Raw genomic sequence first — 144179 nt, 5'->3', positions numbered from 1 at the left:
CTATTTCAGCTTTGAAAATTGCTATTTAATGTATACAGGAAAATATCTATCCTAAATGGTATGGGTAACATATTTCATCTCAATTTCTTTTTTATTTGTCATATGAAATGACTAGCCAGAATGATACAGTTTAATTAAAATCTTACTGATAAGATTACAGTTGGAATGCAAAGAAATGTCTAATAGCCTAAATACATATTAATATATATTCAGTTAGTACTAAGAAACTTGTAACATATTGTAACTATTAAGGTAAAGAATGAGTGGTAATGTCAAATTAATTGTCACCTGAATTGTCTGTCGGTTGTAGACCTTCACAACGTGAAAGCTGAAGCTGTAAATGCCTCGCCGAGGAGCTTGAAATACACTCGCCTTAAGATCGAAATGATTTCCAATGTTCACTAGTACCTGCAAAAAGGTGTTTGTTCACTTAGTTAACGTATGTTTTTGGAAACGTTTTCGTGGGAAAAAATATTAAAGCCTACTTAACACACAGATACGCGTTGCCTAAATGTGAAAGCAGGGTCTGACCTGATCAAAGTAGATTGTCATGGACTTGTTACTCATTTCTGATGGTTCATGGTTAGTTCCTCTGACCGCAGAAAAAGCCACTTTAGCACCAGCAGCTCGGACAGATATCCCAAACGACGAGGTCACTCCTCCCTCGGCGGACGGGTTCGAGTCACACACAACTAGACATTTTCCTTCCAAAACTAGCGGTTCTGTGTCATTCTGTCCGAGGGAAAACGCAACGCCGAATCCCAGAAGAAGGGTGGAGGCCAGTACGGCCAAAGATCCCGGTTCCCTCGCTCTCAACATGACTGTGGAAGACATCTGAGCAAAAAATACTAACGAGCACTCTTAGGAGACCAGTGAATACGAAAGCACCTCTCCCTCTCTCTCCCCTCTCTTTCTCTCACATGCACACTCTCTCTCCTTATTTGAAAACGCCCTGAATTTTTACCATGTGCTTAAGTTCCCATTGCGCAAAAGTCTACTATAAAGTTAAAAGGCAAAATGTATGCATAACAGCTAAGCAATAAATAATAAATAAAAAGACTAATAATTAGAATAAATGTATCACTAATCGATGCTTTGATAACCATAATAGCCTGAAATCTAAACTTTAGACGGATAAACTGTCACTTGATATTCCAGCAAACCCCATTGAACAGTTAATAGCATTGTATTCAGTATGCTGTAAAGATCTTATTATACTCTTATAAACTTCTGCATTTATTGATGTAAAATTAACTGTAATGTAAATTGATGTTCTGTAAGAGGTCAATGGCTGTCCACTGGTGACATCCCATTGTTTGGCGTTGAGCTGTTTCACAAACTAATATGATGTGCTATTGCACCATCCAGTGGTTGTGAAAAGATATTAAAGCATAACTTTATATGAAAAGACTTTAAACTAGCTAAGTATTTAGCACTTTAAATTTGAATTCACATATGCAAAAATTGTGTTAATTAAATCATAACATAAATATGTCCAAAAGACTGGGAAGTTGATATATAACAAGTCGTTTTGCTTTTTCTTTCAGCCTATTCTGATATCCTTAACAGCCTTGTTTTAATTATCCAAAAATGGCGTCTATCCTTACTGTGTGTAGTCAATGCACTCATATTCTTTGACAAAGTAGCTTGCTACTAAATATATATATATATTTAATCGTTTACTTGGAACTATATGGAGGACCAAACCTGCATAAATTAAATATGAATGAACGAATGAATGAATAAATAAATACATTAATGAATAGATAGATAAATAAATGTGATAATAGGACAATAGGTAAATGAATAAACGACTTTATAAATAAATATGATTAATTTGTAATAAAATTCATTTCCCCCCCTTAATTTATTTTCTTCTTTTCTACATTTATACATTTTTAAACATATTTTTTTACTTTTATTTTTTCTGTAATTATTTTTAATGTATTTTTATATTATTTATACATTTATTTTTAGATGTATTTATATATTTATGCATTCATTTTCTTTAGAATGATTTATTCCCACATGCATTTATTTGTAGATTTATTTATTCATTTATTTTTACTTTTCCGTGTGTAACATGGAAATGAGGAAGGTGGTCCTTGTGTAGCTTCAGTGCATCGTTGGTTGAGAGCTCACGCGTCGATAGAGTTGAGAGTTTTCAAAGGAAATGGCGGCAAGAAGTAATTCGTTGTCCAGTTTGCTACGGGATGTGGCAGATCAGCTGGAGAGTTGTGAGTCATTTTCACCTAACGTTATTCGCATTAGTGCCGAAATATTTAAAATATGTTCCAGAAATAAAAACAGGAAGTTGAAGCTACTTATGTGATCTCCCACAGCATCGTCGACCTCGAGTCTGGAACCGTCGACATCAGACCCTAGGGTGATGACACCCAGTGGATGGTTGGTTTCTAGTCTAATAACTATTCAAGTAATTTATTCATTTTCCTATTATCACATTTATTTATCTATTTATTCATTAATATATTCATTCATATTTAATTTATGCAGGTTTGCTCCTCCATAGAACTCAGCACACAACTCACATTTTGCTCAATCTTTTCATTTAGTCCCATAGCTTTTTTCAAGTAGGCTAGTTTAATCATGCTCAATTAGCAAATCATGGGTTAACATCACCTTGACAAACTTCATCTGAGGCAGGGTATCGCATATAGAATATTCTGGCCAAATATGAAGGGATCGTGTTAATCCACTCTTCGCGTCCGCGGGTCTTCAGTGCACTGAGGCGGATTACGCAGAAGTGTTCAACCTGTGCCATCAAACAAGTCTTCAACTACACCCTGAGTTCGGGGAATAGCGGCAACAATTTGTGCGATGAATCTCACACAATTTGGATTGCGTTCTTTAAGCAGCTTCTTCTAAAGACGGACTGCATTATATCGTAGTTATATTTTATCTCAGTTTCATGTTGAATCATGGTGCCGCGGGTGAAACTGCTTGTTGGTGAGTAAATAACAATGCGCGAGTTTATGGAAACGAACATAAATACATTGTTTCATTATATTGTCATCGACCGAGTAACCTCTTGAGAACAATACATACATGGTTTCCTTTAAATCTAAGCCATATTCCTATTTAATGTGTTATTCTGTTCGCATGTTCGCCTATATCACTATAATGTGGCATAGAACATGTAAACATGCACTTATAATAGTGCTGATAAAGTTGCAAAAAGCATAGATAGATTGATTAGGTTATAAACGCAATACAGAGTAGGCTATACTGTAGGCTACATTGAACATTTGTGACCCTGGACCACAAAACCAGTCATAAGGGTCAATTCTATGACAGAGATTTATACATCATCTAAAAGCTGAATAAATAAGCTTTCCATTAATGTATGATTTGTTAGGACAATATTTGGTCGAGACACAACTATTTGAAAATCTGAGGGTGCAGAAAAAAAAATCTAAATATTGAGAAATTCACCTTTAAAGTTGTCCAACTTAAGTCCTTAGCAATGCATATTACTAATCAAAAATTAAGTTTTTATATATTCTCGGTAGGAAATTTGCTAAATATCTTCATGGAACATGATCTTTTACTTAATATTCGAATGATTTTTGGCATAAAAGAAAAATCAATAAGTTTTACCCATACAATGTATTGTTGACTATTGCTACAAATATACCCGTGCTAATTATGACTGGTTTTGTGGTTCAGGGTCACATTTGAGAACTGCATTAACACTATTCTTGTCTCAGATCATTATTCATTTTTTGCAGTTGTTGCAAGTCTTGTCAATCTTGGATTTTCTGGAGCACCAACAGCACCACCAAAGAAAGCTATAGGTAATTATCTCTCATTAACAAATTAACTCTTAAGCAAGAAGGGCATTGGGATGCAAAAGTAGTATGGATTTGTTTTATATATATCTTTTACAAAATAAATGCTTTGTCTCTTCAGTTAAAAACAACTCAGGTGTGACACCGGCAGGGTTGTGTGGTGCTTGGGTCAAAGAACCTGACGGAGGGCTTTTTACATCTCCTAACTATCCTCAAAAATATCCTCCTGACAGAGAATGCATTTACATAATTGAAGGTTAGCGAGCTACCATTTTGACCATTTTTAATTAGTAACATCTGCATATCTAACTAGAGGTTTTAATTATGTCATAGCTTCTCCAAGGCAATGCATTGACCTGTATTTTGATGAAAAGTATGCCATTGAGCCATCGTGGGAGTGTAAGTTTGACCACATTGAAGTTAGAGATGGCCCCTTCAGCTTTTCTCCTATTATGGGCCGCTACTGTGGACAAGAGAGCCCGACCTATGTTAGGTCCAGCGGCCGATACCTTTGGATAAAATTTGTGGCAGATGGTGAACTAGAAGCTACTGGATTTTCAGCTCGGTACAATTTCACTCAAGGTAAGAGTGGTGCTTTTGTCATCAGTATACGCATTTGTCTGTATCCACCAATTATTTATCAGTTTCTTTATGCAAGTTTATGCAACCTGATGATCACGTCCAGCATAATTCGAGGGTCTTGTGCTTCAATGGAAAAGCATCTGATTGTCCAAATGATCATCAGTGTCACAAATTTTATTTAATTAGTGACCTGGATGCAGAATCTAAAATGTGTCTTATTCACCTTACATCTAGAAGTTTCTTGGCTTTAAAATGTTTAAAATGTTACAGGTTTAAATAGCAATATAGCATATTCTGTAGTCTCAAACCTTTAAACGCACTGCATTTATTTGGAAACAAAATGTAGTTATAATATTGGTTTAATCGAGCGTTAGCGTTAATTCTGGCAGGTCACGTGAGTCAAGCTTGCATCAGCTGATTCTCAGCCGATCACATCTACCTAGAGGAATACGACACCTATTGCGGCATTCCTATATAAGCTCTATTCAGTATGAATCGGCAGCTTTTCCCGCTTGCTCAGGAGCAAATTACCCTCCTCCATCCCCAACTCCTCCTTTCGCACAGTCAGGACTTGGCTTTCTGATTTTACTTGCTGAATCAGACTTCTTGAATAATGTTACACTTAAATATCATTGAGTACATCAATGATATCTGCTTTGTTCTGTTCTGTTAACCATTGGGGGGTTATTATTATTATTATTGCTGCTCTCCCTGCTCATTCATGACAGGCTGCATGGATGGACAGGGAGTTTTGCCCAGAACAGAACCATACCGCCAAACCAAACTTTATGCTGAGTAGCTATCATTTTGACGATAGTGGTCCTGACAGAAGTACAGTTGGTTTATTCTTAGTAAGATCCTCCGTGTTTTGGTAAATGCTGTGTTCTGTGCTCAGGTCAGATGGCCCTACATTTGTAGTGCAGGCACACATGCAGCAGCTGAGTGGGGGAGGTTTGTGATGTCTCTGATCCCAGTTAATGAAAGCTTGTCTTCAGAGGAGCACACTCAGCCTGCTCCATGTCCTGAGCTCTGTCCTCCTACTTCAGCTTCGTCAAATCCTATTGCAAATCTATGGGATGGCCAAAATATTTTTGCTTTATGCATTATTGGGTTGCAAAGTGTCATGGGTCTTTTGTCTAGATATTTTTGAATCCATATTTTACATCATTCACTGAATAACCAAAGTGAAAATGGAAATGAGTGTTTTTGACTGTGGTTTAAGACAGTCTGTCTTTTCTACAGTTGGCTGGTGTTCCTGATTATATAATGTTACTTAAATTCTGATTGATTACTCCAGTGTTCATTACTGCTGCCTAATAAACACTGAACAGCAGTGCTAATCTCCTCTCAAAGCTAAATCCAGTCTTCAGATTTTGGTAATGAAGCAGGGCCATAAGAGGAGAGGACCAGCAATCACATATCTGTCCTGTGAATTGACAACCCTTTAATGAAGGAAGCACACAAAATACATACATCACCGATATAATGTCTACACACTACACACTACCAAAATGGTTATTTGTTTATTTATTAATTTATAAAAAATTTTCACATCTTAAAAGAAAAATTACATTTGTAACCACCAAGAGATGTAATGAATGCTTATATTACAAAAAAAATATGTTTTTTTTATGCTGCACTATGCATTCCAATCTGTTTTCTTTTTGTTAATCTGAAACACTGTAAAATATCATTCTGCACATCATAAATCAGATATTTATTAGAGACCTACATCCATGCGTCCTGTTACATCAACATACAAAATAATCTTAGCCAAGCTGTACCAGAGGTAAGAAAACACGAGAGGATTACTGCGAATCCCTGAATGATTTTAGATTGAAACTCTAAAGAAATATTGTGGTGAATTTTTTTGGAAATGATAAATTAGATATGATAAACTGGCCAGAGCCTGTTACCTGTTCAAGCCTGAAATTCTGTGCATAAATAAAAGAAATTCAAACAGGCTCCTGTAAACACACCTACATCTTGTTACTTTGATTCCTGTCACACTGGGCAGCCTAATCTGTGTGATGCTGGTGCAGGGATTATTAATCCATGTACAATCATGACTCAAGCTTTAGGACATCATTCTCATTCCCTAATCCTATGTGTTTCAGTTATTATGGTAAAAAAAAACATAAATGATTGTGCTGGGACAGAAGTTCCTCAAGGTCAGGGAGAAAAGTAAACCATGTGATTTATTTGTCTGTGTTTGTGTTTGTCTTTGACGCCATCAGTCAAATTAAATTTTCATCTGTTTTTATTTCCTATGTTCTTAGGAAGAAATAATGCAGTCTATACACTACTGTTAAGAGGTTTGGGATCTGTAATACTTTTTAATGTTTTGGAAAAAGTCTCTCTTTTTATTTATTACAAAAATATTGAAATATTTTTTATAACAAAATAACTGTTTTCTATTTCAATATGTTTTAAAATGTAATTTAATCCTGTGATGGAAAAACAGAATTTACAGCATCATTACTCCAGTCTTCAGTGCCACACAATCCTTCAGAAATCATACTATGCTGATTTGTTGCTCAAGAAACATTTGTAATTATTATCAATGCTGAAAATAGTTCTGCTGCTGAAAATGAAACCATGATTCATTTTTTTCAGGATTCTTTGATGAATAGAAAGTTAAAAAGAACAGCATTTATTTAAAAAAAAAATTTTAACATTACAAATGTCTTTGCTGTCATGTTTGATCAGCTTAATGTGTCCTTCCTTAATAAAAGTCTTACTGACTCCAAACATTTGGACAGTAGTGTACTGTATATACACTGTTTTGTATGCTGGTGTCCTCACTGGCATGACTTACTTTCCAAAACCAACTTCCGCAGAAAGCTAATTTTGGGTAATCAGTGCTTTTTGATGGTAAACAGCATTGCACACACCAGCCTTTAAATTCACATTGATCTGTCTTTTCAACAGCAGGAAGTCAACCCTTTTGATATTTAGGACAATATTTTATGTCGCTTATGTGAATATGAAATCATTAATGTGTTAGTGGGTTATATGACCTTGTAAACTAAACAGATTCAAGCCTTATAAAGTCCTTAATCACTCACTCTCCTCTGCCTGTTTTGCAGATCCTGATTTCAAAGACCTTGGAGTTCGACCACCTCTTCCTAGTGAGTGAAGTGTTTTTGTTTAATGTAATTGATCTCCTCTGCATAAAAACCACTTCACAATGATACATTACTGTGCTTTCATGTTGTAGTTTGTGAATTTGAGATGAGCGGGCCAGAGGGGATTGTGGAGTCAGTAATGGTTACGAAAGAGGGCAAAGCGTTGCAGACAGAGGCTGTAGACTGCAGGTGGTTCATAAGAGCTCCTCCTGGCTCGAAGGTAAAACTCCATTCACAACTGAAATTGAAGCCCAACATGGTGGCCTAGGGCTGATCTTGTTACTTTCCACTATGTAGGGGCCTAAAAATATGAATAAGTATACAAAGATCTCCTAAAAACACTGATATAAATATGTCTCTTCTTGTACAGATCTATTTGCGTTTCCTGGATTATGAGATGCAGAACTCAAACGAGTGCAAGCGTAACTTTGTGGCAGTGTATGATGGGAGCAGCTCGGTGGAACACCTGAAGAATAAATTCTGCAGCACGGTGGCCAATGACGTGATGCTGCTGACTTCATTAGGTGTGATTCGCATGTGGGCCGATGAGACCAGCCGCAGGAGCCGGTTTCGGATCCTCTTCACCACCTTCCACGAGCGTGAGTCATTCCATCGTTTTTTTAATCTTAACACATTTCAGTAGCACATATAGATTTCTTTCTAGCTGTAAAGTCTTGATTTACCTCTTATTTTAACAGCATATTTGGACTAACACATTATTAGTACTGTAGTGAGTCATTTCAGCAGTTTTAGGTGCATGATATGGTAGTGTTTCATGTGGTTTCTTCTATAATTATTATCATTTTGGTCTGCTCTTCAGCTCCATGTGAAGGAGACTCTTTCTTCTGCCATAGCAACATGTGTATTAACCACACACTGGTGTGCAATGGTATCCAAAACTGCGTCTATCCTTGGGATGAGAATGGTTGCAAAGGTAAATAGTCACATATTCACATAAAATATAAATAAAAAAATAATAGTATTATTGATGCTGTCATCATTTATTCACCTCAAGTCATGACTAACTGTCTGATTTTCTTTCTTATGTGGAACACTTTGAAAAAAGTATCCGTGTTTTTGTCCATCCAGTTGACCCCAATTTACTTTCATTGCATGGACACAGACACAGATACATTTGTCAAATGATCCTTTTTTGTGCGTTCCACAGAAGACAAGAAAGTTGTATACGTAAATGATAAGAGAATTATCATTTTTGAGTAAACATTTCATGTGCATGTAAACTACTGTTCACATTTTTGAAAGAAATCTTTTTTATTCACTCTTATTATTACTTTTGTATAATTGATTGTATCCTTATTTTTCAGCAAGGATAAATTCATTTGATCAAGATAAAGATTTATAAGGATACAAAAGATTTATATTTTGAACGTATCATGGATTCTATAAAAATATTAAGCAGCACAACTGCCTTCAACATTGATATTACAACGAAATGTTTCTTGAGCACCAAATCAGCATATTAGAATGATTTCTGAAGGATCATGTGGCACTGAAGACTGGAGTAATGGCTGCTGAAAATTTAGCTTTGCCATCACAGAAGTAAATTAATTTTTCATGTGTACTGTATTTTTGATCAAATATATGCAGTATTGGCAAACATAAGAGACGCATTTCAAAACTTTTAAACAGTAGGGTTTTTTTCTTAATTTAAAACAATGTGCCACATGCCATGTTTATGCTCCTTTCACACAGAGAAAAGAAAAGACACTATCCTGGACGGTCTCGACAACACTAATGTGACCATTATAGGCGTGACCTGCGGAGTGGTGATTATCCTGCTCACCGTGTCAATAATCATTCAAATAAAACAGCCACGGAAGAAGTACATAATCCGCAGAGATGAATTCGACCCCACATTGCTGCACGAGGCCTTTGAACCCCCACACTATGAGCTGTGCACGTTACGGCAAGCAACCTCATCCGATGATGATGTTTTACCTGAAGACTTCCCCAAACTGCAGCGCACCTCCTCCAAATGCATCCACGGCCACCACTGTGGCTCCCAGGTGTCCAGCACTCGAGGCAGCCGCAGCGATCTCAGCCTGCGAGATGCTGCAGCTATTCTCTCAGAGATGGAGCCAACCATACAACCTCCATTTCCTCTGCAAGCCACCCCTACTGGCCGCAGGAATATCCTAGTGATGAAGCACAGCTACTCGCACGATGGGGCTGAAGAGTGCGACCTGGATGATGAAGTTTATGATAGGCCCATCACCAGCCGTGGGCGAGCTGCAATGGACAGAACTGTGCATCGGTCAGTATCCAATGACTTTTGATGGTTTTCCATGCACGTCAGCTCAGCTTTTTGAATAGATTACTTTCTTTATTGTCCTTTTTGTCCTAGTCATGCACTTGTTTATTATGTTTGTTGACAGACAAAATTTCATTGTCTAGTCACTCCATTTTCACCGTTTTGTATCCATAAAGGATTATGGATCAAAAACCGGGGTGCATTAAATGGACATGTGAACCATAAAACTGTATTCCTGTCAGTTTTCTTATCCTGTTTTGTATATGACTAGTCCTAGGCTGTAGTCCATATAATTTCATGACTGTTATGCACTTTTGTTTTAATCCTAATATTGAGAAATGATATTAGGACACTCAATCATTGCACAAGTTTGATGTAAATATTTTGATTCATGCTGTTTGGTGTGGGTATTAGTTAAAACATCACATAAAAACATGTCATTACTGCTATGGCTATTTTCACCTTTGTGTTTTGTAATGTGGGACAGGCTCCTCTCTTTCCTTGAGCTGTGTGGTTTAATTTAATTTTGTTTTACTTGTGAATTAATTTATTTGTATTTTCATTGCTTTTATGCCTATGTGAGAAAATTGGTGCTTCTTTTATACTTTTGTTACCCTTCATGCGCCAGTCTTCATTCTCATATCACATTACTGATAAAATTACAAACAAGTTGTTATGCTGTCTCATTTTATTGCATTTTTATTATAAAACGTCATGAAGAACAAAAACTATCTTTAAAAAAACGTGCCTTTCTATTAGATTACATCCTCTTTCCTTGCTTATTGGTAACATTTAGATTGGTTCTAGGCATGTGGACATTTCTAATATTGCCAACCTCGTTATAATAACATTTAAATACTATAAAAGTACTGTTTTTATTACATCTGTCATTTAAAGTTGAAAAACAGCAGCATTCAGAGATGCGTAATGAGCGCACACATTGGGGTTTGTGAGTACATCCGCGTAATAGTGCCTCCCTCTGGTATATTAAAGTAATTGCAGTGGATAAACTTTCACCACTGTTTAAAAAGACAGTTGATTAACAGGCTATAAATCTCGTTAGGTTTCTTCAAATCATTTTTATTATCTCATGAAATAGTATTTGTATATCCGTCTGTAAGTGAAAGAGAGCGGAACCACTGACGCTTCAGTCTGCCGTCGGACAAATAAGGAGATGCACCGATTCTCTCGTCTCGTGAAAAATGTAAACGTTCTGTGGTTGTTTTATAATATATATCTATAGAATATATAGACAGTATTTATGTTGACATGATTATGCCGTTGATTTATTTAAATGTCTGGCTGATTAACTTACTTGCATACCTGATGTCTTTTGCAGATCTGTCATTGGGCAGGAGGTCAGTTAACGAGTCCCTCTAAATTCATTTAGGATGTCTGACTTTGGCATAGAATCAAATCCCTCCACAGAGACTTATAAGCAGGGATCAGCTGGTGTCGGTGCTTTTAAAAAACGACTCGGTATTATTGCAACTTGTGTGGTCGGAGGGTCATTGGTCGCTCTGTATGCAGTGACCGGACCGTTTGTTGCACCAGCACTGAGGAAAGTTTGTCTCCCATTTGTACCTGCAACAAGGACTCAAATCGAAAACGTTCTCAAGGTTTTGAAAACTAGATCAGGGTCTCTAGTGGATATCGGCAGCGGAGATGGACGGATAGTGAGTTTCCTTATTTTGAAACAGTACCATGTAAATACTAGTATATTAATAAAAATAATTCAACGCTGTGGTATATATCAGTATTACAATACAACTGCGTAACATTATTGATGTTAGATGATCACAGTGTGTTAATCTGTTTCTGGTTTGATCTAGGTTATCGCTGCTGCAAAAAGTGGTTTCAAGGCAGTTGGCTTTGAGCTGAACCCATGGTTGGTCTGGTACTCCCGTTACAAAGCCTGGAGGGAAGGTGTTCATCACAGCACATCTTTTTATATTTCTGACCTGTGGAAGGTGAGGACAGGTCAATCATCATCTAAATGTGGATCGTCCATTATATTTGTACCTAAATTAAGTATTTACAGATCAATACAATCTGTATGTAATCATGCCACATGTGTTAGAAGTATAATTTGTCCTTTCTTTCATAGGTCAGTTTTTCAGAGTACTCCAATGTGGTCATCTTTGGCGTTCCTCAAATGGTAAGCTCTTCTGACTAATTGTGTATATACAGTGCTGCTTGAAAGATTGTGAAACCTTTAGAATTTTCTATATTTCTGCATAAATATGACCCAAAACGTCATCAGATTTTCATATAAGTCCTGAAGACAAAGATAACCGAATCAAACAAGTGAGAGAAATATATTTTCTTTGTCATTTATTTATTGAGAAAAATGATCCAGTGTTACATACCTGTTTGTGGCAAAAGTATGTGAATCGTTGCTTTCAGTATCTGGTGTGACCCCCTTTTGCTGCAGTAACTGAAGGTAAAGTTTCTTGTAAATGCTGATCAGTCCTGCACAATAACATGTAGGAGTTTTAGCCCATTCCTTAGTGCTTAACCACTTAAACTCTGTGATGTTGGTGGGTTTCCTCCTGTGAACTACTTGCTGGTCCTTCCACAACATTTTAATTGTATTAAGGTCTAGACTTTGACCATTCCAAAACATTAACTTTGTTCTTCTTTAACCATTCTTTGGTAGAATGACTCGTGTGCTTGTGGTTGTTGTTTTACTGCATGTCCCACGTTCTCTTGAGACTCTGTTCTCAAACAGATGTCCTGACGGTTTCCTTTAGAATTTGCTGGTTTAATTCAGAATTCATTGTTCCATCAATGATGGTAGGCTGTCCTGGCCAAGATGCAGCAAAACAGGCCCAAGCCATGATACTACCACCACCATGTTTCACAGATGGGATAAGATTCTTAAGCTGGAATGCAGCGTGTTTTTTCTCTCCGAACATAATAGCTTCTCATTTAAACCAATAAGTTCTATTTTGGTTTCATCCATCCATTAAACCTTTCTCCAATAGTCCTCTGGCTAATCCACATGATCTTTAGCTAGCAATTTTCTTTTTGGAGAACAGTGGCTTTCTTCTTGCAGCTCTGCCATGCACACCATGGTTTCTCATTGTTCTTCTGATGGTGGGCTCATGAACAGTAACATTAGCCAATGTGAGTAAGGCGTTAGGTGCTTAGAAGTAACGCTGGGAACTTTTGCAACCTCGCAGACTATTACACGTTCTGCTTTGAAGTGATCTTTGTTGGACGCCAACTTCTCGGGAAGGTAACAGTGGTCTTGAATTTCCTCCATTTTTACACAATCTGTCTGACTGTGGATTTGTGGAGTCCAAACTCTTTAGAGATGGTTTTGTAACCTTTTCTAGCCTGATGAGCAACATCAACTCTTTTTCCGAGGTCCTCAGTAATCTCCCTTGTTCGTGACATGATTCACTTCCACACACATGATCAGACTTTGATAGATCCCTGTTCTTTGAATAAAACAGGTAATGTACTGACATTTGATAGTTATTGCACTGACTGAAAACACCTCTGCACAGATGGACTCTAATTTCGCCTTGAAATTAACTGCTAATCCAAGAGATTCACATACTTTTTCCACTCACAGATATGCAATGTTGGATCATTTTCCTGAATAAATAAATGACAAATATTTTTTTGTCTCATTTGTTTGATTGGGTTCTCTTTGTCTACTTTCAGGACTTGTGCAAAAATCTGATGACGTTTTGGGTCATATTTATGCAAAAATATAGAAAATTCTAAAGGGTTCACAAACTTTCAAGCAGCACTGTACATGTGTACATACAATATTTTTTACAATCTGACAGACATTATTGTTGTTTTCTCCACAGATGGTGCAGCTTGAAGTCAAGCTCCAAACAGAGCTCCAGAGTTCAGCCAAAGTAGTAGCTTGTCGCTTTCCATTTCCCACTTGGACTCCTGATGATGTTGCTGGAGAGGGAATTGATACTGTTTGGGTTTATAATGCCAAGACATTCAAACCTCCCATCAGAAATGATAAAAACAGTGAAAGACAAGAACTAATGACAAACTAAGTTTCTTTAAAGAAACATTTATTTCTTTATAATATTGACAAACATTTTGTCTCTCTCATGGAAGTTTGAAAATCATAGTCTAATTTGGCTGCCTTCTGCTCCTAATTAAATATCCCTGGCGGGTTTTTTCTGCATTTGTATTATATGACAAAGAAAAGGGTTTTATGTATATTTTCTCAGAAATGTGGAGTGATCATATCCTGATAAAAAATATTTCATGTTCTTGTTTAAAGACCTGTTCACACCAAGAACAATAACTATAAAGATTACCAGTGTTGGGGAAAGTTACTTTTAAAAGTAATGCATTACAATATTGCGTTACTCCCTAAAAAGTAACTAATTATGTAACTAATTAATTATGCGTTACTTTTTAAAAATGAGCAGGGCTTGATTGTTTTTAATACAAGAAGTTCTAATTATAGCAAATGTAAAAGTCCTTTCACACCAAAAAGTGTGATGAATAAACCTCAGGCAGAAGGAAAAGTAAATTCACGTCTGTAAAGTAGAACGCAGGAGAAGAAGGTTCAACACTCTTCAGCAATAAAAAAAACAATGAAGCACAATTGTTAGTTTATCTAAAGTCATTTTTGCTTATTAGTATGGTTGAACTGGATCATCAAAGGTCAGCAGCAAAGACATTGGTTAATAAAATGGGATTAGATACATTTGTGTTGTTTAACATTTAATTACTGCAGGTTTGCATCATATTCTGAGTTTGCATTTTAATTTATTTTGATGAATACCAAATCTGTTTTTTTGCAAGTGGGATGAATTAATGCACATTAACATTTAGTATAGGACTACAGTAACAGCATGTTCACAGTGCACTGTCAGTCAATAAATGGGAAAAAATAACTGGCGTTACTTTTTTGAATAAGTAACTCAGATATTTTCTTGTAAATTAAAAAGTAATGCGTTACTTCACTAGTTACTTGAAAAAAGTAATATTATTACGTAACTCGCGTTACTTGTAATGCGCTACCCCCAAAACTGAAGATAACAATACAGGTACATCTCAAAAAATTTTAATATCATGAAAAAGGTCAATATTTTTTGTCACTCATTTCAGAAAGTTTCATTACACGTAGAGTGAAATATTTCAAGCCTTTGTTTCTTGAAATTTTGATGATTATGGCTACTTTCACAGATAATGAAAACCCAAAATTCAGTGTCTCAGAAAATGTTATTATCACATAAGATCAATAAAAAAAAGGATATTTTAAACAGAAATGTCAAGCTTCTGAAAAGTATGTTAATTTCTATGCACTCAATACTTGGCTGGGCCTCCTTTTGCATGAATTACTGCATCAATGCGGCGCGGCATCGAGGCAATCAGCCTGTGGCACTGCTCAGGTGTAATGGAAGCCCAGGTTGCTTTGATAGCGGCCTTCAGGTCATCTGCATTGTTGGGTCTGGTGTCTCTCATCTTCCTCTTGACAGGTTCAGGTCAGGCGAGTTTGCTGGCCAATCAAGCACAGTAACACCATGGTCATTGAACCAGCTTTTGGTACCTTTGGCAGTGTGGGCAGGTGCCAAGTCCTGCTGGAAAATGAAATCAGCATCTCCATAAAGCTTGTCAGCAGAAGGAAGCATGAAGTGCTCTAAAATTTCCTGGTAGATGGCTGCGTTGACTGTGGACTTCAGAAAATACAGTGGACCAACACCAGCAGATGACATGGCAGCCCAAATCATCACTGACTGTGGAAACTTTGACTTCAAGCAGCTTGGATTCTGTGCCTCTCCACTCTTCCTCCAAACTCTGGGACCTGGATTTCCAAATGAAATGCAAAATTTACTTTCATCTGAAAAGAGGACTTTGGACCACTGAGCAACAGTCCAGTTCTTTTTCTCCACAGCCCAGGTAAGACGCTTATGACGTTGTCTCTGGTTCAGAAGTGGCTTGGTAGCCCTTTTCCTGAAGACGTCTGAGCGTGGTGACTCTTGATGCACCGACTCCAGCTTCAGTCCACTCCTTGTGAAGCTCCCCCAAGTGTTTGAATCAGCTTTTCTTGACAGTATTCTCAAGCTTGCAGTCATCCCTGCTGCTTGTGCACCTTTTCCTACCCAATTTCTTCCTTCCAGTCAACTTCACATTTAATATGCTTTGATACAGCACTCTGTAAACAGCCACACCTTTCAGTAATGACCCTCTGTGACTTACCCTCTTTGTGGAGGGTGTCAATCATCGTCTTCTGGACCATTATCTCCATTATTGTGGTTTCAAAGAACGAGATGACAAGAATTTATACTGTAGGGATGGTAATTAATTGAAACTCAAATGTAAATATTCTAATATTTTGATATACTGCTTTTTGACTTTCATGAGCAGTAAGCTCTAATCATCAAAATTAAAACAAAAAACTTTTAAAATGTTTTACTTTACATGCAATGAACCTAAAATATATAAAACTACAGCTGAGAAAGATTTTTAGACCTATTGTTATCTGTATAGTGATCATCCTTGGTGTGAACAGGCCTTAAAGCTTCTTCAATATATTTATTTTTATTTAGTAAAAGTATATCTTAAGTACTCATAGGGAAGAATATATATGTTATGTAAATAATCCTACATCATTCCTGTAATAAATTAAGTAATATGTCACATTTATTATAAAAAGTATATCTCATACTGATAAAAGATGCATGCATATATGAACCTTAAAACCACATTAAAACCTTAACTTAATTTCCATTACAAAAATAAATCCCATTCACCATTTAGCCTTTCAGAGCCTTACACACCACCAAATCAACTTATTTGCATTGTGGAGACCATATCCTCATACAAAAATGTTACCTACAAAACATGAGGCCAATAAAAAGTCAATATCCCTAATAGGAAAAGGTGTGTATGTGTATTTGCACATGCCCAGGTGTCACAAGATTCAAAGTCCCATGCCTCACCCCCTTAACACACATGCACACCACAAAAACTGCCTCCAGTATTTAATGCTGGCATTGTGCCGTTCATAGTAAACTGCCATATACCATGATGCATTCGTATTGTATTCTTGACTTTAAAAAATAATAATGATTAGATCTTAAATAAAAATATGCTAACATGATGCATCGAGCTGTAGTCACGTAAATTCATTAATCTACAATCCAGCGCAGTCACCGCCGGAAAACGCTAGAAAGTGTCGCGTATCTGCGCATGCGCGCTGTTCTGCCGTAACTCGAAACCGTAGCACCACACTCGGATCCAGAGGCCACAAACATGTTCAGCCGAGCAGGAATCTGATAGTCGACTAACGAGTAGCTTGATCAGCGCTATCTGCGAGCACTATACGGAAAAAGGGGTCGGGTCTGGGGTTATGCGGCCTTCATGCTTGGATCGATTTCGTCATTATGTATTTTAGCGTAGTTGTGAGCTGATATTGTGTTTTGTTCCGCGGTGTGTGTTATGTGTTGACTGTAAAGAGGACAGTGCGTCACCGTACAAGATGGACACTGCCGAGGAAGGTAAGCTATCTAGACACGGAGGCATTGTGGCTGCTGTCTGTTTCCACCTTGTTGCTTTTTAAATGCGCTTTGACAAAAGTATGTTTAGCATTATATGATAATTTAGCCGGGGCACACAAACAAATATGCATCTGTAACAGATGTGGCCTTTACAAGCTAACTAGCTAACGTTAAAGGTTTTCCTGCCAGCTTGCGCTTCAGTACAGCTGTCATCCTCCAAACACGTCCAAATAATGTCAATTTGAGCTTGATTTTTGGCTTTTTAGGACGTTATGGAAATTGTTAAAAGCACATTAGTCATGTTAAAGTAGTTGTAGCCATTATCATAACGTGTAACTCACGAAACGTTAGAATGGTTTGTGTATTTTGGCCAGGTGTAAACGCACCTGACATGTGATGAAATAAATGAAACGTCTGCCATATATTTAAAACACTGCCTGAAATGAGATCCCAGTGATTTTTGAACTTTGTGCTGGAGTGATAGTTGTCTCTCATGTTATTCATGATTATCTAGTTAAAGGTTATACTGTTGTTATAGTAAGAGGGCAAAGATGACCAGGACATTGATTGCCAAGATAGCAAGCAATAATCTTGCATGTATTTACCCTTTTATTTTTTATCAGTATAAATTGAAAAACATAAAACGTATTAAGGTTCATTTTTGGCAGGTACAGTGTGTTTGTTGCAACACTCATATCCAATTTATTCTCATGTAATTTAATGTGTTCTGCACATATCGGTTTTAAATGTTTATTTTGCCCATCTTTTCTGGCAGCTGATATATGTAGGGTGTGTCGATCTGAGGGAACTCAGGACAAACCGCTCTACCATCCCTGCGTGTGCACTGGAAGTATTAAGTTCATCCACCAAGAATGGTAAGAGCTTTGTTCATTCGATCAGTGACGAATTCCCTGTACGATAAAGTTTTTATACTGTTTTATAAGTAAATAAATATTTTTTAAAGTGCATTGTTTTTAGACTTAGAAATGGGACATTAAAAGTAGCATTCAATGATGACAGCTGGCTCATGTTTAAAGGCTCTTTCTAATTAGTTTATTGTGCCTGCTATAAAATTCAGAGGATGTAATTTAAGCAGGTAACTACACTGAACCTGGTGTCCTGCAGTAATAATTCTAGGTGTCCTACTCAAGATGAGTCAGTAATGGCAAAAAATGGGACGGCGTGAAATTGAAAACCACTTGCAATGTAAGGAGGAGTTCTAAGCTCTTACAAACAAGAATATGATCTGATCTGACAAAGGCCTTGCTGTTCATTAGTAAGCTTACAAGTCAACAAGTGCAGACATTAAGCATAGTTAAGATGATTAGGTGGAAGTCTGTTTGATGCAATACTGTTCAAAAGTTTGGGGTCGATAAACTTTTGAATGAAGTTTCTTGTGCTCACCAAGGCTGCATTTATTTGATCGGAAACACGGTGAAAACTGTGTTATACTGTGAAATATTATTATCCTTTAAAATAAACTGTTTAATATTTTAAAATGTTTAAAATTGTAATGTAGTCCTGAGATTTTATTCCTACTATTATTCCAGTCTTTAGTGTTGCATGATGCTTCAGAAATATTTTGCATTCTATTGTAATTTGCTGATTTGTTGGTCATGTAACATCTTGTATTATCAATGTTGAAAACAGTTGTGGAAACAGTTTTTTTTTTTTTTTCAGGGTGCTTTGATGAAAAGGTTAATAAGAATAGCATTTATTTGAAGAAAAAAAATATAAATGTCTTTACTGTTAGTTTTCAACCAGACAGTTGAATGCATCTCTGCTGAATAAAAATATAAATTTCTTTAAACAAAGGTAACTAACCATTACTTTTTGAATGTTGGTGTGTATTGCTTTGGCAAAAGAAGATAGTAAATAAATAAGAAAATAGTGTTTTAGTTCTATTGCACATTTCTGTAATACCCTAAATCGGCCAATTTGGCATTTTCTAGAACTTAATGTCTGTCAGTAGATCTAGGTTAACCGTTCTATTGGGGCCAGTTATTTTTGCAAGGCTTTTTGTTCAGTTTTTTTTGTTCTTTTCATTTACTGAATGGAAAGCGTCAGCAACACCCATTTGACTAACCGACTAGCTGTAACTTATGAGCTCAGGGCTCCTCCTCAATGTAACAGTTCCAGCTGTTGTTATTCTTCCTTTGTGGAAATGGGAAACGAAGCAGGATTTTCAGTGCTTTCACACAAGTCAGATCATCATCATCCTCACACCCGCTTCCTGCCCCCTTTTGTGTTTTCACAGCTTGGTGCAGTGGCTTAAACACAGCAGAAAAGAGTACTGCGAATTATGCAAGCACAGATTTGCTTTCATGCCAAGTAAGTAACCCACTCTCATTACATTCTTCAGGGGAGGTAAAGCCACTATAGAGTCACAACAGCCTGGAATGGCCTGTTCAATAGCAGCGATTGTGTGCTTTAGAGCGATAGGGTTCTATGGGTTGATCATGTGACATAAAGGCACTGCACTCATGTTGTCTGACGTAGCTGCTCTTTGCTGAAGTGGGAAAAGTTTTTTTTTTTTTTACATCTAGAATAAGCTGTTGCATGGCTTTACTACAATGAAAGTGTTTTGATTTAGTTTTGGCCTTTGCTTTTCAAAAGCTTTGGGAGGAATGTAACCAAGCTCTTTGGAAAGCATTACTTCCAGTTTTCTGTGGGAACTTAATGTATTACTTCTCATAGAATGACGTGTTTAAACAAAATAGCACCAAAATCGCAAAAGGGCTTAGTGAGATTATTAAATCATGAAGCCTGTGAATTAATTAAATAACTACATGTGACGCGTGTTTTAGAGTGAAGTGCGGCACTGTGCTCTTGTACACACGAGCAGCTCATGATCCTGTGTTTTCAATGTGTCGAAATGGCTCAGTTCTCAGTTAATGCTACTCCAGACGAAATCCTCTCTGCATGTGCTTTGAGTTTGGGTCATTTATAATATACATTTGGGTATGGAACATGCATGCACCTACCATCTTTTCAAAATTAGAAGCACTTAAATACCAGCTGTTGTCAACAAAATAAACTCTTAAAGGGCTCCCTGTGCTTTTCTACCAAAACAAAAACTTGATAGTTTGAGAATGAAGAAATTATGACAGCCACAAATATTAATATTGTAATTTTACAGTTGTAATATAAAATAAAATAATTATATATTTTTTCTTAAATACTCAGTTTTACACTGGAATGCTACAGTAGTAATATTTTTAATTTTGTATTTTTAAATAATGATTTTAAGATCACAATGTTCATCAGAAAAAAAAATCCCTAATGTTCTTAAGTGATGCATTTAGACAATTAGCTACAAGCACTGCATTCTTGTTAACATTTAGTTTGCTCTTAAATGTTGCCATCTGTGTTTGTGAACAATAATTGTTGTTTTGATTTGGTTGAGTTTGGAAGAGATGCTTTATAGACGCCTCTTCCGTAATTCTGTTTGTAGAGTTATGCTTTTGAATGCTTTTCAGAGTCATGATCTTTATTGAAGAGGAAGATATTTATTAAACAACTTTGAAAAAACCCAGTAATCTTATTAATTTGTTTAAATAGTTTGCAAAGGATTATGAGCATTTTAAATTTGAACTAAATAAAATTTCTAATCTAAATTTCTAATTTTCAGTACTGTATGATACACTTCCAATTGGGAGGAGCTCAAAATGTTTATCTACAATTGTAATATAAAATGCACTAACATCATCTCTTTTTCTTTAAGTTTACTCTCCAGACATGCCTTCGCGGCTCCCAGTGCAGGACATTTTTGCAGGACTGGTCACCAGTATAGGCACGGCTATCCGATACTGGTTTCATTACACGCTTGTTGCCTTCGCTTGGCTGGGGGTTGTACCTCTAACAGCATGTAAGTGATGCCCAGAGATCACAGTCTGGTACACTGTGAGTTGTACGCTGCCTTTTATCCCCATGTTGTGCATTTTATGCAATGTTACTCACTTAATGTTCTCCTTTTCCTGTAGGTCGCATCTATAAGTGTCTGTTTACTGGATCCGTAAGCTCTCTTCTGACTCTGCCATTAGACATGCTCTCCACGTACGTACCAGACAGGAAAGCTCTCAAGTTTTCTCCTTAAAATATTAATTTACATTGCGGATCAGCTCATTGTGAACTCTGAGCATGATGGGTTATTTCAATCCTCGCTGCTGTCTCGGGTTTAGCCGTGGACGTGGTTGTGTGGTGAATAGTAATGGATGGATATTTCAGAAGTGATGATCAGTGAATGTTCATCCACTGCAGGGAGAACTTGCTGGCTGACTGCCTGCAGGGCTGCTTTGTGGTAACCTGCACCCTCTGCGCCTTCATCAGTCTGGTGTGGCTGCGGGAGCAGATTGTTCATGGTGGAGCCCCATTATGGTTGGAGCAGAACCAGCAGCAACCTGCTAATGCAGCAGGACCACCTAATGAGGTATTTTTTTATTGAGGATATTTGTGACATAACATCACTTTTCATCTGATTGAATACATATCACGCTCAAATTTAATTGATTTAGAATAAACAATAGCGATTCACTAATAAAATTGTGTAACAAATTAAATGATTAAAAAATGAATATTGCAACACACTTTCTTTTTACTTTACTCATTACATTGGCAAGTGCAATTTTGTGGTCGGTAGGAATTTTTTAAAAATGTTTTTGAAAGAAGACTCCTCATCAAGGCTGCATTTTTCTGATCAGAAATATAGAAAAACAGAAATATTGTGAAATATTTTTACAATTTAAAATGGCTTTCTTTTTGAATATATTTTAAAATGTTATTCATGCCTGTGATGGTAAAGCTGAATTTTCACATGATCCTTCAGAACTCATTCTGATATGCTGATTTGGTGCTCAGGAAATATTGGGTAATATCAATGTTTTGTGGAAACTGTGATACATGTAGACTTTTCTATTCTATAGCATTTCTATTCCAAATTCCATATCTTTTTTTTTTTTTTTTTTTTTTATATGTTTAGGCAAAAAAATTATATTTTCTGCCCAGAAACTTGTTTATTCCTAATAAACTTTCTATTTTAATTTTTATTTTTCCACAATTTTCCACACCAGCAACTTCTGTACAACAAAAATGACATTCCTGTTACATCTTAAGTCAGCGAAACTTTCTGAAAGCTTGATATTCTTCAGAGACCAATTATACAGGTTGTGCCATGACCCTCTTTGTTTACTTTGCTTCCTGCTTACTGTAATTATCATTTTGATTTGAGCACAACACAGTAGCCTGCCTGACCTGTCATCTTCAAATCCCTCATTATCCCATGAATCTCTGGAGACTGCACTCTTACCAAAATAGCGGCTTGTTTTTTTTCTTTTCTTTGTTTGAACCAGATGCAGTTTACTACTTTTTCACAAACCCTCTTATGTACAGATTCCACCATAGTTGATTCCAATTTTCTTCATTATTAATATCCTATCCATTAGGCTGCTGGCCAGGGTAATGGGGGTGCTGAAAACCAGCCCATGCCTGCACCGGCCGAACCCCCAGCAGAAAACGCTGCAGCAGCTGAAGCTCCTGACCTCCCCGCTAACCCTGCAGAAGAGATGGAGCTGGATAATGAAGATGAGGAGGATGGAGGAGCCGAAGATGTGGCGGATGCCAACAATGGAGCACAGGGTATGACGGCTTTAATTTAAAAAATGAGAAAATTTTCCAAATGCAAACTGGTGCAAAAAGCTGTTGGACTGCAACATTGTGTTTGTTCTATGCAGATGATATGAACTGGAATGCTCTGGAATGGGATCGTGCAGCTGAAGAGCTCACTTGGGAAAGGGTGAGACTATGTGCTGTGTGTCACTGTATCAAACATCATACCAAAACCTTTCAGAGAAACATTAAACCTGTTCTTCCCTCTTTAGATGCTTGGGCTTGATGGGTCCCTGGTTTTTCTGGTAAGTCACAGAAATAGTTAATTTCTCAAAAAACATCCCGTTCAAAAGAACTAAAAATTTATGCTTTTTTTATGCTTTAGGAACATGTGTTCTGGGTGGTCTCACTCAACACACTCTTCATCCTGGTGTTTGGTAAGCATCACTGCAGATTTGTTTAAAACAAATTATAGCATGAATGCATTCATGTTCATTAATATGAAAACATTGGTTTCCATCCAAAGTTTCTAATTAAACTTATGTGCAAAATTGGAATATCGCATAAAACATTTGCGAATAAGGCATCGTTTCCATCCAGTGAGTTGAAGAGAACAACATTGTCACAACATTGTCTGATTATCTTGCACCAAAGTCCCTTTTAGGCAAGTCATGTCACTTTCCCCATTCAAAACTATATGAGTGACACCTCTTGGGTATTCTATAGTCTTTGCTTGCGCTAAATATCACAAAGTAAAAATGAATTTGCTGCAGTGGGAGAAGGCACTGTATATAATAATGTTTGTATACAATACATTACGAGCTTCAGAGCCCGAAGCGAAACGCGGTCATGTTATCTTATTTTCAGAGCTTGCTGTTTGGGAACACAGTTCTGGGAGTTAATTATAATGGAGCACTTTGACGAGACTTTGCTCAAGCATTTTAGAATGACAAAACTAGCATTTCAGATACTGTGCAATGAAATCAGTCCATTGATTGGTCATGTCTTTTTTCATGCGCATTAAAGGGTTACTCCACCCCAAAATGAAAATTGTGTCATTAATCACTTACCCCCATGTCGTTCCAAACCCGTAAAAGCTTTGTTCGTCTTCTGAACACAATTTAAGATATTTTAGATGAAAACCGGGAGGCTTGTGACTGCCCCATTGACTGCCAAATAAATACCACTGTCAAGGCACAGAAAAGTATGAAAGACATCGTCAGAATACTCCATCTGCCATCAGTGGTTCAATCTGAATTTTATGATGCGACGAATACTTCATACTTTAAAAATAAAAATAACAACTTTTTTTTTCAACAATTCAGTTTTTTCATTGTTGGAAAAAAGTTATTTTTATTTTCTTTGCGTACAAAAAGTATTCTCGTCGCATCATAAAATTCATATTCCATCTGCCATCATAACCACTGATGGCAGATGGACTATCCTGACGATGCTTTTCATACTTTTCTGTGCCTTGACAGTGGTATTTACTTGGCAGTCAATGGGACAGTCACAAGCCTCCCGGTTTTCATCTAAAATATCTTTAATTGTGTTCAGAAGACGAACAAAGCTTTTACGGGTTTGGAACGACATGGGGGTAAGTGATTAATGACAAAATTGTCATTTTGGGCTGGAGTAACCCTTTGAGGAATTTATTCAGTAAAAGTGTTTCCATCGTAGTTTATGCGGATGTTTTCTTACCAGATAAGAAATTTTTCCTGCTCAGTTTTTTTTATGAACATTTTTAGAATTTATATATCTTGGCGTTTCCATCCAGCATTTTTTTTTTATGCGATATCCCTAAATGCGCATAAAAATAGGTGGATGGAAACATAGCTATTGACTGTTTTTCAATTACAAACTTCAACTCTTAAAATTATCCCTTCTCAGCTTTCTGTCCCTACCATATTGGCCACTTCTCTGTGGTTGGACTTGGTTTTGAAGAATATGTAAGTATCAGATTTTAGACCTTTTATCCAGATTTGATTTAAAAAATTGATGTAAATGCAGTTTCAACATTGACAACTGTCTCTCATCTGTTTTCAGGTTCGTGCCTCACACTTTGAGGGACTCATCACTACTATAGTTGGATATGTCCTTTTAGCCATCACACTCATCGTGTGTCATGTATCCTTAAACACTCAATAACACCTGAAATAATCACAATCTAAGTAACTACCTTCTCTTGTTTACCAAGTCTTCCAGGAAGTTACACGAAATATGACTTGCATCTTTTTTAAAATTGCCACACATCAACCTCCAAGTCATCCAGTTTCAGTTTATGTTGTCTTCTAGGGCAGTATTACAGAAATACTCCCTCTCATATGCTAAGTCATATGTTATCTTAAAGGGGACCTATTATGGTGCTTTTTACAAGATGTAAAATAAGTCTCTGATGTCCCCAGAGCATATATGTGAAGTTTTAGCTCAATATACCCCACAGATAAATTTGTATAGCTTGTTAAAATTTCCACTTTTAGGGTGTGAGCCAAAACGCGCTGTTTTGAGTGTGCTGCTTTTAAATGAGAGTGAGCTGTTGCTCCTGGAGAAGAGGGCGGAGCTTCAAGAGCTCCAGCTCCGCATTAGCAGTGCTAGATTTGGCAAATAAACATTCCACTATTAATACAAGCCTGTTATCTTTACAGAAAACTACTCTGTTTCAAAGTTAGTCATCTGATTATACTGTGCATAATAAATTCACGTTTATGAATTACACAGACAGGAAGCACGGCGGGATAAAAATAACATAGCTGGTCTCATGCTATCACAAACTTTATTAGTCCCACTTCTGATCAAGAGCTCGACAACTTCAATCGATCGACTCCCATTGCTTTCATATGCAACTTTAATTACCACATTCCTATTCACGATCATTCTGGTAGCACTTGAAGGCAGCATCAGTGAAAACACACAAGAGACAATGATAGCTTTAGCAGTTAGCCTTACAGAGTGCTGAGAAGCTCTTTCAGAAAGTCAATTTGGAAAACAAACATGTGATACTTACTTTGTCTGGAGCTGACGTTCATGCACAAAGTGTTGGTATTAATGTTCCTAAACATTTAGGGGACGTTACTGATTTTTTCCGGGATATTTCCTTCGAAAATTAAATTCAACCACAGTGTCCTCGGCTCAGATGGGGGGAGATTATGCCGACTCCTATGTTCATTAGTGCATCCCAAAACACAACTCTTGTAATGCCTCTTTGGAGCTGACATTGTATATACCTCCAGTAATGGTGGACCGCAGCTTCTCACTCAGGGCTGTGTTTATGCTAATAGGACAGAGTGCGTCACAAATGGGCGTGACTTTTTCCCCTCGGTGACGTGAACAGAGGGAGAATCTGAAACGGCTCGTTTGGAGAGACCGTTCATGATTTATTGGTTTTATAAAAAAAAAATGAGTTGGTGAATTTTTAACATTATAGGCTGGTTGTTTTCACACACTGCGGCCACACAACTGTGTTCAAACACCTTATAAAAGTGATTTTTGCATAATAGGTCCCCTTTAAAATGGGAAGTTTCTGTAATACGGCCCCTGATGTTCCTTTCCTTAATTCAGATCTCAGGGTTTAGCAGCACTGGTGAGATTTCAAAGATCACGCCGCTTGTTAGGAGTCTGCTACATTGTCGTAAAGGTCAGTTATATCACCAGTTTATATGCACTGTTCTGTAAAGTCATGTTTGCTGAACTTGTTGAGTAATTAGAAAGGGCAAAAACAATGACTTAACATTGGTTGCAACAACTGGTTTTGCCAAGGATCTTGGGGATTTACTGTAATTCTATGTTCTCAGTCACATTAATGCTATATAATTAGGTTACTATATCTATGCTTAGATTACAGGTCTGGGCCTAATACACTTACTTATGCTGCTATGCATATGCTTTATATTTGCTATTCATTTAGTATCAGTCATTTACTTGTTTTATTGAGGCTCATATTTTGTTTCTTCCAGGTGTCTCTTCTAGTAGTTGTAGAGATTGGCGTGTTCCCCCTCATCTGCGGCTGGTGGCTTGATATCTGCTCTCTGGTATTTAGTTTCATTTTATCAAACTAATTTAAGGTATGCATTTCTGTTCATGTTGTCCCAAAAAGGTCTGTAATAATTGGAGAAAGCTATTGGTTAACATTCCCATTCATCTCGATGACAGCTGCTCTGCTTCATTTCTTTTTTTTAATGAGGAAAAAAAATGAGTGCACCTTTTAAAGCCTTAGTAAGTTTAGTTCAGGAACCTTAAACTTAGTATTTGTCATACAGAAGATGCTAACATTGGTTTCTTTCTTTTTTGTAGGAAATGTTTGATGCTTCTTTGAAAGACAGAGAGTTGAGTTTTGAATCAGCCCCAGGGACCACCATGTTCCTTCACTGGCTGGTGGGGATGGTCTATGTCTTCTATTTTGCCTCTTTCATTCTTCTACTCAGAGAGGTGGGCATTTCTATATCAGTTTAATCATGCAGAAGATTTTTCAGATGTTTGAGGGATGTAAGCGCTGTCCTTGTATTTCTTAGGTTCTGAGGCCTGGAGTCTTGTGGTTTCTCAGAAATCTGAATGACCCAGATTTCAACCCAGTGCAGGAAATGATACACCTACCAATATATAGACACTTGAGACGATTCATATTATCAGTGGTGAGTAAATGTTCAACTTTTTTTCAACTTTTTTTATTTTATTTTATGGTGATGGTAAAAAAAAATTGAGGAAAAATTATTCAGTGGTTTTGCATTCTGTTGCAAAAGTATAGTTTTCCGGGAAACGTTTGCATTCACTCGCAAAACTTTTGTGATGGAAGTAATACAAGTTGGGAGGAAAACTGTTTCAATGTTCAGGTTTCCCAAGGAATGCAGTACTTTTGTGAGAGAATGCAAATCTAAGAATGCATATCTCTTTTTGTTTTCCATGTTCTTAAATGAAAAGGTTTTTCTCTCTTTTCAGGTTGTGTTTGGCTCAATCGTTCTTCTGATGTTGTGGCTTCCTATCCGGATAATCAAACACATCTTCCCTTCATTTCTTCCCTACAATGTGATGCTTTACAGGTAAATAAAATGTATTTCCATCTCATTATCATAAAGTCTTAAAGCTTATATTCCTTGTGATAATTGCCTAAACTTTGTGTAAAGATTCAGAGCTTGAGGACAAAGTGCTTTTGCTTGTTTTACTGCGTAAATCCAGTCAGAGATTTCTCTGTGTGACTTCATGTGTAAAAGGGCCATAAATTTGAAGTGCTAATTACAGCTGTCATGGCAGACCTTTGCATCGTTACCCAATGAGTGTCAGGACTCTCCGTAGTGTCATGTGGGCCTTTTGCATCATTTGGCAGGTGTGTTACACCTGATGTCATCATTCCCAGCAGAGCATTACTACAGTCTGATCTTGCAGAGAGCTATTAATATAATGTCCACAACAATAATGCCATAGAAAGTCTCCTCACTTTGTGTTTGTGTAGGGTATGTTCCCTATGTAACCCTGCTGTCCTCTCAGCAGTGTTGAGCTTTACAATCGTCACTAGGAGAGTACTTTGAACAGCTCTAGTGTTTTAGGGCACTGACTCCAACTTCTGCGGAAAGAGGCCATATTTCACATCTTGGGGGATTTAAATATTGTTTGAATGTCTGAGAAAAGCTAGTGTTTGAACTTATAAACCCATATGAAGGTTTCAGCTGTTTTGCAATGAAAGCCATTGGCATCCAAAACAACACTAGTCTGCACTGACATTCATTTTATGGACAAAAACAGAGACGACATTCAAAATATCTAATGTAGTCATGCATTTATGGGCCATAAGGGTGAATACATGATGTCAGAATGTTCTTTTTTTTTTTTTTTGGTGAGCTATCCCTTGTAATGTTGTTTTTTTTGTGCTTAAAGTAAATAGAATGTTCGTTCATTCTTCATTGATGTGGCGCTAATGGTTATTGTTATGAACAGGCCTTAAAGTCTGTGGCTAAGCATTATTTGAAGAAACTTTCACATTTGGTTCTAAAACATAGAAGACATGGTTATTTTTGAATCGTTGTGCTTTAAAAGCATATTGTTGACAAGTTGCTACAGAATGAGTACAACGGTACTTAAAATAAATTACACAACAGCAAGCTCATGCACTCACTAAAAGGGCAGTAGTGTTGGCACTATTTAAAATGTTCATATTAGTATTCAAGAATTGAAAGGATGAAATAAAATGAGCTTGTCTGGGAGTCATGGTGTGAAATTGTTATTTAAAGAGGACCAAAAGGGTGGTTTAAGGCCTGGAAAAATGCTACAGATATGGTAAGATGACTCCCAGGCTATTTTATTCTAAAAAACAATTAGATTTTCCATAGTGAACCCGTGGAGGTTTAGCATTATGGGTGACATACAAATTGATGTTGTACTCTATTGCTAAGTGAGAAGAGTGATACCAGACGTTTAGGCTATATACAACTGTAGTGACTTCCTCTCCCTCTCTCTCTCTTTCAGCGACGCTCCAGTGAGTGAGCTGTCTCTGGAGTTGCTATTGTTGCAGGTTGTTCTTCCTGCTCTGTTGGAACAGGGACATACACGGCAGTGGCTCAAAGGTCTGGTGCGAGCATGGACCGTGACTGCTGGCTACTTGCTGTGAGTCTCATACACATTTACCTTGTTGCTCATTACTTCTGTTAACCTCATGGACTGTAATAACTTTTCCTGGTTTTCTCTGTGTTGTCCTAAAAAAATCTATCACTGGAATTGAACTTTGTGTTAGGGTAGCACAATCATGACGAATCAGAATTGTAGAATATTTTTGTTGATGTTATAATCGCAATTATTCATTTTGTTTTAATAGATCTTAGGTTAAAATTTGTTTTATGTGGTATTTTTATGCTCTCCCTCCATTATAATCAATGAATGCCGTCACTTCAGAGTTTACGCAACAGTTCGAGCCGTGCAGTTCACGTGTACAGAGTTCTACACTTTCACAAATGCTCCTGTAAAAATCAGTAAAGCTGTCCACATTGTGGAATAAATCTCTAATTTACATTATGCCTACACCTTGATTTTAATAAGAGGGTTTAGTTCACCTTTCTTTTAATCTCTTTCTTGAATCTTGATGCTGTAATGATAATCTCAATCAACGTTACTTTGTGCCACACCTTTCAGAGACTTGCACTCTTACTTGCTGGGAGACCAGGAAGACAATGAGAACAATGCCAACCAGCAAGCCAACAACAACAACCAGCAGGCCCGAAACAACGCCATTCCTGTGATGGGCGAAGGACTGCACGCTGCCCACCAGGCCATACTGCAGCAGGGGGGCCCAGTGGGCTTTCAGCCCTATCACCGGCCCATGAAATTCCCTCTAAGGGTACTCCAACGCTGTCCAATTGACTTTTATATTTCAGTAAATGTCTTGTTTATGAATCTGATTTTCAGATTGATGGTCTTTTAATGTTTATTTTTCTCTTTTGGCTTCCTTTGTAGATTGTGTTGCTGATATTGTTCATGTGTGTGACGCTGCTTTTGGCCAGTTTGGTGTGTCTCACATTACCAGGTGAGAGTCCAACAAATTGGGATCTTATCATTTGATCACCCTCAAATTGCTTTTTAGAACATAAATGAAATGAAAATTCAAAGAATTGTGCTGGTTGCTTTTTTCATTTAATTACAATGATGAGCTTTCAGTATTCAAAAAGGATTAAAAGCAGTTTAAGTGATCAGTCAATTAAATTTCAACGCTTGTGTTAATCAAAGCTATCATGCAACTTTGCAAGACTTAAAGGGAGCATATGACATTGCTAAAAAGAGCATTATTTTGTGTATTTGGTGTAATGCAATGTGTTTATGCAGTTTAAGGTAAAAAAAACACATTATTTTCCACATACTGTACATTATTGTAGTTCCTCTATGCTCTGCCTTTCTGAAACGCGCCGATTTTTATAGAGCTCATCGTTCTGAGAAGCAAGCAAGCTCTGATTGGCTAGCTATCCAGTGCGTTGTGATTGGCCGACTACCTCAAGTGTGAGACGGAAATGTTATGCTCCTTACTATATTGTGACACCTTGTCCAGGCACGACGACACAAAAACAGTAAAACCCAAATAAACGAGGCATTTGTTGCGTCCAGTGGGGACATAATTACTGATTATAATGACTTAAGGTTGCACAGTGAGTCGGAATTTTTTGACCTCATGTTGTGTCAATCACTATTACACACTGCCTCCGAAACTTTCGTCCGTCATAAAAAAATTTGGATCAGGTTCGATTTTCTGCGTTTTCGCATCCGTAGCATGCATTTGGATAGGAAAGGATGAGTAATATGAAAAAAAATGAAAATCGAACACACAAATTTCAGACTCGGTGTGCAATGACCTTTCTTTTTACGCGTCGCGATGTAAACATTACAATGTCTGCATTTGTGATCGGTGAAATGACAAACAACAAGCACTACTCTACACAGCTCAAAACTCGCGTTTGAATAGTCGGTGGCAAATTCTTTAAATAAGAAAACGTACTTACAGGCTGTGAATCAGAAGCGCCAGACTGTCCTTGCAAAGTTGGAATTGCCCCACTTTATAGAAACAGCCTTTGTGCAAGCCAGCATTGTAAGCTACTCTTCCAGGTTTAGGAAAGAGTCCTCCGTAAATGCGCTGCGCACACTCTAATATTTGGGTTGAACTGTTCTGGAACAGTTCCGCCACCTTTCATTGCGTATACATTTGGGCAGTGTTTTGCAAATCTTCCCACACCGTGATGTAGACATGTGGGAGGTTGTGTTTGAATGAGCCGTTTTAGGAGGGTGTGGTCGAGTCTTAACTTTTATAAAGAATATCTCTTTGGTTTTGAGACTTTAGTCTTTGTAACTTCAGGGATCTTATCTATGTACAATCAGCTTGTAACACTCCAAAGAGAAAGGAAAACTTGAAATTACGTCATATGACCCCTTTAAAGCACAATAGTCTTATGGACCATTTTAATGGTGTTTTAAAGCTGTTTTTGAAGTTTGAATATTCAGTCCCTGTTCCTTTTAATTGCATGTAAAACAGTGACCCACACAGTCTTGGAAATTTAGGTTACACTTTATTTTAAAGGGTCTTTGTTACAGTATAATTACATTTAAGTGCTGAGTAATAAGAATTAACAACATATACTTACTATAGGGTTAGGATTAGGTTTTGGTTTGTGGCTAGTTGCAGGTAATTATTCATAATTTTCTAGTACTACTATAGTAAATACATGTAGTATGTAACAAGGACACTGTAAAATAAACTGTAACTGAAATTTCTCTTCTTTGTTAAAAGAAAATGCAGCCTTGATGAGCATAATAGACTATAAATTTAACGTTTAAAAGTATTAAAATGCTGTTATTAAATAATATTTTCCTTAAAACCTTTATTTATTTCCATACTGATCTTTCTGCTTTCAAAGAGAGAGAGAGAGAGCATAGAAAAGTTTATCTCACAGATTTTCAGCAGTGCTCTGAATTCTCTGTCTGTGTTTGTCACAGTGTTCACTGGACGCTGGCTGATGTCCTTCTGGACGGGCAGTGCTAAGATCCATGAGCTGTACACTGCAGCGTGTGGGCTGTATGTTTGCTGGCTCTCCATCAGAGCCATCACAGTGCTGCTGGCCTGGATGCCTCAGGGGCGAAGAGTCATCCTGCTCAAGGTTCAGGAGTGGACCCTCATGGTACTGAATGCATTGGTTTTAGTTTGGCTTAAAAGGAATGGAAAAAGAGAGGAATAAATTAGGATTTTGGGGTTATTTTACTGCAACATACATGACTTAAAAACTATTGATTACATACAAAGTAACCAAAGACAGATTATTCCATAATGAGCTGTGTTGCTGATTTGTGTGAACTCAGATTTTGAAGACGCTGATTGTGGCTGTGCTGTTGGCTGGAGTGATCCCTCTGCTCTTGGGACTGCTGTTCGAGCTGGTGATTGTAGCTCCTCTCAGAGTGCCGCTGGATCAGACGCCGCTGTTCTACCCCTGGCAGGTAAAGCATCAATAGGAGTCTTGCTCTTAAAGGCACAGTTCACCCAGAATAGAACAGATGTATGATTTACTCACCAGGGTTCCCGCGGGTCCTTAAAAAGTCTAAAAATGTCTTAAATTTACTTGTATCAAGTTTAAGGTCATAAAAAGTCTTAAATGATTGCAAGAGGTTTTAAATTTGGGTACAGACCAGAATTGCGATACAGCTTAATGTAACGATTAAATTTCAAAAGGCTATGATTTTAATAAATAAACACGAGCCCTGCATGTTTCAAAGTCCTGTGGCTGCTTTGTGTTCTGCCGTTACCGGGGAAACAGTACTGGCAGAGAATGAATGTGCATGTTCAATAAGGCTGTTCTTGTGAGCAGGGTATTCCTGCAGTACTGGAGGCTGCAGTTTCAGGAACGCATTTCTAGGACCTTATAGCTGGTGTTTTTTTTTTTTTTTTTATGTTTGTATTAGTAGCTATTTATACTATTTTATAGCACTTGCTATTCAATTCTGTATATTATTATTTTTAAGGAATTATGTAGTTTTTTTAATTGTATACACTTAATTATTGTCCTAACCCTAAACATACCCGTTGGTAATGCTCTTGAAATATTTAACCTAATTTATTTAAATATATTCTATATATATTCTGGTTTTAAATTCAGTTTTCTTGGAAAGGAAGACTTATGTCTGTAAGAGACTTCAGTTCATTAGCCGCAGCGCTTCACGTCTGATGTGTGACTCACTGAAAGTGCAGTAAACAGTAAAAGAATTGCGGTAGAAATTAGTGTGATTATTAGTACTTTAATAAATGTAAATTAATTTGAATGCAAATACTAATTTACAACATCCAGCAGCACAATGAACTGTTTTGCACAGCTAAATAGGCTAAATGGAGATTGCTGGCACCCCCTCAAACACTCAAGTTCACGCTCTTACATAAATTTTTTATCGTTCCATCTTTTTAATATTTCCATGGATCTAGTCTTTGCATATGTTTGTTTGATGTTTGAGTCAGGTCTCCTCTGTTGGAAAAGATGGCACTGTCCCAAAAAATAGGTTTCTTTGCAGTTCTAGAACTGCTTCCGGTATTGCAGGAACATTGGGTTGTTTTTGTTCAGACCAATGCGGAAATCGACCCATGTTTTTACCCTGAAAACCCGCAGAGCTGTAAATGTCATTCATTATAAAAATCTAAAAAGTAAAACGTGTTTGTATGTTAATTAATATAATTTATTGATAATTGTTTGTTAATATAGTAATTAATCCTTTTGACTTTTCTGAATTTTAAAGGCTGAAATGTGAAGTGTATCATTTTATAAAACTTAGTTTTTGTGTGAACTTTTATCTGAACTGTAAATCATGCTTTTTGCAGTCATTTTACTGTTTAATAGTTTACCATAGACATTTCCCTACCCCGCTCATATGGTATTAATTTTATTTGTGCAGGTCTGATAAAAGGTCTTAAATTTGAGCTTAAAAATCCTGCAGCAACCCTGCTCACCTTTGTTGTTCTAGACCCCTATGGCTTTCTTCCGTGTTACACAAAAAATGCTAATTGTGAAGAATATTCGTTCTGTTTTTTTCCAGGTAATGAAAGTAAATGAGAACTGGGGCTATCAAGCTCCAAAATGACACACATCCCACCATTAAAGTATCAAAAGCATTTTTCAACCAGTGGCTTTCAAAGGATATATAATTTATTTTCTTTTTAAAGACACATTCATTTGAAATCGTGTTGGGCAACGATTAATCATGTTTAATCGCAGCCCAAATTTTTTTTGTGTGAAAAATGTGTACTGTGTATATTTATTATTTATATATAAATACACACACATGCGTGTATGTATTTAAAGAAATTTTTTATGTTTATGTTAAATATATTTAGATATAATATGTGGATATAAATATATACATGTAAATATTTTCTAAATATATACTGTATGTGTCTTTACATATACATAATAAATAGACACAGTACACACACACATATAAACAAAAGCTTTTATGGTAACACTTTATTTTAAGAACCTATTCTCACTATTAGCAAAGTCTCTAAGACAAGTCATGTCACTCGGCGGCCATCTTTGAAACGCCTCTCGGGCATGCAAGTGCAGCTCCTATTTCTTTGAATGGGGGAACATCAAATTCTCCAAAACTGTTCACTAAGCTTACGATTAAATTTCCTATTTGAAATCTAACAACAACTGTATCATAAACGTTGTTTATCCAGATCTGCCGCACTGCATGTGCAGTCCTGAGTGCATGTCTCAGACTTTACCGATTGGCTCTTTCATTCAAAAGGCGGGGCTTCCTGCGGTTGAGTGGCCATATTGAGCGTTGCATTTTACCCCATTCAAAACTATACGAGTGACACGACTTGGGTATTCTATCGTCTTTGCTATTAACTATTTGTTTATTAGCATGCATATTACTAGCATATTGGCTGTTTATTAGTATTTATAAACCACATATTAATGCATCATTCGGCATGACCATATTTTTGATCCCTTAATCCTACCACATACCTAAACTTAACAACTACCTTACTAACTATTAATGAGCAGCAAATTAGTTGCAGTTAATTAGATGCGATTAATCGTTGCCCAGCACTAATCATAAGGGTGAATAAATGACAATCTTTGAATATGTCATTTATTGAACATCACCAGAGAACATGTTGATGGTCACAGTGTAAAAGTTTTCTCCATTAAGACGCCACCTGTGTGTTAAAGGCATACTCCACCCAAAAATGAAAATTCTCTCACTATTTACCCTCATGCTGTCTTTAAAAGTATATGAATTTAGAAGAACATAAACCTGTTTGCATTGCATGGACTCATAGAGATGAATTATTTTTTGAAAAGTCTTTGAATTAATCTGAAGAAGTATACATCTGGGACAGCATGAGTGTGAGTAAATGATGAGAGAATTTTCTTTTCTTTAGTGTTGTGAGTTCTTTATACACATAGTTTAAAATAACATTGACTTAGCAACTGTACTCTCATCTAACATGTCAACTGTGTGTCAGTATTTATCTTACCCAGCTTTTGTTTTTGTGCCTTGCACTGTTCTCTGTTTAAGCTAATGAGCTGTGTCACTGATGTGCTGGAAAACAGAGTTTAGTTGGATTTACTCCAGTAGCAGGCAGTTTTTCAACAGACTCCTTTTGCCCTGCTAATCTAAGCCATCCTGTTTGGAGAACTTAATTTCCACAGGCGCTAAGTGGGGCACAGAGGTATGGCCGTGTCAGTGGTATTGACTCTTTATTTTTCTCTATATCGTTAAGGACTGGGCTTTAGGAGTGCTGCATGCCAAAATCATTGCTGCCATCACCCTCATGGGTCCCCAGTGGTGGTTGAAGACCGTTATTGAGCAGGTTAGTAGCTGCGGTGACTGTTCATGATCCCTGTGGTGCTGTTAAGGGTATAGATGCTTGACTATAGATGGATACACACACTAACTGAATGATTTACTGCTTTTCAGGTGTATGCCAATGGAATCAGGAACATTGACCTTCATTTCATTATCAGGAAGCTGGCGGCCCCCGTCATTGCTGTACTGCTGCTTTCTCTCTGCATCCCTTATGTGATTGCTGTAGGCATCGTCCCCCTTCTAGGTGGGTAGAAACAATGCTGGTGTTCGTCAAAGCTCTCACATTCTCAGAACATGTTTTTATTAGTCTTAGTTTTATTTGTATTATTTTGTATTTGTATTAATTGTATTATCTGTTATAGTTTTCAAAAGTTTGATGCTGTAATTGTTCAGTCAATCAAAAACCTAACTGTTTTATGCCAGAAAAATGTAACTATGGTTTAATTCTAAAATATAAAATTAAACAATTACACATAACCCCCTAGTTGCTCCAGAGGCGTGCAACCTCTGACATATATAGCAATTGTAAGTCGCTTTGGATAAAAGCGTCAGCTAAATGAATAAATGTAAATGTAAATCAAAAGTAGGTCAGTACACTTAAATCAATAAGCAATATTGTCTAATGTCTATGAATATTAAGCTGCAAAAATATTTAAAAATGAATCCTGCATGTCTCTGTGTAAATGAATGGCGCAGACAGTGTTTTCAACCTTTGCCGCCTCAATATATGAGTACATGAACACACAAACATAATCTCCAGAGGTGCTCTGAGAGTCACTTCATGTGCATTTTAGCCTTTGTTTTGAGAAAATCTATCGTCATATCATATACAAACAGAAACTTAAAGGTGCAATAGGTGATTGTCTTCCGAAACATTTTTTGTTATTCTTTTTGAAAGTCTCTTCACATCCTGATAGCAATCATTTAGTTAAGTGGTCTAAATGGATTTATCTGTATTTATATATTCTGTGCAAGGTGTAGGACCAAGAAATGTTTGTCCAATCAAAACGCTCGGCCCGAGCGTTTTAATTGGCTTTCCTACCTGCCTGTCAACGTATGTATTTGCATACCTCTGCGCACCCTGTTCGCGCAGACACGATGCATCATCAGCGTGTTCACGCATGCTGTGCAGACAGAGCGAGAATGGCAGGCAAACATCAACAACCCAATCTTCCTTCCTGGTATTGTAGTACTTTTACTAACTGTGCTATAAAGTTTTCTCACCAGTGAATGACACGATGTAGCCCAGTGATTCCCAATTCCAGTCCTCGCGCCCCCAGCTCTGCATATTTTGTATGTCTTGCGTAGTTAACACACCAGCTTCAAAAACAGACCAATCAGTGAGAGAGAAACAGGCTTGTAAGTCCCGAACTGTTTCATTAGTCCATCTTTTAACAGATCTTAATACAGGTTTTGCAGATTTAAGTTTCTGCCTGTAGGTCGGAATAAGATAAACCAAACCGTGATCAGAGAGTCCTAAAGCTGCTTGTGGAACCCAGTGATACGCGTCCTTTGTTGTGTAACAGTGATCCAGTATATTACGGTCTCTGGTGGGACATGTAACATGATGTCTGTATTTTGGCAGTTCACGGGTGAGATTTGCTTTATTAAAGCTTGCGGTGGAATGTAGACACTCACGAGAACGAACGAGCAGAACTCCTGCGGCGAATAGAACGGCTTGCAGTTAATGAAGAGCGTTTCTAGATCTAAACAGCACATCTTCTTTAACACAGTTACATCTGTACACCACCTCTCATTGATGTAAAAGCACATCCCACCGCCGTGCGATTTCCCCGTTGATTCCGCATCGCGATCTGCTCTGATCAGCGTGAAAATAGGCAGATGAATCACGCTGTCTGGTATGTCGCCATTTAGCCAGGTTTCCGTGAAACACAGGGCAGCAGAGTTAGAAAAATCCTTGTTTGTCCGGGAGAGCAGGAGTTCATTCGTTTTGTTGGGTAGCGGAGATTCGCCAGATGGATGCTAGGCAATGGCGTTCGAAATCCACGCTGTCTGAGCTTCACGAGCGCGCCGGCTCGCTTCCCCCTTCTGCGCCTCCTGTAGCGTTTGACCAGAGCTACGCACTCCACCAACTACAATGTCCAGCAAAACGTCTGAAAAATCTAAATCCGGTAAAAGATTTTGTGGTGTGTTCTGCCGAATGTTCAGCAGGTCATCCCTGGTAAAACTGATCGTATTTGAAAAACAAACAAACACCGGAGAGCAACGCACAATAGCTGCCATCAGCGGCGCCATCTTAGGTCTACCTGATGTAGCCTATTGTAGTAATTTAATGTCTCTGGTATTCTGCTCTTTGAGCTTATGTGCGTTCGGGGGTGTGGCTTTGGACTGCGATTGCAGGGAGGGTGGGACTTTCGCTTTCAGTGCTATCAGGCTAAGGTTAGCATTTTCCGAGATCTCCTATTGCACCTTTAAAGGTCTTCACACCACCCTGTCAAAATAAGAGTTTGGTTTAACTTGAAAATGTGACCGAAACATATTACTTAATGTAATGATAGTATTACAACTGCTATTAAAATTATTAAAACATTATTTTTATGGAATATTTACAAGAAAAATTATTTACCAAAATTTATTTAGCAGAAAAATGTAAATACACAACACCGTATTTCTGAAAAACACAGAATTTGATGAAAAATAAAACTGAAATTAAGGGAAAAAATAAAACATTAAAAAAAGTCATTTTTGTTAAACTTTTAATAAATAGCTGTTATATTGTCAGTTTCATGATTACAATTAATTAGACATGATTTTTGATTAATACAATTTTATTTAACCATTAAAACAGAGTCCAGAAAAAAAAAACTCCAGAACAATTTGTAAAAAAAAAAAAAAAAAAGTTTGTGAAATAATAAAACTGAATTTGTGAAAAAAATAAAACTGATTTCAAAGGCCCTTATATATAGTAAGTTCTTTGTTTCCTTTCATCCTGGACATCACCGAATAAGCAACACTGTCGTTGCAATTGGACTTTAGAAGAGGTTTTAGCACTCGTTCGAGTGGCTTCATCATGTGGGGCTTCGAGTGGTCTTCAATCAAAGTCCAGTTGTGTAACAGCTGCATTGTAAATGACTACTTGAGCTTTTTAAGTGCAAATATTCAGATGATATCTGAACAGTTGGGCGCCCTTCATACTGCATATGGGAGTGGTATAGTGACATTTAAGATTCCAATAAATACCTATTTGTTCGTGTCAGGACACTTCACATCTTTGTGGCTCAATAAAGAGCAGATCACCATCGTTCTGCATGTGTTCACATATACTGACTCACTTTGGTTACTGCACCACTGAAAGCGTTCTGGCTGTGTCAGTGGCTGTTTTGGGAGTAGTGTGGTAAAATTAGCTCATCACCGGCTGTGCTACCGAACATTAGGGATATCTTACATGCCTTAAGAAGGCCAGGTGAGTTTTCAAGGACCTCAGGCACCCAAAATAGAACTCTCTTTCTGCCTGAAGTTGTAATCAAACAGTCAAAAACCAGCTTTTTCTTGCAGAGGTTTTCTCTTATGTTACAATACTTTTGCACAGTTATCCATTCTAACCAGCTCTTGTCTCTCTGAGTAGGGGTCACTATGGAGATGCAGAATCTGGTGCAGAGGAGAATCTACCCCTTCCTTCTGATGGTAGTGGTGCTGATGGGTATCCTCTTTTTCCAAATCCGGCAATTCAAGCGCCTTTATGAGCACATCAAGAATGACAAGTGAGTCTTGAACAGTGTCTGAAATTAACTACTTTCTTAAGAGCCAATACTTGCCAATACAAATGCCTTGTGGATTTGATTTTCAGAGACGTTTTAGTACCTTGAGAGAATTTAATAATGTGCCACTACCACATTGCTCTACCATTCAAAGATTTGGGGACAGTTAGATTTAGTTTTATAAAAAATGTATTATTTTATTCGGCAAGGATGCAATAAATTTATCAAAATTGATAGCAAAGACATTTATAATGTTATAAAAGATTTCTATTTCAAAGAAATATTCTTTTTGAGCTTTTTATTGATCAAAGAATCCTGGAAAAAAGTTTAAGTAACAAATCAGCACTTTAAATTGATTTCTGAAGGTTCATGTGACACTAAATACTGGAATAATGGCTGCTGAAAATTCAGCAATGCATTGCAGTAATAAATTGCATTTTAAAGTATAATAAAGTAGAAAATGGTTATAATATTTTATAATTAATAAATGCAGCTGGGGCAAGCATAAGGGACTACTTACAAAACAAAACAAAATGACCAACCTCAAACTTTTGAAAACAAGTGTGTCAAATATTTCAATTAAATGATTTAAAAGAAATTATCAGTTATGGCTATTACCTAAAATCATACCTAGTAAATATGATTAAATTTGATAAAATATAAATACTGTAATATTAGATTGCATGAGACATAAAAAAAAATGCATTTTAGATATTTGGGGCATTTTTGGTCATTTTTTATAGAATTTATGTCCCACTTTTGAAAAAGAAAAAGTCTGTCACTTCACACCTTACTGACACACTTCACTGATAAGCTTGTTTTTCTGGGCTTTGTGTTGATTTTTTTTTTTTTTCATCCATGCAGGTACCTTGTTGGACAGAGACTTGTGAACTATGAACGAAAAGCTGGCAAGCCCAGCACTACCACACACAGCAGTTCAGTGCAGGAGTAAAGAGCTTGGGATTGCTTTGGAGTCACTGTTTTTGTGTGCGAGTGAGCGAGCATGTGTGAGCATGCGTGAATGACTGAACAACCTTCCTCTCCTGCTCCCTCTATGTGCGTCCATACATCCAGCACGTCCACTAAGACTCAAAAAACTGACCTCTGACCCTGCCAGCAAAAAGGGCGAAAGAGTCATGTACATAAACGGGGTTAAAGAGTGAATCCCTACAGCCAGCCAACCGTGGATTTAAAAGAATGTCTCACTCCTAAAAAGAAAAAAAACTGAAAAAAAGATTAAGTATGTGTATTAATTTATTAAATCTAGTTGTTACCTTATTTGTGGAGATTTGTTCATGGCAAGACTCGACCCACATGGTTTCTTTCATCAACTTCGTGGAGATGCCAGTCAGACTCCAGGGATGAAAAGTCTCTCGAAACATCTGGATCATAATGGAGCTGGACTGTCACATTAGTACCTTTTTTATTTATTAGGTTTGAATTTTCAATGAAATAGGATCTTGAAGTTTTTGAATGAGAGAGTCTTGTTTGATTTGATGCTTTCGGTAGTGTCTTACCTTCATTTCTTGATGCATTAACCTCCCTAATTTTATGTGCAGACCAGAAGCGGATAGAGGTGGATTTAACGGTTACACCACACCCATCTGCTTCCTGTCATGTGGAAAAGAGGGAATTTCGTTTCACCAACAGTTCGCGCACGACTGTTGTTGACCAATTCGTAGAAACACAGAGTCAGTATCTAGCTGCCAAAGCATAGTTTGACAGTAGAGTTTATGGCTCACAGTGAGCCGCAAAGCCAATCTCTGCTTGCTAGCTCTGCGTTCAACTCTAAAAACTCCTTTCGGGTAGTTTAGAAGATCGTTTAGAGTGCTAATTGCGTCAGTGGTTGAGCTAGCATATTTGTTTGCTGTTCAAGTTGATATCGACCGTTGTATGTGCGTCTCGTGCCCAGCATGGCCTAGCAACACTCTCATAGATGTAACTCTGGCACGTACACAGGTTGTTGCACTTTTTTAATTTAAGAAAGCATCTTTTAAGAGCATCAATAGTTCGGAAACCCTTTAGACCAAATTTTAAGTCTTTACACGTATGGGAGCTCATTAAAATTCTTTGAAATGATAGAATTTTCAGCCGAAATGTGGTTTATGATTCTTGCATCGGTTCGGTAGAAGAGTTTTGTGTCTGTAGGTAAGGAGGAGATCCTTAACACGTTTGTAAATAATGTAATTTTTCGATTGTTCGTAACAGAGTATGTTTTTCTCCATTTCAAATTTGCTGCGTCTGTTACAGGTTCACGATTCCCGAAGAATTGGTCTCAGACGGTTTTAGAGATGGTATTAATCAGCGCTGAGATTCTATAAGTGACCTTATAGTATCTTATTACACTGAAACTGGATACTGTATGCTTGATAGCTTGCGCTCCTCTGAAAGGCAAATGTTCTATTTTTAAATGCAACTAGTTACACCGTTTTCATGTTTGATCAGCCATTGATTTGATTTCCTCTGATGTTTTCTGAGGTCAGCTAGAATCCAGGTAAAGGTAGTGGTCCAGCACTAAACACCTTCGTGTGTCTGGTTTACGAAGCCTTTTCCTTTTCATCGCATGTTTGTGTGAGAAGTATTCAGTATTCTAAATGTTTTCAAACCTCCTTCTAGGAGGCTCTCGCTGTAACAATTACAACTTCATAATGGCAGACAATTTTTTTTTTTTTGAAAATTTTTATTACAAATATTAAATCACAAAGTGTAGTACTTATGGTGCTTTGTCTTTAATCAAACTTATCATTTGTGTGTTTATTTTCATGCAATTCACTGACATGGTGAATTAGAATTTAATAATACAAAAGAATTACTGTCAGTGAAATATAAGGATGTTTAGTATACAAATGACTTTTAAAGCATGTTTGATGTATCACAATAATAAGTTTTGGAACATCTGACTTTATAAGACTGATTATTCATACAAAGCTATTAAACCTGTTGGATGTTTATGGTACAAAAACAACAAAATGCAGAAAAAGCTACTAATTCCACAATTCATTCAGAACACATACATTTAGAACAGGACAATTCCTATAAGCATGTAGAATAATGGCATCGACCTTACCAAGGTGTCCAACTCTTTTAGCAATATCTTATGAGTCAAACTGCTTTCTGTCTAAATATGCTTTAATCCCGTTAAAGAATAGTTCACCCAAAAAATATAAAAATTGCAGATTTTACTCACCCTCAGGCTATCCAAGATGTAGATTAGTTTGTTTCTTCTTTAGAACAGATTTGGAGAAACTTTGAAGCATTACATCACTTGCTCACCAATGGATCCTCTGCAGTGAAAAAAACACAAGACATTTAACTTTAAACCATTGCTTCCAGCCAAAATAATCCATAACAATGCTTCATTGCTTCCTCCTGAAAAAGTTGTCTACTGTCTACAAGTTTTTGCTTGTATGCGATGCTTGATCTGTGTGTATGTCTCTCTTTATTTGGACTAAATTAATTTTTCACTTGGGAAAGCAATATTTTGGAGGTCTGTAGGCTTGTATTTTAGCTGTAAGCAATCGTTTAAAATTAAAACTCTTTAATGATGGACAAACACACAGCTTTTCACTTCACAAGATGTTGATTCAAGTTCAAGTTTATTTGTATAGCGCTTTTTACAATACAAATCTTTGCACAGCAGTTCTACAGGACATTACGTTTCCACAATATATTTATATATTGCAGAACATTAATATATTTAACTTATGGCAAAATTTGGTAATTCTGTATGTTGTCTGAGCATTGGCATCCTCTGAGGGGTTGGCATTATCTTTTCTCAGGTGTTCAGTCATCTCAGATCATTTAAGGGTTGGATGCAGACTGAAGCTTCTGTAATTCCTAGTTACCAAAAAATTCCCAGAAACAGAGAAACAAATAGAGACATAATTAGCGTAGCTGCTGTTCCATCTAAGAAAAAATTATTTGTTCAACCCAAGCTAAAGAATAATAATAATGTACATTTGATCAGATATAACTGCAGTACAAGATTATAAAATGCGACCTTAGGGAGCGGGTTGGATTGTAGCGTGGTAGAAGACGAGTTAGGTAAGCAGGAGCTAAACCATTTAGGGCCTCATAGGCAAGTAATAATATTTTGTAAATGATACGGAACTGAATAGGTAGCCAGTGCAGAGACTGTAAAATTGGGGTAATATGATCATATTTTCTTGACCTGGTAAGAACTCTAGCCGCTGCATTTTGGACTATCTGTAGCTTGTTTATTGAAGATGCAGGACAACCACCTAGCAGTGCATTACAATAGTCTAGTCTAGAGGTCATGAATGCATGAACTAGCTTTTCTTCATCAGAAACGGGTAGCATGTTTCGAAGCTTGGCAATGTTTCTAAGATGGAAGAATGCTGTTTTTGTAACATGGGAAATATGATTTTCAAAGGACAAGTTGCTGTCTATAACACCCAGATTTTTGACTTTAGAGGACGTAACCATGCATCCGTCAACAGTTGCAAATTGTAATTCTGCAAAGAGATTCTGTGTACTGTTTTTTGGTCCATTTAGTAATATCTCTGTCTTATCTGAATTTAATAGGAGGAAATTATTGGTCATCCAATCTTTTACATTTTTTACACAATCTATTAGCTTAGTTAGCTATTATAAAATTTTCATCTGGTCTCGTTGAGATGTATACACTCAGCTAAAGGATTATTAGGAACACCTGTTCAATTTCTCATTAATGCAATTATCTAATCAACCAATCACATGGCAGTTGCTTCAATGCATTTAGGGGTGTGGTCCTGGTCAAGACAATCTCCTGAACTCCAAACTGAATGTCAGAATGGGAAAGAAAGGTGATTTAAGCAATTTTGAGTGTGGCATGGTTGTTGGTGCCAGACGGGCCGGTCTGAGTATTTCACAATCTGCTCAGTTACTGGGATTTTCACGCACAACCATTTCTAGGGTTTACAAAGAATGGTGTGAAAAGGGAAAAACATCCAGTATGCGGCAGTCCTGTGGGCGAAAATGCCTTGTTGATGCTAGAGGTCAGAGGAGAATGGGCCGACTGATTCAAGCTGATAGAAGAGCAACTTTGACTGAAATAACCACTCGTTACAACCGAGGTATGCAGCAAAGCATTTGTGAAGCCACAACACGCACAACCTTGAGGCGGATGGGCTACAACAGCAGAAGACCCCACCGGGTACCACTCATCTCCACTACAAATAGGAAAAAGAGGCTACAATTTGCACGAGCTCACCAAAATTGGACGGTTGAAGACTGGAAAAATGTTGCCTGGTCTGATGAGTCTCGATTTCTGCTGAGACATTCAGATGGTAGAGTCAGAATTTGGCGTAAACAGAATGAGAACATGGATCCATCATGCCTTGTTACCACTGTGCAGGCTGGTGGTGGTGGTGTAATGGTGTGGGGGATGTTTTCTTGGCACACTTTAGGCCCCTTAGTGCCAATTGGGCATCGTTTAAATGCCACGGCCTACCTGAGCATTGTTTCTGACCATGTCCATCCCTTTATGACCACCATGTACCCATCCTCTGATGGCTACTTCCAGCAGGATAATGCACCATGTCACAAAGCTCGAATCATTTCAAATCGGTTTCTTGAACATGACAATGAGTTCACTGTACTAAAATGGCCCCCACAGTCACCAGATCTCAACCCAATAGAGCATCTTTGGGATGTGGTGGAACGGGAGCTTCGTGCCCTGGATGTGTATCCCACAAATCTCCATCAACTGCAAGATGCTATCCTATCAATATGGGCCAACATTTCTAAAGAATGCTTTCAGTACCTTGTTGAATCAATGCCACGTAGAATTAAGGCAGTTCTGAAGGCGAAAGGGGGTCAAACACAGTATTAGTATGGTGTTCCTAATAATCCTTTAGGTGAGTGTATTTGAGTATCATCAGCATAACAATGAAAACTAATCCCGTATTTTCTAATAATATTACCAAGGCGCAACATGTATTTTCAAAATAGCAGAGGACCTAGGACAGATCCTTGTGGTACTCCATACTTTACTGGTGATAATTGAGATGACTCCCCATTTAAATGAACAAAGTGGAAGAGATCAGACAGGTAGGATCTAAACCATCTTAAAGCCTGCCCTTGAATACCGGTATAGTTTTGTAATCGATCTATGTGTCATGGTCTATAGTGTCGAACGCAGCACTAAGATCAAGTAATACTAGCATTGAGATGCAGCCTTGGTCTGAAGCAAGTCATTTGTAATTTTAACAAGTGCAGTTTCTGTCCTATGGTGAGGCCTGAAACCTGACTAATATTCTTCATAGAGATAATTTTTTTGCAAGTAGGAACACATTTTAGACCTAAACGGAAGATTTGAAATGGGTCTGTAATTTGCCAGTTCATTAGAATCTAGTTTTGGTTTCTTAAGAGGCTTAATAACCGCCAGCTTGAATGGTTTTGGGACGTGACCTAAAGATAAAGATTTGTTAATAATATTGAGAAGCGGTTCTTCTGCTACAGGTAACGACTCTTTCAGTAGGTTAAAGCACTGCAGTTGTTCTTTGGGTGCGATGAATGAAGCTGAAATACTAGACGCAGTAGAATCTACATTTGATATTGTATTTCTGATGTTGTCTATTTTATCAGTAAATAAATTCATAAAGTCATTACTTTTAAACTGTGAGGGAATATTTAGATCGGGTGGCGTGTGTTTATTTGTTAATCTAGCCACTGTGCTAAATAAGAACCTTGGATTGTTTTGGTTATTATCTATGAGTTTGCGGATATGCTCTACCCTTTAGAGCCTGTCTATAGCTGGACATAGACGTTTTTAGAATTGCGTGGAAAAACAGTACGTTTTTCTCCATTTGCGCTCAAGATTAAGAGTTTCATTCTTGAGAGAATGGGTATAACTGTTGTACCATGGCGCAGTACGTTATTCTCTAACCTTTTTCTATTTGAGGGGGGCAACAGCTTCTAATGTATTAGAGAAGATAGTGCCCATGTTGCTAGTTATTTCATCTAGTTCATGTGTATTTATGGGTACACCGAGCAGTTGAGATAAATCAGGCAGGTTATTTGTGAATCTGTCTTTGGTGGCTGAAACAATAGTTCTGCCCGGACGATAATGCGGAGCCATATAATTAATATCAGTAATACGCAGCATGCACGATACAAGGAAATGATCAGTAACATCATCACTTTGAGGTACAATATCTATATCGGAAAGATCAAGTCCATGCGATATAATTAAATCTAGCGTATGATTAAAACGATGAGTGGGCCCGGTGATGTTTTGCTTGACTCCAAAAGAGTTTATTAGGTCAGTAAACAAGTCCTAACGCATCATTTGTATCATCAATATGAATGTTAAAATCTCCGACAATTTGCACTTTATCAACATTAACTAATAGATCTGAGAGGAAATCTGCAAATTCTTTTAGGAAATCTGTATATGGCCCTGGCGATACACAGTAGCCAGAGCAAGAGACAGGAGAGATTTCTTTTGCGTATCTAACAGTGTAACATTAAGCAGAAGTATTTCGAATGAGTTAAACCTCCTGTATCCTGTTTTCTGAGTAACATTTGAGAATATCACTATATATTGTTGCCACACAGCCGCCACGACCAGTCTGACGGGGCTCATGTTTATAACAGTAGCTTGGTGGAGTAGACTCATTTAGAGCAAAATATTCATTTGGTTTCAGCCAGGTTTCAGTCAGGCAGAGTACATCAAAATTATTAGTGATCATTTCATTTACAATAACTGCTTTGGGTGCGAGTGATCTAATGTTTAGGAGCCCAAGCTTTAAAAATTGTTTTTGTTCATTTATTTTGTGTTTTTCTGGTTTAATCACGATCAGATTTTTTCTAGATCCTGCATTAAATTTATATTTTGATCTCGCTATTCGGGGAACAGACACAGTCTGTATAGATTGGACAACGCAAGTACTTCTATCTTTTAAGTGGGTAGAACAAAAGTCATCATAGCAGTTATTGGAGAATTGGTTTAGTCAGATGGAGCGTCCGTAGTTTTCCTGGAGATGTCTCCGACTCTGCTGGGGTGCAGGCCATCAGCACAGAAAAGCCTAGCACGCTCCCAGAAAAGATTCAAATTATCAAAGAGCTGTTTCTGTTCTTTACACCATGACAATAACCATTCGTTTAAAGCAAAAAGTCTACTGAACCTTTCGTGTCCTCGTCGATACGTGGGAAGCGGTTCTGACACGATGATCATCGTCGCAGGCGATGTGCTACGTACAGTCTCGATCAGGCTCCTGAAGTCCCTTTTCAGTGTCTCCGTCTGCCGCCACTTGGTGTCGTTAACCCCCGCGTGCAGCACGACAGCACCGATGCTCTCATTGCCCATCAGGATCGCGGGTATCTGCGCAGAAACATGGAGAACATGAGCACCGGGGAAACAGTGAGTGTGCACTTTACCTTCAGCTAACGTAGCACGTATGTGCCGGATGATGGAGGGGAATGGAGCGAAGCGGTTAATTGAGGACTGGAGACTGGATTATTTGTGGATTATTGTGAAGTTGGCACTCGTTCACTGCAGACAGCGAACAAGTGATGTAATGCTAAAGTTTTCAAAATCTGATCTGACAAAGAAACAAACTCAAACATCTTGGATGGCCTGAGGTTTCATGAAGAAACAACATTAAGTTGAATTTAAGTTGAAAAACTACTGGGACTCTTCTTGCTTTCTTTTCTTTTTGCTTGCCATGGTTTCTCATTAGACTGTCACACTAATTTGTTTGATGTGGACATTGACATTTTCTTAGCTCAATTTCTTTTCATATATGTTGTTGGCAAGATGTGCAGTTCATTTGTATTCCTACCAAATTTCTTTTTACACAGTAAAATAAAAGTAAATGTTTTTGTAAACGCAAGCATTTGAGTGACCAGTGTACAATCATGGCCTTCAGCCTTAATGTTTATTGTGTGGGTTAGACACATAATCTCTCACAGTGTACAGTTGTGTAATAGATGTCATGTCTGAGCTACACAGTGACCTGCCTTTAGTTGGCCACAATGTTCAATTGTACAGTTCTTATAAATCAGTGTTGTTAACTAAAACTATTAAACTGGTTTTCGTTAATTAAAATATACATTTTAGATGAAGAATGTAATTATAAATGTTGCCTTGGCAACTAACAGAAATAAAATGTGTAAGCACTAAAATTACTAAAACTAGAACTGAAATGAAAAAAGCACAAAATTCCTACAAATAAAATGTTAATTTAAAATATTAAATACTATAATAATATTATGAATAAATAATATTACATAATGTTTTATGTTCGTATTTTTAATTTGAAATGTTAATTATTTCCATATACCTCCATGATTCAACTCACCTCTTGACATGACAATTTATCCCTAATGTAGGGCAAGTTTTCACCATGTCACTTGTTTGGAGAAGCCACATTTGTTGATACTTTCTTCTAAGTTTAGTTGATAGCAGATGTCCTGAAATATAATTGGCTGTATTAATTGCCATATTACCTTTATCTCATTTCTCATATTTACTAGAAAATGTGAGATCCTGTGGCCTTTTGTGAAGATATTAAAATGATCATGGGCAGGTTAAACTAGTGGATAGTTTTTTCTTGGAAAATTGACCCAAAATGGCCTCTAGGATGTGCTGTTTCTGATATTCCGTGTCCAGAAATATCAGAACAAAACATGCCTTTTATATAGCATCCCAAAGCCACATAATCCATGGACTGTTGTTAGAAAGCAGCGGTCTTAGTGCGACCAAAAACATTGAAGGAGACACTGTGTATGTATGTTTATCGTTTTTTTAGGAACACGAACGAGAGAACAGCTTATCCACAGTAGCATGTTATTTCTGCTGCATCCAATTAACCACTCTAGATGCGCATGTGAGTATCCAAGTCAGCTAAAAATAGAACAGATAAGAGTAATAGTGGTACACAGCAGTACAATTCGGATACAAAAGTCCTCAGTGGACAAACAGGCATCAGCTGTGTTGAGTGTTGCTATGCTCATTCTTGGATGCAAATTTGTGTTGCATCAGTTGGGAAATATACTGCATTGATTCCTTGGACAGTAAGATTACTGTTCAGCACATGTAACTGTGAAAGGGGAGGGAGGAGTAGAGAGAGATAGAAAGAGACTAAGGGGATTAGGAGCCTTCTCTTGAAACAGTGCCCATGCCAGTCAGAGCATTTTCCGATGGAAGTCCTTCATCTTCACTTTGAACTATTGGTGAATTCTCTAACAAGAGACGCATTGGATCACAGAGCAAATCAAATGAATAAAAATGGGATAGTTTAGATTAAAAAACAATGGTTCAATATGTTTATAATAATCAGAAACCAAGGCTGGATTTAAGTACAAGCGGTTCTTGAAGAGCAGAAGATATATCTAAAAGGTGCCTCTGAGAGATCTTTAACTTCTCGTTCTAGTCGTTTTCTTCACTTCATACCATTACTTACATCGAGAACTGGTTTTTAGGATTACCATTCATTATGTGACGGTCTCATTCTGGATCTCAAACGATTTTTGCTTTTGTGTTCCACCTGTTGGCTAGTTAAATGGTGCTAATAACTGAGAATGGTGTTGCAGGAGGTGTACTTCTGGTCAAAGATCACCAACACAGCACCGGCCACAACCAAGCGAGAGGCTGGAACAATGATGAGTCCTCCATACAGAGCTCCACTTTTGTGGAGCCGACAGAGGACTCTTATTATGCAGATGATGAAGACCACCATTCTTATGATGATGATGACGAAGACGATGACGTCTACCAAGAATTTGAGGAATTGGATTTTTCAGAACTACCAGATACCAAGAGCATTGCATCAGATGATTCCTTCTACCCACCTGATGATTCACTTAACTTTGAAAATTGTCAGGATCATGAGAGCCCAGAGCCAATCAGCTTCTTCAAAGCGTGCTGCTCTAACAACGCCATCATCGTCAAAATCATGATAAGACAAGGTGTGACAGAGGAGGAGGTGCGAGAGATGGACAAAAATAACAGAGTAAGTTTTGGTTTTCTGTGCCACCAAACTTAACTGTAAAAATTATTTTCAAACAGGTTTCCCAAACCCTGCCATAAGTCAGACAAACAGAAAGTCCCACCCCCGAACTCACACCATTGGTTGAATCAATGCTGTTAGTCAGGATTCTCAAAAACAGAGCAATGTTTTAAAAGTGCCTCAGTGTTGAAAATCAAGCTCTACAGCTACAAACGGCTTACTTTAAGTTCTCTGCATATTAGGCTGAGATGAGAGTATTTTAACAAAATAAGCTTTAAATATTATATTGATCTTTAATTTTGTATTATCTTTTATTTGCAAGAGTAAAGACAGGTTCAAACACCAGTTGTCCCTGCATATCAAGGCTCACATTTGGCTCAAAGACAGCTCTGAATATATTTAAGTGGTCTTAAAAGGTAAAAATATCTAGTGAGTTGGTCTTGGTTTGGCACTACAGCTTGAAACATTATACTGTCATAAGAATTCAACTGCAGGAATGTACTCATTCAGTGTGGGAAAATCTCTGTCATTACATTGCTTTGAGTTTTCTGAATATTGGAACAACGAACATATTAATTTCCAGAATCCATTCAATCAAACCTTGTGTTTAAAGAGTACATTCTTGACTGGCAAAAAGCCTTTCACTCTGCTTAGTTATGACAATGTGGGTGATAACAGTGTCATGTTTATGCAAGGCTATTATCATATCAAAGAGTCTTTAAGCATACATGATCCACACAGTGCTCCTCAGGGAATGAGCTCATGTGCTGAGGCTGTCTCCTCCTTCCATAAATATCGACATTGCGCTGAAGTGAGGCTGAGACTTTCATCCGTACATAAATATGACATTAAAAGCACAGTCTATAAGGAAAGAAATCTGGCTTGGATGGCAGCTCTAAGCCAAATGTGCCTTCTTGACACATGGTGGAATTGTGTTGAGTCTATAAATATTAGATCGTAGTGACGTTTTCATTGACATGACACTCACCACATAGTCAATATGCAAATGGACACTGATCTAGGGCTAAATGGGATTATATATATTCACAAAAGATTCCATAGATTCCGAAGTCAAATCTTTGTCTTGACATGATGTCCAGTTGTGTTGATCTCCAGCTGACATCTCTTGGGTCTGCACCCAGCCAGCTAAGCCCTGGAACAGATGGGAGTTTGGACTGCAGTCCGAGATGCAGCCCAAGCAGATCGTAATCATGCCTGAGCTTTTAAAAGGCTCTCAAAGTCGACAAAATACTGCCTAGACAGGGATTGTTTCTGCATGTCATATGAGGAGAGAAACCCTAATTTGTCCATTAAGTGCAGAACTTATAATGTAATCGTAATTCCACTCAAAGGAGTCTGGCTGTAGGCCATAAAAGCCTAAATTTGAATCCGCCACCCACTGCATGCTAAATTATATGCGAGAATTGAGATGACTTCCTTCCTCAATGAATCATTTGAACTGAAATTGCATTGACTACTGCTAAACTGGTCTGTCTTGCTGAAAATAGAGCTATAATAAATGAAGCATCACCTATTGCCCCCTCCTTTGTGCCTCCGCAGTCACTGAGACCATGTCGGTATTAAAAAACATAGTTTGCCGTGCTTTGCCGCCTGGTACAAGCATTGAATTTGTTAATAAACATCTCATTTAACTGTTCATCGTTGTTGAATGATGCTCTATCTAGGACTGTACGCTTGGTCAATGATTCACTCTTAACTCAGACGGTGCAGTTTGAAAACTCAATGTTCTGAACGCAAACAGAAATAACACATGCACAGAAACAAACGGTTACTCGCACAGAGACAGAAAAACACTTGTTTTCCCCAAAGCAGAAGACTCTGTGGCAGTAAAAGCCATGTAGTCGTCCTTTAAGATTCTACAACCCATTTGCATGTAAATGTCTCCTAACTAACACAAGCCCTCATCATTTGTTTAATACAAATCTTATTCTACAGCCATTAGCACAGGGTAAATTATATGTGCTGCACAGTTAAACAGCACCATTAAGCGCTAATATTTAATGATCCTGTTTATCAGTCTCAGGAATGATCAACCTGTTTGCAGCGCTGATAATTAAAACAGAAAAACTGAAGGTTTTTGGTTGAGGAATCCTGCTGTCTGTGGGGATGCACATCCGGTACCTTAAAGTTTTAGATTTCACCTTAAAGTATTTGTATTCACCTTCACTATTGAACTCCTGTTGATCTCGGAAGGGGGAGCTTTAGGAGGTTAGAGAGTCTTTCCTTTATAATAATCTTACGACAGCGTGACATTTTGCTTCCCTGTAAGACTGTGTTGTGTAATCTGATATGATCCCTATAAAGTGTCACTGGGATCCACCTCTAGGTAGAAATTGCTACATCTCATATTGTACTGGCTATTGGCCTGCAATGACCTTTAAAACTGATAAACAAATAAAAAAATAAAATAAAAAAACTATATTTTTCAAGGGAGCCTTGGTGACTAATAGAGACAGGCAATGTGTCCTAAATTGTGTTAAAACTTTTTTTTTTCCTCCTTAGCTGCACATCGATTGCTTTATAGCTATAATCATATTCAGTTTCTTGATATTCTGGAGTTAAGAACCATAAATGTCAGCAGACAAACGCTCTGAGCCCAAAGGGAACTCCATACTAAATCTTAGCTAATAGTCTTTATGGGGCTTACCATCTGCCTGTAGTGCTCTATAATCACTCACAATCTGGAGACACACAAGAAAACCGAACTGCTCTGTACTAAAGTAATGCCTCTGACCTCATACATTTGTTTTTATTTCCTCGTAACCCTCACTCATCTGTGCTTTTTAGATTTGCTGAATTGTTTTGTGATTTTATTTTATTTATTTTTTTTTCTTCTTCATATGGTACTACACTCAGAGCGGGCCTCTCCGTGTTTCTCCGCATTTACCTATGAGTCTTCAGCTCTACAGTTTGTTACGCTTGATTGTTAGACATTGCAAATTATATTTTTTTTATCTTTCATTTTACAGTTTTTAGATACAGCAGCTTGTTTAGAGTCTAAATGACTTTTTCAAATGTTAAAAAAAATACATTCTTACTATGCAATAAAAACTACTATAAGTCATTATATTTACTTGAAACATGTAAACAGTGGCTCTGCTCTGCTCTGCTCTGTGGTGCTTTCAAAACATTGTTTGTCTGAGACATGCGCCAAGTACTTTGGTTTAACCAATGGCATGAGCTTATAGGAAGGGCTATCACATGTCCAACCAATGGAAAATGAGGGGAGTGTTCAGGAAACCTGCTAGAAACAATCACTGCCTCCAAAATGATTAACACTTTAGAATAGGGAACACTTATTCACCATTAACTATGACTTTTCCCTCAAAAAATTCCTAATTTGCTGCTTATTGATAGTTAGTAAGGTAGTTGTTAAGTTTAGGTATTGGGTAGGATTAGGGGTGTAGAATAAGGTCATGTAGAATAAGGCATTAATATGTGCTTAATTACTACTAATAAATGGCTAATATTCTAGTAATATGCATGCTAATAAGCAACTACTTAAGAGACCCTAAAATAAAGTGTTACCAAAATGGTGTATTCTATAGTACATTTGAATAAATTATTTACTTCTCTACTGTTAATAAAGTATGTTTTACAAATACGATTTTAATCCAAACAGCCAACATGGTGGAATTGTCATGTTGCCTGGCTATTTACAAATATTGTTGACAGTGTAAAAGTAAAAATCCCATTCATTTTCTCCAAAGGGGGATTTACTTTTAACAATAACATAAAAAAAACTACATAATCCATGATTGTGCCCAGAAACCTCTACCAATCAGAGAACTAAAACAAGCAAATTAATACCCAAATGAGCTCTGTAGTCCCTGTCCACTCCCATGAAGCACTGTGAATGGTGTAACTGACTCTATATGTCACTATATGCATATTTCGTAAAAATCTTATAACGTTTAAACAATTACCTTTTAAAACACCTATGGGACAGATACGGTCACTTTAGTTTAGACCAATTGTCTCTATTAACTAACTATTAACTATGACTTTTGCCTTAAACTCCTGCTTATTAATAGTTAGTAAGGTAGTTGTTAAATTTAGGTATGGGGTAGTATTCAGAAATCTAAAATATGGTCATGCAGAAGAAGGCATTAATATGTATTAATACTAGTAACAGTCATGCTAATAAGCAACTAGTTAATAGTGAGAATTTGTTCCTGAAGTGTTACCAAAAATACTTTCAGAACCAAACACTACTGAAAACATGGGGAGGCACTGTTGCACACTATGCTTTTTGCATGCTGGCCTATAAACTTTTATTTGAAAATGTATTTGATTTATGGAAATGTTTTATTTAGAATTTCTCACTTCATCTGTAATACCCATAGAAATATGCAGTAGTGAATTTGCAGTAATATTGATAGATCTATAGGCTCCACTTACCAGTCTAAATATGCTTCTGCATTTACTCTGAAGATCATGAGCCCATCAACCTCATAAATAAGACCACTCAACCTCTCCTACCCTCAGAGTCCCTCCAGAGATGGAAGTGGAAACTCATCCTCCAACAATCCCTGCCCTTAAATGAACTGCTATGTAGTAGAGTTCAACCGCTTCAATATCTCTGCAGTTTGCACGTTAAACACTTTCTTTATAACGATGGACATTCAGGAAAACGACCGTTGAGATGACTCATTTGTCCCCTCCACCACTTATAGACAGGTCTGATAGTGGCGTGTTACCAGGGCTATGTGGATGTGGTCATTGCACTCTCGCAGTGTCCATATGTGGATGTGAACTGGCAGGATAACGAAGGGAATACGGCTCTCATGACTGCTGCACAAGCAGGTAAGGGAAATGAAGGCATAAAATTACAATCAGCAACTCCCAGTAGATCCCCCTGAGCCGTCATTTGGCTGTTCTATGAAACAAGAGCCAATATATTATCCTTTATCGTACTTGGTGTTAAAATCACGATGAAACAAAAGTAGCAACAAATCTTCTCTTCGGTATTGAGGCATATATCCAAGTGAAAAGGATTATTGAAAAGGAAAAAATTGTATTTCGGAAGCTCAAACAGTGAAGATCCTGATTTGATTCTCAAGGAATGTTTGAACTCATAAGCCTTATTTACACTGCAGGTCTTGATGCCCAATTTTGATTTGTTGCCTATATCAGATTTTTTTAGACTGTCCGTTTACACGTTCTTTCAATTGTGACCCATATCTGATTCATGTGTTTACACTTGACGTGCCATCTGAAATATTGCACATGCTCAAAGAATAATATGAGATCATTAAACCGCAGAGAAGTACCAAATTGTCGCAGTTTTAATGACAGAACTGAAAAATTGGAATTGGGTCACATTTAACTGACAGTGTAAACATAGCCTAGATGTTGCTTTGTATAAGTGTCTGCCAAATGCATTATTGTGAATGTATTCTGTCCTTTTGAATTATAGGTCACAGTATGATTACCAACTTCCTGCTGAACTACTTTCCCGGGCTTGACACTGAGCGCAGGAACTGCCATGGCTTCACTGCGATGATGAAAGCAGCCATGCAGGGTCGAGCCGAATGCGTACGGTCTCTCATGATGACAGGTACAGTATCTATCATCAGCTGAAAAATTCATATGGGTTCCTAATTTAGTTCATGCATACGTAATAATCCATTTTGTTCCTTCATGTGGGAATTCATTTTCCCCTCAGTGTCTAATGTTTTTCGCTATGCAGGAGGAGACATTGAAGCAAGGGACTTTGGCCGTAAGCTGACTCCACAGGAATGGGCCCTGTTCACGGGCCGCTACGAGACCGCCAGACTGATGGCCCGACTGATGGAGCAACCGTGTGCTGAACAGTTCTGTGACTCTTACCACATGGAGTGGCCTATGCTAAGCGAACTGGTAGCTCGTTCAAAGGAGCCCAAGTCCTGCTGGAGGAAGTTCTCTGAGTGCGTCTGTAACTTTACCATCAGCATGAATACCAACCCTGTGGACGAAGGTGCCATGGACTACATGGTGCGCATGACCACATCGCTGTCCAGCCCCTTCATAGCCACCACCTGCCACACTGTGTGTCCGGGCAGCCCTCCGTGTGTGGGCAAACGTCGCCCTGCTGTCCAGGACATCCTCCGTAAACAGCGCTTGGCTGAGCTGAAGAACCTCGGGGCCGAGCGCCTCATCAACTACAAGCGGCTCTTTCAGAACTCCAGGGTGCTGCTGGTACCGAAGAAGCAGGAGCGGCGCGCCAGTCTGCAGCCGCAGTTACTGCAAAGCGTAGCGATGGCCTCCACCATGGCCCTGAGGAGAAGCAGCCTCCTGCCGCTTCACATGATGCGCAGGAGCAGCGTGCGTCCTGGGATGGTGGTTCCTAAAGTCATGCTGTGCAAAGCACCTACTCCCACATACATCCTGGAGCGGCCGCCGCGCAGGACTTCAAAAGACCTATCGCACCTACAGATCCCTAAATGGAAATACAAAGCTCTGAAGGAGGAGAAGAAAGCTGAACGCATGAATAGGTTGAGACCGCCTGTTGGGAGTAAAAAGTGATGTGGCTTTTGATGCCTTAGTGTTTTTAAGGATGTTTTCCACTGTGAAGGCGAGTGAGGATCAGGAATACTCATCGTACACTACTCTTTTAGACTGGTATGGACTAAATTTGATAATACTTGCTCTTACTGATACATTAAGGCCTAATGATTCTAATTTATAGAAACAGCTAGCATATTTCGCTAATGTGTAGCTTTTTTGGTTCATTATCTTGAGCCAAGTCATACTTGAAAGTTTATTCATACTAATTTCTATTTGTTATATTGCTCTCAAAGAGTTATATAAAAAAGCTGTTAAAACAAACAAAACAATGAAGGGCTTTCATAACAATGAAATACTATTTGGCCTGGACATTTTCTCTTCTCTATTTATCTCTTTGAAGCTTATTAATCCAGGAGTCTGCATTTACAAAACATCACTTGTTTTGTTGACATTCTAAGATATTCACACAGAAGCTATTTCCTGTAAACGTGAGTTTTGATTAATTGCTGCCATAGGTAAATAGAATAAAAATGTGCAGTAATATTTGCACATTAAACCAGTTATGAATGCGATAAAGTAAAAACAATGCAAAAAATTACCTGTTTGCAGTATCAAGCATCATAACAGACTGTTTTGTACAGCTTTAATAACTGAAATGCACAAGTCTTTCGTTGTCAACCACTTAAATTTAAAAGTGGCAGTTCCCGCTTTTACGATTTTTTTACACGTTTCAAAATGTAGCGCACATGCACAAAAAGGAGCTCTGAGTCTGAAACAACCACTTTATGCTGGGTACACACTAAAAGACTTTAAAAATCTTATAAGGTCTTCAAAATGTGAGAGACCACAAACATGAAGACAAAAAAATCCTAGATGTAACCGTTTTGTATGGAGTCAATTTAATGCCGCATATACAGTTGGGCAAAAAAGTATTTAGTCAGCCATCAATTGTGCAAGTTCTCCCACTTAAAAAGATGAGAGAGGCCTGTAATTTTCATCATAGGTACACTTCAACTATGAGAGACAGAATGGGGGGAAAGAATCCAGGAAATCACATTGTAGGATTTTTAAAGAATTTATTTGCAAATTATGGTGGAAAATAAGTATTTGGTCAATAACAAAAGTTCATCTCAGTACTTTGTTATATACTCTTTATTGGCAATGACAGAGGTAAAACGTTTTCTGTAAGTCTTCACAAGTTTTTCACTCACTGTTGCTGGTATTTTGGCCCATTCCTCCATGCAGATCTCCTCTAGAGCAGTAACGTTTTGGGGCTATCGCAGGGCAACATGGACTTTCAACTCCCTCCAAAGATTTTCTATGGGGTTGAGATCTGGAGACTGGCTAGGCCACTCCAGGACCTTGAAATGCTTCTTACGAAGCCACTCTGTTGCCCGGGCGGTGTGTTTGGGATCATTGTCATGCTGAAAGACCCAGCCACGTTTCATCTTCAATGCCCTTGCTGATGGAAGGAGATTTTCACTCAAAATCTCACGATACATGGCCCCATTCATTCTTTCCTTTACACGGATCAGTCGTCCTGGTCCCTTTGCAGAAAAACAGCCCCAAAGCATGATGTTTGCACCCCCATGCTTCACAGTAGGTATGGTGTTCTTTGGATGCAACTCAGCATTCTTTCTCCTCCAAACACGACGAGTTGAGTTTTTACCAAAAAGTTCTATTTTAGTTTCATCTGACCATATGACATTCTCCCAATACTATTCTGGATCATCCAAATGCTCTCTAGCAAACTTCAGACGGGCCCGGACATGTACTGGCTTAAGCAGGGGGACACGTCTGGCACTGCAGGATTGAGTCACTGGCGGCGTAGTGTGTTACTGATGGTAGCCTTTGTTACTTTGGTCCCAGCTCTCTGCAGGTCATTCACTAGGTCCCTCCGTGTGGTTCTGGGATTTTTGCTCACCGTTCTTGTGATCATTTTGACCCCACGGGGTGAGATCTTGCGTGGAGCCCCAGATCGAGGGAGATTATCAGTGGTCTTGTATGTCTTCCATTTTCTAATAATTGCTCCCACAGTTGATTTCTTCACACCAAGCTGCTTGCCTATTGCATATTCGGTCTTCCCAGCCTGGTGCAGGTCTACAATTTTGTTTCTGGTGTCCTTCGACAGCTCTTTGGTCTTGGCCATAGTGGAGTTTGGAGTGTGACTATTTGAGGTTGTGGACAGGTGTCTTTTATACTGATAACGAGTTCAAACAGGTGCCATTAATACAGGTAACGAGTGGAGGACAGAGGAGCCTCTTAAAGAAGTTGTTACAGGTCTGTGAGAGCCAGAAATCTTGCTTGTTTGTAGGTGACCAAATACTTTTTACAGAGGAATTTACCAATTAATTCATTAAAAATCCTACAATGTGATTTCCTGGATTCTTTCCCCCCATTCTGTCTCTCATAGTTGAAGTGTACCTATGATGAAAATTACAGGCCTCTCTCATCTTTTTAAGTGGGAGAACTTAAAAATTCAAGTCAAACACAATTGGTGGCTGACTAAATACTTTTTTGCCCAACTGTATTTGCAAGATAATTGAAGAATTTCAAAATAAAATAAAGTTTTGCAAACGAAAATGAAAGTATTGCGAGAAAAAAATAAGTTTTGCAAACAAAAAAAATAGTTGCAAAATATAAATGAAACGGAGCAAAAGCAATGATTTTGCAATACATATTTTCCATGGCTATATCTACTAATTTATTTGAAATGCTGCTTTTATTTTGCGTTTCAGACAAGTTTACATTTTCCCCTTTGCGCTTCATGTTTCTTTCTGCGCGTCTCGCTTTGTGATACTGTTTTGACATGGGGGTGGAGTCAAGGGACGGGGGCGTGTACAACAGGCCTGGGCATGCCTCCCTGGAAGTGACGTCATCGGCCCGAGACGCAGATCACAACTGATCTAGTCATTGAGCAGAGGCATGGGGTGGATCATTTCTTTTTATTCACTAGCTTTAAAACATGCATGTTTTCATTTTATTAACTTTATTAACAAATATATGTGTGTATTAGCAGCGTTTGCTCAAGTTAAAGAAGTTGTTAATATGAATATCTGCTGTTTATTTCTCTCAAGGGGCACACTTTTATAGCATTAAAATGTGTATTGTTTCATTTGGTCAACTATTGTGTATTAACAGTGCTTGTTTAAAATCTCTTAACCTGTGGGAGGACGTGTGAGCGCACAGCATTCTTTGTTTTACATTAGTTCAGAGTTACTGCTGGTTTTAATTTTAAAAGAATGCAATTAACTTCATAAATTATACATCATTAAAAATTAGACTCAAGATTCATATCGATCTTGACTTCGTTTTTCATTTACATAACTCCTGGCATAAATTAAGAAATGACTGTCACTGGAAGATGCAAAAAAAAAAAAATATATATAAAGCTAGAGTTGGTTTAAATTTCTTGTGGCCACTAACTTGGATATTAATGGGTAAACAAACCCGCGTTACCATAGCAACCTGGGATTATCAGAGATGTACTTATTAATATTTTATTTTGAATTAAGAAATTATAAATTAAAAAAATACATATTACATTCTTAAATTATTATATTATTATAATATATTCCCGCAAACTGCCAAAATAGAGACAGCATGTTACATGTCCCACCAGAGACAGTAATATATTGGATCACTGTTACATCACAATAAAGAGCAGCTCCACGAGCAGCTTTAGGACTCTCTGATCACTGTTTGGTTCATCTTATACCGACCTACAGGCAGAAAATTAAATCTGAAAAACCTGTTTCATTAGTCCATCTGTTAAAAGAGCGGGAACTACAAGCTTGTTTCTCTCTCACTGATTGGTCTGTTTTTGAAGCCGCTGCCATCGATCTGGACGAGCTCACAGAGACTGTGACATCTTATATCAGTTTCTGTGAGGATATGTATCTGCAAAATAGAAAAAACAACATTATAAAGAATCGTGATAAATTCGTGACATTTGTAAAAAAAAAAAAAACGATATATATGATATTTTTTGCCATATCGCCCACCCCTATAGCCGAGGGGGACCAAACCCATCACCCAGCCCAATCCATCCACACCCCCGCTCCCCTCCGGATGCCTGTGCACGCCACTGGACTCAAGTGTATTGCTAAAAAGTAAAATACAGGCTACTAGACGTCTGAGATACATCGTCCAAAATAGTTGATTTGAAATCTACTGCTCGTTGGGTAGTTAAGACAACTGTCAATCATAAAGCTGTCAAATGATAGTGTTGAAATCCTTTAATAACAAAGCAGTTTGTAAGGGGTGCACCTGCACCAGCAATGCAGAGTGAAATGGGTAGTAAACTTCCAGTAGGGGTCAGTATTACATCTAGACTTGCGATAAGGTTCATGTTCCCAAAACACACAATCCAGACATGTGGCCATTTCGCTCTCAGAATGCATCTTTCAGTATCCGTATCTAACGACACGCTTACATTAGCAATAAAAATCAACATTCATATCACACCATCACCACATTTCTATGCATCAAGCTGAGTATATTGGGATTAATACTCTCTTATATATTAGCATTGATGAGATTGAAATGGATGGATGTGAAGGGTCTGGTGTTTCAGAGGCACATTTTTTTTATTTTGCAGACTGGTTCTCAGGACCAAGTGAGAAGCACATCAATGTCAAAATATCTCTCTGTGGGGAAAATGGTGATGAAATCCTAACAGGAGCTCGCAGTTCGCCTGCCTGGCCTCTATAGCTATCTGGAATTCTATCAAAAATACAATAAATTGAAAACTCACATCAGTAAGTTACAAGGTAACAAAAAATCTTTTAGTGTGTTAGTGCTGATGTCTGGAACACAATAAATGCAGTTGACTAAAGACACAAAATACATCAGTGCTGTTAAAGTGTTTAAAAAACATTTTTTTTTAAATCTAGGGAATATATAACATGGATAGGCTATATTTATTTGAAACCAAATCTGGCAGTAAAATGCGTACCAATGTCAGATTCACCCAAAGAAACCCCAAATATCGAAGAAATGACTCAAGACACGGGACAAAATAAATCACAAAACAGTGATTCTCCATTAGTTTATATAGCAGTTGCAACCTGGCATTAAAAAGGTTCACAATTCTCTCAAACACTGTGTCTAGCAACAGAAAAAAAAAAGTTTTACTTACATCTTCAATACAGGTTGTCTGATATGTCTACTTTTTCACAGATATGTTGCTTGTTCTCAGACGTTCACTATCAATGGTGCTGAAGATATGCGAGTTTGGGATCATCCTGAATCCTTGCATCTGACAATTACCTCTAAGTGTAAAATGACATGAAGGGAAGACCAGGGCTTGCTTCATACCTTCCTGAAATCTGACAGACTTGATGCTTAAGGTTTGAAAATTACAAAAATGATAGGGTATTGTCATTCTTTGTTCTCCGTTCAATCAATAGAGGAATGTTCACCCATCTTCTCCTGCAATAAGATGACCTGAGATAAGGCATAGGCAATTACATAAGATAAAAAAAAAAAAAATGAAAATCAAGGTCTATATGCACAGCTCTCCTTCTAGAGCATAGGTTGTGTAGGAATCAAAGCTATTCATTTTAGTGGCATCCATTTTACTAAGGACATGAAACACATTCAAAATGCATTAATAAAATGTAGCAATATAGGCCAAAAGGTGTTAGAGGATTGTTTTAGCACCTTTTCAAGTCAATATTAGAAGCTTCGTCACATCAGCCCTCATTGAGCCCTGGTCTCGCCTGTTTTACACAGCAAACAACATGACAATAGGAGGTCAACATCTGGATTAGAAATTAAGGTGAACAAAACCCTATGCTTTTTTTAACTAGCATTTTTTTCCTTGCAGTGTTCCTGCGTTAGGTGACATCCACATCTGCACATAAAAAGTATATATATTTTGTTTTTATATAATATATATCCATACTCTATTGACAGATCTGTCTACGATGATCTTAAGAACCACTGATTTTCTGGAAGAAAAAAGCAGATTTTGCAAATGTCTATTTTACAACACAGCGTCAACTAATTGTACATCTTTGGAGGGGAAGTAGCTGTCAAAGACCATGTCCCTCCTTTTCTCGTTACAGTGTGAATGCTGTCGAAGCACATTGTTTTTAAAAAAAGCATTTACAAACGGGCATTGACAGAACCAATAACTTGTTGTTAAACGTAACTTCAACAGCAGCTCTATAGCACCCCTTGGGTCAGGGATTACCACATTTGGCACATAACTAAGCACAAATCTCTCAATGACCAGTCTTCATGTCAGTACAGTTGGGAAAAAAAGAGAAAAAAAACCCTGACAGATAGGCCTGAAAATGTTCTTATTATTGGTGGTAAACTCTGTCCAGGCAGTGATGCTCTGTCGTCAGTTAAAAGTAGTTTCTTCCTCGCATAGAAAAATGGGGGGGGTGGCACATTAGAGCAAACAACACTTCTGAATTATGCTTTCTTCTGCATTTCTTACCCATCGAACAGGATGCTGGAGTTCAGTGAGTGTATTTTTCCTCTTTTTTTAAAGTACAGGAAAATAAAAAGATATATTGAGCCACATGGGAGGACACAGTAGTCTTTGCGTAATATACACAATGCACCTTGTATCTACATCTGTAATATACAACAAGTACTTTACACCAGACTTAAGAAGTTAAAAAGGAGGTACAAAAACAGGCAAATAATAAAAAGAAACCAAAAAAAGATAGAAAGGCTAAGAGTGTAACAGAGCACTCCATAAAAAGCATGGTTTAACAAAGAAATGTCAAAAAATGTGTGAAAACTACTTCCTTAGCTTGTCGAATGTCGTTTTCTTGTGCTTCACGTAACTGTCTCATCTCTGCGCCACATATCTTCCGCTTTCCCGTTTACATGTCAATTCTCTCCACCGCTTTGCAAAAACACCAAAGTTCAAGTGGTCCTTTCTGTAAAACACATGAGCTTCCTTCCTAAATCCTCTCTCTTCCAGCACTTCCCTAACCTTGCGCATCGGCCGAGTGGCAGCCCACTGTGGTGCGAGCAGTGAACCGAACTGAAGGTTTACGTGTGTGAGATGTCTACTAGTGTTCATGCACATGCTGGGCTGGTCTCTGTGTAATGGTGTCCGTAGGCCAGCCTCCAGCCTGCCTCTGTGCCTCTACACCCAGGAGTCCGGCGAGGCAGGGTAGTGGCTCGTCTCATAGTTGAGTTCACTGTACGGGCGGGATGCTGAGTAAAAGTCCACGTAGTTCCCCGTGGACTTCAGTCCCAGGTGCATGGTGCCGTCAGCAGCGGGTGGGGGGCATTTATGCGCTTGGTCCTCGTAGTACGGCTCCTCGAAGTTGACTCCTGGGGGAGTCTGGAAGGGAGGGTAGGCTTCTGGAGGGTTGCCTTGAGCGGAGACCTGACGAAAACAATGAGAGTGTAAGGGCTGCTTTGGGAAGTGACAAAATGTGTTATGTGGTAGTTCAGAAACTAAGAATCTAATTTACAATTCAAATCAAGCGCTTTCCGTGTAATAAAGTTAAAAGGCAATGAATGTATGTTATATAAAAGGTACTTCATCTAAACCAGTGTTTCCCAGCATTTTTTGGCATAGCCATTAAAAAGACTCAAGTACTTCATCAACACCAAATCAGAAATGTGTTCATTTTAACTCATAATATACTGGATTATTTTATACTCTGATTAATATAATTCACTAATTTAATATAACACCTACTTGGTGTAAAACTGATACTTAATAAATAGCAAATATATACTTCTACAGGTTTTATCCAGACAATTGTAGTTTTCTTTGTAAAAAAAAAAAAAACAACAACTGAGATTAATTGGCTTAATTGTCTTTTTTTATTTAACCCTTGATAACCTTGTATTTTAAATTTAAAATATCTGAAAAAAAAGAAAAAACAAAATATTTCCAAATACTCCAGTAACCTGCTTAACTGTGCATAACCTTCATGTATAACAACTGGCAAAACTTCTGAAATCTTTCTGAATACCCCAGGAACCTGCTTAAAGGTACGTATCCTTTATAACAACTGATAATCAAAATACAATAAGTTATAAGAATATAAATAATATTAAACAAAAAACGTATACAAATATAATAATGATAACAATGTAATAACGATTTACAGATATATTTGGTTACACTTTATTTTAAAAGTGTAAACATACATTTAGTTACTGAGTAATATTATTTAACTACACGTACTTACTATATGATTAGGATTAGGGTTACTTGCATGTAATTATGCATAATTTATAGTTATTATAATTGTAAGTACTTGTAACGTGTAACAACGACACCTTAATGAAGTGTTAACATATATTTTATATTAGTATTATTATATTAATATAATAATTATAACAGTTGCCTTTAAAAAACATTTAATAAACGTTAAAAACGTTTCCCCTTTTTTTGACACATGAAAATATCAAGATAAGATACACGTTTCAACTCTGTGTGACGTTGTGAACTCACCTGGTTATGCTTGATGTCATCACCAGGAGACATGTAAGCACCTCTGAAGAGTGTAGACGTTCCACTGGAGATTTGAGCTGCAGAGACAGGGAATTATAAAGATTCTCAGAGGACTGGCTGGTACTTTGACTCTTTCTATAGCTACAGAAAATGTTGACATGAAACAGGTGTGCGGGTATATGAATTGCAGTTCATGACTTTTGTTGAGGTAAAAGACTTCACACCAAGAAGCAAAGGTGAGATATCAGACACTTTTCTGCGGAATAAACCAGTTACACTGTTGCTTTCACTAATTACAATAATTAATTCGTAATTAATTCACTGCCTTTATTTGATGGTTTGTCTGTCAGTCATATATGGAAGCTTTAACCTTCCACTGCGGCCTTACCTGCCATGGCGTCTTTTCTGGAGGTGTGCTCGCCCTTGTTTCCATGGTAACCAGAATTGGTTCCAGTTGACTCATAGTCTGTCTTCCTCTCCTTCAAGCTCATCATTTCTCGAGGGGAGGTGGGGGCACTTGCTAAAAAACACAGTAAGTCAACTAATAATGAGCGAGAGGGGAAAAACAGCCTGTTTGTTTAGGCAAAAGTATCTTGACACATTTGAAAGTACAATAAGATCTTTTATTTTACATAAACTCATTTACTGTAATGAAGCAATTCTCTTGTTGCATTTTGAGGCAAACAAGTGTCAGTGCTCTCCTCTTAATTGCTAAATGGAATTGGTCAGGTAATTGATTGGTTTTGTCTGGGCTTCTTACTCGTTCCTTCAGCAATAATTTAATTCACCTTTCTTGTCAGCTTTGTGTTTGGCAAAGCTTTGGTTAGTTTAAATAAAGCTGTCAGAAAGTGAGATCCAAGTATTTCTACAAGGTTACACTTGTAGAACCTTTATAAAGGTGATTAACCAAATATTATATTAACAGATTACTGCGTAGTTCATGCACATTCAAAGGGAAAACAGTAAAGATAAACAAAAATATATTATGTTTTATATTATAAATATATAAATTTGTTGAAGAGGAAATTTGACAGCACAAAATACAACATAACTGTTGTAATTTTAATAAAATTGTAAGATTTTTTTTACCCATTAAATACTTAAATGGATTTGAATTATTTCACACTTTGTTCAGATTATCATAATTAAAATTCTTTTATTACTATTTTTAGTATTTCATGATGAATTTTCATATAGTTTCAAAGTCGAACAAGGGCAAGGGTAAAACAATAACATTTATACATAGAAGGCTACTGAAAAAGTTTTAATTGACCTTCATATAACAAAAAGCAAAATGCAATCTGTTAATGAGACCCCTGGGACATACAAGTGAAGTGTACAGAGTTGAAGAAACACCCAATAACGTCCTCAGCAAATAAAAAAAAGATTATTTTACAACAAAGCATTTCATTATACCAGAAAAAGATACTTAACGTGTCATCATTTAATTATCTGGATGTTAATGAATCGGCTCTTGATAAAAGTAAAGTAAAGTAAAGTAAAGAGACTTTATTGTCATTGTAGTTATACAACGAAATTTGTTTGGTAGCTCACAGAGGCCAGCAGCAGTAAAACAAGAAAGCAGCACACAGAACATAGTAAATGTAGTAAAAGTATAAAATTATTGTATAAAATAAAATTAAATAAAAAGGCACTTAGTATAATAATAGACAAGATAAATTTAATCTTTTTTTTTTTTTTTTTTTTTTTACTATTTTTAAGCCTGACTTTGCTGGCTGGTATACAGTCGACACGAGATGGCCATCTTAATTGCAAATGTATTCATTTTTATTTCCCCGAGAAATTACAAATTGCACAATTAAAAGGTGTGAGATTCTCATTTGGGATAGTTCCCCACCACATTCTCCCAAGCAACAGGTAGAATAAATATGCCTCCTCTTTGTTTGTCCCATGATAGGTGAGGACATTATGAGCATTTAATATTCAGGTTGCCCCAAGACTACATTTGAATAAACATAATGAGAATTCTGAATAAAGATTTATTACAGACTGGAGATGATGTAGCACTATTAACGTAAGCATAAAATGAGTTCAAAAGCAGAATTTACTAAAATAAACTTTGATATCTGAAACACAACTAGAGAACAGACAGTGCCTGCTAAACAAAGCATGTTAATTAAGCAGAACAGACTCTTCTGTAGCGCTGTGTAATTAGGATACGCATGGCGCCCTGACTGACAGTACTGTACTGTATTCTCCGACCCGCCATCAGTTGGAAATGGACAAATATCAGGATGTACCCTGATCTTGACAGCTGTGTTCCTTCTATGATCACATATAGGCATAAGCCACACTTTTTATCTCCTATTATTGTACTATTTTGGGATTAGTCATTATGAACGGCAAGTTGTCAAATTCTCCAAAAATCGACTAGTTGATAAATGAGGTCAACTTGTTTTAGATGCTTTAATTAATGCACTCTCTGACAAATTTCTGACTACTTGGTTATGAAAATAAGTAGTTTTGATCATTTCAAGTAGTTTTTTATTCGTCTAATCTACTCCTGACAATGAGATAAAGATGTTGATGATAGAGTGCAAAGGAAATATCAATGATATCGCTTGTTGTCAAAATGGAGGAAAGTGGAACGACTCTCACCTGATCGATTATTGGGCGAAGTCCGCACAGGAGAGATAGATGGAGTGCGAGAGGAGGAATAAGGTCGTTGTCTGTCTCTCTCAATTGTAGATGAAGAGCCAACAAAGTGATACTGAGAATAGCCGTCCTGTCATTAAAATTAGAGGAGCATGATCATCTGTTCATCCTGAAACTTCACTCACTAAAACCTTTTGGTTACAAGGATATGACAGACACAGAAAGATTTTCAAACTGAGATTTGAAACTGAATTCTTAAAAAAAAAAAAAAACTTGGATCAGATAAACCAAAGGGTCAGAATGGGCAGTTAGCACCTGCTGGTAGATGCTGTAGCTGCACCACTTGGAAGCTTAAGACGCCTCTACCTCCATTGATGCCCATTTAAAAGTATATAGGTGCAGATGTAATAGATGTGAGAACAGCGAGGTCTTCTGAATTTATTACCTTTTTATAGAGGCTTCGCAAATCTCTGTACTGCCACATGCTGTTGAGGACTTGAGATGCTGCCTTCACCACCTTCGGTGTGTGTCTGTAGGGAAACATAAAAGAGGAAATGAATACAACACATAGCCCTATCTGCAATAATATAAGCAATATAAGTGAATTTTCAGTTTCTAATCCATTTCTGGGGCTTCTAATATAATGGATTGCTTCATATTTTTTTTGCAAAGAGTGCAAACTAAATAAAACCCTGTGGTATAATACAGAAACTTTACAGAACATACTTTCACAGCTATATAAACAAACAGTGTTAGTAGATGTGGACTATAAATTTCTCAGTAAAATTAATTTTAGTTCGGCTCAATTTGTTCATAGATTTCTCTAATGGTGATAAATTCTAACATACAAAATAAGCTCAAACTGGAACCATAAATACAATAACATCTATAGTAAATGCTGCGGCAATTAGCTTACTTATACTATTCTACCATTAAAAAGTTCAAAAATTCCACAAAACTGTAATATTGTGAAGTATTACTATAACTTTAAATAACTGTTAATTTATTTAGTCATTTATTCCTGTGGTGGCAAAGATGAATCTTTAGTAGCCATTACTCCAGTCTTCAATGTCACATGATCCTTCAGAAATCATTCTAATATTTCTGTGGATACCACATGTTTTCAGGATTCTTGATGAACAGACAGTTCAAAAGAACAGCATTTATTTGAAATTTTCAGTAACATTATAAAAGACTTTACCTTCCCTTTTTGATCACTTTAATGCATCCTAGCTTTAAAAAAGCAAAATCTTACCCCAAACTACTCGAACAGTAGTTATCACCACCTAAAAATAACCATTATCTTGTAATGTACTTTCAGAGTTAACTAATCCAGTACAATTGCTCACAAATCCCAGTGGAGCTAATGGAGATTTGACTTCTTTAAGGTAAATGCTGTTTTTCCACACCGTCTTGCTTTCTAAAAATGGTCTTGCAATACAACTGCTAAACGTTTTTCATTTTTCATAATACAGAATATGAGATCTAATGAATGGAAGGTCCAGTATGTCCTCTTCCTTTAAAAACTAATTTCCTTTCCATTTAAATATGCCTAATTCTACGGGACATAACAGGGTAAAATGGGGTTTTGTCTACACACTCTAATTGGTTGTGATCATGTTCCAGAATACTAAGATACTAACTTGTCTCCTTTGCTGCGGGCAATGCCGATGAGTTTTTCAATGCCGCCGGCATCACGAAGAGCCTTAGTGTTCTCCATGTTCTTAGTGATGACTTCATGCAGAGCGCAGCAGATCGCTGTGATGGTGTCATCGGACATGCTCTTGCTGGTGCCGCCGGTGCCAGTACTGTTGTTATTGTTGCCCCCCGGTAGACGATGGACCAGATCCCTCATGGCATACTTGCCTATGGGTTGCGTGAATGAGATGAACAGAAAAGAAAAGTCAGAGAGGAGGTGTGACAACATTTTCAGAGATGCAGATTTTGGATTCAGATTCTACCGTTGGCATGCGGAGCTCTTTAAATACGCCGAACCTCAAGGCCTCAACTGAAAATGCCAAAGCGTCCAATACACCCACATCTCTACCCAGCAGCTCAATTACATTTAATGTGACCGCAAAAGACCCATTACCACTAGGGAGCTAATTCTCTCTGCAACGACCTGTGCTACAAAACTGCTTTCAACCGGTATGCATTGAAGTTACATGAAAGAAACTCATGTAACTTCATGAAAAATCAGTTACATCGCTGATTTCCTTAAATAATAAAGGACATTTGAACAGCTCTATCTGAAATGAGCCCGCAGGATCAGTATTCCAAGGGCGCTGCTGTCTCGACATTTGTACAGTTTTATGCTGTTCCTTTTGCCATATATTCCAAAAGAAATTCACATGCCTTCAAACTCACGCAGGGCCAAGACCAGACTGAAAGAGTACGAGTGGTTGCCAGGGAGACAAGGGGCCCATCAGAATACACAAACTATTAAAAAGATCAATAGTCTGTTAGTGTCGTGAGCAGCCTTTCAAGTAACGGCACCTCGCCTCACTGCAATACCTGACTAGAAATGCTACACAGATGCCCTCGCTGATACACACATCACAAATACACACGCTCACACACAAAAGCAAATAGATCTCGAAAGGCCTCTACCTCACAAGTAATTTAAGGGTACACGTACCTCTGCGGCATTCGGCTATGCTGGAGTCAAAGAGAAAATGTTAGCTTGAGGCAAACACACTTCCGTGTCCCAAACTTACCTATGAGCTCCTTGTTCCTGACATCAAGGGCCATGTTTCGAAGAGCTGTGGCCACCGCACAAACCACCCGGTCATTGTCTATTCTCAGCAACTCCACCAGAATGGGCAGTCCTTTCTCTTTCCGAACCGCAGCACGGATGTACACCGACCACTGCAGGCACAGGAAACGGAAAAAAGGGTCCCGAAAAATGATTATCAATGCATCAACTGAACAGAAAGGCGCTGGAATGAGATTTTGGTGTTGACATTGCATGAAATGTGAATTTAGTTCATTGCACTGTTGTTTGTTTCATTTTTCTGAGCAGAAAATGAGGACAACAGAAGATTCTGAAGTGCAAAAATTGCTAAATTTGACAGAATATCTAAGTCACAGTTTCCACTTTCAAGACTTTGAGTGAGAATTCAACTCTCTACATTATATCAATTTGAAGATGCGAGTTTGAAGCCATCAGCTATCTTACACTGGTTGCATACACTCCAAAGAGACTTTGTTCTCAATATAAAAGTTCACTGTGTTCTCTAAGTTTGTGTGCTGTTTGTAGAAATCCATGACCTTGACAGACAAAACTGAGGTGTGAATGTGTATTTGTGTCAGTCATAATGGTGATGGTTGCCAGAGCCAGTTTGTTTGGTTCATGGCTCTTTGGGTGCAGGATTACTCACAGGTTTTAAGGTGGGGCCTACCTTCCAGCTACCCGCTGCCAGGTTCTGTAGAGCCCCAGCCGCTCCCTCCAGCGTGTCCGGGTTCGAGCACTCAGACAGTAGAGTGAGGTATGGTTTTACTATGGACGGGTGCCACAGCATCTGCAGTCCCTTCGGAGGGTCGCTAGAGTCTGGGAAAGGCCCAACACCATCCCACTGAAAGCAGAGAAAGAGTGAGTGTTATTACAGTGTTACTATTAAGAAAAAGAATCATACACAGATACGTTCCACAAGGTTACAAAATAGGGCCTGAAACAAAACAGAATAGACAAAGAAAGGAGTTTATTTTTTTATTAATTTTCTATGTGGTTTTGCAACCTTGTTAGCAATATATGTGATACTTAACCCTAATTTCTGTGGTTTTGTTATTTTCTAGCAATAAAGCTATAAATAAACTCCAAAGTAGAATGGACAAAACATTTAATAGGGAAAAAATCACCAGACAGGGTAAGAGGGTTACTAGAACTTTACAGAAGCCATTACTTCAGTCCTTAGCGTCACATGATCCTTCAGAAGTCATTCTAATATGCTCAAAAATATTTCATTTTCACTGTTGAAAACAGTTGTTTTGCCTAGAACAGCTTTGATGAATAGTTCAAAAGAACAGCAGTTATTTGAAACGGAAATCTTTTGTGACATTATAAATATCTTTACTGCCATTTTTGATCAATTTAATGCGTTTTTGCCAAATAAATTTCTTTTGGAAAAAAAATAGAGAGATGTTCGTGGTTTTTACAACAATGAACTAAATATCAGCAAAAAATATGACACTGTTGTATGGATTAAATTGCTAGATACAGGGGCAATGGGACAGGCCAAAAATCACAATTTAACCAGGATGGAGGGGGTTTCACAACAAAAACATGGGATTTGTGCCAATGTGTAATGGGACACCAAATTGTACCCTATTCATGGAAAGTGCCAGATGCTATTTTATTTTTGGCCATTTTATCAATAAGCACAGTACAGAGCCATCAGGAAATGATGGTGAGAAGAGGGGGAAACAGGACTGGGCAAAGTCACGTGCCAGACTAGAACTCATATTGCCTAGCTGAGCACAACAGCTCAATGTAGCTTTTGCACTGATGATCATACCATAGTACAAAATGATTATTCATATACTATAGTATATACTATAGCACTCTGACCTAATTTGAAGAATCCCATAGTATTTATTGGAAATAACATGGTACTTTTGTAGCTGCATATTGTAATATTTAAATATAAAGCTCACTAGTTGTTTACGATACAGCGTAATTGAATACACAGTGCAAACTCAACCGTCGCACAACCAGATGTGCATTTGCATCGTTCTTAAAGGAACAGATGACTCACAGACAATTTAGTTATTTAAAAGCCACAATGCAAAGTAATGCCACCTTTTACCTTGCTATTCATGCCATGCAAATGCTGAACAAACACTCCCGATGCCCTTATCTTCATCTGTTTTCAGAAACTAAATGAAATCATCCAGGAAAATACGTAATTATCCACTGGAGGAGGACGAGTGTCGACGCAGGCGACCCGCACGTGAATGCTGCTAAGTGATGCTAATTGCCAGCAGCTGCAGGGATAAAAAACCCCCGGCCCACCTGATCGTGGCTCTTCTTTTTCTTTTTCTTCTTGCCCCAGCAGCCGGAGCTCTCCGCATCCTTCCCGCTGGCATCGGTGCACAGAACCCCGTCCAGCTCCTCCGATCCCATCTGCTGCCCCTGAGACGTCTCTGCCGCCAACCTGTACGACAGGTTCCGCAGGATGCACACGCAGTTCTCTATGGTCTAGAAGGGAGCACATTTGATGCACAAAGATTGGGGAGAAAGATTTCAGATTACAAAAATGGCAAAACATGTAAACACCTGCAAATGGGAGCCTTATCTGTAGGAATTCACTGTAACACACCTCCAGAAGTTTGACTTTATTTGACACATTAAATATCAAAATGTATTTTTGTATTTGCGAGACAATCTGTCCTCTTTGGGAAGGCTGTGCATTATTGTGCTCTGAACTCTTAACAGTCTCTTGTTAGATTAGTCCTCTGGACGGACTCCAGTGGAGAGCTGGAGAACTAATCCTATTGTGATGAGCAGTGAGGCAGGAAAAACAAAGAGGACGACTTTGATCTTGTAAATGCTTTCAGAGGGATTAAAGTGTGACGCTCTTTTTTCCCCCTCATTCAAACTTGTTCTCATAAAGTATTATGCCAGTAACAGAGACCCCTTCAAAAATCAAACAAAAACTCAATATAGAGAGGTGTATCACTGCATGACTTTATCTGCGTAATTACCATAAAGCTCTCTTAAAAGCAACCACAGCTATGAAGAGCATTTGTTTTTTACAACATTGTTGGAGGTGAAACAATTAGAGGAGCCAAAACAAAACCTAAACTGTCTGTTTAATACAACCTGAATCCCGGAAATGTTGGGACGTTTTTTAAATTTGAATAAAATGAAAACTAAAAGACTTTCAAATCACATGAGCCAATATTTTAGTCACAATAGAACAAAGAGAACAAATGCTTAAACTGAGAAATTTTACACTTTTATCCACTAAATGAGCTCATTTCAAATTTGATGCCTGCTACAGGTCTCAAAAAAGTTGGCACGGGGGCAACAAAGGGCTAAAAGAGCAAGAAATTTTGAAAAGATTCAGCTGGGAGAACATCTAGCAGCTAATTCAATTAATTGACATCAGGTCTGTAACATAAAGGGATGTCTTAGAGGGGCAGAGTCTCTCAGAAGTAAAGATGGGCAGAGGCTCTCCAATCTGTGAAAGAGTACGTAAAAAGATTGTGGAATACTTTAAAAACAATGTTCCTCAAAGTCAAATTGCAACGGCTTTGCAAATCTTATCATCTACAGTGCATAACATCATCAAAAGATTCAGAGAAACTGGAGAAATCTCTGTGCGTAAGGGACAAGGCCGAAGACCTTTGATGGATGCCCGTGGTCTTCGGGCCCTCAGATGACACTGCATCACTCATCAGCATGATTCTGTCATTGACATTACTAAATGGGCCCAGGAATAGTTCCAGAAACCACTGTCGGTAAACACAATCTGCCATGCCATCTGCAGATGCCAACTAAAGCTCTATCATGCAAAAAGGAAGCCATATGTGAACATGGTCCAGAAGCGCCGTTGTGTCCTGTGGGCCAAGCCTCATTTAAAATGGACTGTTTAAAAGTGGAAAAGAGTTCTATGGTCAGACGAGTCCAAATTTGACATTCTTGCTGGAAATCACGGACGCCATGTTCTCCGGGCTAAAGAGGAGGGAGACCTTCCAGCATGTCATCAGCATTCAGTTCAAAAGACAATCTCTGATGGTATGGGGGTGCATAAGTTCATACAGTATGGGCAGCTTGCATGTTTTGGAAGACACTATGAATGCTGAAAGGTATATAAAGGTTTTAGAGCAACATATGCTCCCCTCCAGATGACGTGTATTTCAGCAGGACAATGCAAAACCACATACTGCAGCTATTACAACAGTATCGTTTCGTAGTAGAAGAGTCCGGGTGCTGACCACAAATTTTTCAGCAGCTGGAAATTTATATCAGGCAAGAACGGGACCAAATTCCAACACCAAAACTCCAGAAACTTATAACCTCGATGTCCAGACGTCTTCAAACTGTTTTGAAAAGAAGAGGAGATCCTACACCATGGTAAACATGCCCCCTTCCCAACTATTTTGAGACCTGTAGCAGGCATCAAATTTGAAATGAGCTTATTTTGTGCATAAAATTGTCAAATGTATCCGTTTAAACATTTGTTATGTTATCTATGTTCTATTGTGAATAAAATATAGGCTCATGTGATTTTAAATTCTTTTAGTTTTCATTTTATTCAAATTTAAAAAACAAATGTCCCAACATTTCAGGAATTTGGGTTGTACAACGCCTATTGTCTCTGCTGGAAAAATAAAATAAACTAATGATTTGGACCAGTTTGAAAGCATCCAAGATGGTTTTATCAAGATTTAGATAAGAAATGCTAGGGACAACACAAATGAACATAATTTGAAGAATGCTGGTAACTACACAGTTGACTATGGAAGTCAATAGCTACCAACATTCTTCAAAATATCTTCTTTTGTGTTCAGCTGAAAACAGTTATTTCTGCATGTAAACCTGCTTGACCTGTGAAGCTCAAATCAGCATGAAATACCCACTGATCAATGTGTACTGTTTAGAATGTATTTTGTTTTAATTTATTTGGTTCAAACCATGTTGGTTTAACAATATAGAACTGTTGTTAATTATGCTGACGCACCAGTGCTGGAATAATAATTTCTTGCTGTTTAACAGGGCCGTGCAGAGACCTTTGGAGGGGCAGGTGCTCAAAGTATAAAAGGGGCACATGGAACACGGCTTTTAGGGCTGTGCTCCTTGCTGATATGTGTATCAAAATGGATGCTTCAGTATTGATAAAGCAGCAAATGCCATGACGCAGGTTTGAAAAAGAAACACAGAACAGAAAAGGCCATTTTAAGTTTAAACGTTAAAGACATTTTTTGCACCTTAATTACTCTGGAATGATATTATTATTATTGTTGTTGTTGTTGTTATTGAGTTTACAGGGTATGGTGGTTTTGCTATTGTAAACACTACTGTTGTTGTTGTAGAAAAAATATCCCTGTCTTATTTAAAATAGAATTCTATTCTAATTCTGTTCTGAATTTATAAATTTTTTGATAATGATAATAAAAACAGGATTGATAAATATAATTTGGAGGACGAGAAAATCAGTATAATCCTGTTTTACCAGTGTTGTGATAATTATTTTTAAGGCACTCAATGTTTTTTAAATAAATACTGTAATAATAATAGTTCAAAGTGTGAATAGTTTTTAGTTCGATAACATAAAGACAAGACACCTTGACGCGCTTTAAACTTATCCCAATTAAACAGCAAGAACGAAAGAGAACAAGCACCTTTGTTTTTATTGCTGTGTGTAGAACTACGTTAGCTGCATTTTTAATATTTAATATTAATTTTAAGAAAATGTACATTCGTCCCCCGCACTTTATTCAAGCTCGAGCAGGTGTTTTCAAATAGAGGTTTCTAGATTTAAATCTAGATTTAAATTAAAAGAGACATGACCTGACCTTTTATTCATTACCAAAAAGAGGAGATATATCAGGAGAGCTGAACACTCTCGTGCAGTGCATGTTTCATTCATACTCGAAGTCAGAGGGCGCTCTCGTGCAGAAACCTTTGATGTGCAGGAAATCCCTAATATGGACAAACTCACACGGCTATCCGCTGTAGCTGAGCTGAGCTGAGCTGAATAAAAAGCAGAAACGTTTTTACTGATGAAACGTGAAGACAATAAACACACGATTGCGAAAATATATGGTTTATGTGTGTTTTTCAATTTATCTTCAGGTAATAAACTATAGGAAAAATGCCGTACTGATTGACATATAATTTAGTATAGAAACTATAAAATATATTTCCTGAATTATTCTGTGATAAAAATAGGAAAAGGGTGTTCGTAGTAGCCTTTATAAACCAATCATAAAATTGTCATTAGGAAACCATTGAACAAAAATATTGTAGCCCCTTGCTGCAGCTAACCTTGCTTCCACAGGCTACACACAGCAATATAAACAACAGCTGTGTATGATCTCTTCACGCCGTTCTCGTAAAATAATAATAATTCAATAATATAAGTTTTCAAGCACACCGCTCCACTTACCGGCAGCCGCGGACGTTATTGAAGGCATCCTAAAGGTGTCTGAACGTGAGGGATTGTCCCGGATGAGATCGTCAAGTGAGAGGTCATCATGTGGATAATTTTATTTACGGCTAAACTATTATTAATTAATTTTACTAATAGTTAGATTGGGCAGGCCTTCACAAAAGGGCGTTTAATTACAAAAAATATAAAATAAAATTGCCTTGACAAAAGGGCATTTTGGGCATCAAGGATTTTTAGTGTTATGTGCAATATTCATCAGACTGTGAGCGAACGGACTGTGGGTGGTCGGTGGGCGTGCGGTCTGAGACTAAGCTGGTCTAGACTGGGTTTTTTGCCTATTTTGTATTGTGTCTCATCTAACATTTAGCAATGGAGAAGTGCTCCAGTGCTGTACTGAAAATGGTTGGGAAGTGAAAACTGCACAACTAAACCTGCTAGAATTCTCGGAGGCACTCCGCTGAATGCATATACTTTGGTAGAAAGGCAAAGGAGGGAAAGGTCAAACCTTGCTGTCGATCTCACTGGTGCCCAGGGCTGTCTGGATGACATAGAGCAATGCATCGGTCAGTCCCTCACACTCTCTCATCCTGCGGCGGGCCTCTTCTCCGGCTGAGCTCACATTCCTGTAGAGAGCACATTCACACACACATTCACACAATGTCACGCATGTTGTATTATTGACTCGATTGATTACGTTTTGGCAGTTCTGAGCTTCTAAATCAATACTCAACCAACCAAAGGGCAGATGGTCTTCAACATCAATAAGCTCTTCATGGAAATGAGTAGTAACTTTTCCCCAAGTTCTTTTCAAGGAGCAACAAACCGAAGCGGCCATGTTCGGCGCCAGTAAGATGTCAGAATAGAGCAATGTTTTCAAACAGAGCAATGTTTGGACATCAGTGTTTTCATACTTTTCAAGAAGTCAACTCTGTAACATGAGAAAGTTTTTAACGTAGAGAAATTCCAAACATCAGCTTTATGAATCACCAGCAACATGCCTCAAAGCAACAAGCTTAGCATCCCAAGAGCTGGAGCCTCGGGAAATCTGAATCGGGAAGTCTGATCTGAGCAGGGCCTTATTCAAAGGTGCCTGTGAGAAATCAAAGACCACATCCTGTCGTCTCTCTCTCTCACGCTCTCCAAGAAGCTTCTAAGAGATCTGTGTGTCTCAGGCAGCTGCAGGTGGTGTGGCAACTGTGTCCAACCATTAAATATTCAATCAGACTTCTAGTTCCTCAGCCATCCATGAAGAGGATTAATTATCACGCTGGGCGTAGGGAGCTTAGTCCAACCATCCAAGAGTGACTCAGCACTTTCTACAATCCTGCTGCTTCAAACCTGAAAGCGGATGCGCAGGGGGAGAGAGGATGGTATGTGCATATAGTATGTGCTATAAATGTAAAGTGCTGTTAATATCAAAATGAGTTTTAAAGCAAAAAGTTTCTGAGCTCCGAAAGTGCCAGCAGATTTTTTGATGTTTTGAGTGAGCTTGTAATAGCTCCAAAATACACCTTCCCATCTAGTCAGCAAAAACTAGAAAGTGGAAAATATGATATTAAAATTCCCAATTTCAAAGCATGTGATCATCACTTATGCATGATACAGCAACATTCATCAGTGTTGTATACAGTGTAGTGTTGTGTAATTATAGACCAATTTCAAAGCTTCCTTTCTTAGCACTGATTTTGGAAAAATCTGTTTTTAATCAACTTGAGTCCTTCCTTACTAATAATGCTATCGGTGAAGTCTTTCAGTCGGGGTTTGAAAAACAGCATAGTACAGAATCTGTACTATTGAGAGTTTTTAACGACATCTTTATGGCTACTGACTCTGGTGACGTGACTCTACTTTTGCTTTTGGATCTTACAGCGGCGTTTGATACAATTAATGCCTTACATTGGATTAAGTCTTATTTTCATGAAAGAAGTTTCTCTGTTCGGATGGGAGAATATATGTCGACCTCAGCACCTTTATCTTGTGGTATTCCACAAGGTTCTGTTTTAGCACCGTATGGGGTATCATTTCATTGTTACGCAGATGACACCCAGATGTATCTACCTCTGAAGCCAACTGCCTCTATCACTGTAGAGATTGTAAAGATTGGTGGAATGTCTTGGTGAGATTAAGGTGTGCATGTCTGCTAATTTATGATGTTTAAATTAATCAAAAACTGAATAGATTTTTTTTGGTCCTTCTGAGTTTGTTGATACCTCCAAAATTGAGTCGGGTATACTATCCCCCTTTCGGACACATCAAGTAAAAAACTTAGGCATAGTTTGTGACAGTGCACTGAAATTTGATAAACAAATAAATGAAGCTGTCAAAATTTGTTTTTTTCAATTGAGACTAATCTCTAAAATGAAGTCTTTTTTTTTATCTCAGAAGGACCTGGAAAAGGTTATCCATGCTTTTATGTTCTCGAGATCAGATTATTGTAACTCACTGTACTATGGTGTTAAACTCAAAAGCTTGGACAGACTACAGCTGGTCCAAAATGCGGCTGCAAGACTTTTGACAGGTACTCGGAAAAATGAACATATCACTCTTGTATTAAGAGAACTACACTGGCTGCCGGTTTCTTATAGGATTGATTTTAAGATATTATTATTTGTTTTTAAAGCCTTACATGGTACAGCTCCATCATACATAGCTGATCTGATCAGGTGAAGAAACCAACGAGAATGTTACATTCTGAGTCACTGCATCTCTTAGTGGTTCCGCGGTAAAAGAGAGTAGACCGCTCCTTTGCGGCCGCTGCTCCTAGGCTGTGGAATGGTTTACCTCATTATATCCGGCAGTGCCCCACTCTTAGAGAGTTTAAGCGACATTTAAAATCTTTTTTTTTTTTCTGTGGCTTTTGAGCATACATGAGAGTGGTGTTTGGGGTGAAACTGGTTACCCAGACACATAATCATTTGACACTATGCCAAAGGTTTTTCTCATGTGTGTGTCATGCCAATTCCAACCCCATTCAAACTTTGGACTCTAAAGTGTAGCTGTTTTAATGCCTCATCAAAAACATCACAGCCATATTTTGTTGTGTAGAATATGCGCAAGTTAACCGTTTAGCATTAAGATAAACTATCGAGCCATACACTTAGCTTGCTAACCAAAAGCAACTGGAAATGTGTAGATCTGCAATAGATAAAGTTTTACGTTTAAGACAAATTTTAGGACAAAATATTCTGAAATATATTTAAGATATTATAACAAAAGTATCTTACACTCACTAAGGCTGCATTTATTTGATAAAAAAAAATGACAGTAAAAATGTTACTATTCTGAAACATTATTATTACCATTTAAAATAACTTTTCTATTTAAATATATTTTGAAATGTAATTTATTCATGGGATGGGAAAGCTGAATTTTTTCAGCAGCCATTACTCCAGTCTTCTGTGTCACATGATCCTTTAGAAAGCATCAGAAATTCTTTGATGAATATTAATTTAAAAAGAACCGCATTTATTTGAAATGGGAATCTTTTGTAAGAATATAAATGTCTTTACTGTCACTTTCAGTAAAGACATCAGTTTAATGCATCCTTGCCTTAGTATTAATTTCTTTAATATATGATAATGAATGGAGCAGCTAAAGGAACAGGCAACATAATTGCTTTGGGGTCCAAAGGAGATTTGGGCAAGGAGAAGGCTTTGGCATGCCACCAGGTCCACAATCACAATGCCTAACACTATTACAGAGCTACAGAATCCTATTGTTGAATCCGACCAATACTGGGCAGAATATAATCCTACTAAAGTGACAGAACGAGCTCCATCACAAAATGGTTTTATGCACAGAGTCTTAGACCAGCCAAATTCATCAAATGCAACTGAATCTATTTATTCAAATCAATTAACTTAAGTTATCAGTGAAGGGCTCCTGGAAAACCCTCAAAGCTAATTCATAAATGGGTTTTGTTGACGCACAGAAGCAGAGAGCCATTATCCAGCAGTGTACTTTTGCCTGCTGAGACCCCAATATATGGTGACATTTCTGAAGGCACACAAATTCATCATATCATGTCGCTTTGAAAGACGAAAACTCTCAGGCATTAACATAATATTTGCATAATTCTTACTTGAATAATCACCTAAAAAAACAATGAATTGCTTCTAGGTGAAGATTAAGCCTCTTAAAAGCAACAACAGGTCCTTCAAAGTCATGTTTTGCCTGTACATAAATATGAATGAACAATGAAAGACAATAGATGTTGAATAAAAACTTGGACTGACATTAATTAGGAACTGTACCTGAGGCACCCGGTAGCATTGCGAAGCACCTGTGAGGAATGCATGTGCAGTTTGCGGTCGTCCTGGTGGGGCGAGGTGTCCCAGCCCGAGTGAGGAATAATGACTATGTTGGTTAGCACTGCCAGAGCATCCTGAATTATGGGCATCTTCAGAGCATCGCACGAGGACAAATTCCACAGTACACCTGTACACAACAACATCATCTATGAACCAAAAAATGTCTGATCCAGTGAAGAATACATACACTGTATTAGAGACTACAATTTCCCTTCTTCATTTTTGTTGTGCGGAAAAATATATATTTAAAAACACTGATTGCAGCAGGCTACAAACATGCTTTTGAATATTGCATGAGGTCTTGGTCAAGAGCCCTCAAATGAAACACTTTCAAAAGTTTCACTAGTGTGTCCTCATCAGCTCTTAGTATGAACATTTGAGGGTGTGACCCAAGCCACATCACAATCAAGAATGAACTGTGAACTGCTAGAAAGTAGCATGCTGCTGAACTGTGGCTCATTTTGCATACTTTTAAATAATTGTTGCTCTTTTGAATTTCTCCTGAAGAAGAATAGAAATAAACACACCATATCAGGCAGCGGCTGATTTGCACTAAGTGCAAATAGCATATTTTTTAGCGATAGATGCTATTTAGACTAAGTGTAAATCAAGTGCAAATAGCAATGGATTCTATTTACACTATGTTAAAATAGCAAGAGTTTCTGCTATTTATACTACATATTGCAAATAGTGGCAATTATCTGCACCTCAGTATTGTAGTACATTATAAAACAGTATGCAATAATAACATATTGAGTGTAAATTATAGTTTTAATTCAAATTATTAAATGGATGCCACCTCATTGGGACAATAAAGCTCTCCCTACACCTACCCTAACCCTGCCCGATACTTTATTTTCAACTTTTTGATTATTTCCTTCAGTTTTATTTAAAATAAATGCCTTTCTGATGCACAAAATTTAGACCAGTGAAACCAAAATCCTATAAATAGTATCCCAAATGGCAGAGCACATCCATACTTGATTTTTTTGTCCAAAGAGGAGGAGTTTTTTTCAGTTACAGAAAAATGTCAAGGAAAAAGCTGCCCAATTTCTTTTTAAATACTTTTGCATTAACAGTGTAGTGTATAGCTTTTATTACACGGTAGAAGTATATGCTTGCCTATCATTTGTTTGGTACCCTCCAATGATGCGAGTTTGCCGTGTGGCATCACCCACAACGTTCATGAGGGACACTATAATAGTCTTTTTACGAGTCAGTAATGGCAAGAAACATCTTCCTTACAAGTGTTTCTCAATTCAGCTCCTGGGGGCTATTTTTTGGATGTCTCACTGCCATTTAGGTCATGGAGGACCTTACTAATGAGAAGATGTGCTAAATCCAAGGGCTCTAGGTTTGGCTGGTTAGCATTGCCCTGTTAGCCCCTACTGGTAGATGCTGTAACTACACCGTCTGGTTCTAAAAAGCATCTTTTGCCATTGACAGCCATTAAAAATTGGCAATGCATTGCCAAGCAACACATATATTGCTAAAATTTTTCATTACATTTAATTTCATGGACTCACTGCAGTGTACAAGGGAGCACTTTCGTAGGTCCTTGCTCTGTGCTGCTAGCAGGGTGTACAGCTCTGTGCTCCAGCCAATTTAATCTTATCTTATCTTATCCTATCCTATCCAATCTTGTTTGTTAAACATCAAAGACTTCCTGTTTTTATGCAACCACCTGCAGAACGAAGAGTTCTGAGCTCAAATTCAGGCCCCAGCAGGCAATACAGGGCCGTTAAAAAATAATTTAATGGGTAGTGGGGTCTACAGTAACAAGCGGATGATTCTAGGAGAGCTGATTAACAAATTAGGCCCAATTATATAGAAAACAGAGATAGTGACAGAAAGGTCACATACAATGTATTTGTATGCTAAACTTGCAAAAAAGGTGGTGAGAGAGAAAATAAAGATACAGCACATTCAAAGATGGGGAGCAGATCAGCCGCGACACATTTGGTTCACATTTGGTTTTGTTAATTTCTACTGTGAACTCTCACTAGTCCAACATCCATATATTTCCATATAACTATAAGTGAAATATTGTGCCCTTCAAGTGAAGTTGGAAATATCATAATTACGAGATAAATTACTTCTCACCAGTATCCTGTCATGCCAGAGAAGGACCGAAACTGAATTAGAAATAAATGTGCTTAATGTGTCCTGAGCACCTGTGAGCAGTTCTCTGATCTCCACGTCTGTCGTCTTGCGCAGGAGCCGCACAAGTGCAGGGATCCCACCACAGTTCTTCAGGGCGATCTTGTTGTCATCGTTGGCCTTGCCGTAAACCAGGTTCCTGAGTGCGCCACAGGCACTCCTGTGCACATCTGTCATACGGTGATCCAGCAAGTCCACCAGCAGCTGGATCCCACCCTGCCTCCGTATCTGATATTTATCAGGAATCAATTACATTTCAAAATATGTTAAACTAAAAAAAAAAAAAAAGAGTCATTTAAATTTGTAATAACATTTCACACTATTATCGGTTTTTTATGCATTTCAGATGAAATAAATGTAGACTTCGTGAGCACAAGAGATTCTTTCAAAAACATTAAAAAATCTTGCTGTTAGCATCTGACTAGATTCCACAAAGTGACAGATAAAGAGTTAAAGCATTTCCTCCTTTTTATTAAAAGTTAGTAAGCCTATATATTTTGTTATCCTAATTATGTGTGATTATATGGTTAGCGCCACTTTATTTTATATGAAAAAAAACAAAAACAAAAAAACACAGAGCTAGAATGACACCAATAACTACCCTGAATCAGCAGGGAAATTCAAATTAGCCTCAAATAATGATGACTCACTGCAAGGCCTTATTAGTGCATAGGCTATATATGCAGAATGTATGTGATGCTGGTATGCAGTAGTTACCTCTGATTTGATCTTGTTGTCTCCAAAGCACAAGTGCTGGAGGTAGGCGGCAGCGTTGGACTGTACTGATGGAAACTGGTGCTGCAGCATTTGGATGACCTCCGGCAGTTCAGGATCCCTCCAGCCAAATTCCCTAAAGAGGCACATATACACACAAAAGTGAACGTGGAGAAGCTTTGATCTAAAGATACACTGTAACAGTAAAAGAGCATGTTTGTGAAGGTGTCTATAATATCAGCATACACTATCAGTCAAAAGTTTTTGAACAGTAATATTTCAATGTTTTTAAAGAAGTCTTTTTTGCTCACCAACCCTGCATTTATTTGGTCCAAAGTACAACAAAAACAGTAAAATTTTGAAATATTTTTACTATTTAAAAGAACTGGTTTCTATTTGAATATATTTTAAAATGTAATTTATTCCTGTGATTTCAAAGCTGAATTTTTAGCATCATTACTCCAGTCACATGATCCTTCAGAAATCATTCTAATATTCTGATTTGCTGCTCAAAACATTTATTATTATTATTATTATGTGGAAAACAGCTGAGTGGAATTTTTTCTTTGATGAATAGAAAGTTCAGAAGAACAGCATTTATCTGAAATAGAAATCTTTTGTAACATTATAAATTTATTTTTCAGCACTTTTGATCAATTTAAAGCTAAAAAAAATAATAATAATTTCTATAATTTCATTCCCCCCCAAAAAAAAGCTTTTGAATTGTATGGTGTATAATGTTACAAAAGCTTTTTATTTCAGATAAATGCTGATCTTTGGATCTTTCTATTCATCAAAGAATTCTGAAGAAAAAAAATGTTTTAAATATTGATAATATTAATAAGAAAAATGTTTCTTGAACAGCAAATCAGCATATCAGAATGACTTCTGAAGGATCATGTGACTGGAGTAATGATGCTGAAAATTTAGCTTTGACAGGAATAAATTACATTTTAATATATATTCAAATAGAAAGCAGTTATTTAAAATAGTACAAATATTTCACAAGATTACTGCTTTTGCTGTATTTTGGATCAAATGAATGCAGGCTTGGTGAGCAGAAGAGACTTCTTTAAAAAAAAACATTACACAATCTTACTGTTTAAAAACGTTTTACTGGTAGTGAATTTCTTTTATATGGTGTGTAAACATTTTTAAAACATTCTCCTCTCTGAACTTTGAATGTTTTTTCTTTGCAATTAATCAAACTGAATGCAACATACTCCAACTTTCTGCCAACATCTGTGATCTCCCACTGTTAAATGCACTACTTTTCTGCTTTGAAACTAGTAAAGTAATACTAATTAACAAAGAAACGAATGCCACTAGACAATGAATACAAATTAACCTCAAAAAATGATGCATGACAGTGTTTCTAAGAGAAAAAATAAAATAAAAAATAAATAAATAACGTATAAGAAACAAAGGTTTCACAGCCACCACATGTCAGCGATCGTTTTTAAATTCTGATTTTGATGCTTTCTGCAGAGGTACGTTAGATCTCAGATAATGTATACAGACAATAACATCCTCCCAAAAATGTCTGCCTTATCACAGATATCAGTGACAGCTGTGCTATTGCCTAGAGCAGTCCTAAGGTGACTGGAACCCCAAAGGAGAAGATCTGCATTTCCTAAACCCTTGGGTCCTGCGACTCTATCATTAGAATATCAGTACCAACACCGTGATTTTAAAAAGCAGCAGAAGCAAATTCAACATACTATCCTGAAGTCTGCAGTGAAAACACATTTTCACCGCATGTAGGCAAGAGAGGAGAACATTGTGTTTGACATTCATGTCTTTTTCTCCCTCCCTCATTCTCAGACCACCAAACACTGCCTCTACACTACCATCATGTCAGAGGCTGTCAAACAAGAGGAATCGATTCACATAAAAAGATCAAATATGAAAGAAATGGGGTGGTAATGACAGACAGAGAGCACAAGGAAGGATGGAAAAGAAAAAATTAAAACTAAGATGTGGAGGCAGAGAGAAAATGCGATGCTGGCAAAAAACAACAACTTGATGGACAAACATCTCTGGGCAAGAGGCACCATGGGAAATATCTATTATAGAATGTCCCATTTCTCTCTAGCACAACCAGTAAACCTGAGAGGGCAATTGCAGTCATGAAAAGAAGAATGGGATCCATTGGGAAAAGGTCAAAATGGAGATAATCCTGAAAGATGGGTACTTAATTTTCACTTGCTGTATCTTTGTTGCTTTTTATCATTGTTTAACCTTGAGAAATGAATGCTTGTTTAAATCACATCTCACTAAGCTGCTATGTTGAGGGCTTTGTTCACAAAACAGGGAACCAAATCCATTACAGAGAGTAGAAAATACCCAGCAGCCCACAAAACGTCAAGGCAAACTCTCCAATGCATTGGATGCAATGACAGGAGGCTGTCATAAATCACAGGAGTGGGCTAATTGATAATGTTTGCGTTAATCAGTAATTAAAGCGTAACACAAAAATGGCTATAAAACAGATGAAGTTTATATGGTAATCAATGTGGCGCTGTCACATAAGTCAACTCTAGGTTAATTAGTGTAAATACATTTTTGACAAAAGCTCTAAAATGACTCTGTTAATTAACTAGTGCACTAAAGCGAAATTATTCACTCAATGTTTACCTCATGTAATTATATACGGCAGTTAATCAGAAAGCATTGCCCCAATGCTTTACCAGCTCCTGAGTTCATCAAGAAGTGACGTTTGTGTTTAGCAAAGCAAAAAGCTAAAGCTAGTTGCTTCGACAAAAACATTTACAACCAATAACATAATACAACCATAAGGAACCAACTATCTTGTGAATGTGGTACAATAGTTCAATAAACAATACAGTAAGTTATTTTATTTACAATTTTATTTACTCAGAATATTTTTGCTCTGTCAATCAAAAATAAAGTGAAGCCACTGCAGCATTTTCTGTTTCTGAGTCTCTGAGCAACACATACTTTGTTTCAGAATGAATCACTGTTTTGAATGAATTTTTGAGATAATAATTCACTCATAAGGACAGTCTCAAACAAAAATTGCCATTCTTGATTTGATTGCATTATTCTCAATTTTTTAAGCAGGCCATTTTGGACTTGAATGTCAGCTGTTCTCTGTTATTTTAAAGGGGTCATGAACTGAGAAACCAAAATTCCCTTGATCTTTTGACATATAAGAGGTCTTTGTGCTATAAAATCATCCTCTAAGTTTCAGAACTCGAAACTTTCTTTTTAGTCTTAAAACAGCTTATATTGAAGGCAGTCTGCCAAAACAGAGGGAATGTACCCCTCTATGACAAAATAGTGTGGCTAAACACCACATCTGCAGAAGAAGATCAATGCCTGCTTCTACATCGCAGCTTGTAAATAACAAGAAGCAGACGCAGGTCTACGCAGAAACAAAACGATAGAGATACTGTGCAGTGCCAAGCTGTGGAAAAACAGTCTTTGCATTTCCTTCCTTCTGATCCCAACGTTAAGAAAGAGTGGATGAACTTTATTTTTAATAAAGTTCCAGAGCGTGTCAGTTAGAACTTGGTCATTTTTTCACTTCATTTTGCCACAAATTCATTTACAAACAAGGCACAATTCGACACAAAATTTTCAGAAAGCAGTTCATGACCCCTTTAATGGTAAAATTCAGTCTGTTATGCTGAATATCGTAAACATAAACATACTGGTTTGTAGCGCAAATAGTTGAATCATTCACTGCACTTTGTGAATCTTCTAGTTATTTACCTATTGAAAGTCTTACACATTCACAGAAAATAGCTTACTTCTGAATTTACAAATAAGGTGGATACAAAATTTTGTACTTGTATTTTTTCCAGTTTCCAACTTTGAGCAAGTTGGTTGTGTCATTGAAGATTCTTTATTAATGTAGAAAAGGAACGGTGAAAGTTCTTCAAGTATCAAGGCCACCAAAGAAGTGGACAGTTGTGCTCTACATCCATACATAACGCAGCATCACAGCACGAACGAATGCATACATAAGTAATGAGGACTAAATGTGAAGTAATGATTTAAATGTGCATAGCAGGGCACTGAAATTTATTAGATATCTGCTGCTCTAGAAACCAACTATATCATTTATGATTAAAGTCAGAATAGTAATGGCACCCTGCTTGTCCTTGTTCGCATCACTAAACCTTAGTGCTGAATCATTCCCAGCAGGCCAGTCCTACAGGGACACACACATATGCAGAGTGCAAGCTGCTGCAGCCTGGTGATGCTCCCTTCTCTCTGTCAGGTCTGTCACTGGCAGCCAAATCCTTAACCTCCCCATTACCACAATTAATGCCCGGGTGAGGCCACTCCCCCCAGCACAGCTCCAGTCACTGTGACAGGAGGCTGAAGCAGGGACGAACCTACCATTAATCACCAAACATGAATAATCAAACGTCTGCTCAGAGCCAAGGCCTGCAAAAAATGTCATCCCTTGCCAAAGCCGGAGAAGGATTTGGCTGGGAAATGACTCATTCACGCTACAGAGAACAGAGAGCTCTTTCGTTATGTGCGCGCTCAGACTTGTGATTTCACCCCTCGTGGTCTGATAGGGAGAGATGCTGTGGGTGGGTGGGTGGTCTACTAATAAACCATTTGTCCCTTAACTTTCACCTGCAGGATCCACCCCCTCATCAGCACAATTAAACTGAGGGTTGACCTTCATTCTAAAAGTCAGAAATGAGAGAGGCTCTGTTCCAAAACCTAGTGTGCTGCCTACGTAGGCAGTATTTCAAGGTATGCACGTAGATGTTACAAAAAGACATTCGGAGGGGGGAGCGTGGGAAAGAAATTCTCCTCATTAGAAGTTAGTGCACCATTAGAATGATTTTGAAACTAATATTTTAAGGTAAAAACTTACATTGCTTTAAATTACACGTTGTTTTGACCAAATTGACCAAAGCAAAGACTTGTTTTTTCAATCAGTGCATTATTCAGTGAAAGAAAAATAAATCCAAAATGGCAGATGAGAAATTAAATACTTATATTTCATTCAATACTGAAAAATGCATTTATTTTACTCAGTATTTGTGTACACTCTTAAAAATAAAGGTTTCAAAATGGCGTTTTTGCAGTGATGAAGCCATACAGTGATGATGGATTTTCCATAGAAGAACCTTTCAGTGAACAGTTACTGAAATAGGGGTCTGTGGTTAAAATTAGCTCAATAAATTTTCACGTTTTATTCTACAACATACAACACTCCAGAAACATAAAAATTCTACAACATAAACTACACCTCACTCCCGATTTAATTTTTTTTTTAAAGCTTTTACTGGAAAAAGGTCTTCAGTTTGTACATTTTAAATAAAGAGCTGGTTGTGGTGGTGATTTTGCAGTCATGTGACCGTGGTGCAGTTAATTTATAGCCTAACTTTAGATTTTACTTCCGGCTGAATGTATTTAAGTTTTAACATTTGCAAATGTTGTATTCAAAACATGTAAGAATCATACCCTTTTGTTGGTCACAGAGCTTATTTTCTGCAATACCACAGAAAATAACAAATCATATTGGCTTTTTGTTGAGGGAAGCAGGATGATACAAACTTCTGGTTTGGCTAACAAAATCACGTCAACCCTGCAGCAATCCACTAAACTCTATTAAAATTAATTTTTGAGTTGCTGCCTAAAGAGAGTGTTCCAAATGATGAGGTTCTATGACAACCAGGATGCTGCTTATACTATATAAGCGGCGAAGCTGCTCACTAGGTTTTGGAAAAAAGCTAAGGGAAGAAAGGATTGGGTCTTGTCCATGGATTTATAAAAGGTTTGCTAGGCATGCAGTCTGAAAATCCTTCAGCAAAAGGTGATGTAACATTTGAGCACTCACTGGATTGAGACAAACTCCTGTTTGTCTTTGTTTAGGCTTTTGTTCTGGTTCAGTCAGGTGAGCCTATCTTTCATTCCCATAGCAGAAACATTAACACCACAAAACCCACCTTAATGTTTCAGCGCAACAGCCAAAATAACCCACGGGGCCAGAGGAAGAAGAGGAGAAGCCCCTTGTGGACCACTGAATGTTGCGTGGCATAAAAAACTGCCAAATAAAAGCATCATAAATTATGCAGTGAGGATGCTTGACTGAGCATGATTATTGGAAATAAAGCTAATGGAGTGATAATTTGAACGGGATGCAGCAGAGTTAAATCTAATATAGTCTTTATGTGAGATACACACCGATCCTCCTCAAAAAGTAAATGTCAGTTTATTGGTCAGTTTATTGGTGTGCAGCTAAAGTGCGCCAAGATACTACAACTGGATTTATTCCACCAATTCTACATAAAACATTGTCAGTGAATCATTACAATTTGCAGTGTTATATCGTATATATAAAATATTATATATTGTATCATATTGTATCAGCCAATATTAGATTTATTAAGGTTGCTATTATAATATATGCAGTATGTAATAATATTTCATTTATATGTAATATTGCAATATAATAATTCACTAACTATATATGTATGTATGCACATTGCACATATATACAGTATACCAACAGTATGCTTTTCATGATGTGTATATTGAAATTCTGGCTGATATAAGATGACAATTATTTTCATGTTATGGCTGATAACTGATAAATATCTAATATTATAAATGTACAGTAGTATGTAAAACAATAGTTTGTATTCCTACCTGTAAATATAAGCATCAAAACATTATAATGCACAGTATTAAAGAATAATAAAATATTAAAGAAATAATAAAGAATAAATATTCCTTTTTGAAATAATTTCTACAAATAAACTAAACTCAATTTTGTAATGTAAATGCACACAGCTCTTAGAAACAGCAACCTTAATAAATATCTAATATTGGCTAACACAATATGTTTATATGTACTGACACAATGAGATGTTATGCATCCTTATGTTTTATTTAAAACTATTTAACAGTATTTTGTGCCTCATTTTCATAGTAATTGACAAAAAATAAATAAATACAAAAAAATTGATCAGTGATTTCATTGATAAGGTCAACGCTATGCAATTAGTCAGTTATTTTTCATTTCTTACTCAGACAGACGTGCCATTGCTAAGTGCCACATGTTCAAAGTTTGTGCAGCGCCAACAAAACTGCCACACTACAGGCCTGTTTGTATGTCATACAACTAGCTTCTGGCATTACGGGCAGATGAATAGAGAACTTACACATGCTGAACAGAGTAAATAAGAACAGTCACCAGCCCATGTAATCGCTGCAGCTCTAGCTTGTAGCCGATGAAGCGTGCAGACTGTTAAAACAAACACTCTAATGAGCATAGAGCTCCTCTGTCCTCTCGGCTTGCTCCCTGGCTTGCTCCCACGAGCACAACGCTGAATAAGCAGTCATTTTCACATGAAACATGCACTTCATGCACTTCCATTCTGGTGCATGCTTTTGTTTGAAAGAATACAGGGAAAATGACTGCTGGAACAACAACATGTGACAGCTCAATCAAAGGCTGCGCACATACAAAATAGATTAGACAAGAATTGTGGATTCATGGATAAAGGCAATGCTAAAATGCCATTTTTTTATTTCACCTTGAAGAGAAAGTCATGACAATTCTCCCATAGTTTACTCACAAACATGTTGTTCCAAACCTGTATGAGTTTCTTTCTTCTGTGGAACATAAAAACTGTTTTGTTCGTGCATTGAAATTCAGCAGGATCCAAAATGACTTTAGATACCTTTAAGCTTTATTTTATGAACACATAACAAAATAAAATTAGCTCATAAAATAAAGTAAGTAATACAGGTTCGAGACAACATGAGGGTGAGTAAATGTTGACAGAATCTTTACAATTCCCATCCCTGACTTGCACAACACAGCAATATTGGACTGACCAATGGCGTGAGTTCTGCATGTCCGACCAATGGAAGATGGGGGATTGTACGGGAAACGTATTTGTGACCCTGGACCACAAAACCAGTCTTAGGTTGCACGGGTATATTTGTAGCAATAGCCAACAGTACATTGTATGGGTCAAAATTATTTTTCTTTTATGCCACAAAATCATTAGAATAGGAAGTAAAGTAAAGATCATGTTCTGGTTAGTAATTTCTGGTTAGTAATATGTGTTGCTAAGGACTTCATTTGGACAATTTTAAAGGCGTTTTCTCAATATTTAGATTTTTTTACACCCTCAGATTCCAGATTTTCAAATTGTATCTCGACCAGATATTGGCCTAACAAACCATACATCAATGGAAAGGTTATTTATTCAGCTTTCAGATGTATAAATCACAATTTCAAAAAAAAATTATTGATTTATTACTGGTTTTGTGGTCCAGGGTCACATTTGACTACAGTAATTGTCACTCACATGACATTGCAGTGATGAGCAAACGTGCATCCAACCAATTCCTGATGGATAAAATCAAGTGCCATAGACCCTTTTCTCATTCAATAGACGTCACAATAGAGAAAAAAAGATTAGTTGCAATTTCCTTTTTATACCAACAGGATTCTCCCAAGGTATTCTTCATCCTTACATCCTTATTTGGTCATCCAGAACATTTCTGTCAACCAATCAGAGTTTAGGTATAAGCTCAAAGGGCTGAACAACATTTGTATCAATATATCAAAGGTTATGTTATATTGCTTTAGGACCAACATGTTCTACTTCAGTAAATCAAGTTGTTTGGGGCAACTAACCACCAGTCAGTTTGAGATTACAGGTGGCTAATTCTGACAGCTCCCACCCTACAGTAAAATGAACCTTTAATACACTGTTTTGACAGCTGTAAGAGAAACTGGGGACTCAAAGAGCTGCTAACAGCCACATAAATATGATTTGTGCAGCTAGGAGCGGTGAGCTCTAACAGGGTGTGAACGTGTAACCCACGGTTGACCCCCTCTTTAGGAAATAGTTGTCAGCAGTGTTGTGGATTCAGCACACATGCTTGAATAGTCCTGAGAGGCGGCTTGAACTGTCTGCAATGAGAGAGGTCAGGAAATGTCTCTGTCACGTTCAGCGACCACTTCCATCTGCAGCCACCCACTCAGAGCACAGATCAGAGAATCTGCACTGCACATCTCAGCATTAGACTATATTAATGCTTCCACATGCCTGAGCGGGCAAATGCTTCTGACATTTTTCAACAAAACAGTCACATAAATTTGATTACCACAAAATGGGCAAATAAATCCTCACATCTTACATTAATAGCATAATTCTGGAACCAAAGGAGTTCTGTTAATTCACTGACAAGCATATGGCTTATAATGGTGGATATAAGTCTTGTCTGTAATATTTTGATGAATGCAGAGAATCTATGTATTTTTGCTTACAAAGGCTGCAATTATTTGATCAAAAATACAGTAAAAACAGTCATTTTAATTTAAAATAGTAAAAAAAAATAATTATATTTTAAAATGTAATTTATTCCTCCGATGGCAAAGCTGACTTTTCAGTGTCACATGACCCTTCAGAAATCATTCTAATATCCTTATTATAATCAACGATGAAAACAGTTGTGCTGATCAATATTTTTGTGGAAACTGTGATATTTTTTCAGGATTCTTTGATGAATAGAAAGCTCAAAAGAAAAGAATACATTTGAAAAGATTTAGTATGAGAGTCACGTGACGTGCTCATGAACCTAGTCGCACTTGAGTAGAGCTCCGTACGTTTGGCCTCTTTTTGCAGATTTTTTTTGTTTTGTTTTAAGTTTTATTCATTGGTGGTGCTTTACCTGATGGCATGCAGTCATAAACAGCAGGAGATGTCTCCATCGGCTTGTCCGATTAAGAAGAAATCTAAGTCACCGAACTCAAGCGATATGATGGACAAGATGGCGAACACTGTTACACACTGAGGACATTCTAAGAACCAAGTTGACGGCGATGTGGAACGAGTTCGCTTCTCACATGTCAGTTGTTCAGTCGCTATGCTCTAAACTGGATCTTCTTACAGGGGAGATCAGAGAACAAAAGAAAGTCGTCGCAGATCACGATAGACGCATTGCCAAGCTCGAGCAACAGGTTGTGGACTTACAGGATCGCAATAGGCGCAGCAATCTGCGTCTGGTTGGATTGCCTGAAGGTTCTGAAAAGGACGACCCTATGGGCTTTTTGAAAAGATCGCTACCGACGTGACTCCCGTCTCTGGTGGGCAAAGAGATTGAAGTGGAGCGAGCGCATCGCGTGTACACAAGGCGCTCCTCAGATCGCGCTAAACCACGGGTTTTCATCTTTAAACTGCTGTGGTACATGGACAGGGAGCTCATTCTGCGGGCCGCCAGACTTCATGCCCCGGTTAAAACTTCCGACGGAGCAATGTTGTCTTTCTTTCCAGATTTTTCTCCGGTCACCGCAAAAAGAAGAAGTGCATTTGCGCCAATAGGAGATGAGAGACGCTGACATCCATAATTTTCTCCTTTATCCTGCAACGCTGAAGGTCATTCTCAATCAAGAAATGCTACACTCCCCAGAAGAAGCAAGAGTTTTTCTCAGATCCCTTTCATCCACTAACTCTCAGTGAACTTCAGCTGGTCATTTGCTGTCTAATCGGAGAAGAGATTGTCTAAATGGTTAGGTGACTGTGTCTTTCACTGTTCACTTTAATGTTCACTTCTTAATTCATAGTTCATTGTGCATACAGCATCGCTTACTGATTATGATATTTTATTTGTTTTAGTTGTATTCTGTATCTCTCTTTTCTTTATATCTTTTCTTTATTTTTTTCTTTATTTTTATTTATTTAAATAGAAATACTACCTAGTCAATATGTGACTATGGGGCCAAATGTTGGTGCTACAGTAATGTGCAGGTTTTTGTTGATGCCACGGACCATATTAAGTGGTGCTGGCAGATCAAGGTTTGTTCTTGGTTTGATCTGCCATAATTCATGGGAATGTGTTTATGTTTTTTTGAATGGTAACAGGGAGGGTGGGGGGTGGTTTAATGGTAGACTCAACTGGTTTTATTCTCAAACTTGTAATTTGTCTTATTATGCAGTAATTCTGTTTGATACCTATGACTGACCTTAATATTCTGAGTTGTGATATTAATGGGCTAAATGGCCCTCACAAACATACAGGTTTTCTGGACTTTTTGCAAAGAAGAAAGATTGATATAGTGTTAGTTCAAGAATCCCATTTGAAAGAGGAGGATATACGCAGGTGTAATACGTTTTATGAAGTGGTATCTCACTCATCTTTGGATACTAAAACCAAGGGTGTCCTAATATTGGTCCGGAGGACTTTAAATATTACTATTTAGGGTTGTGATACAGATGGTAGAATAACATAAAAACAATAGTGGAGAATAGGAATATTGTATTTCTCTCAGTTTATGCCCCTTGTACTCCTGACCCTACTTTTTTCTCTGTTTTGTCAACCTATCTCTTGACGTTTTCAGATTTTGAAATTGTATTGGGTGCAGATACGAATTCTGTAATGTCGCATATCCTAGATAGATCTGGACCAAAGGAATCACACTCTCAAGCTTTGTGATCTGACAAACTTCAGCAATGTGTAACCTCATCCTCGTTGGTGGACAGTTGGTGTTTATTAAATCCTTCTGCTAAATCTTTCACTTTCTTTTCTGCTACTCGTAAATCCTATTTGCGAATTTACTATATTTTCATTTCTACTTCTTTATCTTCAGCTGTTCGTGATGCCGATATCTGTTCCTTATCTTTGTCGGATCATGATGGAAATTTGTGCAGATTATCTTTGATCCCTCGGCCATCTCGTGCCATTAGATGGCTATTTAACCCTAAATTGTTACAGGATGAACATTTTTGCAGTCAATTCAGAAATAAATTTGCTGAGTTTATTGAAATTAACCAAGGTTCAATGGATGATCCTCGAACACTTTGGAATGCAGTTAAAGTTTTTATAAGGAATAACTCAATTTCATATGCCTCTTTCCTTCAGAAAAACCGACACAAAAAGATAGTTGAACTGGAATCACAGCTCCAGAATCTGACAAGAGATAATCAGCGTTGTTTCTCAGATAATACACTCAGTAAAATCATGGCGGTTAGGTCCGAACTCAATTCATTACTGAGATCCAGGGCAGAATTCCTGATCCAAAGATCCAGGCAGAATTATTATTTTCAAGGGAGTAGACCAAGCCACCTTTTAGCCGTAAGATTACGCAACAGTGAAAAGTTTGCTAATATTTCAGCAGTGAAATCCCAATCTGGGCTCATTATGACAGACCCAAAATACTTTAATATCGCCTTTCACTCTTTTTACTCTAACCTCTATACTACTTCTGCTGATGGTAACCCTGACTCTTTTGCATCTTTTCTGTCCAACCTTAATTTACCTAGGCTGTCAGATTCAGATTCGGAATACCTGGCTGAACCGGTCACTCTTCAGGAGCTGGAGTCAGCAATTCGATCTATGAACAAGAAGAAATCCCCAGGCACAGATGGCCTTCCAATCGAATTGTATACTACTTTTTGGTCGGATTTAGGCCCCCTCATGTTAGATATGATCATTTTTTCAGTTACTCAAGGCTCATTTCACCCATCTATTAATATAGCTGTTATTTCTCTCTTGTTAAAAAAAGATAAAGATCTGACTTCCTGTTCTAGTTACCGGCCACTTTCTTTGATAGTACTTTAGCATATAATTTAACATCAGTCCCTATCTCGCTGTCTAGAGGAATTTATGAATAGACTAGTTCATCATCATCATTGTCCTCCCCTTACGCAGTATTATCTCTAGATGCAATGAAAGCTTTCGACCAGCTAGAATGATCTATTTATGGGCGGTTCTATAGCATCTGGGTCTGGGATCGAGTTTCCTAAATATGATAAAAGTTCTGTATGCCAATCCAGCAGCCACTGTTCTCACAGGTGCTGTTCACTCATAAGCGATTCTTTATACATCGAGGTACTCGTCAGAGTTGCCCACTGTCTCCTCTGTTATTACTGTGACATACTGTGAAGTGACAAACTGCCAAGTATGGTGACCCATACTCGGAATTCGTGCTCTGCATTTAACCCATCCAACGTGCACACACACACCGTGAACACACACCCGGAGCAGTGGGCAGCCATTTATGCTGCGGCGCCCGGGGAGCAGTTGGGGGTTCGGTGCCTTGCTCAAGGGCACCTCAGTCGTGGTATTGAGGGTGGAAAGAGCGCTGGACATTCACTCCCCCCACCTACAATCCCTGCCGGCCGGAGACTCGAACCCGCAACCTTTGGATTACGAGTCCGACTCTCTAACCATTAGGCCACAACTTCCCGTTATTTGCCCTATCCTTGGAACCCTTAGCTCAAGCGGTCCGACAATCTGAAACTATTTCTATTTAAAATTAATTGGAGTAAGTCATGTTTACTTCCCCTCAATTCTAAAATTGATTCCATGTACCTTTCTATATCTATTCCATTGGTTCAAAACTTTAAGTTCTTGGGGATAGATGTTTTTCCTTTCCTGCAGGAAATCGTCTCAAAAAACTATAATGGTATTCTAGCCAAAGTATCCTCAGATTTGGAAAATTGGTCTCGTCTTCCTACTTCTTTTCAGGCCCGTGTATCAGTGATTAAAATGAATGTTCTCCCACGTATTAATTTCTTTTCTTCCATGATTCCTCTTGCTCCAATGCATGTGTTTAACGGTATATATGGGATGGGATACGTCCTCGTATTAAACTGACTACCTTACAACGATGTAGATTACATGGAGGTCTTTCTTTCCCTAATTTTAGACTGAATGTTCAAGCCTTTTCCCTCCACCCTTTAGCTGTTTGGTTTGATCCTGATGCTTCTGTGTCTTGGAGAACAATTGAGGAATCTATTGTTTATCCGTATAAACTGAAGCATCTTGTTTTTTCGGGAGTTCCGCTTAGGCAGTGTAAATCTCGGTTTGCTCCCATTGTAACCCATCTCCTCTCCACATGGAGGGATGTTGAAAGACGTTCACAACTAGTTACAAAATGGCAAAATTTTCCACAATAATAACCTTTTGTCAGACAGTACTCCATTTCATTGTCCGCAATGGATTCATAATAAAGTAAACACTCTGGGAGATATCTATGATGATAGTGTTTTAAAACTCAATATAATCTGCCAGGCACCTCCTTTTTTATGTTTTTGCATATTAGATCGGCCCTACGGGCATATGGGGTGCCTTGGAACTCTCGACTGCCTGTTCAGCTTTGCGCAAACTAATCCTTCCTGAGGAATCTCCCTCCCCTGCTTCAGTCATCTATCTCTTTCTTCTTGAGCATTCATACAAACCTTTATCTATTATTATTGGGCTAAGGATCTTAATGAGGGTGAATGAATGTTTTATTTTCCGATCAGGTATGGGGTATGTTTAAATTGTCTTCTAAAAACCCTAATCACCAAATGATTCATTGGAAATTGCTGCATAGAGTTTACTTGACTCCAATGAAACGTTTTTATATGAATCTGTTGTCTTCTCCTAAGTGTAATCTCTGTTCCCAAGGAGTTTTAGGCACGTTTTTGGGAGTGCCCCTCTCTCTCACGTTTTTGGACTCCGCTCTCACAGGACCTATCATATTTGTTGGGTACTGAGATACGTTTGAACCCGCGCCATTTTTTCATGAATGACTTTTGGGACTTCACCTTGTCCATCCAAACAAAGATGTTAGCTGCTCTCACAGCAGCAAAAAAATTGCTAGTCAACCGTTGGAATCCTCCTCACACAACGGACAGACGAACCTGGACTGTGTATCTCAATGGAACTCTCTACTTCTCGTATACATGGATCTAACCTGAAAACTGTACATTCATGGCATTCAGCTTTTAATGTTGTCTTCTTTTCTAAAATCTTTGTAAAAATTATTTTATTGTTATTTATCTATTAATATTAATGAATGTGTTTATTATTATTATTTATTTTATTTTATTTATTCATTCATTTTTTGAGTCTATCAAGGGGTGGGATGGGTTGGGGTGGGTTTTAAATTTGTACAGCTGCTTTTTGTTTTGTGCTACTGTTCCACAGAATAAAAGTTAATAAACAGTTCTTAACAACAAAAAAGCATATCTTAGTTCTGTAAAATGCAGCAAAACCATTGTTACTCATGTATTGTGAAGAAATAAACCAAACTCTGTGTCAGTTTTCAAAAACAAAAGATTTAGTATTTACTTTAGTCACATCAATTGATTCCATCCTTGTTACAAGTATATTTTCTTTCAGGGAAAAAGTATATATTTCAGAAAAAAATAAAATATTTATATAAAAGTTTGTTGTGTCTTATCTTATTTCATTAATTCAATTTTCAATTTTATGCCAATTCTATCTTAAATGACACATTTGACAGTTTTATTGTAGTAACAACTATTAAAGCAACTATTTTGACAGAAACAGTGGTTACCATGATAAAAGTGTAGTTTCACTTAATACACTTTAAAATGACAATCTGAAGTAACCTCCGTGTTAAAATATATTTTGTTGCCAATAAAATTATTCTATTATGCAAAATGTGGTACACAACAACAACACAATCATGGCTGTTGCTTGCATTGAAAGGAAGACAATGGTGTTAAATAAAGCATAAAAAAGGATAATAAGCATGCATTAACTTAAAATGATAACAAAACAACGAATAACAACACAACAGGAGATACACAAATGCACGCACACACACACACACACATATGCACACAATGTGATGCTTTGCAGGAATGAACAAACTCTGGTCTCCTATGAAGTATCACTCCTAGAAAAACCAACACAGATCTGAACAGCTGCTCTTCGTGTGACTAATTCCTATCATTAATATGATCAATCAAAAATGACTTTGGACTTGACCACAAATTAACCTTTCTATGGATGAATCAAAGGCTAGTGCTCTTCTTGTAAACAGAATGTGGAAATGTTGGAAGGAAATCCATAAAAAAAGCATTTTCTGACATATTCTGTAAAGCATAGCTTGTCTCAACACAGTCATGCTGCCCTAACATATGATGTTGAGTAGAGAGGAGAACAGTGCTTTTGCAGATGAGGAGTAGAAATGTAAATAAATGTTGGATTACTTTGTCATTCTTTGCTCGGCTTGATTTTGATTCCAGACAAGGAATTCAGGGTCGTACCTATCAGGAGACAGGCAGAGAGAGAGACAGGGTAGGTGTCTAGCACAAAGGGATTTGACATTAAAAAAGAATGTATTTATGTTTAGTTGTCTTCTTGCTGCTGCTGCATGAACATATTACACACTTGCATTTGACTCTCATCATGCACTACAAAGTGTATTTGTTGCTTTGCTGGTTTTTATTAAAGAGGGGTCTCACATAATGGATAATAACTCCCATCCATATCACTCCAGTGTGAACTAGACATTAAAAACTATAACAGTTGATTTATAGGTGAGATCAACTTTCACATTTCCAGTCAGTGCAAGCACTAATATATGGTAAGAGGTCTTCTGCATGCTACTTTTAGAAAAGCAGTACATTTCCTAAGACAATTATCAAGGGTTTTCAAACTTAAGTTAACTTAGGATAGTACTTGAATGTTTCACAGAATAAATAACACAATTATGAAATTGGACATTATTACTTTTAATTCAGCTTTCTAAAGACTGATTGGAAATTCAGATTAATCAAAAAATGTTATTGTAAAAAAAGCACCAAACACAATCATTAAAATTTAATTAAGATGAATTGCTGAAACGTTTTTCATCAGGTTTATACATCTTGCATTAACAGTGAGTAGAAAAAAATCCTGCCAATTCAACAATTGCTTTGACTTCACACTGACAATATAAAAACAAATTATTTCATTTTAGACATATTTCTTGTATAATATAACTAATACTTCTATACAAATATTTCAAACAGAATAAATGGGTCCTTACATGAAACTATTTAGCCACTTTATATTTTAAGAAGGAGATAATCATATTTACGGGTCCTTGATGACATTCAGAAAGTTTGAAAACCCAAAATCTATACTTTCCAAGGTGCAAGGAGTTATAAATAATGTAGTGTTTTGTCTATATACTGTACATTACAATATTTTGCTACAAATGACCTTTACGTTTAAAAATGCTGTTTTATGAATCATTACAAGGATTTTGGTAATGAACTGTAGCCGGTATTGTTGCCAGACCCACCCTTTAATATACCAAACACTATTAGTTAACCAAAGATAAAAGACGACTTTGACATGTTCTGCAACAGTATGAAATTGTCTGTGCATATCTGTGCATTTCTTTGCAGCCAGTAAATGCAATGCATCACACGTCATACCATCTCCACCATAGCCACTAGCAGTGAAAAGACACGGGAGAGAAACAAAAGCATGAGGAGTCAACAGAAGGGATGACAAGAAAAAAACAAACGAAAAAACAAGGTCAAATCAGCAGAAATAGGAAGCAAACAAAAAAAGGGAAAGTCCTATAATATGCTCACAAGAGATGATCGTCAATGGCCTCTCAGCACATCAAATTAATGTCACATGATAAAACCAAAAATATGCTTAATATCAATATAAAGAGTGAGTGAGAAGGGTGGAACTAACTACCTATATAATCCATAAAATCATGCGCTATCATTCCTGAAGAATGTTTACAATTGTAACAAATGTGTAATATCTTTTTATCTTTTTTTGATTTTGTATGTGTACACAGGCAAACTAAGGTACTACAGGAAGTGACATCATGTGAAGTCTGATTCATGATGAACGGGAGAGTGAAGTAAGATGTGCCCTTAATCAAGCAGACTGCACATTTGTGTCCATAAATTTAGAAAGAAACCATCATGTACAGCTGCTTGTGACTGAGAGAGCACACCGATATCATAAAATATATCTCATATTGGTGAATTTAACAACATTTGTTTTTGGCAAAGAAATGTACCACCATTCAAAAGCTTGGGGTAAGATTTTGTATTTTATATCAATACTGTTATTCAGCAAGGATGCTTTAAATTGATCAAAAGAGTAAAGATTAAACCATAAAGATTTTTATAATGTAACAAAAGATGTCTACATCAAATAAACGCTGTTCTTTTGAGTTTTCTATTCATCAAAGAATCCTGAAAATCTTGTATTGTTATTTCCACAAAAACTGTTTTAAACACTGATAATAAGAAACATTTCTGCAGAAAAAAAAAAAAGTAATTTTAAATTTAAATAACGTTTCAAAATATATGAGCATTACAGATTTCTTTAAAAACCATAAAAAAAATGTACTGACCCCCAAACTTCTGAATGGTACCGTATCTGTGGGTTAAAGCGTGTCAGATGCTTCGAGGTAAATTGTGTCATCTTAAAAATGCAAATATTATTCTGATTATAAAATGTAGAAAATTATTTAACTGCATTCAAATATGTATTGGCATCTGTCTTTGGTAGTTTACGAAAATACAAATAATATTCCGAAAAAGTAGAGATTGGAATTGGATTGTTTTTATTTTTTGAGAAGTCATATTTCTATGACCCTGTGTTATAGATGTCTTTCTTCTGTATTCAGTTGACATCAGACATCCTGAGATATAATTAGCCATATTAGTTTTAATTTCTCCTTGCCTAAGGACAAATAAAATTAAACAGTGGCACAGCTTACCCCACTCTCCCCTACAGTGTTTTAATTTACAACTTGTGTGTGTGTAGCTCTATTTGATTTGTTAATCACACAGCATGTCAATCCTTACTAACAGGGTGAGATCTCCATATGCAGTTCCTTCAAGATGCATTAGACAGTGGAAGAACTCACCTGGGGTCCTTCTGGATGCTGTCCACAGAGGGCGACCTGACCAGCGTTGCCTCCGGGGGCAGAGCAGGTCCAGATTTGCTGTAGGGAGAGTCTGTGGAGGGGCAGAACTGTAGTGTACGGTAGGGATTGGCATAGTCGGCTGTGGAGGCACCAGGGCCAGTGGCGTAGCCGGCACGGGGGAACGTTCCTGTGGCATTCTGGCTTCCTGTGCGCTGCAAGGGTATGGAGTCAACACCAGGAGAGGAAGGGGCTACAACAGGAGAGTAGGGACAGAGCAGAAAGTTCAGGACCTGGTCACAAATGCGGTTCTTTGGATCTTTGGGTGCAGCAAAGGGTGAAAAACATTACATGTTGACCAGGTATTTCAGTCGTAAGAGGGGAGGAGGACAGGAGGAGCAAAACAGAACAGAAATCACGTTAAACCATCAAAATAACAAACTGACCCATAATGATAGCTCTTCAGTAGGTGCTTTATTAGCTTGTCTGAGTGTGAATGCAAAACAGTTTTTTTCTCTCTGGCCTGTTTTTGTTCAGATTTGAATAGCTACCCAGAAACCACCACTGAGGGCTGTTCATCCTGACGGCAGAGTTTTCCAGCTGACTGGAGCTCAGCTGTGCTGGAAACATTCCCACTTTAAAGTCAACATGAACATTTACTTTTTTTTGCACAAGCCTGGTGTGCACGATTTTATTTTTTATTATTCCAAATACACATTTTTTTTAAATGATCATTTGTTTATTCTTTTATTTTTTTTATGCCATGTCAGAACAGGATAGTTTAAAACACAATACCAAGCAATAAATAAACTCTTACAGCATGCAAATTGGTAAAAAATACTTTAATATGATAGAAATTATGAAACTTTTCCTCATGGGACCTTTTTAAAAATGTCAAATAAACTTTTTTCCTTTCAAGCATCCGTTTGGTGTGTAACAACCAATTTCCACAATCCAATCAATTCTAATTCCATACACTATCCCATATCATAATCAATATCCAGAAATACATTAGGCCAGGGATCCTCAAATCTGGCTCGCGAGATACACTTTCCTGCAGAGTTTAGCTCTAACCCTAATCAAACATTAGGTTATGCAATAGATTATGGAAGCACAATGAGTTGTGAATAGCATTTGATGTTGACTTTCAATAAAAGTCAGGTGGAAAGTTTGGATGCAAAGGTTTAAGGGTTAGTTCACTCAAAATGTCAAATCCTGTCATCATTTACTCACCCTCATGTCGTTCTAAACCTGTATGACTTTCTTTCATCTTGTGGAACCTAAAAGAAGATACTGACCTTTTGAATGATGAAAAAACCCCACTGCGACACTTTTCAAAATATTTCCACAAAAGAAAGAAAGTCATGCAGGTTTGGAACGACATGAGTTTGAGTAAATGAGTAACTGATTTTTGACTAACTGTCCTTTTAACCTACAGTACATACATGCTTTTTATGGCTGTAAAAGCAGAAACCCTGAAAAGCAAATCCATTAGCCTGCAAACATGTAATGTAAGTGTAAAGAGGCCTGTGCTTTTATACAGATTACACTGTTTTTTAGGCAAGACATTTTTTAAAAGGCGTCTAGACATGCCATAAAGCACCATAAATTAATTGTAATGATATATTATACTCAGCTCAAAACTAAATGTGAACGGAAATTTTTTTACTTTAAAACCTTAACAGCAAAAACTTGATACTATCTAATAGTTAAAGTGATGATGTCTAGCGGCTCAATGCTATTAATTAGGCACTTGGGAAAATATTTCTATTTTGAACAAAAGGAAAGCTGAAACAAGCCTTTTATTTCATATTTCAACACATCTGTACCAGAGCCACGATGTTCTAGATGAGACGATTTTGTTGTTGACATTAAATTGTTAGAGAGCCTGATGTCTGCTATCTTACCCTGGCCTTGGTTAAAGTTCCTCAGGGGGGCTTTCTGATAGACTCTATCCTCATAAATGGGGTCGATGTGGTGCTCAGGAGACTGCAGGGGTCTGAGCTCCGAGCCCAGGTGACTGTGCTGACTGCTGTACGAACCCCTGGAACCTACATCATGGACAAAATGCAGATTCTCAAGCACCATTAACCAGAGCAAAAATGCTATAGATACACTTGGAAACAACAGTGTCAAATTCTGATCCATCTGTCTGATGATGAAGTGTGAAAATGACCAGTGCTTATGTGTTTTTGATGGTGATCCTACCAAATGGAAAGGCTGTGTCCCGCAAATGGCACTGACCTGCCAGACTGCCGGGTCTCTGGAGGGTGGCGTTGGCGTACAGATCGTGAGAGATCTTGTATTGATCGGTGGTGTGGAGCATACGCTTGGTAGGGGACAGAGTGGCGTAGCTTCCCACTGCAGCGCTGAGCTGGTGTAGTGGAGACGAGCTGGAGGCATTGCCCGGTCCGGCCATGTGCATCGGTGAAGAGGACGACCCTCCTCCCACCGCCATGTTGATGGGAGAGCTGGTGCTGTAGGACTTGGCCAGACGGCTCGGGGACTGCTTGGGCGACGACACCCGCGCCAGAGTGGCGTAGCTGGGCATGTCAGAGGCTGAGCCCAGCCTCTGCAGTTTGGATGGAGAGCCCAAAGCCTGCATGGAAAAGGGAGAGCTCACTCGCTGGGCTGGTAGAGTGGAGCAGGAATAGTTTACAGGTGCTGCTGGCTGATCGTCAGGCATGTGGAATGCACTGCCATGACTCTGGGCAAAGGAGTCTCGAGAATGGGCCCGGGCGGCTGTCTCTCTGGCAGCCAGCTGGGCAACACGATTAGACGTCACCTGGAGGAAAGTGACATGTAAAGAGCTAAAATTTCACTCTTCTAGAAGCTGTGAGCTAAGTGATGGTGACCGACATGATATTTTCAAGGGAAAACAGGGTGAATTCACTAAATTCTTGTGCCACTTTTTGCAACTGGTAATTCAGTGCAGCAACAGTTTATAGTCCAGTTTAAATGCAAATGAGGATTTAAGTCACTGTCATTATTTTCAGTGCAAACAAGGATCCTTTCTATTTAATTTAGGCTTTGTTGCGCAACACTGTAGCCTCATTTGCATCACAAATTTGAATTCTGCAACTGTCATTCTTTTCAATGAAAGGGTTTTTTGACCAAACAAAAAATGTGCATCATGATTACAATTAAACAATTTTAATTAAATCAAACTATTGATGAATCTTTGACAATAAAAATAATACTGAAATATTTTTTATGACAATATTTTTTATGTTTTTGTTAAAAGTTGATGTTAAAACACGAATAGCCTGCACATTATATGCGGGAAAAAACACAACTTATTAATTTGTTGCATTGTTTTAGTTAAATTGCGGTACTAGTTTGTACTCTAATAGACATTGTGGCCACAATTTAATTAAATTAATATGAGGGAACAAATTAATTAAACATGGCATTGAATTAAGATGCGGAACGAGCTCTGCATGCCATGCATGGGGCTCCATATTCAAAAGTAACAAACACTTTAAAAAAACATTGTCAATGCATCTTGCAGTGTTATGTTTATATATAAAATATTATTTAATATATAAAATGTTTGATTTGTCAAATCTCTCAACTAAAATGTGATGCATTTAGTCTTTTAATTTACATTTAGATTAATAGATGATTTTAATAAGGCAAAAGCCATGACTGAAAAAAGAACACTAAAAACATTAAGGCAGTGCATGCACATAAACAGCGTTATTAGCAGACGCACTACTTAGTGAATTCCCCCCAGAGGGTTTTCTCATTCACACGGTTTAAGACAAAAGGGTCAAAATCAGAGTTTTTACAAAGAGATGAATCCCCACCTGATTATAGCTATGTAAGGCTCCTCCCACCTGACCACTGCGAGGAGGCTGGGAGGCCGACAGGTCGCCCAGGGCCAGGGTCTGGTTGCTATGGTAACTGACTGGATAGGGAAAGGTGCCCTCTTGATTATTGAGCTGCAAAGCACTCTGAGAGAGGATGCCTGGTCCTGTGAAGGAAAAAAATATATAAAAAAATATATAAGACAAAACAGTTTAACTTGAAATTTAACTTTAAGATTAACTTTAACAATGATTTCCAACAGAGATAATGATTTGAAGTTGGTCTTTCATGCTACCTATTTGCATATAGAATGGATATTAATCTTGTAATCTTTGCATATATTTAACCATGTATATCTTCCTTTACAGTGTGACGATATTTGTGACTCTGTCAAAAGCGTTCATACAAGTATGGCGATAGTTATGACTTTGTCAAAAGCGGCATGATGCAGTATTGCATTTACATAAAATCCAAGCCAAAAATCTAAACTTACATAAAACTTTATTTCTTTTGCTGCCTTACTAACTCGGGTATTTCCTTCAGGAGATGCAAATCTTGTTACCCTCTTCTCTGTCCATATAATTCTCCTCACCTCATTTTACCTTCTGAAAATTGGTTAATTGCTTTACCATTTCATCTCATATTCTTTCATTGTCTTCCCACCTCCATCCACAGTTCTCTGTTTTACTTTCTTTTATACTACTCATTATTTCAAGCCTCACAGTGAGTAGATGGACAGAATATGCATGCATAATTAATCACTGCTGGAAGACACTCAATGTGCACACATTCAAGAAAATGGGGTCAGCACAAACAGAAATCACAGTCCCTTCTCTTCTCACGCCCCTCCTGTACTGGCAGCCTGACACTGTGCCATACAGCAGTGATTCCCAGTCCTTAACAGTACACCCCCCACAATCACATAAATAAGGCACAAGTACTGCTAGAAATGTGTTCCTTTTAACTTGTATTATACTGGATATCATTCAGAATGACCATAATACATTATTAAATTGGACGCATTTAACATGATTCACTTTGAAACTAAAAAATTACATACTGTTGGGGAAAAACAACTGAAGCAGCTTTACCCACCAACTGAAGCAGTTTGAGAAACTACAGAAACTATATAACAGCATTTAATTTGATTGGCTGAGACATTTATGAAAGTATAAGTGAAATAAAGTAAAACTGCTTTAGAAATATGATGCGATTTCTTGTTTTCCTTTTCTTTAGTGTTGTTATGGTGAAATTGAGACAGAAGCTTATGGATCCAAATGCAGTTTTAATATAATAAGTAGTCAGACAGGCAGAGGTCATATACCAGCAGCACAGTATCCAAATGGGCAAGGCAAAGGGAAATCCAGGTAACAGGAAAAAAGGTCAAAAACATGAACAGCCAATGGTCAGGAACACGACAAGGCAGGACTAGCAACCTGGAAACAGGGAAACACTTGGCACTGTATGCAGAAATATCTAACAATACGGAGCCCAGAATGCTGGATCAGAGTTGCTTAAATAGCGTCTGTTATCGGAAACAGGTGAGAGTGTAATCAATGAGCATGATGGGAAATGGAGTCCAAGATAAAGTCCATGTGGCGTGTATGTGTTTGGCGGCCTCTGGTGGTGAGCCAAGAGGCCGACCGTGACAAGTGTGTTGTGTAGCTGTTTGTGCATGTATAAGATCTGCAGAGTTACAAAGCTCAAAGTCTCCCACAAAAGGATTTATTCTATCTAAAAGAGAAGGCTGATCCAGACCGGGCTAAAACGCCTCATTAAGACACGCCCCCACATGTCTATGGCTACGTCCACACGAAGACGGGTTTCTCCGTATCCAATCTTTTTTTTACCTCAAATTCCGTAAACACGGAGTCGTCTCAGGAAATATCTGCGTCCACACGGAATCACTGAAACCGACTGAAAACGATGTAGTACACATGCCAGACCAATATGTGGCGCTGTAATTCTGCCACAGAGATACACAAAAAAACAGAGAAGAAGACTTGGACCATGTGCGTAAACCTTGCGCGCTGAATACAAACTAACACACAAAGCAGAAGATTTTGCTTTAATAAAACTAATGAGCTCAGTAGGTTCTGCAGCACAAACACAGGCACGTAGTCTGACCATAGACTGTAAAAAAAAATGGACGTAGTGTCCGTGACGTCACTCGTAGGTTTCTGAAGAGCGTTTTTGAAGCCTAAAGTGGGCGGAGCCGACCGCCGCCATCTTGGCAACGCGTCACCGCGCGTCACTCCCGGATGATCCAAAATGGGCAATGAGGCGGGACGTGGGCGGAACTGAGGTGCCTGGTTGTCTGTATATAGTATGCTTTATTAATCATGTTCTCACTGAGTTTCGTCTTTTAAAAACAGTTTTAATCGGTTTTAATTCTCTAAGCCACAGAGTTTGTATTATAGCCTAACAGTTTTCTATTGGAGGAAAACGCTTAACCAGTAACGTTAATTACAGGCCTAACGTTACAGCCAATCACAGTCTGTCGGATTCTGGAGTGTAGTTAAGTTTTAAATAAAATTATAAAGAATAAATAAATTAATAAATAAAATTACATTACAATATCACTCACCGGAAAAAATGGAGCGTAGACTTGGACGGTCTGTTAGTACAATTAACCGCACAACAAGCCATTTTATTAGATAATTTTAAGAAATAATAACGAAAAAAGCCATAGACTGTATAAAACAAAAGCAGAAACACGGCAGAGATGCCAAGTTCAGCGGCTGAGGTAACGTGACGGCTAACAGACAGCAGATAGAGACAGCAACGTCAATCAACCTGTCACTCAAGTGGCCACGCCCTTAATTATGCAGAAGTTTCAGGCTTAATATAATTTAAATGGATGAGTTATAAAAAAATTCACCCCCCTCACAGTTGTCACGAAGGGCAAAATTAGCTATATAGACCAAAATAAATTTTTGTACCAGGCTGTAAACATGTTTTTTTCTACTGTAAAGTTGGGCATTTTAACATGGAGAGTCAATGTGATTGACTCCCTTTTGGAGCCAGCCTCCAGCGGCTAGTCGATGAATTGCAGTTTTAATCACTTCCGTGTTGGTTTCACTAGAGGGAGCGGGAGGTTGCCGCTTGAGTCTGACATTGTTGTTGTTGTTGTCGCTGTTATGTGACGTAGCGGTGTCTGATTAGGGGCGAGACGTGGGCTGATGACGTCATCGTTTCAGAAAATATACGGATTCGCCGTCCACACGAAAACATGAAAACGGCGTTTTCAAATTTATCCACCCTGGGACCCGGTTTCAAAAATGATCGGTTTCACTCTTCGAAAATGCTGGTTTCGTGTGGACGAAACGCCTATACGGTAAAAAATGTATGCGTATACAGAGAAACCCGTCTTTGTGTGGACGGGGCCTATGTCATGATGTGGAAATATTTGCATAATGCTGCCCAAATGTTCATGCAAAGAAAGAAGGCGTGGTTTCAGTAACCGCAGTAGTGCTGATGCATTCATATCAGGGAGACGCTGTGTGTTTCTATGCAAAAGCAAAAGCACTTTATTTGGCCTTCCGAAAGTAGATGCACTTAGGAATCATTGGTTAAGATTTGTTTACAACAGAACAGCACAACTCAAATGTTCGAATTTGTGCAACACATTTTATGGACGACCGTTTTGTGGACCTATGAGAGTACAAGGCTGTCTGTGCACAAAGGCTATTTCTAAAAAAAAAAAGGGTCAATTCCGACTTTGCTATGACAATCTGGCACTTCTGAATCAGCGACTGTACGTATGTTTTGTTATTAGTTTAAGTATTTTCTATTGACTGTTCAAATGCGGAGTTATGCACAGTGTAGAGTAACGCGATGTGTGTGTGTGTGTGTGTGTGAGATAGTGATGGGTCGTTCTTGAACGATTCGTTCATTTTGAACGAATCTTTAATGTGACTCGGGAAGAACGAGTCGTCTCCGGGAGTGATTCGTTCAGTCGCGCATGCGCATTGCACAGCATTCTCGGGTTTGAGTTGTTCGTTCATCACGTGACAGCCCCGTACACTTAACCAATGCAGCCTGAGCCGGAAAGAGAATTGATTAGTTCTTGATCGAGTCTCGGGTTTGAGTCGTTCGTTCTTTTGTCACGTGACCACTTGCCGGATCAGTACATATCAAATAGGCTACCATAAAGTAAAACTGTATTTTTTGTATGTTGGATCATATTTAAGAATTATCATAAAATTATCAAAATATGTGTAATAAGCATTTTCCTAGAAATAAAAATGGTCTGTTCATTTTTTTGAATGCAAACATGCCTTAAAGCATGTTCTAAAATATAGCCACAGTGTTATTTTAAAGCTTATTTATTTTTTATTTATTTAAAAAAGGCCTAGCTTGTTGTGCTAATATATATATATATATATATATATATATATATATATATATATATATATATATATATATATATATATAAATAAATAAATCATTTTTTTTTCTTTTTTTTCCATTGTTTAAATTCATTTGGGATTAGTTATTCTCTTAGCTAGAAAGCTTTTTTTGGCACAAAAGTGTTATTTATTTTAAAGCTTATTTATTTTATTTATTATTTTAAAAAAGCCTAGCTTGTTGTGCAGTATTTTGTTTTAGGTTTTTAAGGCTCTGTGGCTTTAGTATATTTTAATTTTCTTGTATTTTTTATTTAAATAGTTTAAATTCATTTTGGAATAGTTATCTTCTTTGCTATAGCTTTTTCTGGCACAAAAATAAACAATAAAAAACAATTCAGGAGTGTGTACAGAGTGTTAATGTCTAAAGTGTCATATGTTACAAAAGTATAGTAAGTAACACTATAGTCCAATCTAAAGGGTTAACTCAAAAGACATAAATACAACAAGGTATTGTATTTTATGAAGATTAGACTAAAAAAATAAAATAAAAACAAAGCATAACAAGTCAAGTCTGCTTTGTCAATTCTTCCACATGTACAGTACATACATACAGAGAACTGAAATTGTGTTACTCTCAGACCCTTGATGCATACAGTTAACATTAAACACTGACAGTAGACGGTCAAATACAGATAAATACAGTTTATTTTGTAGAAAAATAAAAAAAGAGATAAAGTGGCATAAGGCACATGGCAGAATAGATGCGCAAACCAGTTAAATAAAACAAAACTGTGCAGATATATGTGTAGTGCAAGAAGAGGTTAACCAACTCATTATTATCTTTTTTTACCACATGGTGTTATGGAAAAGAACCATGTGACAGAAATTAAAAGCAATAATTTGAGACCAGAAAAGCATCACATAACTGTAAGAGTAAATAATAATACTAATAATTCTAATAATAATAATAATAATAATAATAATGACTATGCACCTGTTTGTAAGGAAGGTTGTAAATTAACTAATTTCTCTGTCCAAAACTGTCACGTCACGTGACAAAAGAACGAACGACTCAAACCCGAGACTCGATCAAGAACTAATCAATTCTCTTTCCGGCTCACGCTGTATTGGTTAAGCGTATGGGGCTGTCACGTGATGAACGAACGACTCAAACCCGAACACTTGTCAGATAAGAGGTGGTGCGCTAATCATAGACTAAAGACCCAGGTAAACAATTAAGTAATATTTTCTGTTTCTTATAGCATAGTTTTGTATTGTTTGTAGTGTGATAGACGTTTGCATAAGTAGTAGATGTGTTTGGAAAGTAACACATAACATTTGAATTATATTTTGCTAAAATGAACGAAATGACTCGAAAAAAGATTCGTTCATTTTGCTGAACGAGACTCAAAGGTCCGAGTCGGTAAAATGATCCGAACTTCCCATCACTAATTGACTGTTCAAATGCGGAGTTATGCACAGTGTAGAGTAACGCGATGTGTGTGTGTGTGTGTGTGAGAGAGAGAGAAAGAGAGAGAGAGAGAGAGAGAGAGAAAGAGAGAGAGAGAGAGAGACAGGGTCACATCACAGTGAAGTCAGCTATCTTAACCGCGGCTTGTGTACTGCAAATATATATACAAGCATCATCACTGTATCTGTCATGCGACTCTGTTCCCCTTTCGGGCTTGAACTGATGGTAAAACTAAGGACATTATTAACTGTCTTTATATTAAGCTGAAGCTCATGATTATGGTAAGGGGTGTTACATTTCCGACACATGCTTGTGGTGTTCGGCCAATCACAATGCAATGTGTGAGCTGGCCAATCAGAGCAGACTGCGCTTGTCGGAAGGAGGGGCTTTGTAGAAAACAATGCGTTTGAGAGAGGCGGGGCATAGAGAAACTATAATAATGTACAGTATTTGAAAAATAAATGTATTGTTTGAACATTAAAGCATGTCAACATATTCTGTTACACCAAATAATGATCCTTCAAAAAGCATCATGACCCCTTTAAAAGGCTGAAAGAAAATTCAAAACTTCACTGAACAAGTGGGTCAGACCAATGGTGTATGATTACAAAAAAAAAAACATAAATATTGATATGTTGATGAAACATTCATTTTGTATTCATATTAATTTTAACAAAATGTTTGTAGTTTGAAGTTAAGTTTGTAGTCATACAGTACAGCATATAGAATACCATAGCATACATTCATAATTTATTACAAAATTATTTTCTTAATGGACATTCAAGGATGCATTAAATTGGTCAAAAGTGACAAAGTCTTTTACATAAAAAAAATATTTCAAATAAATGCAATTTTTTAAACTTTCAATTCAGCTAAGAATCCTGGAAGCAAATGAAGTTTCACATTTTCTACAAAAGTATTCAACACTGATAATAAGAAATGTTTTAATGCATTAAAAAACCTTATTGCCCCCAAACTTTTGAATAGTAGTGTACACTATAAGCATGCACATGTTTAACAGTAAACATTTAAGAGTAAACAGTGTTTAATTAAATTAACAATAATTAGTTTTTTACAAATTAATAAATGAATCATCAAAATAATTGTTATTCCTATTTTAAAATCATAATTTATGCTTTAAGGCCCATTCACACCAAGGACGATAACTATAAAGATAACGATAAAGATATAGTTCTAAAAATCTTTCTTAATATTATAATATTCCGCTTATACTACGGTTGCCACACCTCAAGACATCGATCAGATTATATATTTCAAGGGATTCGTCCGGTTTTTCTACTTAAATCGCTATTGTGAGTAGGGTTATTTCTTCCGCATCTCATCCAACGACTCTTTTGCTAGTTCCAAAACGTCATTTTAAAGCTGGCAATGGAGGCTTGAGCCGTTGATAGCAGACTAATGCAGTTAATAATGAAGCTATTAGAAAGAGAGCGAGAGAGACAGAGACACAGAGAAAGAGAAACAGAGAGAGAGAGAGAGAGAGCTTGTATGAATTAGGCTACCTCTGTGTGTCCCTCAACAGTGTTCTGAAGCACCGTCTCTAAACTGTAAGTCTGCTTTAAGATGCAGCGCTGTTATTACCTCGCTAGTGAGAAATGTCATGTGTAGCCTTTAAGTTGCTACACTAGGCTAACTGATAAAATCGTCAGGGCAGCGCTGACAACGATGCGAAGTGATATGGAACTGTAATGCGGTCAAGAAAGCTGCCTGGAACTACGTTCGCCGTGCGTTTCCCTGAAAATAATTGCACACCTCAGAACGTTCGTCAGCCAATCAGATTCAAGCATTCAACGGCCCCGTAGTATAAAAAAGAATAGTCCACTCCACAGCTATAACGATAAAGGCACAGAGAAATTATATAATTGGAATCGCTTTCAGAACGATTTTTTTTTCAGCTGATGAACGAAGCAAACATTGACACCCAGTCAGAATCTATCCTGCTATAACAAGCTTGAGATTTTAAAGCGGCAGACGAGCCTGTGCTTAGAATAAACAGACAATATCTTTCACTGGTGTGGACGCTAATATAGTTATCTTTACAGTTATCGTTCTTGGTGTGAACAGGGCTTTACAGGATTAACAAAGCAAAATCCAAATGTTGTACCCCTGGAATGTGATGAAGTAATTGCTTTTTGGGAATCACTGCTATATAGCACCAGATATCACCTGCATGCACAGAGATGAGTTTGCATGCTGTTTAATCTCTGACAGCCTGCAAAGTCGATCATGACGGTGTGTGGTTTTTGTCATGTTAACCGAAGCTTATTGCCACACTGTCAGAGCATGGTTCTCCTCTTCTGAGGATGTCTGACAGCACCTAAAGATGTTGCATCTTTTAAAGAGGTGCCAGTTTGAAATGGCCTGACAGAGCAATAATGTTTGTTTACAAAAGATCTACATGCTACAACATGCTGTATGATGAATTACAATTAGGAAACACCTTTGTAGTTAGTGGGGCGGGGCCGAGAGCCGTGAGAACAGAGCGAGGCCGGTGGAGTTAATGATAATGAGCAACACCTGCGCCACTCACCAGTCTCGAGTCCCACGGAGGAGCTCCAGAAGGATAAAAGGAGGAGCGACGACAGTGGAAGACGAGAGAGGACCAGGCCTGGACATTATTTTGTGTTTTGTGTGCGGCAGTCGTCCGTGAGGGGCTGCCGCTTTACGTTTGTGTTTGTTTAATTTTATTATTAATGTCTTTAAATGTTTGCCGGTTCCCGCCTCCTTCTTCCCGTTCTACGAACTGTGTTACAACCTTATTTTAGTGATATTCACTTGCTACATTTTCATCTCTGATTCTCTTTAAAACTGGCTGCAAATATGAACATTAAAAAAAACAATAAAGGTTTGCAGTCTATGAAAAGATTTCTCATAAACTGACACACACACACACATAGACATTGAGACTATGTGACAGTGTGACTACAAAACCACTGAAGATGATAACTGGGTCATTTCAGATGGGTCATTTCAGATGACCCAGTAATATCAGAAACTGTCTGACTGCGGTTATTGAAAATGGCTGGAGGTTACAACTATCACCACTTTAGCCACTATCAGATTCAAAAAGAGGCACATTTACAGTAAGAGCTGAAAGTTTCATAAATCCATAATCAGGCTTCTGGTCCTTCTCCAGTCTCAACAAAACCATTTTAGACATCTTAAGATGCCATTTGCTGCCATACAGAGTGGTTGCGCGGTGGACAATCTATGTCCAGGTGGCTGGTCACATATCTGTTTGGGGAGAGGGGTTTTATCTCAGAGCCGATCTTTAGATCAGAGCCGATAAATATTTCAGCTGAATTCTATTTATAACTCACAACTACAGAGAGTGGAAGCCAGTACAGCCGAGTAAATAAATACAAAATATACTTTATCTGTCTTGTAAGATGGTTCATTAAAAAATATTAAGGGTCCATGTATGCTGATTTATTTAGAAGTTTGCTCAATATTTAATGTTCTAGATGATGCTTTAGTTTAAGCTTCCTGCAGTTAAGTTTGTTTAGCTACAGCTATGTCAAACTATATGTGTAGTTTTGATAAGATTCATCAGTAATTGACACCATTGGCTTGAGTGAGTGAAAGTTATGTGTAGTGTATCTGTCATAATTAATAGGCATAAAGTCTAGATACTGAAGCCATGATCAGAAAATATAGGCTATGTCAGTATAGTGTACTTTGAAAAGTATATTTTATTTTTTTACTTTTAAAAGTACATTAGCATATTGACTATTCAAAAGTCCATGTACATGACCATAGATTAAAAGCCACAAAACTCTTAAGATTTCACTGGGACTTCTAGGAAGAAATTAACACTTTTACTTAGCAAGGATGCATTATATTGATCAAAGGTGCATAAAGTCTAAATCTAATCTCTTTTAAATAAATTATTTTCTTTTAAACTTACTGTTCATCAAATTATCCTGAAAAAAATGTATTGCTGTTTCCACAAAAAATAGGCAGAACTACTATTTTCAGCATATTGATAATAATAAGAAATGTTTTTAGAGCTCAACCTCAACATATTAGAATGATTTCTCAAGCATCATGTAACACTGAAGACTGAAATTATGGCTGCTTTTCAATCACAGGAATAAAATACTTAATTATTTTAAAATAAAAATTTTAAAAAAGTTGTTATAAATTGTAATAATATTTAACAAATTTACAGATTTTATTGTATTTTTGATCAAATAAATGTTCTCTTGGTGCAAGAGACTTCTTTCAAAAATATATTTTTTTAAATCATAAAATCAACTTTTGAACAGTAGTGTATTTCTACCTGATCTAACCCCTTCAGAAACTTTTTGTTTGTATAATCTTATGTTATCAGGCAGATTCTGTCATTTTAAGTAATATTTGATGTTAATATAATTTAAAATATAATATATTTACAATAATATATAACGTTAATAGAAATGTGACCACATGAACCACATTTTTAGGTTATCTGGAAATCTTTTTTTACACTAATGTATATCTCAACCTCCTTTAAACGCTGAAAAACTGAGCCTTTGAAAATATATCAACTGTTCAGAATATTCATATTAAATCTGTTCAGATGAGGTAGGCCCGATACTCTCAGCAAGGTGAATATGCTTTTCGACATACTTTATTGGAACATTTGTTGCCTCCTTGAATTTGTTGCCCAAAAAACTCAGTTCAGAAATAACCTGTAATTTGTGCATTAAGCTACTATCATGCATAATAAGGCAGGCAGTGAGTCTCACTCATGAATTTCAAAAAGCTGGAGGATATACCAAGCTCATGTGGATACACTCTACAGAGCAACACCTGCAAGCTCATATTATGGGCTGTTACGCATGCATTTCTGTAAAAGAACACTCAGAGAATGTCAATTATAGTCCCCGACTATCAATCATTTCAGCTTAAGATCACAACGCTGCAGGATCAGAACATTTAGAAGTCATTAGCATTGTTCAGTCTTGGTAATTTCTTAATTGTCTTAAACTTCCAGCATTTAAAAGGGCTCCTTACTTTCGCCTGCAGTGAATTCCTGTGAATCCAGAATACCAGATTCTTGAAGAGATCGGATGCAGGAATCTACAAGTTCCAGACCTGTGGTGAGCTCCTCCTCTATATTTTGTCCATCTGTGAAAAAAGACACGAAAGGTAACTTCATCTAGCAGGCTAATAAAAACACCTCCGGCAGGAAATAAAACAGCTCCATATGATGAGAGTTTCAATAAGCTGGTAGTTACTCAGCAAGGGCTTAATGTTTTACAATGTTACATTTTGATTGCTGTTAGGTTACGTTGCAATAAAATGCTTTAAAAACATTCTAGAAATTACACCTATAATTAAAAATTTAAAGATGTAACAATAATGTGAAGTTTATATTTAAATCATTTATTTATATTTATAAATAAATCAGTGATTTATTTAAATCACTTTTCTACTATGCAAATAAAGCCACACCGATCTGCATCATTTTAAGATTTAAAATAACATAATCTGTACTTCTGAATTAGATATTTCAAAAACACATTGTGACAATACTTTTATGCCAGGAATGCGAATGAGATGCTTAATCTGGTTTTGCTTTGATGCTTCATCAAGAGACCAGTATTTTAAAGAGTGTGGCGTTACCGCAAGCTCATGAATCATTTATGGGCTGCACTGCTCTTGCTCTTCAATCTCAGCCTCTCCTCAGTGTTTTATGTTCTGGAAGGCAGAGGTTGTCATCTTTGGCTAACATTTTGCTAAAGCACAATCAATAAAGTCAAAAGTCAACATGTTTCACTCTGACATGCACGGTTTACCACGTGGGCTGCTAGATGATGACAACTGTCAAAATGCATTGGAAAAGGTGCTCTTCATGCAACATTCACCTTCTTGTAAGGTTTCAGTTATGGATTCCAAAACAATGGGCTGAAGAGCAAGAAAATTCACTTTTTAGCTAGAAAACAGTCCAGTTACCTTGGTTGTTCCAGCGAAACTTTTCATCTGCAGAACTGTAAGATAAAGGATAGAACAGATTTAGATGCATCATCAACACAAACACTGAAGTGAACAACAACCTTTTACCTGATGTTACAATCCTACACCTGCAACTAGCCATTTATACCTTCACTACATGGTCACAAGTCTGTGCACCTATACTGAACTGTATGTGCTTGTTGAATATTTTATTTCAAAATCATGGGCATTAATAGGGAGCTGGCCTTCTGTAAAAGCTTCCAATTTTCTGGTAAAGCAGACACAAGAGCATAAGTGAGGTCAGGCACGATGGACTCTAGCTCGTGATTCATCCCAAATTTGTTCAATGGTTCAGACTCAGTGAACCATTTCTTCATGGACCTTGCTTTGTGCACAGGAGCATGTCACACTGACAGAAAAGGGCCCTATTTTACTTTAAATGTTTGTTTAAGGAAACTGTATAGCTGTATGCTTGATTTTATGCACCTGTTAGTAAAGGGTGTAAGTAAAATGGACAAATCTTCTAATTAAATGTGGGCGTCCACATACTGTTGTTATTTTATTATTTTTTTAAGAAATTTATATTTTTATTTAGCAAGGATCCATTACATGTATCAAAAGTAAAAGTAAAGACCTTTATAATTTTCAATTTCAAATAAATGCTGTATTTTTAAACTTTCTAGTCATCAAGAATCCTGAAAAAATTGTATCACAGTTTTCACAAAAATATTAAGCATATTTTCAAAATTGATAATAACAAGAAATAATAAGGATATTAGAATGATTTCTGATGGATCATATGACACTGGAAACTGGAGTAATGGCTGGCGAAAATTCAGCTTTGCCATTACAAGAACAAAGGACATTTTAAAACACAATATACACAAAAATATATATTTCACAATATTACTGTTTTTACTGTATTTTTTGATAACAAGTGAGGATAACTGACTTCTTTCTAAAAAAATAATTCTAACCGACAAACTTTTAAACGGTAGTGAACTTTTGACCATGTGGTGTTGCTAAATACTTTGGCTGCCATAAACTAACTGTAACTGTTTACCCATCAAGTTCATAAACCTATTTGCGTAGTTTCTGACTCACATAACTCACTGATCAATGAAGTATCATCTCCGTTGTAGAACACACAAACAGTGGCTATGATGATTATGGATTGGGTGGAAATGAAGGCTTGAGGAAGAACGTAGAGCCACATACCCCTAATCAATGACCGGCTTTGCCACCGCACGGTAAATAGCGGCCTGCCTTACCCATAACGCTATCAGGAGGCTAAATGCTTACCCATTGTCCTTGGAGGCTTACAGCAGCTGCTAAATCACTCTATTGATTTTCTTCCGGCGAGTGTGTAAGGATTCATTTTGTGGGGCTGTCTATGTTTGTGCGGAGGGTGACGAATCGCAGAAGAAAACAAAACGCCACATGTTAATAGGGCCACGGCGTTGTTCTCCTGAAACCCATTCATCACCGATTCTTCCACGAACAATGCCTAGACAGAGACAGTCTCCCAGAGAGTGAGCAACAGTGATGAGCCACAAGGCATTTTTACCCGAACCCCCGTTTTAATGGGTGAGTCGACCTGCCTTCAAACAAGCATTAACTGTTTTCATCCTAATAACTCCCTATAAAAGACAATTACTGGCTAAATATGTCAGGTAATTACTAACAAATAAATAAATAAGTCCCGCAAGGTAGATAAACACAGATTCAGTTGTGAGATATGATTATGAGAGCCAACGACATGAAATAAATAAATAAAAAAAACTAATTGTTCCCATTGGCTGGAAATTGTCGTTCAATTTCCAGTACACTATAAGACTGACAATTGTGATATCGCTCTCGAAGACGTCTCGCTAGATAACATCACATTGATAGCACAGAATGAGCCTGTATTCATGGGGATCATTAAAGCCTTTTAGGATGAAGATATTTTTCTCTCCCAAGATAATTAACTTGAGAATAATGACATGACAAATGAGGCAATCACAGCTGTGGGTCATTGTGTGGTCAGTAGTTAATCACTGTTCTTTATGTGCTCCATTTCCATATTGACTCAACATATTAGCTGAAACACTTGGAGCAATGTGATTTGGGCCATTACAATTAGCACACTGAGTTAGTGTTCTTTGCCTCCGTTCTGGCTAATTGTAATCATCTACATATTGTTCTACAATTATTCACTAGATCATGGTCAGATAAACAAAAAACAAAGGGGCGTGAACTTCAAACAAATGCAATGCTAACACTGGTAAATCAATGAATAATCTCACCTGACACCTGTTGAATTGTTACGAGCGCCTTCAACGGTGCTCAAAGGTGATATTTCCTACCTGTTTAGCTTAGGTGATAATTAAACACCACCTTAATTTAAGGGAATTATTTCTCTTTTGTTGTTTGCAGTATGACAAATTCTGGTATAGCTTACAAAAACAGTTTATTCAACACATCCATTCAATGCAGTTTAAAGTGTGTGTAAATAGTACACCAAATAAAAATGAAAACTCGTGGTATTGATATGCAAAAATGGACTTTGGCGTGTATATGCGTATAAATAGGACACCAAATAAAAATGAAAACTCGTGGTATTGATATGCAAAAATGGCGTATGAACGTGTTTGGCGTGCATATAAAAAGCAGTTTTCGCGTATGAGACCAAATTTGTTGGCGTGCATATAATATGCAGTTTTTGCGTACCTGATACGCATCTACCCCACGACCCTAATCCTACCCATTGCGTAATGAGTTTCCTCATTCCCCATTCAAACGGGTCTTCTTGTTAAACACTAAAGCATCCCTTGTGGCCATTCTAGACCAGCTGAATGTGGCATTAAATATAAATATCTAGGGACAGTACATGTGCAATGCTATATTAAACAGTCAGAATCAACTTTAGGTTTATAAATCCATTCTAAACCAGTTGTATAAATGTCAAATAGGTAAATTATTAACTGTTTTAAATGCATTTAAATATACGTTTAACAGTATTAAAATAAATATATATTTTTAATAAATATCTTCCTTGATGTCTGTCTGTCTACAGTATTTATCTATATATCTACAAAATTATATTAAGACAAATATAGAGATATATAAAAATGAAAAACAGGTAAAGAATTTATTATTATAAATAAATGATATATAATTTAATTAATTTTTAACGTAATGCCATCAAATGCATGTGTATTATAATGTCAAATGTCAAATACTGCATTAAAAACATTTATATATACACATTTAACAGCATTAAATTATATTGAAACACTTATTTTTTTCTCTTTCTGTCCATCAAATATACCTTAAAAATCTAGACATATCTGTATGGTTTTAATTGTATTATTTCTCTTATGCATTAATGCATTAAATGTGCATGTGTGTGTATATACATACATACATACACAAACACACAATAACAATTTTAAATCTTAACCTGCATTACAACACCTAGCTGCCTAAACTGCAGTAATACTAAAAGTTTTTTGTGTATGTTTGTTACAGCCTGTTTGCCTTGGATCGTCATAGGAGAAAGAAAGCCGAGATTTTGGTGTGAAAGAGTGAAAGTGTGCTATGAAAAGCTGGAACAAAGCTGAGAGTGGCTTTTGTTCCCTGCTAACGTATGTGAAAAGAGTGAAAGAGGGAGGGAGAGAGGAGGAGGCCGGCCCCAAATCACTGGGGGTCAATGAGTGCCTCCCAATTGACAGACAAAATGACAGACACATGCCATCCAGAAAGAGAGGTTGCCTGCTATTTCAAGCTAAATATATATATTATATAAAGAAGAAGAAATTTAAATGTAAACAACACCATACAGTAACTCAGAAAGCAGAATGTCACCTCAAACTGATTTGTGTTGAAATTCAGATTACACGCATAAATCTAACCGGTGATTTTCACATGTGTTTGATCGAGGGGGTCAGGCTAACTACTTTCCCATGTCTTCAGTGTGTTGTATAAGCCATGCTGTCCAACAGAGCATGTGAAAGGGCTTCACGTGATTGTATTAATGAGTGCGGAGCAAAGGCACTTGTCCGTAAGAGCCAGGCCACCCATTATTAAACTCCATATGAGAGGGCCTAAAATAGCCCTTGTTAGTCCTGGTACTGTATGTGAGATATAACATACAGAGCAATTTATCGTGTAACGTTTCAGCTAGACAGACTGAAACTGATATTAAATCAATTAGGGTTCCAAGATTAAAGCGATGGTTCACCCAAAAAATGAAACAATCTGTAAATTGTAAATTCTGACTCACTTTCTTTAGTGAAATACAAACTGTGATTTTTTTAAAGATTATCCTGTCCACGTCTTTCCCTATAATGCATGAGAATAAGAGCTGTCAAACTCTAAAGTGACTAAAAGTACTATAAAAGTACCATATTCCAAGTCTTCTGAAACTATACGATATCCTTCTATGAGGAATAGATCGAAATTTAAGTCATTTTGCCAATAGAAGCACTCCTACAGACTATAAAAAGTCAGTTTAGCAAGGACAAGAGGAAAGCAGAAACAATCCTGTGTGGGCTTTTGGACTCTTCGTGAGATGATATATACGATACGCTACAAATCAAAAGAGATGCAACACAGTCCTCAGAGAGGAATACATTTCAATCCCAGTGCGAGAGAGCATCCCGTAATGAGAGAGCCCCTCTTGAAGTGCTGAATCATGGCTGTCTTTCTCACAGCAGAATTGTGTCAGTGGATAAGAAGGCAATGGCTGGTGTGGCACAGATGCTGTACAGCTGCTCTGTGATGGCAAACACTCTTTTACAGTGTATTACTATGAATGGCATGAATCTAAAATACTCTCACTACAAATCACAGCAACATAAACATGAGTCCCCAGACACCTCTGCAGCCCAGGCTAGCTCAAAATGGCTCTCGTCTGGAAACTGCCTCATGAAAATTTATAGTGGTTTTAATATAGTAACACTAACTGTGGTACAAAACTTGGTAACTGTAGTAATTATATGGAATACCATGGTGTGTGTGTGTGTATGTATATATATATAAATATATATATTGTCAGAGCTGTGAAGTAACTGATTACATGTAATCTGAATTACGTAATCAGATTCCAAAACTTAAGTACTTGTAATTAGAGTAAGTTACATTTTAAAATACTCGTAATCATACTACAGTTACTATGATTACATATGAATAATTTATTGCTATTGTGTGAATAATTAATTGATTCTCTCTAATTCTTTCTTTTACATTTTCCTTTCTAAACTAGCCTAGTGATTATATACATATTATATATGTATATATAGTCCAGTTTTGTGGACATTCACACAAAGATCAGTCATTAGTCAGGTGGGGACAGCATTTGACCACTGGATTTACAAAAATAAGAAGGGTTTAAGAAGGGGTTCAACATTGCAACATTGAACATTGCACATTAATTTTTATTTGAATTATTACTCTGCACTCTGTAAAAAAAAAAAAGTTGAAAAAAAAGTTGAACCAATTTAAAATATTAAGGCAAGCAGCTTTTTGCAGATTTCCGAGTTCTCTCAATTTATTTTTGTAGGAGATTCTCAACTTTTTGTTGTATAAACTTAAAACAACAAGTTGAGAAAACATGTTTTTTTAACCATGTATTATTAATTATAACTAATAAAAATGCACATATTCAGGTTATTATAGAGTTACATGTAGTGCAGGCATTCCAAAACGTTTTGTCATCTAAACCTTATTCACCAAATATATTTGCTTTAAGTACCCCTGAGATTTTAAAATAAAAATTTCAATAATAAAGTATCACATTTGCATGTTCACGGTTTCTTTGATGTTGATTAATGATCACATGCAGGTAAATAAAAATATTTAATATTTTTAGTAAGTGTTTTATTTAAAGTTTGTTTTAAAATGATTTATTTTATTTTTTTATGATTTAATTAATTGTCACCTTTTCATTAAACTCACAACCCCCCTGCAGTTCCTTTATGAAGAATAGTTTGGGAAACCTTGATGTGATGTAATGTTTCATGCACTTTATGTTGTAAATTACAATGAATGGAACAAGTTTTCTTACTCTTTGCATTTTTTACATCATTATGGTACAAGATAATGCTATTTAAATCAATGTGATAAACGAGTTAATAAATCAAAAGTAATCTGATTATATTACCTAAAATGTGTAATGTAATGTAAATTTAGGTAAGGTCACTACATTTCCACTTGCAGTATTTCAAAAGGAGTTTCCAGACTCATTTGAATTAAAAAATAAATGAAACATTCTAAATGCTAAAAAAAGACAAACATTGATTTAACCCCAGTGTGCTGTCATGAGGCTAAGACAACAGCAGTTAGCCTGAGCAATTACAGGATCAGTCACACATTTCCTATTGCAAATGTACTTTCTAAAAGGATGAAGTGTTATTTTGAGTGTATCTGAGGATGTGGTGGGTCATTAGACTGACAGCGTGAGTGATGTCACATGTGGGGAAGCTCAGTGGTTGAGATCTACACTATGCTTGGCTGTCTTAGTTAAGCTAGGCGGCAGTGTGCTGCTTTGTCACAAGGCAGATCAAGTATGTGTTGCTGCCTAGACACTTCCGCTGCCATTGACAGGCATGTAATATAGTCGAAATAAATTTCCTCTGTGTAAGAATACACTAGAACCACATTAAAAGCCAAAACATTACCATTAAATGATAACACAAGATTTAGTAGATAAAATTACTATGATAAATGACAATGTATGACATTTCAATAACAATTCAGCTATATCTGAATCCAAATCTGTTATACAATATTATAAATCTCTTCCAAATAGTCATTTGCATTCAGCATAACCTAGTTATCTATCAATATAATAATTGCAGGGTCACCTCAGTAATTGAGATGCAGACAATATCCTTGTTTCTCAATCACCAGGCTGAGTTTAGTCTACAGTTAGGCTAAAATCAAGCAGTCCGGGTTTATAACTGAACATGGTGGCAGAAGAAGCTTTCATCACCCTTAAGCCTGACAGATTTCTTGCTAAATCAATATGCTCTGTATTCACTGTACTGTATAGGGAGACACTTAGAGTGAGTCAGCCAGTGCAGCAGACACCCTTAATATGCTTAATATCCTGTAAGAATGGAGAGGGATTGTCTGAGCACAGACACCCTGGGTGCACAGGCAGATGGGAAGGTTTCTTACTGGTCTTCTTTCTGCCACTGTCCTTAACCCAATCCCAGTTCTAGACAGGTTCAACAGGATGAAAGAGGACATTTTAAAACAACATTGGAACTTTGACTGTGTGGATAAATAAAATTCAGTATTTTACTTTAAATGATTAGTTCACTCCTGAATTAAAATTTCCTGATAATTTATCCATTCCCATGTCATTCAAGATGTTCATGTCTTTCTTTCTTCAGTCAAAAAGAAATTAAGGTTTTTGAGGAAAACATTCCAGGATTTTTCTCCATATATTGGACTTCAAAGGGGACCAACGGGTTGAAGGTCCAAACTGCAGTTTCAGTGCAGCTTCAAAGGGCTCTACACAATCCCCGCCGAGGAAGGGTCTTATCTAGTGAAATGATCAGTCATTTTCTAAATGTTTTTTTTTTTTTTTTTTTAAATGTGTATACTTTTTAAACACAAAAGCTTATCTTGCACTGGCTCTGCAATGCACGTCCACAACTACATGCATTATGTACTCATGTTGGAAAGTATTAAGTGTAGTGCCCTTTGAAGCTGCATTGAAACTATAATTTGGATCTTCAACCTGTTGGAAAAATCCTGGAACGTTTTCATCAAAAACCTTAAATTCTTTTCGAATGAAGAAAGAAAGAACATCTTGGATGACATGGGGATGAATAAATTATCATGACATTTTAAATCTAAATTCATTCATTTTATTTCAGTTTAATTTTAGCTATTTTAGCCAAGTGAAACACTACATCAAGTTGAACTAAATGAAAATGAGAAATTGACATCTAGCTGAATTTCTTTTTTTTATTTCAGTTAATGTCATCATTTACTCACCCTCAAGTTACTCCAAACCTGTATGGGTTTATTTAAACTGCAGAAGATTGAGGAATTTTGAGGATTTTTGAAGAATTTTGAAGAATGTTGGTAACTAAAGAGTTGACAGTAGTCATTGACTTCCACAGTAATTTTGCTCCGTAGTATGGAAGTCAATGGCTACCTTCAACTGTCTGATTATCAACATTCTTCAAAGTATCGTTTTTGTGCTCAACAGAAGAATAAAAGTCATACAGGTTTGGAACAACATGAGAGCAAGTAAATGATGACACAATTTTCATTTTGGGGTGAACTACCCTTACTAAAAAAGTTTATTCTTGTGTGCAATTAGTATACTTCTTTTAAACTAAAAATGGGAAAGTATACTTTTAGTCTACTTTTTATGTACTTCTCAGAAATGGGCTTTATGTACTTCTCAGAAATTTACTTAAACTGACATGTAAGTATACTTGAATTATACTTCAAGTCTAAATAAGTCTAAATAAAAGAAAAAGTCTAAATATATTTGAGCTATACTGTGCTCCTAGAATCCGTGTTTTAATTGTTATACAGTAGGGAGCACTAGTACAAATCTTCTGTACAGAATTTCCAAAAAAACACAAGTGAAGAAGAAACTGAAACAACAGATGCTTCCGCATATAATCTAACACAATCATCAGACATAAAACAGCATCAAAACTGTGTAACGTTATATAATAAAATGTTGACCAAAGGTTATAATGACTGTCACGCTTTGGTGTGTTGATCGGCTCCATCTACATTTTGATTATCATTCTGAATCCAATTCATAGTCTTTTTTTCAGCTTTTTGTTCAAAATGTTGTTAATTTCTTTATTTGTTATTCGTGAAACTTACCCACATTCAAGTGTTTAAAAAAGAATGCATGAAGCTAGAAGTGTTTTTGTTTACAAGCAGATACCATGTTCTTTCTTTTTATGTGTAGTATGGTCAGATATTCATATAACAAAATATATACAAATTAATACCTAAATAGGGATATAGTTGTATACTTAAAGTATGATGTAAAGTTCACTTAAAGAAAACTTACAAGTATACTTGCAGTATAAAACTACTAAACTAGTAGTTTACTGAGACTATACTTCAAAGTGTACTAAAAATGCTATTACACATTTAATTAGTAAACTATCCGTATACTTATAAGTTCACTTTTAGTATAGTTGCAGTACTAGCTAAAAACATTGATGTAAACTAGTTGTGTACTCAAAGTTTACTACTGTTATACTTAAAGCATACTTAAAAGTATACTTTTATATAGGCTACTAGAAAGTAGGGGTGGGAGATTTTATTTCATTATTTTATTTTTCCTATGAGGTGGTGGGGAGAAGTTAGCGCTTTGTAATTCCAACAGAGGGCGAAATGTATTGTGTTCGATTTGGAGCAGCACTGCGCAGATGATCAGCTTATGACATCAAAGTACCGCGAGAGTGATTCGAAAAGCATCCAGAGCATCTGTTCTCTGTAGCTCTTGCAGTGCTTTGATGTCATTCAACGATCGTTCTGCGTGCGCAGTGCCGCTGCATTACATGACGTCATATACACTTCAAGCCGGCACGAGAAAGCAAAACCATGACGGAGGCAGAGGATCAAACTTCTTCCAGAATTCTTTCTGCACCTTCACGTTTTGAATCTTGCAACTGCCGGGAAACTGTTCGAACACCTTATAAAAGTGATTTTTGCATAATAGGTCCCCTTTAACAATAATAACCCTGTGCCAATCTACTAAAAGCAGCTTGAATCTCACTAACCATTACCAAACTAAATAATATCCTTCATTGTTTTTGCACCTGAAACACTTAAGAAATGATGCACAAACAGGCCCAAAAATGTTGCAATTCATAATGCACAATTTCTGTTCTTGATACTGGTTGGGTAGCCTCAGGGCCGGCCCAAGCCTTTATGGGGCCCTAAGCAGAATTTTATTTGGGGGCCCCTCGGTGCCGCCAATATGACTGTTTATTGTCAAAGCTTGATTATTCACACACTATAAATCTAACACACCCATTATCAGTTTTGTTTGTTGTAGCTGTGTTGCTTACATCATACCATTGTCTGCCTGCATGTTTTTACCTTTCTGTGGTTTTGAACAACAGTTGCAACAGTTGCAAATTTACAACAGTGGTCAGGTGTTAATTTTCACTTTAACATTCAAAGTCTTAGGCTCGGTTTCACAGACAGGGCTTAGACTAAACCAGGATTAAGCCATAGTTCATTTAGGACATTTAAGTGATTTTTATAAAGCCTTAGAAAAAAAGCATTACAGGTGTTCATCATAAGACAAAACAAAAGCACTGACATGTTTTAAGATCAGTCAATGCAAGTTTCTTTCAGCTGAAATAGCTCAGATTTACATTTTAGTCTAGGACTAGGCTTAAGCCTTGTCTGTGAAACAAGAAACCGGGGGTTAAAGTATTAAGTGGCATACTTAATGTGCTGAAAAGTAGCTGAATAAACCAGCAGACAATGCATTTACAGAACAGAATGTTATTTTAACAACATACATATTAATTGAAGTTGTACTTTTATTACAAGTCATACTTTTGTTATAATAAATATTAAACACAACAGTGAGCATCTGTAAATATAAAACAACAACTCTTAATTTATATCTAGCTAATTGAGGCATAATGATATTGGAATATAATAGCAAAGACGCAAAATGTAGGCTGAGGAGAAGCTTATTTTTATTACAAAAATATATACCCAGGAAAGTTATGGCAATTTTTACTGATCTGACCAGGGGGGCATTTCCAAAAAGCAATTATGGTCGCAAGTTCTGTCGTTACAAATAGAGTTCAGTGGAAATAACGACCATAGTTAGCTAACAATGGTTTTGAGAAACGCACCTCTGATTTGTGCCACAAAACCCCCATTTTGAATTTGTCCCTCTCCACCCGCAAAACACCATTGATTTTAACCCTTTGATCCAGAGAAAGACGAGCTCCGAAAAAAATAAAAAGAAAGATGCGCTCTGTGCTTTTCATATTTCATAACTGTTCAGTGTTTTCAACTAAATAGAGTTTATTTTAGGTTTCAGGCATTTAAATACACTTCAGTTAAGTAAAAAAAAAAAAAAAAAAGACATTTAGTTTGTTATAGGCTATAGGCAACACGATGATTTCTATGGAAAGCGGCAATAATAATCCTTTCAATTAATGGACGACATGGCTTATTCCTATCAAATAGGCTACACATTTACCATAAAGTTTACTCTGTTTTTCTCCCAGCTGACTGACCACTTACTTTCATGTATTTTGGGAGAAATAGGTGAATTTACGTGATGTTAATCCGACAGATCCACACGGCAGCGTCCGGCGCATATTATCAAATGCTCATTATTGTGCCTGCATGACACGTCGCTATGGAAATAATCAAATGATATGCATAGAATATTTAATTATTTAATATTTCACTTTTGTATAATTACCACTGTCCATTGACATATATCACGAATATAAGATAAAATAAACGGTAATTTTTAATGTAGACTACTCTTGGAGGCCCTCTGGTGGCCACGGGGCCCTAAGCAGTTCGCTTATGCCTTGGGCCGGCTCTGGGTAGCCTATAAGTGAAAAGATTCCAGAATACTACCACACTCTGACATACTTTACCCAGACAGTGCTCCAGGCACCTGAATTGGCCTTTGCCATTATGCTTAAAGTGCACTTTTCTACACTGTATGTGACTTCATTTACATACTCACAGCACGCTGCTATTTCAGCTCACTTAAAGCCTAGTTAAAGTAGATTGCTGGTGGTTAGTAAATACGCAGCAGTTTTTACACTGAAATACAGAACACAAAACTGTTCAGCGAATTTGGTCCATCATCTTTCTTTCTATAAATGTATCCTCTTCAAGGGTAAAGAGAAATATAATGCATTTCCATACAGTCTCAATGGACAAGCATTTCAATGTTTTCTTTCCTTTTCATGTGCAATTTTAAACTAAGTGGGTATCTGATACTAGATGTACAATACATTCATGCATTTTCTTTTTACATTTAGGAAAATGCTTTTATTTAAAGCAGATTACACTGCAATCAAGGTAGACGCTTTGTAGCTAGCATCATAACTCTACCAACTGAGCTGCAGAAACAGATAAAAAACTTGTTGGTGCGCATTGAAAAATGCTGAAATAATGTACATACATTACAAACAGAATACTAATAATAGTATTTTCCCGTTGCCTACTGTATGGACAGAAGCTCTCGCTTGCCATTATACTACAGCGAGCTTAGAGCATTAGAGCTGTCAAACACATTGTCTCCTCAATACAACTTATTTACACCACATGCCAACAAAGCATTATCTCTCCTCAAGGCACACATTGTAGATGCGTACACAGTGCCAGCGCAGTCCGAGCTCACAGGAGACTGGTGGACAAATCTGGCAAGAAAACAGTCAAACAGCTTTGGCTTAATACTCCCTCGCTGTGCTCGACAGACAGCGTTTAGTGAGACAACGCCATGCTACAGGATAGGGCTCAACAGTGAACGTCTAGTATCAAGTCAAAGGCCTCACTCAGAGCAGCAGATGTTTGACGCTGTGCCGAGGTTCGGTCGGATGGACGTCCTGCTAGATACAATGAGACAACTTCACTTGGCATTTCCATTGTGACTGCAGAGGCATTTTACACATCGGCTAATCAGAGATTTGTTTTTGCTGAGTATCAGACAGTTAGCTGAAGAACTAGGCCAGTATTATGTTTGTTCAAAATGGAGTGCTGTTTGAAAAGACCCATGTTTCATTAAACAAGTGGGTCACATGCTGAAAGTGCTCTCTTTAGCCCACGGTGCTTCTCCTGATGCTGTGACTTTCAGCTTGCTGTCTTATAAAAAAATATTTTATAGTAAATATTATAACAAATAATATATATATACAAATATATAACAAATAATAGTCAGTGAAGTCTTTTGTATCAGTATTGTTCTGCAATTGAAATCCAACACCAGCTAGTAACACCATCACGAAGGGATACAACGTGCACAAAGTAAAATGACCCTGAATTGTGAGACCAATCAAGATCAATGCAAACCCCGATTAGATACTTGAGCACCATGTTATTTGACTTGCAGCTTCTATTATGGCCTTGAGCAGCTTGTTTGTCTGTAAGCTGTATTTGTCTTGAGGAGAGATCTGACCTAACCTAACTCTTTAAAGGGGTCATATGATGCGATTTCAAGTTTTCCTTTCTCTTTGGAGTGTTACAAGCTGATTGTACATAGATAAGATCCCTGAAGTTGCAAAGACTAAAGTCTCAAAACCAAAGAGATATTCTTTATTTAAGTTAAGACTTGACCACGCCCTCCTAAAACGACTCATTCAAACATGCCCCCACATGTCTACATCACGGTGTGGGAAGATTTGCATAACACTGCCCAAATGTATACGCAAAGAAAGGGGACGTGATTTTTATTCTCGCTGTAGTATTGTTGCTGCTGTCCTGGAGACGCTGTGGTTCATTGTGAAAGCGAAACTACTTTGTTTTGGCTTCCAAAAGAGGACACAACTAGAAATCAGTGGTTAAGTTGTATTTACAACACTGTTCCAGAACAGTTCAACCCAAATATTAGAGTGTGCGCAGCGCATTTACGGAGGACTCTTTCCTAAACCTGGAAGAGAAGCCTACAATGCTGGCTTGCACAAAGGCTGTTTCTATAAAATGGGGCAATTCCAACTTTGCAAGGACAGTCTGGCGCTTCTGATTCACAGCCTGTAAGTATGTTTTCTTATTTAAAGAATTTGCCACTGACTATTCAAACGTGAGTTTTGAGCTGTGTAGAGTAGCTCTTGTTGTTTGTCGTTTCTCCAATCACAAATGCAGACATGGTAATGTTTACGTGACGCGATGCAATGCGATGCATAAAAAGACAGTATAAGTCATTATAATCAGTAATTATGTCCCCACTGGATGCAACAAATGCCTCGTTTATAATGGGTTTTATTGTTTTTGTGTCATCGCGCCGGGACACGTCATCACAATACGGGAAGGGGCGTAACATTTCCGTCTCACGCTTGAGATATTCGGTCAATCACAACGCACTGGATAACTGGCCAATGAGAGCACGCCTCGCTTCTCAGAACGATGAGCTTTGTAAAAATCGGCACGTTTCAGAAAGGCGGGGCATAGAGGAGCAAAATAATGTACAGTATATGGAAAATAATGGCCTGGTTTTACAGACAGGTCTTAGACTAATCCAGGATTAGGCCATAGTTCAATTAGGACATTTAAGTAATTTTTTTAAACGTGCCTTAGAAAAAACATTACTGGTGTGCATTCTGAGACAAAATAAAGGCACTGATATAGTTTAAGATCGGTCAGAGCAAGTTTCTTTCAGTTGAAACAGCTCAGACTTAGATTTTAGTCCGGGATTAGTTTTAAGCCTTGTCTGTGAAATTGTGTTTTTTGAACCTTAAACCGCATAAACACATTGCATTACACCAAATACACAAAATAATGTTCTTTTTAGCAACGTCATATGACCCCTTTAAGACTACACACAACAACAGCCAGCAATAAATTCAAGAACATTCAAAGATTGAGCATGAGTAAAAATGAAAGACAGGTTCAATCAACACTGTGGTCAGTGACATCATTCAAAATTTCTAACTTTGAAGGCATAGTACACCCAAAAATGAAATTCTGTAATTAATTATTCACCCTCATGTCGTTACAAACATGTAAGACATTTGTTCATCTTCAAAACACATTTTTTTTTATGAAAAAAAAATTAAGCTTCAGAAAATTAAGGTTGAACCACAGATCTCACATGGACTATTTTATGTCCTTGCTACCTTTTTGGGCCTTGAATGAGGTTGTTGCATTGCTGTCTAGCAGGGTCAGAAAGCTCTCAGATTTCATCAAAAATATCGTAATTTGTGTTCCGAAAATGAATGAAGGTCTTAGTGTTTTGGAACAACATGAGGGTGAGTAATTAATGACAGAATTTAAATTTTTGGGTGAACTACACTGTAAAAACAAATTGAGAAAACAAAAAAATCTGCTGAAGCTGGTTGCCTTAAAATTTTAAGTTCGCTCAACTTTTTTTTTTTTTTACAGTGTATCCTTTTAACCAATAACAATCCAAAAAGCACTACAGTACTGTTTATAAGTTTGCAGTCAGTCTTTAAATAAATTGAAATTGAAATTTTTAATTGAAAAGACTATACTGTCAGTGCTGATAGCCTCGTGGGCAGTGCGCCAACATATATCACTGTTGCGCTTGAGGCATTATGAGTTCATGTCCCAGCTCGTGGACCTTTCCTGATCCCCCCCCCCCCTCTCTCTCTCTCCCACTTTCCTGTCTACATACTATCCTATTGCAATAAAGACAATAAAATGTCTAAAATAAAAAAATATATATTATTTAATTATTTTTATATTTATTTTTTATATTTATATTTTAAATTGTATTTTTTTTAATAATACAAATGCAGCCTTTGAGCATGATCGACTTCTTTGTAAAGCTTGCAAAATCTTACCAACCCAAACCTTTTGAACAGTAGTGTATATTTATAAATCATCTCATGGGCTTAAGTGAAAAAGCACTTGATGGCCTGACATCCAAATAATCACTGACTGTGTTGTCTCCGCTCCACTTTACTCTAATTAAATATTCTATGTGTCTAACTGTGTCCGTTGGCAGCTCTCATTTAATGTGGGAGAGAGGCCACTGAGCTGCTGCATGAACGAAAACAGGTTTGGGGGGAACTTGCAAAAATGACTTGTGATAGACCAGAAAATACAAAATAGCTAGGGAAATATGAATATGTGTAGACATTAAATATAGACATTTTCTGTTTTATAATAATCTCTCAAGGTCACATACATTTGTGAAAGCAATATGAGGGGGTCCAGGTGTCCCCCTGGTTGAGGTCTACAGTGCCCCGCTCACACTGATGGTAGTGATATTAAAACCAATGATAAAAATACATAACTTTAAACCTGACATCATCCTGTACAACAGAATCTCACTGACAAAGCAAGCACCGTGGGAGTCTTATTGACTGGACAGCTGATGGACATTTGATTTATTGAGTTTTCAGGCTAGATGAATAAACACAAAAATATGCTTCACAGCAACAACAAGAGGACAATACAATGGGGCCATTCAATTCAATTTGAACATTCACTGTAAACAGTGATTAGAAGCACTTATCAGCCTCTGAGAGGTCAAACTGATTGCATATATAATCCATAAAGTCTGTTCTCGTTTACTACTTAAACATGATGAGATTTTAATTACAGGCTGAATTCAAATCTTGTGACAACTTAACCCTTTGTTTACTTAGCAGTAGTGAAAGAATTTAGTTTGAGAGGGGAAGTTTAGATCCGAGTCTCCTGTGAATGTGGTTACACTAAAATATTCATGATGGAATATGCCGGAAAGGGACATCAAATGATTTCACGGAGGAGACTAAAATCATGCTTTTAATGACATTTGATGGTTTAATGACAAGTTGGATGGCGAAAATCAAGGAGAGAAAAGATATAAAGGTATGACAGATATCTATCTTTAGCTTTAGCTGGTGTATGTGGTGATGGTGGGGTGAGATTGATTGAGTGAGTGAGAGGTGTCACCCCACCAGACCCACCTGATGCTGCTCATGCTTCCGGTCTCAGATCCCAGCTTGCATCTCTCCAGCTGGGTGGCAACAATCTGCCTCTCAGCCTCCAACTCTCTTGTCAGTCGCTCAAATTGCAGCTCCTGCAAACATAAAGCAGACAGAGCATATGTGTAAAGCCCTAAAGGAATTATGGAATTGATTCTGTTTATAACATGTGCCGCACATGCACTTACACATGCTCCAGTAACTACTACAGAGTGTGTGTATGTGTGTGTGTGTGTGTGTGTGTGTGTGTGCGCGCATGGGATGCAGAGACACTGTGAGGCTCTACAGCCATTCAGGGCTTTTCTTTACATACTTATAAAATGCACATGCATTTTATTTATTTAAAAATGCTGGCATATAAATCTAGTCTCTGGCCAATAAATTTATTAGGAACTGCAATTTTAAACATGGTCAAACTGTAAGAATGACTGTCAGACCCTTGCTCATGTAAGCTGGCACACAAACCATCTATTAAAGCAAACATCTGTCACAACTTGTGTGTTTTAAGGCATTTATCTTTTATTTTTCTTCTCCAGAAATCTATATGACAAAATATATGTTGAAGGCTACTTGTAATAAACCACCAAAACAAATATATTATGAACAAAATCTTGATGTGTCATCGTTTGTGAGAGGTACAGTTTTACAGAGAGATGGAAACTAGCTTTTTTATGATGATGTGAGGAGAAAACAGGTAAATAATAGTTATTTAATATATTTTGTATTATATTTGGCCAGGAAGCTGTAAATTGCATCATTTTTTTGATGATTAATTAATAATAATTATTATTATATACACTACTGTTTAAAAAGTTGGGGTTCCTATGATTTTTTAAGTCTCTTTTGCTCACAATGGCTTCATTTCCATACAGTATTTCACCAAAAATACAAAAACAGTAAAACTGTGAAATATTATTACAATTTAATTTTTCAGATATTTTGTTTTCTATTTTAGCATATTTTAAAATGTATTCCTGTGATGGCAAAGATGAATTTTCAGCATCATTACTCCAGTCTTCAGTATCACATGATCTTTCAGAAATCATGCTAACATGCCGATTAGGTGCTCAAGAAACATTTCCTAATATTCCTAATATCAATGTAGAAAACAGCTGTGCTATGTAATATTTTAGAGGAAAATATGATACATTTTTCAGGATTCTTTGAATAAAAAAAATCTAATTCATTTTTAAAATAGAAATCTTTTGTAACATTATGAATGTCTTTACTGGCACCTTTTTCAATTTGATCCTTACTCGCTGAATAAAAGTTTTAGTATCTTACTGACCCCAAACTTTTAAACAGTGGTGATATACTTAATTTTGGGCACTGGCCATAATGAATCAGCAAAGTACAATAATTAAAAAATGAAAGAGTACATTCTTTTTAACTTTTCTTCACAGTTTCTCCAGACAACCAACGGCATTATTCTGAACTTTGATAGTCACTGGACCATTCCAGCACTCCACATCCCTCCCACCCCTCTTTTAATTAGATATGCGCCGCTTAACATTTAATGACAAACTTGTCGATGCTAAATCAGAGATAAAATCCCAGAACTCCTCTTTAAAGTAATCACTGTGAAAATCCAGTCAGAAGCACTGCACTATGTGCCTGCGAACGGGGCTACGACACTCAATGCAACGTCCCCACTTCTTTTGTGACAAGGCTGAAATGAGTTCACTCAGCCACAAGGTCAATGACTCTCTCCCCAGAGCGGTTAACGCTAAGAGGACTCCAGAACGCATCACCTGCTATTTTGGGCACAAACCCAGATGAAGGCCACAAAAATACCCATTCAGAGTGTTGAAGAGAGCTCTATGGACCATGACGACTAAAGAGGCGCTAACTGCAGCATTCAAAAACATTTCCACAATCATTATGCATGTCTAGGGTCTCAATGAATGAATTTACGGCAGACGCATTCCAGTGCATTTGCAACAAACATGCAAGCTGCTGAGCTCTGCGACTGAAAAGCTCCAGCAATTACGATACAAACAAGCATCATCTCTGACCTTTCTTATTTCACATCAACAAGTTCAAGATGGAGCCGCAAACAGAGAAAAACAACTGATTAGACTCTAACAATCTAACCGTCAACAACAACAATACTACTCCTGAAACACCTGTTGCCTTCACAAATAAAATAACAGTGCTCTTACCGGCACATGTACCATACTCCAGAGGCCGTCCGTGCTGAGAAAGAGCCGTGTCTGAGCATCACTATCTCACTAGACTCCGTTCATCTCTGCTTATCAGGAGAGTAAAGTCATTACAGAAAGTACAAGAGTGGTAGTGACTGCCTTCCAGCGGGAAAGCAAAAAGTGGAGTGCAGTCAGGCACAAAGGTCGTCATGGCAACAGTGAATTTAGAGCCCCTTTGGCATTATTTATGCAACATTGCATCACAAAGGGTCCCTCCCACCAGCCAGCCAAATACCACCGCCCTCCAGTCACTCTTCCGCCTCCTCCTAAACTCTTCCCCTCTTTCTGACGCCATCTGTGCTCTACTCTGAAGAGGAGAGAGAGGGGGGGATTGGGGGGGCATAGGGTCTCGTTGAAAGGATCGCAGAGCGGCCGAGAGAAAGAGGTGGTTTTTCCGGTCCAGGCAGCAAAAAAAGCACTGTTGCACTGTGCGATGCTAAGCTTTGTGCTTCCTCTAGGGATCCTAACAGGCTGTTCTGCCTCAGTAGCCTGCAATGGACAGGCTCCCTGAGCGGGGAGTAACCTCCACTTGTCACAAAAGTTGGTTAAATCTAGCAGTCCGCACAGACGCTCAGCTAGGACAGCAGACGTGTCACCTGGACCAAAAATGGTGCTTCTTTAACATCCAAAGCATTGTTTTTTTCTGCTCCTACACAACACTGTAAAAATGATTTTTCTAAGATAAAACGGAGATTATTGGAGATTGTCTTACAAGTAGGGCTGTCAAATCGATTAATCACATCCAAAATAAAAGTTTGTGTTTGCATAATACTGTATAAGTGTACGTATTGTATATATTTATATGTATATATAAATACACAAATACACGTACATATTTAAGAAACATTTTGTACACAAATATTATGCAAACAAAAAAATATTTTCATTGCAATTACTCGATTTGACAGCCCTACTTACAAGAAAATATTATTTTACTCTTTCTACTTGATCTAATTCAATGTGTTACTTGCCGTTTCTTTTTGTAATTCATTGTGCAGTTTCCTGAGTTTTTTCTTACTCTTGAGTTTCTGTATATATAATTTGATAAAAACGGTGTTTTATATGGCCAGAATTGTGACAACAGTGCCAAACAGGAATGTATTCCCATTATCTTACATAATAACTCCAGAAAAGGCAGTTAACCCTATTTGTTTAGAAAATAAATAGCCAGGGGACTGAGAAATTGATTTGACTGCTTCAAGAGCTGAATGTGGTCTTCTGGCCTAAATGCCTAATTGCGACCTGTGGACAAAGACTGACATTTAAGTTTCTTCATTGGTCCATTTGATTGCAAAATGTCACTTGGGGTTCGCCTCATGAGTTCCTTTAAGGATTTAACCCAATTTCTATAATTAGTTAAATGAGTCCACAGCCACTCCACAGCCTGACCACACCGACTGAGAACTATACAAAACAGTGTTAAACAGACAGGAATGACTCAGATGAACTCATTTGCTCTGTAAAATGTAAAGGAAAAAATACTCGTATTCCTGGTTGAAAATTACAGCAGAAATGAGGCCATCCAAAGGACCTCAGGATTCAAATAAACTTAAACAACCTTCTTGTTGATAATTTGGTCAAAACAACCTCAACTTTTATGGAAACTGTAAGTAATTAACTGCTTCATTTGATTGAATATGTGACACCTATTACATGATTAAGAAAAATCTAAATTACTTCACTTCTGGCTAAAGCAAATCACTCCTATCAGACAAAGATATAATGAGCTGATTAACAAGCTTTCTCTAAAATAAAACAGCCTTAAAATGCAGAGTGTGAATTAAATATTTGACCTTAGCTGTACTACCCCTTACAAACACTGGCACTTTCCCCAAAGAATCATTGCCATGCTCATAATAAAACTTTATATGCCAGTGGCTTTTTTATGAATAATTAATGTGTCATTTTAAAAACACTAAGATAAATTTCTTTAATTAACACCAAATGAAAGGGACAAAAAAGCTGAGCTTTAACAACAGCTCTTCAAAAAAAATTCTGAAAAGAACACCTCTACTTTTAATACATTAATAAGACTGCTACAATCACTGTGTCAACATAATCTAAGAATGTGTCACTCAAAGGCAAATAATAAAAGTGGGTTCGTTATATAGAAGAAGCAACATTTTACTGTGAATACGTTAACTGTGTATGTCCAGGTTGTTAAACATGCAATCATTGCATGTGATTCTGTTTAGCACAAGTGATACAGGAGAATTTTAATGGGAGAGAGTCGTACACAGGAGAGACTGTGTTCTACTTGCACGTGCAACCTTGAAAACTGCACACAAAGCACACATACAAGAGACCAGGACATTTTGCCAGATATTTTGGTACATTGTATTTTTACATCGCAGAGGGGAGATGGTTTTTCAGTGCTGCAGAGCATCCTTTGTCATCAAAATCTACTGGTTTTAGATCTGAAGTTCAGTTTATTCTGTGAATTTAAAAAAAAAGCATGACCTCTGACTACTAAAAGTCTCCAAAATGGGAGATTGCCATCTAGTGGAGGAGAACAAAAAAAATCTATGGTGATTTATCATAATATGTGTGAGTAGACAAGCAGTAGCAAAATGATAAACATTTATTTTCAGTGTATTTTGAAAAGGATATCAGGCCTGCTGCGCCTGATTACAGTCTTATGAATCAGAGATACTTAAATATGACTGTAATAAAAAAAAAGTAGCCACCTTCAGCGAGGCAAAATAAGGGACACCCATTCACGATGAACAACAATTAATTAATCTGTCTAATAATGTCTAGAAATATAATAATGATGTCTACCAAGCTCTGATAATGTATGGAATATTATATTAACAGACTATCCAATTTTGTATAAAACAATAGGCCTATACCTTGAAGCACAGATGTGTTTGTCACTTTAAAAATATGAAAATTATGTCATAATTTACCCAGTTTGTTCTAAACCTGCATTAAGTTCTTTTTTCTTCTGAACACAAAAGTATGTGGGTAACTCAACAGCTGCTGGTCCTCAGTAACTTAAAAACAAAAAAAAAAATACTATCAGAGTCATTGGGGACCAGAAACTCTTTGGTTACCCACATTCTTTTACCCACAATACCCACAAGTATTTTCTTTTATGTTCAACAAAAGAAAGAAATGATTACAGATTTGGAACATCTTGTGTGTCACAGTTCACCATGAGCAACTGAAATGTTTCTCTGCAAACTGCGTGTTCATCAATAGTTACAGGACAGTAGTCATGCGCAAATGAGCTTCTCTAATACCTCATATGAAACTGACTTCATTATAATTGCTATTAGTATTAATTGTTGATTCAACTATGTGTTGGCATTTGTAAAATACAGGACAAATCGCGTCCCGTATTGATTTGATACGGGACGCATCATTTTACCTTTAAAAACGGGACGATTCCATATTTTAAGGGACGGGTGGCAACCCTAGCTAGGAGGACAGATTAAGACTAAGAAAATTCCTGAAAAAAACACAGGGTCATACTGAAACACAGTGACATGTGTTTTATGCTTACAGGCCCCATTAAATCATCACAATACGAGTTTCAGTTAATGACTTAAGTTAGTTTTAAGGTCTTATTTTTCCTGCTGTTAAAGGTTGGCAAAATTCACTCTTAGCATGTGTAAAATATACAGTTTCTTTTTCAGAATTTGGACCAAAAATAATGATGGCTCATCTTGTACTACACATTTTTGTCCACTAAAATGCACTCTATAGTGAGAGTATACTGCCTGCTAACACAACCTGACTAGCAGTAGCAAGCAAGCAAATTCAATAATATTTGGAGAAAGATAGTTATTAGCATTTCCATTGAACTCATTGTCTAAATATATGTAAAATAAATGCATTTAGTCACTATACGCAACTAATTTTGAATGTCCATCGATGAAGAAAGAGGCTTTTTTAGAGCCAAATGTTGTAGTTACAGCATTTACCAGCAGGGGCTAAAATAGCATCCTTGATAGCAAGTAGCAAATCATGGTTCATGGCTTTCAGTTTATCAAAAAATCATGAAATTCAATGTATACAGTTTCCACAAAAATATTAAGCAGCACTTACAACTGTTCAACAATGTTAATAATAAAAATGTGCACTATAAATTAGCACCAAATTAACATTAGAATGACTTCTGAAGGATCATGGGACGCTGCAGACCGCAGTAATGACTTTTACTGTATTTTTTATTTTTTTTAAATGCAGCCCCGGTGAGATAGGAGACATTCAAAATCCAACCCCAAACTTTTGAACGGTAATGTAACTAAACGTCTTCGATATGTCCCACCCAATCATCCTGTTTTAACAGGAAGAACACCAACACAGGAAAGAAAATCACCCCATTTTACATGTTTTTTCATCTCCTCTCAGAGAGAAACACTATACGTGACATGGACTCTGTCCACCAGTACCCTCCAGTGAAAAGCATAAAAAAAAGATGGCAGACAGTTTTTCTCGCTCTGATAGGAGAGCTATTAGACTGGCCCACAGCAGCCTATGGCTGTGGCCTACTTTAACATTCACCGTGTAGATTTCCAACCCTAAGAGCATGTCGCTTTTTTTCTGTCCCATGTTTAAAAGCAGGAGTGCGAGCTAAACGCTAGCAGGAAGCGAAGGGCTTGTTACGATCCATTTTTATCTACTCATGGTCTTGACTAAAAAATGGCCTCTAGCCACAACAGACATATACATATATATATGCAATGTAAAAAAGAGATATACTGTACATTATCACCCACTCAATTCTGACATATGCAATAATCCTATAATTCATTTCATAAATGACTTTTTATGACAGGAGGTCATAACCAATTACAATCACCTGTCATTATTCCTGACAAATCAAGCCGGTTTATCATAAGGTTGGACCAACGTCTGGGAAGCTGTCCACCTGCTGACAAGCAGGTGACCAATCTTATTATAGATAGGATGTGGCGTAGTGACTAGCATAGCATGGAGACCTGATTGCAACATGGAGTGTCAACTATTTCACATTTCTTACCCCACGCACCCCCAAAACCTACATCCATTCCTCCCACTCGTCTGCAAAACCATGTGATACTGAGGCGTAACAGCGCATTTGCAGTGTGTTGACCATCAAAAACCATTTGTATCTGTGAATTTAGACACCAGGCGCTAAATGAAACCGGCAGCACGAGATGATGGAAATGACTCACGAAGAAACCTACCAAACCTTGCGGCTCCTTAACCCAGATGGTATGCAGTTCATCTGAGGACTGGTTTGGTTCTGTGTAATTACTGTTTACAGTATATAAAGATTTAGAGAGTTTCTAATTAAACTGTTGGAAAATGAATGTTTCCGTATGAGTGTGGGGGGGATCATAACCTTCTATTAGAGACAGTCTGTAAGAATGAAGAACTTTACAGTAGTTTGACATGAAGTACCCACCTGTTCTTTAACAGAGGCCAAGATGGCAGAGGTGGTCTCCGTCTCGGATCCATCTCCGTTTGAGGCGTTCAGTACCGGGCTCAACATTTTGGAGTTCTCTTTGTCAGAGAGTTGGTCTGGTACTGGCATTACTTCTGTGAACCAAACAATAGAACCAAGAGTTATTCAAGATGAACTGTGCAAGGTTTTTGTCATGCTTCAGTGTACTGGAGCAATCAGTTTAAAACAAATCCTTTAAAAATCATGGTTTGGCACTTTTCAGATGGCATAATACTAATCAAAGTGCTTTATCAACATTTTCAATTGTTTGTCGTGATGTGATAATATTTCTTCTTATTATCAATGTTTAAAAGTGGAAACCATGACAGGATCTTTCATTGTTCATTGATTGCATTTTTTAGAAAATATTTTTACTGGCACTAATGTTTACTGTCACTTTTAATCAATTTAATGATTTAATGAGACAAATATTGTCCCAAATGTTATAACTGTAGCATATATGCATATGCAACCTTTCTCTTGCAGGACATTTAAAACTCCAATCAGACATGCTCTAGAATGAGCAAGTCCCGCCCCAATACCACCTGCAACCATCTAGCAAGCAGTGATATAACTAAAGCCAAATCATGTTTGGCCCAAACTTTTTGTTTGAAATACATCAAGGGATTTTGTGGATTTTTAAAACCTTGGATTTCAAGTAACGAAATTCCACTATGATCTGGTCCTCTCTGGTCACTCTCTTCACCCTCAGCTTCCTCCTTGGCAATTGCTTCCCCTCTTCAAAATCAACCACCCAAATTTAAAGCTTCCCCAGGGAACAGTGTGCACACAGCAGGAGCAGACAGAAAATGGCTGCTCACGTGTGAATGTGTACCTATGAGCACCAGCACACACAGCCTTTTTACACAACACATCAGGCACAACTGTGAACACATCTGAGAGAACGCTCAATCAGAAAAACCTGAACAAT

General features: G+C 37.3%; 6 protein-coding genes across 7 annotated transcripts in view; 4 read left to right on the top strand and 2 right to left on the bottom strand.

Moving 5' to 3' along the window:
- LOC306881262 (cerebellin-2-like) overlaps window positions 1–918 on the bottom strand; it is a 3177-nt gene extending 2259 nt beyond the window's left edge. The window contains exons 1-2 of the mRNA XM_079435270.1: window positions 532–918; window positions 289–408 (exon numbers count right to left, since the gene is read on the bottom strand). Coding sequence (XP_079291396.1) covers window positions 289–408; window positions 532–834 — 423 coding nt within the window. The 5' untranslated portion in view covers window positions 835–918. The remainder of the gene's footprint in view (window positions 1–288; window positions 409–531) is intronic.
- Window positions 919–2738: 1820 nt separating this feature from the next.
- LOC306880821 (neuropilin and tolloid-like protein 1) lies at window positions 2739–10466 on the top strand. The gene is made up of 9 exons (XM_079434594.1): window positions 2739–2967; window positions 3750–3815; window positions 3931–4065; window positions 4143–4391; window positions 7481–7522; window positions 7612–7739; window positions 7890–8118; window positions 8340–8453; window positions 9233–10466. Exons 1-9 carry the CDS (start codon window positions 2940–2942, stop codon window positions 9814–9816), a joined length of 1575 nt encoding a protein of 524 aa, XP_079290720.1. The 5' UTR covers window positions 2739–2939; the 3' UTR covers window positions 9817–10466.
- Window positions 10467–10780: 314 nt separating this feature from the next.
- Window positions 10781–16435, top strand: LOC306880826 (ATP synthase subunit C lysine N-methyltransferase-like). The gene is made up of 5 exons (XM_079434599.1): window positions 10781–10995; window positions 11131–11467; window positions 11624–11761; window positions 11899–11949; window positions 13619–16435. The coding sequence occupies exons 2-5, from the start codon at window positions 11183–11185 to the stop codon at window positions 13820–13822; spliced, it is 678 nt and encodes a 225-aa protein (XP_079290725.1). The 5' UTR covers window positions 10781–10995; window positions 11131–11182; the 3' UTR covers window positions 13823–16435.
- Window positions 16436–16934: 499 nt separating this feature from the next.
- LOC306881938 (E3 ubiquitin-protein ligase MARCHF6-like) lies at window positions 16935–42636 on the top strand. The gene is made up of 26 exons (XM_079436320.1): window positions 16935–17284; window positions 18060–18159; window positions 19542–19615; window positions 21009–21152; window positions 21268–21340; window positions 21545–21713; window positions 22726–22918; window positions 23014–23075; window positions 23161–23193; window positions 23274–23325; window positions 24779–24837; window positions 24935–25015; window positions 26454–26522; window positions 26842–26916; window positions 27179–27313; window positions 27397–27516; window positions 27821–27921; window positions 29342–29479; window positions 30002–30206; window positions 30323–30392; window positions 32345–32526; window positions 32705–32839; window positions 36120–36209; window positions 36317–36449; window positions 39792–39927; window positions 40789–42636. The coding sequence occupies exons 1-26, from the start codon at window positions 17266–17268 to the stop codon at window positions 40874–40876; spliced, it is 2736 nt and encodes a 911-aa protein (XP_079292446.1). The 5' UTR covers window positions 16935–17265; the 3' UTR covers window positions 40877–42636.
- A 7395-nt stretch (window positions 42637–50031) lies between these two features.
- Window positions 50032–60682, top strand: LOC306881961 (ankyrin repeat domain-containing protein 33B-like). Its single transcript, XM_079436358.1, has 4 exons — window positions 50032–50882; window positions 55577–55706; window positions 56320–56460; window positions 56593–60682. The coding sequence occupies exons 1-4, from the start codon at window positions 50433–50435 to the stop codon at window positions 57405–57407; spliced, it is 1536 nt and encodes a 511-aa protein (XP_079292484.1). The 5' UTR covers window positions 50032–50432; the 3' UTR covers window positions 57408–60682.
- Window positions 60683–62406: 1724 nt separating this feature from the next.
- Window positions 62407–137950, bottom strand: LOC306881949 (catenin delta-2-like). 2 transcript variants are annotated; one of them, XM_079436339.1, is made up of 22 exons: window positions 137770–137898; window positions 135590–135702; window positions 118986–119020; window positions 118044–118157; window positions 107201–107367; window positions 105636–106176; window positions 105299–105442; window positions 103395–103644; window positions 100714–100770; window positions 84752–84884; window positions 84049–84262; window positions 81818–82001; window positions 78070–78187; window positions 73460–73645; window positions 71829–72023; window positions 71166–71316; window positions 70092–70314; window positions 68894–68978; window positions 68452–68578; window positions 66221–66352; window positions 65833–65909; window positions 62407–64749 (listed from the first exon to the last, which is right to left on the bottom strand). In XM_079436339.1, exons 1-22 carry the CDS (start codon window positions 137782–137784, stop codon window positions 64504–64506), a joined length of 3507 nt encoding a protein of 1168 aa, XP_079292465.1. In that variant the 5' UTR covers window positions 137785–137898; the 3' UTR covers window positions 62407–64503. The 2 variants fall into 2 exon arrangements, with proteins under 2 accessions (XP_079292465.1, XP_079292466.1); XM_079436340.1 differs by lacking the exon at window positions 100714–100770 and having other exon boundaries at window positions 137770–137950.
- Between the last annotated feature and the right edge of the window lie 6229 nt (window positions 137951–144179).

The sequence above is a fragment of the Barbus barbus genome, assembly GCF_936440315.1.
Source record: "Barbus barbus genome assembly, chromosome: 15".
NCBI lineage: Eukaryota > Metazoa > Chordata > Actinopteri > Cypriniformes > Cyprinidae > Barbus > Barbus barbus.
Note: the sequence above shows the minus strand (reverse complement) of the source record. Positions and strands in the feature narration are given on the sequence as shown.

Coding starts and splice junctions, on each gene's coding strand:
- LOC306881938 (XM_079436320.1), top strand. Junction 23,326..24,778: donor ACTCTTCATCCTGGTGTTTG/GTAAGCATCACT, acceptor ATCCCTTCTCAG/CTTTCTGTCCCTACCATATT. Junction 26,523..26,841: donor TCTGCTACATTGTCGTAAAG/GTCAGTTATATC, acceptor TGTTTCTTCCAG/GTGTCTCTTCTAGTAGTTGT.
- LOC306881949 (XM_079436339.1), bottom strand. Junction 119,021..135,589: donor GGAAGCATGAGCAGCATCAG/GTGGGTCTGGTG, acceptor TTTATCTTACAG/TTCTGCAGATGAAAAGTTTC. Junction 82,002..84,048: donor GATCAGAGAACTGCTCACAG/GTGCTCAGGACA, acceptor TGTTGTGTACAG/GTGTACTGTGGAATTTGTCC.
- LOC306880821 (XM_079434594.1), top strand. CDS start 2,940: ATGGTGCCGCGGGTGAAACTGCTTGTTG. Junction 2,968..3,749: donor GCGGGTGAAACTGCTTGTTG/GTGAGTAAATAA, acceptor CATTTTTTGCAG/TTGTTGCAAGTCTTGTCAAT. Junction 8,454..9,232: donor GGATGAGAATGGTTGCAAAG/GTAAATAGTCAC, acceptor CCTTTCACACAG/AGAAAAGAAAAGACACTATC.
- LOC306880826 (XM_079434599.1), top strand. CDS start 11,183: ATGTCTGACTTTGGCATAGAATCAAATCCCTCCACAGAGACTTATAAG. Junction 11,468..11,623: donor GCAGCGGAGATGGACGGATA/GTGAGTTTCCTT, acceptor GGTTTGATCTAG/GTTATCGCTGCTGCAAAAAG. Junction 11,762..11,898: donor ATATTTCTGACCTGTGGAAG/GTGAGGACAGGT, acceptor TTTCTTTCATAG/GTCAGTTTTTCAGAGTACTC.
- LOC306881961 (XM_079436358.1), top strand. CDS start 50,433: ATGGTGCTAATAACTGAGAATGGTGTTGCAGGAGGTGTACTTCTGGTC. Junction 50,883..55,576: donor AGATGGACAAAAATAACAGA/GTAAGTTTTGGT, acceptor CACCACTTATAG/ACAGGTCTGATAGTGGCGTG. Junction 55,707..56,319: donor CATGACTGCTGCACAAGCAG/GTAAGGGAAATG, acceptor TTTGAATTATAG/GTCACAGTATGATTACCAAC.